Genomic DNA, 144,179 nt, shown 5'->3' on the forward strand with positions numbered 1-144,179 from the left:
ATATGACGTCCCTCTTTTTGGTTGCTATCGATCAGTTAATGTCTATTAACTCTATTTTGTGTCCACTTTGGCTCATTGTGGCTTACATGGTAATTATATGGTCATCTACTATTGGTAGATTGATGTAATATGCTTATGTAGAGAAAACCAAGCAATGGGTTTCTAGATTGCTGGGCTGACGGAGAAAGGGAGCCAAGTGTAAGTGGTCCTGTAGGAAGCTCATACCGGAAACCAAACAGGCAAACAAACAAATAAAAAGTGAGATCTGGAACATTAGGATTCATGTACTAAACATACACAGTTAGCCTAGACACCCTCCATCTTCCCTAGGTCTAAGAATTGCCTCCATGCCTGGCTCTTCCTCCAGATTCTTTCAAAGGGTTCTCCAAGGAGTTGAGATTTTGTAGTTTCTTCCACTTAGACTGGTTTTTCAATGAATTCACTTTTATGTGCTGCCATCTGCATATGTCGGCCCAGAAGGGGAATCCCACAGTGCCCTGGACCTGCTCACCTCCCTTTCCTGTCTCTGCACAAAGGATGCTTTCTTTTCTCCCCAGTAAACCTGCTGACAGTCAGAACTGGATGCAAAATTAAATTTTAAAAGAGCAGCAGTAATGAGGAAGATAGTCAGAAAGCAACAGTAGCTCAAGGAAAAATAAAATCTTTATATGAAATAACAGGAATATAAGAAAGTGGCCTCTTGAATGCTATTTTTATTTTCAGCATTTCAGGGTAACACAGATTGAGTTAATGATGTTTTCCTATAGCTCCAAGGCGACTCAGAAATGGCAGGGCTCAGACTAGCAGAGATGCTTTTCCTGCAGATTTGGGGGGGATAAGGAGCCAGACCTGGGGGTTGTGCCGAGTCCCCTGGCTACAGATCCACAGGAAAGTAGTACCATATCAGGGATTTTCTATTCCTCTCTAGGCACTAGCAATTTGCACAGACCCTCTTCTTGTCGGTCTCACTACTTTGAATCAACTGCTCCATTTCGGTAGTTAAGAGGCTTTTATATTGAAGTAACCCCAGAGGCTCAATGATGGAAAATGAGCCACATTAGGATAAGGAATCATTGAAGAATCTTGAATTCCATTTCACCCCTGGTGCTCATGTTTTCCATGGGAGACATAAAAGTGTGCATGTTCAGAAAAAGGAAATTTCTAAAACCATACTGGGACAGTGTTTGATGTTTCCTGATACTTAGGGGCTGTTAAAGACAAAAGAAAGAGCTCAAACCGAGGCCCATGTTTTAGCTGACTGGTGATTGTTATTTGGGGGGAGTTGATGTCAACTTTTTGAAGTCAATAAGAATTAGTAGACACGCTTTGAATTCCAGCTCTGCTTTCTCCTTTAGAAATATTTTCTCAACACGAGCCTATCATGAAATTATTTTTTCAACATTATCTAAGTATTCAAAAACGGAAACAAGAAGGCTCCTTGAACCTCAGCAAATACTTGTGTGCATGCTTATAGAAGTCCATGTGTACACTGTCATGCGTACCCCTTGGACAATTCTTTGTAAGTGTCCTAGATGACCGTCTGCATAGTGGCCATTTTTGTTGAATTGTAAACTCTAGGAAGACTTTTCTTATATTTATTATTTTTTATTGGTGAATTGTAGTCGTATATCTTAATGAAATACAAGATGGTAGAGACATACATGCACACATCACTCAAATAGACCTTCTCCCCGTCCCATCCCCACCCACCCTCCTTTTCATATGTGGCTTAGTGATTGACTTTGATATGTTTGTGAATGTATACCATGTACATTAGGAAATTTCCCTCTCCCTCTTTACCATCCCCCTTCAGTTAGGTTGCCTTATAGCTCGTCTGTGGTTTCTCCTTCCTTGTCTAGAGTTCCTCCTATGACCCATTTTCTACCTCGCTTCTGCATATTAGGGAGAGCATCTGATTTCTTACTTTTTGTGGCTGACTAATCTCAGCATAATTTTCTCCAGTTTGATCCATTTCCCTGTAATGATGTAATTTTGTAATTCTTTATGGCTGAGTAAAATTCTGTTGTGTACATAACCCATAGTTTTGTAATCCATTCATTCATCTATCGATGAACATCTTGGCTGGTTCCATGGTTTGGCAATTGTGAATTATGTAGCTATGAACATAGATACACATACATTAGTTTGTTATTTTGGTTTCCATTCTTTGGGGTAGATACCCAGAAGTGATACTACTGAATCATACTATAGTTTTGTTCCCATTCTTCTGAGGATCCTCCATACTGTTTTCCAAAGTGATTGCACTAATTTGCAGTCCCACCAACAATTTTTTAGAGTTCCTACTTCACATCCTAGCCAGCACTTGCTGTTGTTTGTGATTTGAATTGGCATTCTAGCTGGAGTTAGGTGAAATCTCAGAGTAGTTTTGATTTGCATCTCTTGGGTTGCTAATGATGTTAAGCATTTTTATACATGTATTGGACATTTTAATTTCTTATTTTGTAAAGTGTCTATTTAGTTCATTTGCTCATTTTTTGATTGGGTTTTTTTTTTTTAACACTGAGTTTCTTGAGTTCTCTGTATATTCTATATATTAGTCCTCTATCGGAGGAATAGTTGGCAAAATTTTTCTCCCATTCTGTTGGCTCTCTGTTGAGGTTCTTGATAGTTTCCTTTGCTGTACAGAAGCTCTTCAGATTAATATAATTCTATGTATTGATCCCCCTTTTGTTTTTTTGTGCCTTTCGTATCTTGTTGAGAAAGTTTTACCTGTGCCTATGTGTTGCAGTGTTGGACCTGTGCCCTCTTCAAGGAGTTGCTAGGTCTCTGGTCTAATTTCCAAGTCTTTGATCCATCGTGAATTGACTCTTGTGCAGAGTGAGAAAGTGGGGTTTATTTCCATTTTTTGCATATGGTTAACCAGTTTTGCCAACACCTTTTCTTGAAGAGGCTTTTTTCCAGTGTATGCTTTTGGCCCCTTTGTCAAAAATCAATTGGCTCTAAGTGTGTGAATTTACTTTCTGAGTCTTCTCTTCTGCTCCATTGGTTTAGGTATCTACTACTCCTGCTTGTCTTCAAGTTCTGTTAGCCTGTATTACCCTTCACCTTTAGTTTGTGACTATCTTTACTTGGAAGGTGTGTTTCTTGCAGGCAGCAAATAGATAGGTTCTGGTTATTAGTCCATTTTGTCACCTTATGTCTTTTTATTGGACAGTTGAGGACACTTATGTTCCTAACATTTTGAGTTTTAACTTCTATTTGAGGTATCGTTTGTTATTCTTCGTTTAATAAAAATTCTTGTTTCTGTAATTCTGGCATATATTAATTATTTCTCCTTCACAGTTAATCTCTTTAAGTATTTTCTCTAATGCTGGTTTGGAAGATGTAAATTCTTTCAGCTTCTGTTTGTCATGGGAGATTTTCCTATCAAATACCAGGATAGTTTTGGTGGGTAGAAACTTTTTTGCTGTAAGTTATTTTTTTTCAGAGTTGGAATATGTTACTCCAGCCCTCTGGCTTTCATGACTTGATTTGGGAAGTCTAGAGTGATTCTAATTGGTTTGTCTCTAAATGTCACTTGGTCTTTTGTTTTTGTTGCCTATAAGATTTTCTCCTTGGCTTCTACGTTGTTCAGTTTGACTACTATGTGGCCTGGTGAACCTTTTCTTTCATCTTGTCTAAAGGGGATTCTATAAATTTCCTACAGCTGTATATTGACTATTTTGGAAATTTTTCTGATTTTTCTTTTTTTTAAAAAAAAAAAAAGATTGTTGATCCCTTTGTTTTCACCTTCTATTCCCTCTTCTATGGCTATTATTCTTAGGTTATCTCTTTTTAAGGTAGGCCCATATCTCTTTGATGTCCAATTCATGCTGTTGGATTTTTTTTTCTAAGTTATATACTATGCATTCATTTTTGGAGTGATCATCTTCTAAGAGCGAGATTTTATTCTCCATGTGGTTTAATTCATTGTTTATAGTTTGTATGATGCCTTCATTTCAATGATTTCATTCTTTATATCTTTCAGGCTCTTTCTAAATCCTTTTCAGAAATTTTTTTATCATTTCTACTGTTAAATTTCTGATTTGTCCTTCTGATGATCTCTGCAATTCTGTGTTGTCAGGTTATGTCATTTTGGGGTTGTGGAAGTTCATTGCTACCTTGTTATTCCTCCTCATGATTTCAGAAGTTTGTATCTTTGTTGCTTATGATATATTTCTCCCAGGAGGTAGGTGTCATCTGGTATATACAAGGGCAAGTTGTGTTGTATTCAATGGTAAAGGTTGAATGAGGAGGACAGTGAAGTCATAAGTGCAAGAATATGGTAAAGCCACAAATAAGATTTAATAAAATGAAAGTATGAGTTTGGTAAGGCAGTATATAGTAGATATTAGAGACAGTAATTATGTAGTAGTAGTCTAGTAACCAATGTAGAGTATTTAATATAGTGATATGTAGTGGATTTAATACAAGACAAAGAAGAGAAAAGAGATGGAGAGAAGAGAGTAGATATGTACAAGGAAAGAGGCTTGTGAAAGGGGTAGGGAAGAGAGCAAACAACCATACACACACACACACACACAGAGAGAGAGAGAGAGAGAGAGAGAGAGAGAGAGAGAGAGAGAGACAAAAATATAGCACAAAACAACAACAAAATGATGCAACCCTACAAATAAATGAATACTCAGCAGATTTGGCCTTCCCAGTTTCTCTCTACACAGATGCCACTGGCACCTTTCCTGCTATAAGCCTGGCTCTTTGAGTCTTTCTGATTTTCTTTTGACTAGTGGATTCCATGACTTTCATTAGGATCTGTTTCAGTATCCTATAGTCTTCATTATTGAAATATTTTACTTTATGTTCATTCATTTGTTCATCCATTCCTCCCTTGTTTAGCACTTACTTTGTACTAGAGATAAGGGTATATAAAGATTTGTATGGGGTCGGGTAACTAGAGATTAAACTCAGGGGCATTTTACTTCCAAGATACACTCCCAGCCCTATTTTATATTTTATTTTAAAACAAGTTCTTCCTAAGTTGCCAAGAGTCTTGTTAAATTAATGAGGCTAGCCTTTAACCTATAATCCTCCTTGTTTAGTCTCCCAAGTACTGGGATTGAAGCTATGTGTGCCACCACTCCAGGCTTAAAGTTGTTGTTGTTGTTGTTGTTGTTGTTGTTGTTGTTATTATTATTAGTGGTACTGGGGTTCCTGGAAACCCTTCTACCTCCAGGCTACACTCCCAGACCTATTTTCATACTTTTTACTTGTAAACAGGGTCTCTTAAGCCAGCATGGCTGGTTTTGAACCTGTGTGATCCTCCTGTCTCCATCTCCCAAGTGCGGGGATTACAAGTGTCCACCACCACGCCCGGCTTAAAGTTATTATTATTTTTTTAAATCTTGCATGCTACCAGAGAGCTGGCAGTCTCAATAGGGACCATAATGCATAATCATGTATTTGCATATGATAAAACCCATTTATATCACACAAGCAACATGGTAAGTATCAAACACACTCAGGTAATATGCAACAGGGCAGTACTAAGAGGGGAGTGCTAACTTCCCTGGAGAGGGAACCCCAAGGAGGCCATAGCTGAGTTGGTGTGTGTGTGTTGCTGAGAATTGAACCCAGAGGTATTCTACCTCCGAGCTATACCCCTAGCCCTATTTTAATTTTTTGTTTTGAAATAGGATCTCACTAAGTTGCTGAAGGCCTCGTTAAATTGCTAAGGCTGGCCACCAACCTGCAATTCTCCTTGTCTCAGCTACCCCAGAAGAGCTCTTATTTACTTTTTATGTGTTTTTTGCGTGTGTGATACTGGGGTTCCTGGAAGCCCTTCTACCTCCGGGCTACACTCCCAGACCTATTTTTACATTTTTATTTGGAAACAGCGTCTCCTAAGCCAGCGCACGCAGCTGGCTTCGAACCTGCGCGATCCTCCTGTCTCTGCCTCCCAAGTGTGGGGATTACAAGCGTGTGCCACCACACCTGGCCTTTTTATGTTTTAAATATACCTTTATTGGTACATTGTAGTCTCACCAGAGCTGATTCTTAAGTATGAGGCTCATAAGAGAAGTAGAAAAGAAAGGTCTAAGGAACTTGCGTGTGCAAAGGTACAGAGAGAGACAGAAGAGCATCCACACATAGGAAGCCAGCAGCTGCTCCCCGTGGACACAGGACCACCCAGTGACTGAGAATGTCCTCAGTCGTTCCTTCCACCCTGCACATCTGCCTAAGCGCCACTCCCTCCTATGGTGTACCCATCAGTGGCCATTTCCCAATCTATGCTGTGTAGGCTGTGTAATGAAGTATAACAAAGATACAAAGGGTATAATGAAGGGAATGGCAGAGTTGATGCTAAAATATGGTTGAGCGACAGATAGTACGGCCCTGTGTAGTGTGCTCTGGAGGAGGAAGCCACTGTCTCTGTCAGAAAAGTGACGTGGGTGGAACATGACCTTCGGCTGGGGGAGGACCAGCCTGAAGATAAGGGGGGCTCAAACACCTCAGTAGTACGTAAAGGGTTGGATAAGGATTTTAACGTAAAACCAGATTTATTTTTATAGGGATTGTGTGCTCTTTTATTTTTTTCATATTCTTTTTTTATATTTTATTTTATTTATATGTGGAACATATTGAAAATGGTATACATTCTTGTTTTGTTTTTTGTTTTTTGTTTTTGCTCATCTGGGGATGGAACCCAGGGGCATTCGACCTCCAAGCTACACCCCCTGCCCTATTTTTTATTATTTATTTATTATTTTTGTGGGGGGTGTCTTTGGATGGAACTCAGGGGCATTTGACCTCCAAGCCACATCCCCTGCCCTATTTTTATTCCTTATTTTGAAACAAGGTCTTACTAAGTTGCAGAGGGCCTCACTAAGTAGCTGAGGCTGTCCAGGAATCGCCATCCTCCAGTCTCAGTCTCCTGAATGCTGGGATTGCAAGCGCGCGTCACCACGCCCGGCTAAAAATGGTATACATTTAAACTGTGCTTGGGATTTCAAGCGTGTGCCACTATGCCTGGCTTTGTCCATTTTTTGATTGGGTTGTTTGTTTTGCTAGTGTAGAGTCTTTTGAGCTCCTTGTGTATTCTGGATATTAGCCCTCTATCATGGTGGTGGCTGGTAAAGATCTTCTCCCATTCTGTAGGCCTTTTCTTTAGGTTCTTGATGGTTTCATTTGATGAGCAGAAACGTTTTAGTTTGATGCCATCCCACTTGTTAATTCTTGCTTTAATTTCCTGTACTTTGGACGTCTTATTGAGAAAGTTACTGCCTGTTTCTATATGTTGGAGTGTTGAGTCTATGCTCTCCTCTAATAACTTCACAGTCTCTATTCTAATTTCTAAGTCTTTGAACCATCTCAAGTTGATTCCTGTGCATGGTGAGAGGTAAGGATTTAGTTCCATCTTTCTACCAATGGATATCCAGTTCTCCCAGCACCAAATTGTTGAAAAGGCTGTCTTTTCTCCAGTGTATGAGTTTGGCCCCTTTGTCAAAAATTAATTGACTATAGGTGTGTGGGTTTTTTTCTGTATCTTCTATTCTGTTCCACTGGTAAGTATGCCTGTTGTTGTGCCAATACCATGCCGTTTTTACTACTATTGCTCTATAGTATAATTTAAAGTCTGAGACTGTGATGCCTCCTACATGGTTCTTGTTGCTGAGAATTACTTTGGCTAGTCTGGGTCTTTTCTTTCTCCATATAAAATTCATAACTGATTTTTCTAGGTCTATGAAGAATGTTGTTGGTATTTTAATGGGGATTGATTGAATTTATAGATCGCTTCTGCCAAAAGTGCTCTTTTATTTTAAGACAAAATCATGCTAATTCTTCCAGGCTGGCTTCTAATTGTGATCTTCCTGCCTCAGCCTCCTAACTTGCTAGAATTACCAGCATTTGCCACTACACCTGGCTAGGGCCACATTAGGAGTAAAGTAAGTGGTGCACACCTGTAATCTCAGTAGTTGGGAGTAGTGTGTGTGGTACTGGAGATTGAACCCAGCGGCCTTCTACCTCCAGTCCTATTTCGTGCTTTATTTTGAAACAGGGTCTCTCAAGAAGTTACTAGCCTTGAACCTCAAGTGCTGGGATTACAGGTGTGTACCACCCCACCCAGTTCTCACCTTTAGTTTATTCTTATTTTTTATTTTTATTTTACTTTTTATTTTTTGCAAGTCTGGGGATGGAACCCAGGGACATTCTACCTCCGAGCTACATCCCCTGCCCTAATTTTTGTTCTTTATTTGAAACAGGGTCTCACTGAGTTGCAGAGGGCCTCACTAAGTAGTTGAGGCTGTCCACGAACCGCGATCCTTCAGTCTCAGCCTCCCGAATGCTGGGATTACAAGCGTGCGCCACCATGTCTGGCTCACCTTTAGTTTAAATGATTTGAAAACACTAGCACACTCCTAGGCATTGCTTCTTAGGATTTCACAGAAAAATAGAAATACTAAGTTCATTGATTATAGGACTGCTAAGTAACTATGTCACTATCTAACATTACTACCAAAATGTCCTGCCACAAGAAATGACACACTTCAAGTGCAAACATAATTGCATACTATACTTTGTCCCCTTCTGTCCCCTATAAATTTGATTGTCTTTACAAAAGGAGGAGTTTTTCATAAGGCACAAAAATATTTGTTTCCTTAACACTGTGTGCGTGTGTGTGTATGTGTGTTGCTGGGGATTGAACCCAGGGACTTTCTACCCCCAAGACTTAACCCCAGCCCCCCTTTTGGTTTTGGTGGTACTGGGGTTCCTGGAAGCCCTTCTACCTTTGGGCTACACTCCCAGACCTATTTTATATTTTTTTATTTGGAAACAGGGTCTCTTAAGCCAGTGAGGCTTGCTCTGAACCAGTGCAATCCTCCTGTCTCCGCCTCCCAAGCGTGGGGATTACAAGTGTGTGCCACCACGCCCAGCATCCCCCAGACCCCCTTTTTTTTTTGAAACAGGGTCTTAATAAACTGCTGAAGCTGGCCTCCAACCTGCAAAATCCTCTTGTCTCAGCCTCCCCAAGAATTGGGGTTATGGGCATGTACCACTGCACCTGGCTAACACTGAAATTTGTTAAGTCATTTAGCTCATGATGCAAAAATAGTACCTATGTCCATTCTAGAACAGGAACCCAAGAAATTCTTAGAGTTATTAGAAGTACGTCATTGAGAAACTCCCATCCTCTCTAAGACTGCATCACAATTTATTGCTAGAGAAAAATAGAATCTGTTTTAGAGAAATGACTTAGTCAAGACTTAAGTATGAATAATTTTTATGAGCTTCAAGGGATTATATTTTGAGCACAGAACACAATAAAATGATAGAGGAATATAATATTCATTATTTATGTTGATGTTTATTATTAAAATTCTTGACAATAATATACTTTGTATAACACTGAGACTTATGACATTCAATGCTTACTGACTGCCTTTTCCCCCAGAAAAAGTGTTTCTAAGATGAATTAAATGATAATGAGGAGGTAAAAAGATAGGGGAGGAGGGCCACAGTGGAAAGACTTAATTTTCTGAGAAGCAACAGTCGCTAACTAACTTTCCAAACTCCTTAAAGGACCAGACCTCTTGAATGTCAAGTGCTAACAAGGTCAAAATCCTCCTGAGAGTGACCAGATGTTTACAAAATTCTAGTTGTTCCTGTTGATAAGCAATCCTTGATCCCAGGAAACATTGTCTGAGACCCCAACAGAGAGAAAGAGACACAAAAAGGACACTATCTAGGTTCCAGGAAACGCCTCTGGGACCCCAGCTGGAGTCCAAGAAGCATGTACACCCTAGATCAGCCACTGTAAAGGGCGATCCATTTGGGAAACCCTCCCCTCTGGGAAGTTGTCTCTCTCAGAGGTCCCGTTAAAGAGCACTCAGCACTCAACCCAGGCAACTCTCAGGTGGTGACCAGACACATCGGATGGACACCGAGGATGGCTGAGGCCTCTAGGGGGGCTGCACCTCTCTCCTATAGATACGTGTGGACTTTGGGAGAAAGCAGTTTGCAACGGATGGTGTGTGGCTTGGGCTCCTCCCAAGTAGTGTCCAGAGGCAGTTGCCAGACACCAGGGCCCCCACTGCGCCCCGAGGGCGCTCTACCTCCCTTCCCCTCCCCTTTCTCTTTACAACAAACTCCTGCTAGCCTTACTGTGTCTGCCTGGGTCATTCATTGTGCTCCATGAACAAGAAAAAAGTCATTTCAATAAAGAGAATGGGAAGATTGCTGCTGCGATTAATTTGATACCCAGTGTAGTATTGTATCTGGCATAAAATTATCCTCAAACTTGTGACATAGACCTACCCATAGCTATTTGGTAAACCTACCTTTAGTGATTAAGGAAGAAAATACTTCCTAGAGTTGCTCCCAGGTGTATGATAGTTTCCTCTTTTTCTATGTTTTCAGGCAGGACAATCTTTCAGCTCTGGAAGGCTACATGACCTCTACTACTTAAAAACTTCACATTATTTGTTATTTCTTAAAATAATTTTGGGGGGTTCTTTATTATTTCTTAGAACTCAGCAGGAACTTTTAACATTATACATGCTTTCGTGCTTGCTAGTTGTCCCCTACCAGAATGACTTTTTTACCCTCTTTTAAACTATCTAATTCTTACCTTCTCTTTAAAGCCCAGATAACATTCCATTTTCTCCATCAGACCTCCCATCCAGAACTCTGGATAGCCTGGTTTGCTGACCTGAGGCCCTCACTGAGCAGAATGACAAGGCTATTTTATCAATAGACAAGACATTCTAGAATATGAATTTAAAAACTACAAAGCCACTAAGCCAGGTAAGTAACAATGTATATGATATACCCATCAAAGCCAGCCATATCTCACCCCTAGATCCTGCAGAAAGCCAAGAAAGATAATATTGAGCAGTAGGCATTTTCTTGAAATGAAATCTAAAGCTGACATTTTCTGTCTATGACACATCAGAGTAGAACTCTCCAGTAAGAGCTCAAAATCCTGACTACCTATGGCTCCATGGGAACTATGAACTGAGTGAGTGGGAGGGAGAAGGTGGGGTTAGATACTAGAGTTCTCATCTCGCTGCTTGGTTTTCCTGTACGCATGTCTGTCACTACCCTTATGAACTGCATTACGGTATGAGACTATCATGTACCAATAAAAGTATTTTAAAAAAGAAAGAGCTTATTGCAGCTGGGTATAGTGGTGCACACCTGTAATCCCAATACTTGGGAGGCTAAGACAGGAGGGTCACAGGTTCAAAGCCAGCCTCAGCAACTAAGCTGTTTCAAATAAAACATTAAAAATAGGACTGGAGGTATAGCCTGGAGGTAGAAGGCCCCGGGTCCCATCCCTAGTAACACACACATACACACGAAATACCTCATTGCTAAATGTCTTCTCACTTGTCCCATCAAGGCAATGGTCTCTGCGAAATCTTTGTATCTTTAATCTAACATATATACATATTATTATGTCAGGTTGTTGACACTGATTGCTCTCTATTCCCTTTAGAAAAGAGTCCAGACATTCCGCCGCGCGGTGGCGCATGCTTGTAATCCCTGCTCTTGGGAGGCATCGTGCAGGTTCGAAGCCAGCCATGCTGGCTTAAGAGACCCTGTTTCCAAAAAATAAAAAAGTATAAAATAGGTCTGGGAGTGTAGCCCAGAGGTAGAAGGGCTCCAGGAACCCCAGTACCACCAAAAAAAAAAAAAGAGTCCAGACATTCTAAAGTCACCAAGTCACCTTCCAGTCCGGTGTGGTGGTGCACACCTGTAATCCAGTACTTGAGAGGCTGAGACCGCAATTTAGTGAGACTCTCAGCAACCTATAGAGACCCTATTACAAATATAAACAAATGAAAATAAGGTTGGAAATGTAGCTCAGAGGTAGAATGCCTCTGGGTTCAATCCCTAGTACCACAAAAAAATAAAATAAAAATAAAGTAACCTTTCTTTAAGACCTAAAGGGATTTTGAATATTAATTCTCATCCATCTAGAGATAAGTAATTAGGGTTTTCAAAGGTTTATGTTATGTGTATGTATGCACACCATGCGCTCGCGCACACGCACGCACACATATACTTCTGGTACATTTATTTATTTATTTATTTATTTATTTATTTATTTATTTATTTATTTATTTTGCAGTACTGGGTATTACAGTAAAACTGCTACGGTGCCCCTTTTGGGCTCCGAAACTGGAACAGTGTGAGATGTAGTTGCAGGTTCTTGTTTTTAGCTATCTTAGAAAAGAATAGCCCGAACTTTTTTTTTTTTTTTTTTTGGCTGTAAACTTACGCAACTTTATTACAAAGACAGAAAGATAGGACAGAGTTAAAGCACTGTATTAAAGGAATAAATGCAGTGGAGTAACTTGAAAATAAGTTACTGACGTTTTTTGGATACAGTTTTTATAAAGATACATTACCCTTCATCTTGCTTAACCAATAACCTTCTGACCTAGGTATGAGCCTGCCCTTTAACCCCGTGGAGGTCCTTTTTTTATGATTATGGGGGTTATAATTATGGGGATTTCTTGCTCAGCCCCAAAGCCTTCCTGCCTAGATGCAAGCGTAAGCCTAGATCTTTGTTAGGACCAGAATGATTAACAAAGTCAGGTATCTGCCCCCTCTTGACAGAGGCCTGTACCCTCCTCCCACATTCTTGGGGGATCCTAGCCTATCCGCTATAAGTTATTTATGACGTAAACCTCTTTTTAGAATATGAAGGCCCTAGGTCCCAACTCTTCTGTCTATTGGCAGATTACTTTTAGTGAGGCAACTCTGCATTATAACAGCTGCCTGAGTGCCTGGCAGTAACCAGGTCCTGACTGCTTTTTACATATTGAAACCAATTTCCAATGTATTAATACAAAATTCGCTTTCCAAATTTATTTTCCAATACACTAATGTAAAATTCATTTTCAAATACATTTTGAAGAAGCCAGGCATGGTGGTACATGCTTGTAATCCCAGTACTTGGGAGGCTGAGACAGAGGATCTCAGGTTCAAAGCCAGCCTCAGCAGCTGATGAGGCTCTCAGCAACTTATTGAGACCTTGTTTCCAAATAAAATATAAATATAGGTCTGGGGCGGGGGTATAACCCGGAGGTAGAAGGCCCCTGAGTTCCATCCCAAGTATCAAAAATAAAATAAAATAAAATAATAAAAACAAATACATTTTGAAGCCATTTCCCAGTACCAGCACACTGGGGATTGAACCTAGGGACAGTCAACCTCCAAGCTACACTCCCAGCCTTATTTTATTCTTTTTTTAAAATAGGATCTCACTAGACTGAAGAGAGTTTTACTCCTTGTTGAGATTGTCCTTGAACCTGTGATCCTCCTGTCTCAGCCTTCCAAGTACTGGGATTATAAGTGTGCACCACCATGCTTGGCTCACTTCCGGTACATTTAGAACTACATCCTCTGTTCACCTAAATGAAGACTGTGTATGTCTGAGATACAGGTTGTGAAAGGCAAATTTCATCTACAGTGACATAGAGTAGGCTTTACAATGCATTTTGTTAGTATTGGTCTTAATAAATATTTAAAAATTGGAATGGAGGCCAGGCACAGTGGTACATCCCCGTACTTGAGAGACTGAGACAGGATTGTAGGTTTGAGGCCAGCCTCAGCAATTTAGAGGCTTAATGAGACACTGTCTCAAAATAAAAAGTATAATAGAGCTGGGAGTGTAGGGAAAAAGGAATGGAAAAATAACTTTACTTTGGAATAGTAAAACTGGTTTCACTATAGTATCATGAAAGATGGGAATAAACTTCAAACAGGGTTGGATGCTTGGGCATAAAATTGCACTGAGGTAGTTGATCATTTCCTATAACATCTGATGAAAAGCCAACGTCTTTGTGACCTACAGAGCTGTTTGTTTGACCTCCAATATAGACTGAGCTGCTAATAAAATGTAATGTGCTCACGCAGATTCACTAGCTAATAAAAGGGATAGATTTGAGGACTTTGTGCCCTGTTTATGCACAAAAATTACTGAAAGTTATTTTGTGTTCCTTTACTCCCCCCTACTGGTAAATTCTAATATAGCTCTTTTTTCTTTTTTTCTCAAATTGATAGAAGTAAAAATTGCATTTAAATTTAAAAAAAAAAAACTATTTTTAAGCCAGGCGTGGTGGTGCACACTTGTAATCCCAGCATTCAGGAGGCTGAAACAGGAGGAACGTAGTTTGCAGACAGCTTCAGCTACTTAATGAGGCCCTTTGCAACTCAGTGAGATTCTGTTTCAAAATAAAGAATTAAAATGGGGGTGTAGCAGCTTGTAGGTAGACTGCTTCTGGGTTTCATCCCTAGTAACACACACAAAAAAATTGCATTTTTTAATCTATCAGAGAAAATAATGTTGAAATCATGAAAAAATATACCAATTATTTTCCTAAAATGCATTTTTCCATTTGAATTCTTTTCAAATTTAAAACAAGTTATTGGCCTATTTAATTTTTTCTAGTGTTCAGAAATGCCCCTCCCCCCTCCCACACAGTTACATTTGATTTATGGTCAAGAGTCAAGAAAATGGAGCCTGATGGAATAGAATTAATTTACAAATTAAAATAGTATCTTATCATACCTTGCTTATATTAAGTCATTTATATTCACATAAGTCTCATTTAATTTTTGCAACAGTACCATGAAATAAGTATACACATTCTAATATCTAAACTTAACTCTTCCTAAAAAGCAGAAGAGATAACCGGGCCAGACTCAAGTAAAATTCTGAAAGGTGTTCATATATTTTCTCCTCCAGCTGGCCCCTTTTTGCTATTTTCCCCATGAGCTCTCTTTTTCTCCAGGAAACTCATGTTTAATGCTATCAAGTTTCTCCCTTTAGAAAATAAAGAGCCAGGAACACTTATTTGCATTTGAAAAGGACCTCTGAAGTGAAGCCACCAACCAGCCTCTAACAGGAAATCACAGGGGAGGAGGAGGGAGACATTTCTAGTGGCAAGGTTGTCACTCATATCAAAGGTTGTGACTGATATCAAAGGTGATGGTGTTTGAATCAAGGCTGCTCTGGGAGTCATCTGTGTCCCCTGCAGACAAGATATGACAATCAGCTTAGAGTGTGTTGAGCATGGATTTTGGAGGCAGGCAGATCCAAATGGAATCTCATGCTGCCGTCTAATGGCTTGGGACATTGTGCAATTTTCTTAACCTCTCTAAACTCAGCCTTCTTGTCTGTGTTAATGAGGATAATGATGTAGGATAGAAGAAATACGTAGGTAGAAAGGAGACAGTAAAATATAACTTTAATATAAGAACATGGAGCTGAAGTACTTCAGCCCCCAAAACCAGTCCACAAGCCAGTTCTTTCCCAGGCTGACTCTCCCAAATTCCTGGGAAATCTGTAGATCCTAGCCTTAACTGAAAGAAACTATAATTGCCCTATGCACTGATAAAAATACAGATACAGAATTTTGAGAAACCTATAATTTAGGCCGCTTCAGCTTATCTGTCAATCAGCTAACAAAGACCCCAATCAGCCTGAGGACCCCGGTTGACCAACCACCAGGTCCCCGGACTGAGACCATCCTCACAGACCTCCGCTAGCCCACCCCTCACGAAAGTCCCCTGTAAGAGGAGAGGCCTGAACTCCCTCATATGCCTTCCTCGTCTTGAGGTGGTCCACATTCTCTCTTGAGTGTGTATTTTCTCCCTTTCCTCCAAATAACCTGTGCCCATGTCTCTGACTGGCACATGTTGAAATTCTTTCCTGTCACATTAGTCAAGGACCCTGCAGATCCTGAGTTCCTGAGCTGAGGGCTCACCCCGACAATAATATCTACTTCACAGATGTGCTGCAGTGATCCACATCTGACATCTTATGTCCAACAAATACAAGTTCCCTCGCCCCCTCTTTCCTGCCGCTTCTCAGGTAGTAGCCATAATTCGGGTTTTGCAAAAGACTAGACAGTAACACCACTAATCATATTGTTATGAGGCCAGACAGGTGAATAAATTTTTTCCTAGGTAACTTTTCCTAGGGAATATTCCTAGTTATATTTCCCAATGCTTCATAGCAGCCTTTCCCATAGGTCCTTGCTTTTGGATGTGAGATGTCCACATTGATCATGTTTCTCTCTATCCACTTTTCACTAGGATCGTGAAGCCACTATTGAATTAACAGCCACTTCTGCTTGGTATGCAGTGCAGAGAAAATCTGTGCAGAAATGTCTCTGCTTCATCATCGATGGAAAGACAGTCAATGTAAAGGCCCACGGACAGGTGTCTAATATCATTGAGAAACCTGACGCACTGCCATGACCCGCAAGTGTATGAAGATGTCTTGCTGGCTGTCCATTCCACCCATTTCTTGTCTTTCCTTGAGTCTCCCAAGAAGGTTGTCAAGCAGCACAGCTCCCCATCACATGGAGTCCCATAGAGACAGAATTCCATGAACACCGAAGACAATTCAATGAGCTGAGACGGTGGGCAGGGGTTGAGTGAATCCACCCTGCTTTAATTTCAGTCATAAAAATGCTCTGAGATAGTTCATTCTTCTCATCCCCTATAAACTGTGACAAAAAGTCAAGGCATTAAGATTGTAATGCTTCATTTGTGGATTGTATTGACATGTTTTACTGTGATGACCTTTCCAATAGTCTATAATTTGCTTGACTGATTCTCTTCTGTTTACAGCATTATTGACATCCACAGAGGCACACAGAATAAATAAATATACAAAGCTCTGCACACTGCCCAAATGAATCTAGCAGGAAAATGCAGTTATTGTCCTTTTCCTAGTATTAAACATTTGGAGGTGAAGTTCACCAGAGAAGGCCTTTACCATTCTTAGAAGCACACAGAGAGGATCACGTGGGAAAGATGCTCAAGAGAATTGCAAAGCACACGTGGGAAAGAAGTTCTACTTTTCAGCATCTCATGTAGCTGTCAAAATCCCCTGAAGGCAGCTGGGCATGGTGACACATGCCAGTAATCCCAGGACTTGGGAGGCTGAAAGAGAGGATTGTGGGTTCAAAGCCAGCCTCAGCAACTTAGGGAGGCCCTCTACAACTCAGGGAGGCTCTGTTTAAAAAAAAAAAAAAAAGCCAGGAGTGGTGGTGCACACTTGTAATCCCAGCACTTGGGAGGCCGAGACAGGAAGATTGCAGTTCGCAGCCAGCCTCAGCTACTTAGTGAGGCCATTTGCAACTCAGTGAAACCCTGTTTCAAAATAAAGAATAAAAAATAGGGCTCCGTGTGTAGTTCAGAGGTAGAATGCCCCTGGGTTCCATACCCAGTACCTCATACACGTTAAAAAAAAAAAAATACAATAGGACTAGGGATGTAGCTCAGAGGTAGAATGCACCTGGGTTTAATTCCTAGTACTACAGAGAGACAGAGGGAGGGAGGGAGGGAGGGAGAGAGGGAGGGAGGGAGGGAGAGAGAGAGAGAGAGAGAGAGAGAGAGAGAGAGATTCCTTAAAGGCGGAGACTTCTGACATTATAAGTACCCGTAATAAAAATGTTGGTGGCGCACGCTTGTAATCCCAGAGGTTGGGAGGCAGAGACAGGAGGATCGCACAAGTTCGAAGCCAGCCTCAGCTACTTAGTGAGGCTCTCAGCAACTTAGTGAGACCCTGTTTCCAAATAAAATATAAAAAATAGGTCTGAGAGTATAGCCCAGAGGTAGAAAGCCCCTGGATTCTACTAGACCCCACTACCACAAAATAAATAAATAAATAATAAAAATAAAAATGTTTAACATTTATTGGGGCCTTTGATATGCCAGGCAAAATGGTGAGAATATTACAAGATTCATGTTATTCTCATGATAACTCATTGTGAATACCTTAAACATTTCCATTGTACACATGAGGAATTGGGGGCTCAGATAATCAGGTAATCATATTAAGTGGTAGGACTAGAATGCCTTGCTTGCCGTTCAGGACAGTCATAAAAACACACCACTCAGATTTCCTGCTTGGAGGAGCATCCGTGACTGCAGCCTCAGCTGCTGTGCGCTCAGTGGTTGTCCCCATTGAGGGTCACTGGTGCTGGCCTATTCCTATGGGATGCAGGACTCCTCTAAAATGCAACTCAGACTTCAACGCACCAATTAAAAAAACACAACACACAACTCAGGGTGAGGGACTTCCCATCAACCTGCCCAAATTTTCTTCAAATCATCAGGCAGTTGAGGTCCTCTATGCAATCCTCCCCCCTTCTCTTCTCTCACAGACATCGGCACCACATTCTGGTCTAAAGTTCAGGAAAAGCACAAGGAAGATGTAAAAAATCACTTATAATGTTGCCAGAGATAACCACAATATATTCAGAGATAACCACTGCTGCTGAAATCCCATTTTTCTCTGTATATACATATGTAAAGTACAGCAATTATGTTGTACATAAAATTTTATGACTTTTTCTCAAATTATTATAGCTGGGCATGGTGGCACACGCTTGTAATCCCTGCGCTTGGGAGGCAGAGACAGGAGGATCGTGCAGGTTTGAAGCCAGCCGCGCTGGGTTTAGAGACCCTGTTTCCAAATAAAAACTATAAAATAGGTCTGGGAGTGTAGCCTGGAGGTAGAAGGGTTTCCAGGAAACCCAGTACCACCAAAAATAAAAAATATATATATTATATACTAAATATCTTCCAAGTCAATAGATAGTTATCTCCCATGAAATTGGTAGATAATAATTTAAGCAAAACCTTGATTGTGGTCAAAGACAGTAGTAAACTGCCTGTTTCTTTTCTTTCTTTCATTCTTTTTTTTTTTTTTTTTTTGGCAGTACTGGAGATGGAACCCAGGGGCATTCTACCTCTGAGCCACACCCACAGCCCTATTTTATTTTTTATTTTGAAACAGGGTCTCATTAAGTTGCGGAGGGCCTCACTAAGTAGCTGAGGTTAGCCGTGAACCTGCACTCCTATCTCAGTCTCCAAATACTGGGATTACAAGTGTATGCCACTATGTCCGGCTTAAACTGCCCATTTCTTAGCTTGATAAAAGAAAAACGCTAAAGCCTTTAAGTACCTACAGTTTTTTATTAAATCAGTTTTGGTTGTTTTTATTTTAATCGCTTTTTCTACTTTCTTCCACTACTCTTTCCCTAGGCAGGGGAGAGGTAGCTTGAATTTCTTGCTTCAGAACAGAACTTTCTTCTCCGTTTTCTTTGCAAATCTGGGGATAAAACCCAGGGATTCTTACATGCTAGGCAAACACTTGACCACTGAGCTATTCCCCTGGACTTCCTGAAGAAAAATACATATTGATCTCTCACCCTAAGTCCCAGAAGGCTGTTACTGTATGGTTGATGCTTTTTGTCAATCATTTCAGAGTTGGAACACATCCTACCTATTTATTTTTGTGTGTAGGGGGGTCGTGTGTGTGTATTACTGGGAATTGAACCCAGGGGCATTCTACCTCTGAGCTATACCACCAACCCTATCTTATTTATTTTTTAATTTGGAAATAGGGTCTCACTAAGTTGCGTAGGACCTTCCTAAGTTGCTGAGACTGATCTCAAGCCTGTGATCCTCCTGTCTCAGCCTCCTAAGTACTGAGATTATAGGGAGGTGCCACCATGTCTGGCCAAGTCCTACCCTAATCTTTAGATCCAGGACGCCCCTACATAGCAACCTCAAGAGTTAAAAAAAAAAAAAAAAAAGCTGGGCATGGTGGTGCATGCCTGTAATTCAAGTACCTGGGAGGCTCTGTCAGGCTCAGTAATTTAGTGAGGTCCTCTACAACTTAGTGAGCTCTTGTTTCAAAAATTAAAAGTAGCTGGGTATAGTGGCACATGCTTGTAATCCCCGTATTAGGGAGGCTACAAAAGGAGGATCTGGATTCACAGACAGTCTCAGCTACAAGTAGTGAGGCCCTTTGCAACTCAGTGAGACCCTGTTTCAAAATAAAGAATAAAAAATAAAGCTGTGGGTATAGCTCGGAGGTAGAATAACCCTGGGTTCCATCCCTAATACTGCAAAATTAATTAATTAATTAATAAATTAAAAGTAAAATAGGGTTGGAGGTAGAATGCCCCTGGATTCAATCCCTAGTGTACAAAAGAAAGGAAAAGAAAAGAAAAGAAAAGAAAGAAAGAAAGAAAGCAAAGAACGTAGGAGACTGAGGAGGAAAGATCAGGGTTGGAAAACAGCTGCAGCAACTTAGGAAGGCTCTTAACAATGTAGTGAATCCTTGTTTACAAATTAAAAACTAGAATAGGGCTGGAAAGTCAAATGTGGTGGCATATGCTTGTAATTCCAGTACTTTGGAGGCTGAAAAAGGAAGATTTTCAGGTTCATGGCCAGCCTCAGCAATTTAGCAAGGCCATTCCACAACATATGGAGACCTTGTTTAATAAATAGGGCTGGGGGTGTAGCTCAGAGGTAGAATGCCCCTTGATTCAATCCCCAGTACACACACACACACACACACACACACACACACACACACACACACACACTATTCCATGACCTGAGAGGCAAATGGTCATTTAGACATGTTCCATTTATTGTTTAATTTGCATGTTATAAAGCACAACAAAACATTGTCTGATTTCCTTGTCTAAAAAGCCAGGGTAAAAATGATTTCAAGCTTAGGCAATTGTGTGTGTGTGTGTGTGTGTGTGTGTGTGTGTGTGTGTGTGTGTGATACCAGTGATTCAACTAGAGACATTTTACCGTTGGCTACACACTCATTTCTATATTTTATTTTATTTTGAAACAGTCTCACTAAGTTGTCCAGGGTCTCACTAAGTTTTGAAGCTAGTCTTAAACATGTGATCCTTTTGTGTGTGTGTGTGTGTGTGTGTGTGTGTGTGTGTGTGTGTATGTGGTACTGGGGATGGAACCCAAGGGCTTTCTACCTCTGAACTATACTTCCAGACCTATTTTATATTTTATTTGGAAACAGAGTCTCACTAAGTTGCAGAGGGCCTCATTAAGTAGCTGGGTCTGGCTTTGAACCTGCAATCCTCCTGCCTCAGCCTCCCAAGTGCTGGGATTACAAGGGTGCAACATTTGATCCTTCTGTCTCAGCCTTTCAAGTCCTAGGATTGCAGGCATGTGCCACCACACCAGCCTGGAAATTGTCTTTTGAGCCTAGACCAGGGCATCTTAAAATTTAATGTACAGATAAATCACCTGGGAATCTTATGAAAACTAAGATTCTGATTCACTCCGATCTAGAGCTGGCTAGAAGAAGAATCGTCACTTGTTTTCTATGTGCTTTCTAGGTAATGCCGATGCCAGGAGTCTGTGGACTGTATTTTAGCAGCAAAGCTCTAGTTTAGAGTGCTGTTTGGGAAGGCCATTAACCACGCATTTTAAGTTGGATTGCCTGGAAAATTGAATTGAGATGAAGATGTGCCTTCAAGAGGCTTACTGGCAAGAGCTCTTGGAAGAATGCAAGTAACAGCATGAAAGAACAGGATCGGGCAGGCTGAGGTTGACTGCAGTGGGTGCAGGTGGGCCTCAGCTGATCCTATAGATGGCTCAGGAGCTAGAGCATCCTTCAGTTGTCTTGAGTTGAGGTAGAGGGCCAGGCCTAGGGATGCCCACATCAACTAGTCAAAGAGTGCAGACTTTCCCCCGAGAGGTGTCACCAGGAGTGGGGAAGCTTCTTTCCACAGAACGGTTCTGAGAGGGGTATGTGGCGGTGAGGCTCAGCAGCCAACACTCTTGGGAGTGGAAAGCCCTGGAGGGGGACCTAGGTAAAGCACCAGTGTCCCCTAGTCTGGTGAGAGCCCCAGTGGCCTGAGGACATCACTGGATTCTTTTCAAGTCTGAATTTAGGACAGAATGTGACAGACATTCCCTAAATGTTTCCATTTTATAAATAAATGAAGTTGCATGTCTGTGGGAAGAGCCAGGCCCCGGAGACAGTCATTCTAGGAACAATCATTTTGAATTCGCAAAGGAAAGCTCTGGATCTAATTTGAAGGCTGCACGAAGCATCCTATTACAAGCAGGGGTGCAGGAAAAAGGCTTAGGAGGCCCTTTGCAGGCACTTTACTGATTGACAGAAGAGAGCAAGTTGGTAATAGCCGAAGAAAATGGTTTGCGCCATCTAGTGGTACCAACTAAAAGCAAGGCTTCAGGCTTGTTGCCTTTTTCTATTCAATGACCTCTGTGAGGGTTTCAGCAGTAGTGTTTGGCTACTTTTAGAGGCAGGTTTTCCCTGTAGCATCTAGGACATGTTAGCCACACGGAAAAAGAAAATTAAATCCAGTCTGTACTTTCTATACTAAGATCAGGGACTTAATATAAAAAATGAAAATGTAGCAATAGAAGAAAAAACGAGTATAGCCAGGCATGGTGGCTTACACTGAAATCCCAGTGCTTGGGAGGATGAGATAGGAGGATTGCCAGTTCAAGAACAGCCTCAGCAACATAGTGAGACTCTCATTCTGTTTCAAAACAAAAAATAAAAAGGTGCTGGATGTGGTGGCACACGCTTATAATTCCAGTACTTGAGAGGCTGAGATAGGAGGACATCAGTGATAAGTAAAATAAAAAATTAAATGCGAGTAAAATAAAAATAAGTGAGTACGGCGGAGTGTGAAAAACACGAGAGAGGTCCGGTACACATGGCATGTAAAGTTTTAATGGCACGGCTCTCCCGGGGATCAGGGCGAGGCACTGTGGGGCCCGCGCACCTGTCCGAAGCTAGAGGACGCGGGCTCTCCTTTTAAAGGCATGCATCTCGCGAGATGTGGGTTTACTCGCGGGAACGCCCAATTCTCGCGGGGGTTTCAGCCCCTCCCTTGCCCTGCAGAGGTCATGTGACACAAAGTCACATGAGTGCAGGACCCAACTTAACATTCCGGCCTTTTGATGGTAGGGATAATGGATGACGATTGGACCCTCTAGCTTCTTCCTGCTGTCAAGGGGCGTCGTCAGGGGCCCCAGGCCGGGAGGAGTCGGGAGTTCAGTCCCCCAGAAGGGGGTGCAGGTGGGTGCATAGCTGCAGTGCGAATTGGAAGTTACCCTGGACAGCTTAGTGATGTGCGCTTGAGGAGGCTTGAACAGGCAAGGGCTATTAAAGAAAAAAACAAATCATGAGATTGAGCAGGCGACCAAAAAGGAGACTGGTTTACTCAGTACCTGGAGAGCTACCCTGAGCTGGCAAAGAGGATGGAGGTTGAGGGATCCAGGAGCCATCAGTCTTCAGCCAGGCTGAGTAGGGCCAGTGGCGGGGCCTGGTCTGGAAAGGTGCTCCCCCTGTGTTGAGGCACCTGGGGCTCACCCTTTTCCAAGGGCACTGTTCCAGTGGCCCTCCTGGCCACACGCCGAGCAGTCTGATTGGTAGGCGTGGCTTTGCCCCACTTGAGGCAGGCTCCTGGAGGTAGTTGTTGTTGCAGTCCTCCACACCTAGGTGGCGCTCCAGGGGGCTGAGCCGCCACCGCCAGCCAAAGGGCAGCTACCAGGGATCTGCTTTTTGGCAAAGTCGGAGTGTATGCTCCATTTCCGCCTGTTTCTCTCTGGAATTAAAACTTAGATGCTATGTTAAGGTTCTGTCAGCTGTGACGGACCTATACTCACAAAGAGCGCGTCCCGGGGCTGGTGTCCGGCAAGAATGGCAACGCAGACTCCCCACGGGCAGAGGGTGTCGCCCCAGCCCCGGCGTTTCCCACAGCACCTAGGGCGCGCCCACGCGGGCCGCCCAGCAAAATTGCAGTCTGGCGCGGGCCAAGATGGCGACTGTGACATCACCAGGCAGCGACTACGCGCCATCACAAAATGGCAGCTGGCGGGAAAATAAATGGAAGCTGATGGGGGAGAGCATTTGGAGGGATACCAGACCACTTAGAAAAGTTCCTAACTGTTCCTGGGCCACCGCAACCTATTTCCCAACTCGTATCAAGGCAGACAGGCTCTGAGGGCATCTGCTAGTATAAAGGTTCGACTCCCCATAATTGGTTCGCGGGCGGAAACGAAGAACAGGAAATGGGCGTCCCCGATTTCCCTGCTCAATCGTTCGGAAACAGAGGTTAAGAGATAGGGAAGAACGTCTTCATTCCTTCTCAAAACCGGAGGATGACCTGGTCATCCGCAGCGTGGTCCCAGTGGACCGGGGGACAATGGGTCACCAAGCGCTTGGATTTTTAGGTCCCAGTGGACCGGAAGACCCAAGTCCGGAACCCGCTAACCAAGGGAAGGAGGCAGTTTACCGGAGTATAGTGTTGTCGGCCAGCGCTGGCTGTGACAGAAGCGCTGAGAAGCTGCTGGGGGCGCGGTGGAGCCAGGGCGCGCGGATGCTGGTGGCTGGTGTGGACGGCACTGGCGGCTGGTGGGATCAGTGGGGGCGCGCAGGCGGCGTGGCTTGCCGGGCCCGCGGCGTGGAGACAAAATGGCTTCCAGGCACGCGCCAGACGCTGAGGCTGGGCCCCGAGGAGCACCGCCAGTGAGCCTGGCTCGGGGCGGGTGGGGCAAACCGGCCAGAGGTCCCGGCGGTGACCGGAGAACCAAGCTGGAACGGTGCTTTAGGAGGTCCAAGCGGCAGGCAGAGGTCCTGGCCCGCGCAGGCAGTTGGCAGGCAGAGCAAGTGCCAAGCTGCCTGGCTCGGGCCGGAAAGATGGCCGCCGACTCCTAGGATTGGTTAGGAGTGGAAAGTGGGAGGGATTAAAGATTGTGAGGCCTCCAGTGAGGCCATGAGGTGGGAGGGGTTAAAGATGGCGAGGCCTCCAGTGAGGCCATGAGGTGGGAGGGGTTAAGGATGGCGAGGCCTCCAGTGAGGCCATGAGGTGGGAGGGGTTAAGGATGGCGAGGCCTCCAGTGAGGCCATGAGGTGGGAGGGGTTAAGGATGGCGAGGCCTCCAGTGAGGCCATGAGGTGGGAGGGGTTAAGGATGGCGAGGCCTCCAGTGAGGCCATGAGGTGGGAGGGGTTAAGGATGGCGAGGCCTCCAGTGAGGCCATGAGGTGGGAGGGGTTAAGGATGGGGGCCTCCAGTGAGGCCATGAGGTGGGAGGGGTTAAGGATGGCGAGGCCTCCAGTGAGGCCATGAGGTGGGAGGGGTTAAAGATGGTGGGGCCAAGATGGCGGCCCCCCAGTGATTCCACGTGTCCAAGATGGCGGGCCAAAGCTGGCGACCCCCCCCGCCCAGTAATTCCATGTGGCTGCTTACCGGAATGGCCAGGCCCAGGCAGCAGGGGTGGGCAGGCACAGGGTGAAGGGCGCCAGGGCACGAGTCCGAGTGGAGGAACCAGCTGGAGCGCGGGCTGGACTTGGCGGGCTGGGGGCTGTTTAGCAGAGTGGCGGCCGCCTAGATGGAGGAGGCAGGCGGCCTCGGCAGGCGGGTCTAAGCAACGCCAGGCGCGGAGAAGACATAGGCGCGCAGTGTGGCGCAGTCCGCGGGCGGCATGGTCCCATTCCAGCGGCGGGCGGCGTGGGCAGGCGGGAACGGCGGTTTTAGGAGGTCCAAGCAGCAGGCAGAGGTCCTGGCCCGTGCAGGAGGTCAGCAAGTAGAACAGGTGCCAGCATCACCCAAGGAGCCTGGCTCCGGGCGGGTGGAACTAGCAGCCTGGCGGCCGGTGGAGCCTGCACGCCCCGGCGGTGGTGGCCGCGGAAGATGGCCGCCGGCGCTCCGGAAGAGAGCACATGGGCGGGAAAAGATGGCCACCGGCTCTCAGCAGAGCGCGGGGCTGAAAAGATGACTGCGGGCTCTCAGCAGAGCTCGGGGCTGGAAAGATGGCCACCGGCTCTCAGCAGAGCTTGGGGCCGAAAAGATGGCCGTGAGCTCTCAGCAGAGCTCGTGGCTGGAAAGATGGCCGCGAGCTCTCAGCAGAGCCCGGGGCGGGAAGAAGGCCGCCGGCTCTCCCGGAGAGCGCGGGGCCGGAAAGACGGCCTTGAGCTCTCAGCAGAGCGCGGGGCCGAAAAAATGGCCGTGAGCTCTCAGCAGAGCTCGGGGCTGGAAGAAGGCCGCCGGCTCTCCCGGAGAGCGCGGGGCTGAAAAGATGGCTTACGGTCCGGGCAGGCACGGGGCAGCAGCGGCGGCAGTGGTGGGAGCAACGCCTGCAAGCGGAGCGCTGGTGTGGGACCTCACAGTCGAGCTGCTGGCGGGTCGGAGAGTCCGGGGCTCAAAAAGAGAGTAAAAATAAAAAGAGAAAACAGAAAAAAAAAAAAATGCGGAGGGACCCAAGAGTTCTCCCGGTTCGGCACCAAATAAGTAAAATAAAAAATTAAATGCGAGTAAAATAAAAATAAGTGAGTACGGCGGAGTGTGAAAAACACGAGAGAGGTCCGGTACACATGGCATGTAAAGTTTTAATGGCACGGCTCTCCCGGGGATCAGGGCGAGGCACTGTGGGGCCCGCGCACCTGTCCGAAGCTAGAGGACGCGGGCTCTCCTTTTAAAGGCATGCATCTCGCGAGATGTGGGTTTACTCGCGGGAACGCCCAATTCTCGCGGGGGTTTCAGCCCCTCCCTTGCCCTGCAGAGGTCATGTGACACAAAGTCACATGAGTGCAGGACCCAACTTAACAATCAGGTTCATGGTCAGCCTCAACTACTTAATGAGGTCCTCCGCAACTTAGTGAGACCCTGCTTCAAAAGAAAAAAGAAGAAATAGGGCTGGGGATATAGCCTTGTAGGTAGAATGCCCCTGGGTTCAATCCCCAGTACTGCAAAAAAAAATTAAAATTAAAAAATAAAGTAAAAAGGGTTAAAGGTATAGCTAGGAAGTAGAACATCTCTGGATTCAATTTCCCAGAATTACAGGAAGAAGAAGAAGAAGAAGAAGAAGAAGAAGAAGAAGAAGAAGAAGAAGAAGAAGAAGAAGAAGAAGAAGAAGAAGAAGAAGAAGAACAACAACAACAACAACAACAACAAGGAAACTAGTATACAAAAAACAATACAAGCATTCATATGAGTGAATTCCTTCATAACTTGGAAGTAGAAAAAACATGCCCACCTATAACCATACTCCAGAAGTATTTAAGGAAAGAGACTGATTAACTATATATAGAGAGAATAAAGCAAAGCAAATGTTCTCCCTTCCACCATGGGGCAATTTATATCATACAAGGCTAATATATAAAAAGCTATTATTTTTTGGAAAGGCCACCTCAATAAAAAAATAAAAATAAAAATAAAAAGAAATGCAAGTATCCCTTAGGTTAAAGTTCGGATTATTTATCTCAGTTTGTTTTCCACTTTAATATTTTATTTTTTGAGCTGGGTGTGGTGGTACACACCTGTAATCCCAGTGCTTGGGAGGCTGAGACAGGAGGTCACAGGTTCATCAACCTAGTGAAACAGGATCTCACTAGATATCATCAACCTAGTCATCATAACTAGGTTGATGAGACCTAATGAGACCCTGTTTCACATTTTAAAAAAGTAGGGTTTGAGGTGTAGCTAGGAGATAGAATGCTCCTGAGTTCAATCCCCAGCACACACAAAAAGTTTCCTTTTTTGTTTTATTTGTATTTCAAATGTGATAAAACAATTACAGGGTTCTAAGGTCAAACTATAAAACAAGATCATTCAGAAAGGGTGGTCCATGTCTGAAATTCTAGTATATATATTAAGTATAAAATAGGTCTGGGAGGGTAGACCGGAGGTAGAAGGGCTTCCAGGAACCCCAGTGCCACCAAAAAAAAAAAAAAAGCAGTAGCAAAAGCATAATACATATGCACACAAAATCTCTTGAAATAGCAAGACTAAAATAGTTCACATTCATCAGTACATTCACATATAACCAAAGAAAGTTTATTTAAAACAGTGTCTTGACTACACATCCTTAGTGGGATATAGGTAAAGAAAAACCAGTAGTTTAAATAAAACTTACCAGCCAGGCGTGGTGGCGTACGCTTGTAATCTCAGCATTTGTGAGGCTGAGACCAGAGGATCGTGGTTCGCGGACAGCCTCGCTACTTAGTGAGGCCCCCTCAGCTACTTAGTGAGGCCCTCCGCAACTTCGTAAGACACTGTTTCAAAATAAAGAATAAAAATCAGGGCTGAGGGTATAGCTCTGAGGTAGAATAACCTTGGGTTCCATCCCCAGTACAAAAAAAAAAAAAAAAGTAAAACAGGGTTGGAGGTAAAATGCCCCTGGAGGGTAGAGCTCAAAGGTAGAATGCCCCTGGGTTCCATCCCCAGTACCACAAAAACAAACAAACAAACAAACAAACAAAAACAGACAGCATAAAAAAATCAGGCTGGGGGTGTAGCTAAGAGGTAGAATGCCCCTGGGTTCTATCTTCAATACCACAAAAATAAACAAACAAACAACAGCAACAAAAATCTTAAAACATCATCCATCAGTCCTGTTAGCAATGTCATTACTGTTATTCTTGTTTTAGTTATTCTTTGTTCTTTTATTGTCACTTTTATTGTTATTCTGTTTTTATACAGAATAGATAAAGCAAATATGAAATTATGTCCATATCATTAAGAACCAATATTTTCATCACGAGAGACAAAAAAATCAATAAACTCAGTTTTATAAACAAATTTAGACATACATCAAAAAATGTACTTAATATTCAAGAACAAGTGTGAGTCTTTAAGAAAAAAGAAGTCCAAGCTGTCTAAAACCCAGAACACTGTGAGGTTTGGGAAAGGGATTAGTCTAAAGACAATATAATTTTTTTTTTCTGGACTGGGGATTGAACCCTGTAGTACTCTATCTCTGAGATAGACCCCAGGCCCTATTTTAGTTTTTGTTTTGAAACAGAATCTCAATAAGTTGCTGAGGTTGTCCTTGAACCTGGAATCCTTCAGTCTTAGCTCTCAAGTACTAGGATTATAGGTGTGCACCATACCAGGCCATACATTGTTTTGTTTAAAGATGTATGAAGCTGGGCATGGTGGCCCACACGTGTAATCTCAGTGCTCACGAGGCTGAGATAGGAGGATCACAGGTTCCCAGCCAGCCTAGCTACTCTGTGAGGCTCTCTATAACTTAGTGAGACCCTGTTTCAAAATAAAGAATGGATGTATCTTGGAGGTAGGATGCCCCTGGGTTCAATCTCTAGTACCACAATAAATAAATTAATTAATAAAATAAAAATAAAGGTGTCTCAAACAAAAAGAAAACTGATTCAGTTTCAGCTCTGATGTACCCTTACTTGTTAAAAACTGGTGACTTTTTCTGTGGGTGTTTGCTCTTCAGATGGTTCTACTTAGCCAGTTCTTTCCTTCCTTCCTTCCTTCCTTCCTTTCTTTTTTTTCTTTCTTTCCTTTCTTTTTTCAGTACTGGGGATTGATCCCAGGGGCATTCTACCTCCAAGCTACATCTCCAGCCCAATTTTTTTTTTTTTTTTTTTTAAATTTTGAAACAGGGTCTAAGTTGCAGAGGGCCTAAGTAGCTGAGACTGTTTGTGAACCCGGATCCTATACTGTCTCAGCCTCCTAAGTACTGGGATTACAAGTATGCACCACCGTGCCTGGCTTACCCAGTTTAGTTCTACTGATTCTTCAGATCAGTTAATCATTGATATGTTGCTCTCCGTTATCAAGGATTTTTTTTATTACATGCTATCATAAAATCATATTTCTTTACTTAGTACACTTTTATCCATAAATGTTCCGAATTTCCCTTTCTCTTCTAAGGCAGAACTGAGCAAAAGTGGACACCATATAAAAAATGTTCAATAACAATTGTAAAAATAAAGCAAAAAATGTGAAGGTTCCATTTTGTTCATAGGAACAAAATGTTCTTCACTGAACAGACTTTAGATTGTGAAGGTTAGAATACGTAAGAATTTGAACTCAAAAGGGAGCAATATTAGCTAAGAAAACATTTCCTACTTCAATTCGTTCGTTGGGGAAATATTCATTCATTTAGCCCCTGGCATTTGGCAATGATACAACAGTGCAAATGACTGCTCTTAAGTTTGCATGTAGATGAATGATAGTAAATGTATACCACACTGTTTGTATTAAATTAAAATCAAGTCTCCCACCCTAAAATAATTACATTCCAGGAAGCAGAATATCATGATGGGATTGCTGTGTTCTGAGAATACAAAAGCGACTTGGGCATTTGCGGTCCTACATGTTAATCAGATAACTGACGATAAAGCAATGTTGGAGGTGAAGTGGTGGTGGTGGTGGGTATCTGCCGGGTTTTCTAACTCCAGATCCCATAGAATGAAGCTTCTGCAGCCGCCGCCTCCCGCAGACATCAGTCTTCCACAGAGGGACAATTTCTGAACCTAAATTCTCACCAAGGTCAGCAGATCAGGGTTACTAGCACCAGCGTTTGTCTATCCTGATTGGAATTGTCTCAACTCGGGTTCCATAGAATAGGTTTTTCTCCTCTCAAGGCCTTCAGCCTCAGCCCAGGCTAGAAGACAGAATAGGTGTCTACTACATTTCCCGGAGCAAATTGTCTGGGGGAGCCGGCCAGGTGGATTCAAATACGCCTTGAACAGCGTTTTCCGCTATAAAATATAGCAATGAAGGAGCAAGTGTAACTCTGCTTGTTCTTCAGGTTTGCCTTTCGCACCCATCGTGCCCCCCCCCATCTCCCAACCTCTCTAGACAGGCGGCTCCTGGCCACCCTCTGGGGTCCTGATTTTGAAAAGAGGAGTGGACCAATCAGAGCGCGGAGCGCTGTTTGGCGCTGCCATTTGATCTGGGCTGGGGCTGCGGTGTGGCGGCCGCGGTGGCTCGGAGGCTCGAGGCTCGGCTTCCACGGGCGCTCGGGGATGCGCGGGCCGCCGGCCGCAGGCAGGCTGCTGCGGGACACAAGGGGAGGCCGCTGAGACGAGGTGACGGCGGCCACCAGCCCGGCGGGCACCGGGACTGGAAGAGGGCCTGAGCAGCCGGCTGGTCCGGCAGCTGGGCTGGGGCGCGGGGCGGAGGGACAGATGACCAGCTGCGCCTGCCGCGGCTGGAGGGACGAGGGGACGGTGCTTCGTTACATCTCCGAGAGAGCCGGAGTGGGCAGAGTGAGGTTTGGAGGAGAGGGGATCACTGGAAGTGACCGGAAGTGGTGAGCAGCTGGCGCAGGCGTTGGTGCGGGAAACCCAAGGAATCCGAAAGAAGGGAGGTCTGTGTAAGTAGTTGGAAGGATCGGGGACCAGAGAGAAGGTCGGTGGACGTGAGAGAAGAGTGAGGTGTGGCTGGATCAAGGGGCCAGTTGAAGAGCGTCTGTGGAAGGAGAAAGGGTCGAGGAAAAGCCGTGGAAGTGGCCGGGGGCCGGTGGAGCGCCAAGCGGGGCTGGAGGACGTCGGAGCGGAGCTCAAGCCTGAGCGTGTTTGGAAGTTGGAAGACTTGGTGGCGAACGAGAGTCAGGATCCTGCCTCGGAAAGTGGGCGACGTGTCCGGGATGTGGGATCAGAGGCTGGTCAGGCTGGCCTTGGTGCAGCAGCTCCGGGCTGTTTACGGAATTAAGGTCAAGGGTGGCCGTGGGCAGTGCCATCGGCGGAGGCAAGAAACTGCTGCCGCGGAAATAAGGGTAAGTTCTGGATAGGGGACGTAGGTCAAAAGAGGGGTTCCACTGCTACCATCGCTTATTACCGGTTCATGCAAAACTGTTAAGTATTTTTATATATTAAAAAAGAGTTATGGTGAACCGCGTGATGGCCCATACCTGTAATCCCAGGGGAGACTGAGACTGGAGGATCTTAGCTTCGAAACCAGTGCCAGCAAAAACAAAGGGGGGGGGGTAGTGTGGTTATGCGTTCCTAATTAAATCTATATAATTACCTTCCAAAGCATGCCATTCCTGATTCTTTTCAGGAACTTTTAATCATTGAGAGAAAGCTGTACAAAATTCCAACTTAAGCTTCGTGGACTAGATGATAGAGAAAAAGCATTGAAATCCTATGAATCGTAGGGATTCATAGAATCTGGCCTCTATCCATTAGATGCCAGTAGCATCATGATAATCAAAAATGTCTCCAGACATTGGCCATTTGTTCATTTATTTTTGTGGTGCTGGGGAATTGAACTCAGGGCAAAACCACAGCCTTCTTAAATCAGTGACATGTTGGTAAGAAGTTTAAATACAGGTACAAAAATAGTGGCAGATTCTTTATTTGCACTTGAGTTAACCAGCACACAGTATGTTAAAGTTTGAGTCAGGCTTGGTGTGGTGGGACAAACCTGAAACCCCATTGATTCCTGTGATGCCAGTACTTGGGAGGCTGATATAGGAGTATTACTGTATGGGGCCAACTTCAAAGTAGAGGTTTCAAAATAGAAAAAAGGCCCAGCATGGTGGCACATGCTTGTAATCCCAGTACTTGGGAGGCTGAGACAGGAGGATTGCAGCCTCGACAATTTATTGAGGCCCTCCACAACTTAGTGAGACCCTGTTTCCAAATAAAATCGGACTGGGGGTTTAACTCAGAGGTAAGATGCCTCTGGGTTCAATCCTCAGTGCCACCAAAAAAAAAAAAAGGAAAAAGAAAGAAAGAGAAGGAGGAGGATGGGACAGCTGGGAGTGTACTCTGGAGGAAGGAAGGAAGAAGGAAGGGCTGGGAGTGTACCCTGGGGGTAGAAATGCCCTTGGGTTCAGTCCCTGGTACTAGTGTCTCTCCCCTTTCCCCAACCCAGGTCCTGGAACTTGAGCTCTATCACTGACTCCCAGCCCACTAAATATAACCACTTCTGATGTATTTTAGGAAGTACTCAGTGAGGGACAAGAATTAGTGTTTCACTTGGCTTATCCATTTGTGTCAGTATTTTTTTCTTTCTTTTTTTTTTTTTTTTTTTGTGGTACTGGGGGCGGAACCCAGGGGATTTCTACCTCCAGGCTATACTCCCAGACCTATTTTTTAATATTTTATTTGGGTCTCACTAAGTAGCTGAGGCTGGCTTTGAACCTTTGTGATCCTCCTGTCTCAGCCTCCCAAGCATGGGGATTACAAGTGTGTGCCACCACACCCAGCTGTGTCAATTTTCCATAATCAGATTGGAGACTAATTGAGTTTACTAGATTAAGGGCAGTGACTTCATCTTGGCCATTTTTATACTTCCAGTGCCTAATATATCTGTTAATAGTAATTATTTGTTGCTAAATGCGCTTGAAATGTTTTGATTGATAGCTTAAGGTTTATGTAAGTATATAGTTATATATTTATTAGCTATATGCATACTGCTCTTAAATAATTTGTACATATGTTTGCCCAATGTTTAAGAAAACGTATACCTGATATTTGTTTTCATATATTTTTATTAAGTATTATTTTTGCCTGTCTAAAGATTGAACCGATGGGCATTCTACCTCCAAGGTACACCCCCAGCCCTATTTTTTATTCTTCATTTTTGAAACAGGGTCTCACTGAGTTGCACAGGGCCTCACTAAGTTGCTGAGGCTGGCCAAAACTTCGGATCCTCCTGTCTCAGCCTCCCAAGTACTGGGATAAGCATGTGCCACCATGCCTGGTAAAGTATTTTTTTATATGTTTATTGGTACATTGTAGTTTCACATAATGTAGTTCAGAATGATAGTGGTATACATGCGCACATATGCCTAATATTTGTATTAGAATAACAATTTGTCATTTTAGGGTAAAATATTTGGAGTACCTTTTAATGCATTGCCCCATTCTGTTGTACCAGACTATGGACACATTCCAAGGTAAGTTGGATAAAAAGAACAGTAAGCATTTCAAACTGGTTTTAGAGGGTTCTTAAACAGTTGATTAATATACACATTTGTTTCAAACCAGCAAATAATTTCATCTTTCTTTTTTTTTTTTTTTTTTTTTTTTTTTTTTTTTGGTGGTACTGGGGTTCCTGGAAGCCCTTCTACCTCCGGGCTACTCCCAGACCTATTTTTACATTTTTATTTGGAAACAGGGTCTCCTAAGCCAGCGCGCGCGGCTGGCTTCGAACCTGCTTGATCATCCTGTCTCTGCCTCCCAAGCGTGGGGATTACAAGCGTGCGCCACCACGCCCGGCGAAAAATAAAACTTTGAACTTATGTAATTCTTATATCCAGGATTGAATTCCAATGTTCAGTAATGAGTAAATGTTAGAAAACAAATATTTTTGTTCTTTGAACTTAGTTTTTAGTTCTCTACTAATTTTTTTGCCATAAATCAGATTAAATAATTTGCTAAATTACCAACTCAGAGTTTCGATATTTTTTGTTTAAGAAATGTTGGATGCAACTGTAAGATTATTTTTGCGGTACTGTAGATTGAACCCAGGGGCATTCTAACTGGTTATTTGTGAATATATAGTAGGTAATAGTTAAGCTTTTCTATGCCACTTTTTTTTTTTTTTTTTTTTTTTTTAGTGGTACTGGGGGTGAAACCTAGGAGCTTTCAACCTCTGGGCTATACTCGCAGACTTATTTTTTAATATATATTTTTTATTTGGAAACGGGGTCTCACTAAGTTGCTGAGAGCCTAAGTAGCTGAGGCTGGCTTTGAACCTGTGCGATCCTCCTGTCTCAGCTTCCCAAGCATGGGGATTACAAGCGTGCACCACCATGCCTGGCACCACTTACTATTTAAAAAGAATACTTTTGACTACAGAAATTACTAGGGAAGTTTATGGTTCTCTTTTTTTTTTTTTATTGGAGATTGAACCTAGGGACATTCTACCTCTGAGCTATACCCCAGCCATATTTTATTTATTTTGAAACAGAGTCTCACTAAACTGCAGAAGGCCTCACCAAACTGTTGAGGCTGACTGCTAACCTGAGATCTTCTGGTCTCAGCCTCCCAAGTAGTGAGATTGCAGGTGTGCGCCACCATATTTATGCCTTAAAATATTTTTCAAAGGCATATAAAGTATCTTCTATTACTTAATTTCTTCTGTATATAGAGTAGGGATTATTTTGCCTATTCTAGTCCAGTACATTTATTGGTGCATTTAATTGGTGCTTTTTTTTTTTTTTTTTTTTTTTTTTTTTGGCGGTACTGGGGATACAACCCAGAGGCATTCTACCTCCGAGCTATACCCCCAGCCCTATTTTTTTTTTTTTCAGGGTCTGGGGATGGAACCCAGGGGCATTCAGTCTCCGAGCTACACCCCCAGCCCTATTTTTTATTCTTTATTTTGAAACAGGGTCTCACTAAGTTGCGGAGGGCTTCACTAAGTAGCTGGGGCTGTCCACGAACTGCAATTCTCTGGTCTCAGCCTCCCGAATGCTGGGATTACAAGTGTGTGCCACCATGCCCAGCTCCCAGCCCTATTTTTTATTCTTTATTTTGAAACAGGGTCTCACTGAGTTGCAAAGGGCCTCACTAAGTAGCTGAGGCTGTCCACACACTGCAATCCTTCGGTCTCAGCCTCCCAAATGCTGGGATTACAAGCTTGCACCACGACACCCGGCTCTGGTGCATTTATTTTTTGTCAGATAGCATTTATTGAAAACCTTGCTGCCCTCATGTAATTTCTCACTCATCATTAGATGTAGATTCACAATTTTCACAGGTATCCACTTAACTGCTTTGCTTTTTACATGACCTAGGAAAGACTTAATTTTCCTATAATGAAAACCTATAATAATTTTCAACATCTGGAATTGCAAAGTCATATCACCGAGAATAATGTCTAAGTCTTTGTAGTAATTTCTTGACCTCCTTTAAATAAATCCCAGCTGTCAGAGTCTGTATGAAGGATTGAGATTTAGCCACTAAGTACCATTGCAACTATATCAGTTGTTTATAGCTGGCATACATTCTAATTTGTTGATGTCAGCAGCTGAATAAGCATCTAAAATTAACAATGATTGAGATTACTGTTTTTAAAAAATTGAGCACATTGCCTCAATGTAAGAACTATGATGTATATATATTTTTCTGAGGAATAATGTTGAATGGGAAAAATGTTATTTTTGGCCTAATATAGTAAATGATATGTAAAGCTGCATATACTGTGCAAGATCTCCAATGGAGAAAATAGTAGATAAAAAAGAAGGCCTTTTTTTAACAGTAGATAAAAAAGAAGGCCTTGAACAGAGCTCTTGGCCATTCTACCATGGAGAGGTCTGGTGATAGAAGAGGAATCAGAAAAGGAGTTTGAGAAGGAGCAGTTAAGCAGATAAAATGAAAATGAGAAAAGAAGTGAAAGCACCTTTGAGCAGGGAATCGTCAGGCGTGTCAGGCGTTGATGGGTTATGGGCAGGCGTGTCAGGCGTTGATGAGTTAGCAAGGTGGCACAACAGAGGCCGCAGGCTTGGCGAGACAAGGGTCATTGGGGCGTTGGTGAGGACTGTTCAGTTGGAATGAGGATTGAGTAGAAGCCTGGGATATGATGAGGTAGAGGTAATAAATTAGACAAGTCTTGTGCTGTGAAGGGAGGCAGAGAAATGGAGTAGAATTGGAAAGAATGTAGAATTGAGCAGGCACATTGAATTTGGCTTGAGTAAAATAAAATGGGCCTTAGAGAGGAATGTAGGGAGCATGCAAGATGACTAAAAGTAACCTCTTATCACAATAAAGGAGTTTGTGACATAGGAGCCTCTGAAAGGGGCATTGTGCCTGGCTTGTGCATGTATTTTGCCAGGGGAATAGGATTTGATAAAGTACCTGTGTCTGGCTACTTAAAAAAATTTCTCTTTCAGTTTTCTTGTTGATGCTTGTACATCTTTAGAAGAACATATTCATACAGAAGGGCTTTTTAGGAAATCAGGATCTGTAATTCGTCAAAGGGCACTAAAGGTACGCATATTCTTTTATATTTATTTTTTGGTACTGGGGATAAAACATAGGGGTGTTCTACCTCTGAGCTGCATCCCAGGCTCATTTCATTTTTTTTTATTTTGAAACATGGTCTCAGTAAATTACCAAGGGCTGGCTTCAAATCTGTGCTCTTCCTGTCTCAGCCTCCCAAGTACTGAGTTAAAGGCATGTGCCACCGCGCCTGCCTCATTCTGTATGTGTATGTGGGATGGGAGATACTGGGGATTGAACCCAGGAACATTCTACCTCTGAGCTGCACCCTAGTCCTTTTTTAGTTTTTTGTTTTTGAAACAGGGTCTTGCTAGCTTGCTGAGAGTCCTGCTTCTTGCTAAGGCTGGTCTGAACCTGTGATCTTCCTGTCTCAGCTTCCTAAGTACTGGGATTACAGGTGTGGGCCACCATGCCTGGCTCCAGCTAATATTCTTAAACTGTAATTCTTCATTTGTACCATTTTCAGATTTGGCTTTTATGATTGAAACATTAGAACTATTATGTAAATAACTGATCAATACTGAATTTGATAGCTTTTTTTCTTAGCAGAGAAATAATTTTCTCAAAAATTATTTGTTATTTATATAGTGCTTTAAAAGTTCAGAGTACTTTTGGATTCATGGTCCTTATTTCTAGAAAGTAAAAATAAAAAATCAGTTTATTTTTCACCTTCTAGAAAGAAATAATATACAAACAAAATTTGTGGTTTTTAAATTAGAATTAATAAAAGGTAGTTTCTTTGTGATAAATTCTTAAGCTTCCAAATACTTAAGATTATTTTATTTATTTCAGAATAAATTGGATCATGGTGAAGGTTGCCTGTCTTCTGCACTTCCTTGTGATATTGCAGGACTTCTAAAGCAGTTCTTTAGGGAATTGCCAGAGCCAATTCTGCCAGCTGATTTGCATGAAGCACTTTTCAAAGCTCAGCAGTTAGGAGCAGAGGAGAAGAATAAAGCTACATTGTTGCTCTCCTGTCTTATAGCTGAGCAAACAGTTGATATATTAAGATATTTCTTTAACTTCCTCAGGAATGTTTCCCTTAGGTAAGTGGTAATTAAGTCTTGAGAAATGATTGCTTGATTTTTCTACTACCTAAAGACTTACCCTCATAGGTAATTTCATTTGTTTGTTTTTTTCTTTTTTTTTTTTTTTTTGGTGGTACTGGGGGTGGAACCCAGAGGCTTTCTACCTCTGAGCTAAACTTCCAGACCTATTTTATATTTTATTTGGAAACAGGGTCTCATTAAGTTGGGGAGATCTTCACTAAGTAGCTGAGGCTCCTCCGAACCTGTGTGATCCTCCTGTCTCAGCCTCCCAAGCATGGGGATTACAAGTGTGTGCCACTATACCTGGCCAGGTAATTTCATTTGAAATGGGAATTTTTCAAAAATTATTTTCTTACTGTAATTAGGCCTTTTATAATTTAAGAAACTATATACCAATTGGTTGGTTGGTTTATTTATATTTGTGGAACTGGGATTGACTTCAGGGACAGTCTACCTTTGAGCTACACTCCCAGCCCTTTTTATTATATTATTTGGGAAAAGGTCTCACTGAGTTGCAGAAGACCACTAAATTGCTGAGGCTTGCTTCGCACCTGCGATTCTCCTGTCTCAGCTTCCCAAGTACTGGGATTACAAATGTGCACCACCATGCCCGGCTCAAATGTTTTAATATCTTATAATCTTAAGAGTTGTTGGGAATGTCTTAATGGCCTATTGGTAGTTATAAGATTTCATTGTTCACTGAAGAGCTTCTGATTACTGTGCCTTAAAAATACTTGTGTCAGCCGCGCGTGGTGGCGCACGCTTGTAATCCCCGCGCTTGGGAGGCAGAGACAGGAGGATGGCGCAGGTTCGAATAGGTCTGGGAGTGTATCCCAGAGGTAGAAGGGCTTTCAGGAACCCCAGTACCACCAAAAAATATATATATTTGTGTCTTGCATTTTTAATTTTCCCCCTTTCTTTGCTGTCATTGAGTCCACTTGTTTTAAATATACTTGTCACCTTCAAATACTTCCATTGGCTTTGAAAATCAGATAAATGTGTTTAATCTGTATGGGAAATCAGAGTGTGGCATCTGATTAGCGGTGTGTGTGTGTGTGTGTGTGGCACTGGGGATTGAACCCCAGGGCCATTCTATCTCTGAGCTATACTCCCAGCCCTATTTTTATTTTGAAAGAGAGTCTTGCTAGGTTGATGAGCGTCTCACTACTTGCTGAGGCTGCCCTTGAAACTGCCATCCTCCTGTCTCAGTCGCCCAAGCACTGGGGTTTCAAGCGTGTGCCCCCACACCCGGCTTCAATGTTATTTTAACTTTTTGGTTTTTTTTTTCTTCCTTTTCTCTATTTAATAAGACCTATTTTCATTTAAGGTCCAGGGAGAATAAGATGGATAGTAGCAATCTTGCAGTAATATTTGCACCAAATCTTCTTCAGACAAGTGAAGGACATGAAAAGATGTCTGCTAACACAGAAAAAAAACTACGGTTACAGGCTGCAGTAGTACAGACTCTCATTGATTGTGCATCAGATATTGGTAAGATATAGTTGCATTATTGAGTAACAGAATTTGTTTAAATGAGGAAGAACCAGTTTTTTTCCAAGTGAACTATCATGACAACTGTTAGAAAGTTGACATTATTGTCTAGACCTTTGGGAGGTATTGAGGGAAGGGTAAGACTTGTCTTACCTGTGAACTGATCATACTTTCATTTAGGGCGTGTACCAGACTTTATCCTGGAGAAGATACCAGCCATGTTGGGGATTGACAGTCTCTGTGCTACTCCATCACTGGAAGGCTTTGAAGAGGGTGATTATGAAACTCCTGGTGAATGTAAGAGAAAGAGAAGGCAAAGTGTTGGAGGTAAGGGGCAGTCTGGCTTCAGGTGATACTATGATTGGCTTTTGTCTAAAACACATTTGAACAGAAAGAAGCATAATGGTAAATGCCATCTTGATGCCCACTTTTAGCTCTTCACTGATGTATCTAATTTTCTGGACTTTGTTTTTCTGACCACCTCTTAAAGTTTTATTATTTTTTTCTTTTTTGGGTCGGGGGATGGAACTTAGAGGCATTCGACCTCCAAGCTACACTCCTTGCCCTTTTTTTTTTTTTTTTTTTTTTTTTTGCGGGTCTGGGGTTGGAACCCAGGGGCATTCCACCTCTGAGTTTCACCCCCTCCCCTATTTTTTTTATTCCTTATTTTGAAACCAGGTCTCACTGAGTTGCAGAGGGCTTCACTAAGTAGCTGAGGCTGTCCGCGAACCGCGATCCTCTGGTCTCAGCCTCCCAAATGCTGGGATTACAAGCATGCGCCACCACGCCCAGCTTTATTTTTTATTCTTTATTTTGAAACAGGGTCTCACTAAGTTGCGGAGGGCCTCACTAAGTAGCTGAGGCTGTCCGCAAACCGTGATCCTCTGGTCTCAGCCTCCCGAATGCTGGGATTACAAGTGTGCACCACCACGCCCGGCTGACCACCTCTTAAAGTTTCATTCATATTTAATCATCTTATATTTTACCCCCTTTTTAAATGATCACATTCACTTGTCATTTTTAAAAACTTACTATTTCTGGGCTGACAGCTTCCAAATCAGCTTCTTCAGCCTTGATTTTCCCCACAGGTTGATTGTTACCTCTCTCATTGCTTCAACTTCTGCCTTTCTTCCTCTTTTGGTAGCACCATTGTCTACTCAGTCGTCAAGGGCAGAAGTCTAGGTGCCTCTGTCTCTTGCTCCAGGCTCACATCCCACTGATCACCAGATCTTGTCAGCTCATCTCTTAAATACCTTTATTCCTTCCTCCCTTTCCATTGCTCCTGCCTCAGCTCAGACCTTTCATCTCTTGGCTCGATAAGAAATGACTTCCTTTTTCCTACTTTTTATATACTTTGTACATATTAGTATTCAATTTCATTTTGTATTATTTTGGGGGTATGGGAGTGTGTAAGTAGAGAATGGATTAAAAGTAGATTTCGTTTTTCCTGTATACAGATAGTTCTATTTATTTATTTATTTTGGCGGTGATACTGGGATTCCTGCAAGCCCTTCTACCTCTGGGCTACACTCCCAGACCTATTTTATATTTTTTATTTGGAAACAGGGTCTCTTAAGCCAGCGAGGCTGGCTCCAAACCCACACAATCTTCCTGTCTCCCAAGCGCGGGGATTATAAGCGTGCGTCACCACGCCTGGCAGAGATAGTTCTTTTTAAATGACCTTAAATAATTAAAATTTATAAGCTGATATAAAGTTAGCTATTAAAAACCACTAGTATCAATATATTTATATTTTAAAAGAAATATTAAATTTTAATTGGTTATATGATTATATATAACTGCCATTTCAGATTTTGTTAATGGAGCATTAAATAAGCTGAAATCCAACAGAACGCCCTCTATTACACCTCAGCAAGATCGAACTGGTATGTATTTATTATATCTATTTATGAAAATTTCTATAGTATTCTATAAAAAGTAGTTATAATAATAATTGCCTAACTTATTTTGGGTAATAGTCAAATTTAGGTTTTTTTGTTTTTTTTCTTTGAAGCCGGGTCTCACTGAGTTGCAGCGGGCCTCACTAAGTAGCTGAGGCTGTGCGCAAACCGCGATCCTCCAGTTTTAGTGTCCCGAATGCTGGGAATACAAGCGTGAGCCACCACACTTGGCTTCAAATTTAGTTTAATCAAATCCCAGTGGAGATATACTATATATATATATACTATATACTGTGCTGTGGTATTACTATGAACCCTTGGGCATTCTCTCTCAGCTATATTCCCAGCTGTTTTTTACTTTTTTTTTTATTTTTGTGGTGCTTGGGATTGAACCCAGGGATATTCTATTTCTGAGCTATACCCCTAACCCTATTTTATTTTTATTTAGAAACAGTCTTGATAGGTTGATGGTTGATGAGTCTCATTACTTACTAGAGCTGTCCTTATACCTGCAGTCCTCATATCTCAGCCTCCCAAGTGTGCCACTGCATTTGGCTACCATTTTTTAATTTAATTTAAGCCCTTCCCCAGAGATACTGGGGATTGAGTCTTAGGACATTCTACCTCTGAGCTACACCCCTAGCCTCATTTTATTTTTCGCTCGGCGGATAAGTTTCACTACTTGTTGAGGCTGTACTCGAACCTGCGATCCTCCTGTCTCAGCCTCCCATGCATTGTGATTATAGGTGTATTCCACCATGCCTGGCCCAATTTTTCATTTTTAAAAAGGTTTTGGTAAGGCTGGCTTTGAACTTGTGATTCTATCTCAGCCTCCCATATGTTGGGATTACTGGCGTGTACCACTGTGCCCAACAAGAATTTCTTTTAGTATATTAACATTTTTATTTTGTTTTTCTCAAAAAATGAGAGCCAGGCATGGTAGCGCATGGAGGCTGAGACAGGAGGATCATGGTTTGGGGACAGCCTCAGTTACTTACTGAGGCCCTTTGCAACTCAGTGAGAGCCCATTTTAAAATAAAGAATAAAAAATAAGGTTAGAATTGTAGCTCAGAGATAGAATGCCTCTGGGTTCCATCCCCAGTACCTCAAATAAAATAAAAATAAAGTAAAAAATGAAGTAGGGCTGAGGAAGAATTCCCCTGTGGGTTTATTCCTTAGTACCAAAAATAAATAAGTAAATAAGATGTTAATATCGGAAATATATCTCACAATTTTTTGGTTAGCTCTAAGTAATAGCTTTATAAGAAATTATATAAAGATTTTTGGTTTTTATCAACTCAGTGGAAAAAACGAATTGGTTTTGTTTTGTTTTCAGCTCAACTATCTGTATCACCAATGGTTCTTACGCCTAATACTAAACGTAAACTGCCAGTAGATTCTTCTCAGGGTTTCTCAAGTAAGAAAAGGAAGTCTGTCAAGCAGAGTTTTAACTTTGAGCTGTTGCCAAGTCATCTCTTCAGTAGCAGTTCTACACCAGTACCAGGTAACAAGTAGAACTACTGTAATTGGGTTGTACACAGCAAGATGAATACCTGTTCTCAGCAGATTTGGGCAACTGAGACAGGAGAATCACAGGTTCAAGTCTAGCTTCAGCAACTGAGTGAGACCTTCTTTCAGAAATAAAAAAAGCCAGGAATGGTGGTACATGCCTGTAATTCGAGTACTTAGGAAGCTGAGACAGGCAAATCATAAGTTGGAGTCTATCTTAAGTCACTTAGCAAGACCCTGTTTCAAAATAGAAAATAAAAAGAGGTTTGGGTATAGCTTGGAGGTAGAATCTCCAGCACCAAAATATATAAATAATAAACAAAAATAAATACAATAACTGGAATATGGTGGCGCATGCCTATGATCCCAGTACGGGAAGTTGAAACAGGATCACAGGTTCAAGGACAGTCACAGTAATGTAGTTGAGACTCAGCAACTTATAAACCTGCCAAACAATAAATAGGGCAAGGGGTGTGGCCCAGATGTAGAATGCCTCTGAGTTCAATCCCTAGTGCCACAAAAAATCAGTGACAAGAGTTATTTTCATTGGCTTTGTGTGGATAGAATTGGTGTTCAGGTTTTATGTGATTTGATACCCTGGATCTTACGTTAGTTACTCCCGGGTCTATAGTTATGGCTTTATTGCTGTGTTCTATTTATTATCTATTTATTTGGAAACAGGGTCTCACTAAGTTGCTGAGAGCCTCACTAAGTAGCTGAGGCTGGCTTCGAACCTGTGGGATCCTCCTGTCTTAGCCTCCCAAGCGCATGTGCCACCACGCCCGGCTAGTCTTTTTATTTTTAAACGGTCTCACCAAGTTGGGCGAACCGAGATCCTATGGTCTCTGCCTCCCTAATGCTGGGATTACAAGTGTGCACCACCATGCTCAGCTGAAAATCTTTGTTTACATTGTTCTTTGTGGAATGGTCTCCAGATGGTTTTCAAGTTCAGCCATTTATTTATTTATTTACTTATTTATGCCGTACTGGGGATGGAACCCAGGGGCATTCTACCTCTGAGCTATACCCTCAGCTCTATTTTTTATTCTTTATTTTGAAACAGTGTCTCAACTGAGTTGTAAAGGGCCTCACTAAGGCTGAGGCTGGCCATGAAATGTGATCCTCCTGTCTCAGCCTCCTGAACGCTGGGATTACAAGCTTGCACCACTATACCTGGCTAAGTTCAGCTATTTTTTAATTGACTCATAATTGTACATAATTTATGAGGTATGCTGCAGTATTTTAGTATGTGTATGCAATGTGTTTAATGATCGATGGGGTATTTGCATATCACTTCAGACATTTCATGGTGTCTGGAACATTCAAAATCCTTTCTACTAGCTATTGAATACTAAATTTTTGTTACAAGAGTCTTAGATTTAGGTGGCTATTTTAGCAAATGCAAAATATAAGTTGGATTATGTTAACAATATGATCAATCAAAAATGTAGTGAAGCCAGGCGTGGTGGCGCACACTTGTAATCCCCACGCTTGGGAGGCTGAGACTGGAGGATCGCGCAGGTTCGAAGCCAGCCTCAGCTACTTAGTGAGGCTCTAAGCAATTTAGTGAGACCCTGTTTCCAAATAAAATATAAAATAGGTCTGAGAGTATAGCCCGGAGATGGAAAGCCTCTGGGTTCCACCCCCAGTACCACACACACAAAAAAATGTAGTGAAAGCTGGGTGTGGTGGCACACGCTTGTAATCCCAGTATTGGGATCATGGTTTGTGGACAGCCTCAGCTACTTAGTGAGGCCCTCTGCAACTCAGTGAGACCCTTTTTTCAAAATAAAGAATAAAAAATAGGGCTGGGGGTGTAGCTCAGAGGTAGAATACCCCTGGGTTCCTTCCCCAGTATCACATACACACACACAAAAAAAAAATACAGTGAAATCTTACATCCTGGTTCCCCATCTTATGATTGTCTTGCATTCAATGGAAATTGAGCCTTTTTTGTTTTATTGTTTTAGATTTATTTCAGACAATGTTAAAAGTTTCATTTTAGTAGCTGAGCTTTAAATTCTTTTCCAAAGTGTGTGTGTGTGTGTGTGTGTGTGTGTGTGTGTGTGTGTGTGTGTGTGTATTAAATCCATGGTGCTCTACCTCTGAAATATATCTCCAGCCCTTTTTTTATTTATTTTGAAACGGGGTCTCACTAAGTTTCTCAAGCAGGTCTTCAACCTGTGATCCTCCTGTCTCAGCTTCCCAAGTACTGGGATTACAGTAGAAACGTGCCACCACACTTGGCAAAAGCCCCTGTTTCTTTTTGTTTTTGAGGTTCTGGGGATGGAACCCAGGGGCATTCTACCTACGAGCTACACTCCCAGGCCTATTTTTTATTCTTTATTTTGAAACGGTCTCACTGAGTTGCAAAAAACCTCATTAAGTAGCTGAGGCTGTCCATGCACTGTGATCCTCAGGTCTCATTCTCCTGAATGCTGGTATTACAAGCAAGTGCCACCACACCCAGCTGTTGGTTTTTGTTATTCAAAAGCATATACTCATGTTTAAGTTGAACAAAATAGCAACTTGTGGTTTTCCAGAAGAAATGCTCTTTTTTACAGGTTCTCTGTGACTCATTATTAACCCATTTTGTCTTGACATTTCAGATATAGAACATCTCTAGAAACAATATATAATATGAATACAATTATGATATAACTACTTATATATGTGTTATATTTTATATTTTATTTGGAAAAAGGGTCTCACTAAGTTGCTGAGATCCTCACTAAGTAGCTGAGGTTGGCTTCGAACCTGCGCGATCCTCCTGTGTCAGCCTCCCAAGCGTGGGAATTATAAGCGTGCACCACCACGCCCAGCTTACTTTTTCATTTTAGTTGTCAGTTATTTGACACCTGAATTTTCTAACCAAAATTGTGATTTTTGTTGTTGCTTAGAGGTAGAAATTCTTTAAGTCTAATTGCTACTGTTCTTCTTTTGCACTTTGAAAAGGCATTAAGTATGTTTGGTACATCTGTTATGTTTTATATAGTTCACATTGATACAAGCCCAGAAGGGTCATCCCAGAGCTCACTCTCTCCAGTAGCCACCAGTGGAAACCATTTGATTAGTACAGGTGTGCTAAGGAGAAGTAAAAGGATTGCCAGCAAAAAGATTTGCAGGTAATTTATCCAAGACATGTTGTTTTCATTGGGCAAATATTTGGTAAATAAATAGTGTGTATTTTATAAAATAGTATATCACGTGATTCAAATATGATTCTTGGTAAAAAAAAAAAATTTTGTCTTTTACCAAGAATCATTATTGGAATTAAAAATTTTAAAAATCTTTTATTTTAGCCAGGCGTGGTGGCGCACGCTTGTAATCCCCATGCTTGGGAGGCAGAGACAGGAGGATCGCGCAGGTTCGAAGCCAGCCGTGCGCGCTGGCTTAGGAGACCCTGTTTCCAAAAATAAAAATGTAAAAATAGGTCTGGGAGTGTAGCCCGGAGGTAGAAGGGCTTCCAGGAACCCCAGTACCACCCCCCCAAAAAAAAAAAACTTTTATTTTTATATTTTTATTAATCAAGTGCCATTCATATAGGAACCAGAAAAAAAATTGAGTTTATTTTACTCGCTTAAAATCTTATTTTCTTGTTTTTTTATTTTCCTTTTTTTCTCTTTCTGTCTTTCTGTCTTTCTTTCTGTCTTTCTTTCTGTACTGGGGTTGGAACCCAGGGCATTCTACCTCCAGCCCTATTTTATTCTTTATTTTGAAACAGGGCCTTAGGAAGTTGTGGGGGCCTCACTAAGTACCTGAGGTTGGCTGAACCTGCGATCCAAAGAGCTAGGATTACAAGTGTGTGCCACTACGCTTGGCTTCCCCTCTCACTATTCTACTGCTGTCCTCATTTTTATGAAGTCCCTTTTCTTTCCTATTTTCTCTAGCTTCCACATATGAGACAAAACATGTGGCCCTTGTTTTCTGAATCTGACTGATCTCACTTAGCATAATATTTTCACTTCCATCTATTTCCCTGCAAATGATATAATTTTGTTCCTCACAGCTGAGTAAAATTCCACTGTGTATATACCACACTGTCTGTCCATTTATCTGTTGGTGGGCATAGAGGTTGCTTCAACACCTTGGCTTTTGTGCATTTTGCTATGAACGTGGTTATGCATGCGTCACTATAGGGTAACGTATTCTTTTGGAGAGATGCCAAGGAGTGGGATAGCTGGGTCATGTGATGATTCCATCCCTGGTCTTCTGAGGAACTTTCACATTGATCTTCATAAAGTACTGATTTACAATCCCACTGGCATTTTAAATTACATTTTTTCAGGGTGGAGTCAGGAAAAGCAGGCTGTTTCTCTCCTAAAATCAGTCGTAAAGAAAAGGTTCGAAGATCTCTTCGTTTGAAATTTAGTTTGGGAAAAAACAGAGATGCGGTAAGTGTTTTATTTCATTGATCTGTTTATATTAGCATAAAGCTGTATACCCAAAACTAACACTCAACCCTGCCTCTCTTCCAGCTCTTGTACCATTCTCTACTCTTTATATCAACACTTTTGTCCTGAAACCGCTCCCGTCAAGGTTGCCCATGAGTTCAGTGTTGCTCAAACCAAGGGTCAGATATCATTCCTCGGTCAGCCTGACCCGTCAGCTGCATTGGCACCGCTGACCGCTTGGTCCTCCACTGCACTTTCCTCCTTCTCTACTGGGATTTCCAGATTACTCTGTAACAGTGTCCACAGTGGCTATCCCTCCCTCTCTTTCTTTTTTCCTCCCTTCCCCTCCCACTAAGTTTGTGCTCTATCCCTGAGCTGAGTGATACCCCCAGCCTCAGTTATTTCAAGTCTAACCTGTCCCATAGTTCTTGAGATGCATTTCTTTGCCACTGCTATCCTAACTTCAGTCTTCCCCTTGAGAATGCAACTCCTTCAGTTGCTTAGATCAAAATTGTGGCACATTCTTTATAGCTAACTTTTTCTCTCTTGCACTGCATATAATGCATTAAAGAGGTCTGCCTGACAAGTTATGCCTTTAGAGCTTCTCCATACTGATCTATTCTCACCATTACATTTCCCCACTTACTCTAGGTTCTTTTTTTCCCCCTCTCAGTTGGGTTATTGCAGTAATTTTTTTTTGTAAACAGGTTTACTGCTTCTACTTTGTAGTACTATAGCCAAAATGATCCTTTTAAACCCAAGTTACCTCATGTCACTCCAGTTCAGAACCTTCCAGAGATGCCTTACTTCATTCTGAAGAAAAACCAAAGTTCATGCATTCGTATGTTTGTTTGTTTTTTCAGTCCTGGGGGTGGAGCCCAGGGGCATTGTACCTCTGATCTACACCCCCAGCCCTGCTGCTTGCCTGCCTGCCTGCCTGCTTTTCTTCCTTATTTATTTATTTGCCATACTGGGGGTGGAGCCCAGGGGCATTGTACCTCTGAGCTACACACCCAGCCCGATGTTTTAGTCTTTTTAATTTTTGAAACAGGGTCTGAGTTGGGAAGGGCCTCGCTAAGTAGCTGGGGCTGTGCGCCAACCGTGATCCTCCAGCTTCCGTCCCCAGAGTGCTGGATGTACAAACGTGCACTGCCACGCCCAGCTTATTCTTTATTTTGAAACAGGGTCTCACTGAGTTGTAAGGGGCCTCACTAAGTAGCTGAGGCTGTCCGCGAACCACGATCCTCCCATCTCAGCCTCCCAAATTCTGGGATTACAAGTGTGCACCACCACGCCTTGATGGATACATTCACATGTGATGTTCCACATCATCTGTCTGCCTGGCCACTTCTCTGAGCTCTGTTCTAGCTCTCTCTGGCTCGCTCTGCTTCATCCCCTCGGGCCTCCTTGTTTGTTGAATATGCCATGCTCTGCCCAGTCTCAGAGGCTACACTGGCATTTCCTTCTCCCTGAGATGTTTGTGCCTCTTGTCTTTTTTTTTTTTTTTTTTTTTTTTTTTTACTCACAGATCATCCGTTTCTCATGACCTTATCAAAAAGCATACTCTGCCTTTCACCACTCCATATCATCCTGACCCTCTTTTCGTATTCTTAGCACTTTTAACCTTGTGTATTGTAGCCACACAATACAGTCTGTTGCTTTTCTTGTTTTGCTCTAACTTCTAATCCAAAGTGTAAATTCCATGAAAATAAGATTTGATCATTTATTTATTCGTTTATTTATTTTGTGAACAGGCTCGGGTATAGAGGCAGCACAAAAATTTTAGTTAGTGAATATATGAGGCTGTTTTTATATAGTATTACCTAATGACTATAATTTTTATCCACAGGTAAGAATATTTGTACTTGTTATAAAATTGTTTCAATTATATATGTCTTAATCAGCTATAGATTTTGATACCTGCAAAACATTTACTTTGTCTTAATATTTTAAATTAACTAGGTTTACTCCTTAAGCAAAACTTTTTCAGTTTTTCTTTTCTGTACAGAATGGATGTTCTGGTGTCAACAGATATGAAAATGTTGGTCGGAGACTTGCAAATCAACAATGTTTAAAAAATGGGATTGAGTCTGTAAAAACAGGCCTACTCTTCAGCCCAGATATTGATAAAAGAATTCCAAAGAAAGGTATATTTACATAATGCCATTAGAGTTTTACTATGAAATCCTGCTTTAGCTGCTTTTTTGATAATATTAAGCAACTTAATTAAAAATTATGTTTAATTAGTGAAAATATTTGAGTTTGCAATGTGTTATTTCGGTCAACAATTGGATGATATTTAAAATGTAAATATGGAGCTAGGTGGAGCACGCTTGTAATCCCAGCATTCGGGAGGCTGAGACCAGTGGATTGCGATTCGCAGACAGCCTCAAGCTAGTTAGTGAGGCCCTCCGCAACATAGTGAGACTCTGTTTCAAAATAAAGAACAAAAAAACAGGGCAGAGGTGTAGCTTGGATGTCAAATGCCCCTGGCTTCCACCCCCAAACTCGCAAATAAATAAATAAATAAATAAATTACAAGCCAGGCATGGTGGTGCACCCTTGTAATTTTTATTTTGAAATAAGGTCTTGATAATAACCCTTTTATTTATTAGTAAATAATAACCCTTTTGCTCCAGGTGTGGTGGCGCACGCTTGGGAGGCGGAAACAGGAGGATCGCGCAGGTTCGAAGCCAGCCGCACTGGCTTAAGAGACCCTGTTTCCAAATAAAAATATAAAAAAATAGGTGTCTGGGAGTGTAGCTCGGAGGTAGAAGGGTTTCCAAGAACCCCAGTACCGCAAAAATAAATAAGTAATAATAACCCTTTTTGAAATAAGGTCTTGCTAAGTTCTCAGGGTCATGCAGAGTTACTGAGGGTCTTGCAGAGTTACTGAGGCTGGCCTCGAACCTTCGATTCCCCTGTCTCAGCCTTCCAAGTACTGGGCTGACAGGTGTGTACCACCACACCTGGCACCGATTTTTACTTTTTTTAAATATATAAATAAATGCTTAGTACTTTTGTTTACCATGTGCTTGAATAGTTCAAAACCAGGTCAGATATAAAGGATTAAAAGCACTGAACTGTTTCATTTTAGGTTCAAAAAAGATGAGTAAGTCTGAGGAAAACTTACTAACTCCAGAGCCAGAACAACTAGATAAAAGAAACTACCGGATGTCTTGGACGGGACCCAGTAATTCAAGTCTTCAAGAAATGAATGCAAATGAAGTTTCTTCAACAATGGGAGACATTGAGGTAGAAACCTTTTCTTTGGAGCCTGATACGACAGTCGAAAAGTCACCTGCTCTGTCATGTGAACTCTCCCCTTCCATCTTACACAGCAAACCCAGCGGCAGTGTCACGGGAAGCTCTTTCAGTGGGGATGAAAATAACTTGACCTCAGAAGCTTTGGTGAAAATTCAGAAAGCATTTTCTGAGTCTGGAAGTAATCTTCATGAATTGATAAGTCATAGGCAGTCATCAGAAACTAATGTGGGGGAGGAAAAATTAGATGAAACATCGTCTGTTGAATATAGCCCGGAGAAAAGCCCATTTGAAACTGATACCTTGACTGGAAGAAAATCAGTGGGAAAGTATGAAGACCACACTGTTCTAGATGCACATTTTTCAGAAAGAGATCTCTCACCACATGAAACTCAAGAGTTGGGTAGAAAAGCAGCCCTAAAATGTTACTCCACTCAGATGAAGGTGGAACGTGAAGAAGACATCCACTCACACGTACCAGAAGGCCCCCTACACCAGCAAGACATCCCCAGACATGAGCTGATGGAGGAACGGCAGTCCCCACGGGGTGGAGTGAAAACTACGTCAGAGGGGGGTGAGGATATAATCAAAGGGGCCTTAGTGAGACGTGCTGCTCTGAGGGAGGACGAGGCCAACTCCTCTTCCCCACAGCAGAGGTCATGCAGTATAGCAAAGGTGGTGAAACCAAGGCCTGGGAGAATTTCTAAGCAGCAGTCACTGGTAGAAACATCTGGTAAGACGGTTTCTGAAAGCTTACAAGTGACAGAACCTGGAGGAAAGGTTTCAGATCACATACAATGGTTTAATAAGCTTTCTTTAAATGAACCAAGTAGAGCAAAAGTGAAGTCGCCGCTTAAGTTTCAGCGCACTCCTGTCCGTCATTCTGTCAGAAGAATTAATTCTTTGTTGGAGTATAATAGACAACCTGTGCAGCGGAAGTTGACAAGTCTTGGTGATACCGCGTCTCCTCTGGTTAAGTCAGTGAGCTGTGACAGCGCGCTTCCCTCGCACGCAGGAAGTATGTCAGAAGAGTCCTCTAATTTACGAACCAAGTCAGGTGTCAAAGAACGGAAGTCTGCATCCTGTGAACAGTCAAACGCTGGTGCGATTTCAAAATCAGACAAGGAGTTCACATCTAAATCTTCCTTAAAGATGAAGAAGTACCCAGATTCTGAGAATGCTTCTCTTGGGTCTGCAAGATTTTGTATACAAGAAGTAATATCTTCTGGCCAAACTAAGGTTCCCTTAGATGACCTAACTAATCATGCTATATCAAAATCTGTTGTAAATAATAATATGGGTTTTTCTTCTGGGATTAAAAACAGTGTTCTTAGGAAGCCATCAGAAAGAGAAAGGGTCTGGTACAAAGGTTCTCCAAAAAATCCTATTGGAAAGACTCAATTACTACCAACAAGTAAGCCTGTAGATTTATAATTGGTAAATGTTATACTTGAGATTAATGTAAATAAAATTAGCAGTTCGCTATGTGACTTGTAGGAAAACTTACATATTAGTTTTAACTTGGGATGACTGATAGCAGTAGCCTTTCTCTGAAACATTTTAATTCTACTGCATAAGCAACTTGGATTCTCATAGTTGTACATATGACTATCTCTATTAATTATGGCAGTATTTAAACTTTAATTTTATTGCAATCTCTTAAAGTAGAGATTATACTCTACCATGTTAAAGAAATTGTTGGCTGGATTTATAAAAAATTAGTTTTGATAATTAGATGATTTTTTATTGTGTGTATGATGGGAAGAGTGGAGCATGTTGTGCCCATTTCGTGTTATTCCACCAGCCACATGAGGTCTCTAACAAATTTCTACTCTGGAAAGGGAAGGGGTAAGCCCCGCCACCTTACGTCTTGAATTAGATTAGTGTTCACAGGTGTCCCTAGAAATTACTTTGCTCGTATCCTAATATTTTATTCCTTCTTAGGGCAAAATCCTATGGTTTAAAGATTGTTCACATATTAGGATTCAGGAATTAGGTAAGCCATACTGTTTATAAACATTATTTGCACAAATGCATTTGTATCTGTTCTTCAGTATAGAAATGGAAATTACTTGAGGTGGAATAAACTTGAGAAACTTCAATCAGGGTGATATTTTATATGCAGATGCTTGATTTTAGAATTTGAATAGTGATGCGCTTATGTAAGTTTTACTTGGATTAAAACGAATGATGGTTTTCTCTTGTGTGTAAATGTTATTTATTTAGTATAGACATTAAAAACTTTCTGGAAAATGACTTGCTTGAGACTGATAAAAGTTCAAAGTGCCATTTAGAACTTGAACTAAATTGTCAAGTAAATCTGTCCAAATTAGTATTTTGAGTTTATTAAAAGTTGTACGTTTTTAGGCCAGGCGTGGTATTACATGCTTGTAATCCCAACGTTTGGGAGGCTGAGACAGGAGGTTCGCAGTTCCTGGACAGCCTTAGCTACTTATGAGGCCCTTTGCAACTCAGTGAAACTCCGTTTCAAAATAAAGAATAAATAATGAAGCTGGGGGTGTAGCTCAGAGGTACAATGGCCGTGGGTTCCATCATCATTATGACCCCCCCCAAAAAAAAAAAAAAAAACTTGTCATCACTAGCCATTGCAAGAGAGAGTGTGTGAGCATGTATGACAGAATTCCAAGTCATCTGATGATCACATTACCAGGTTCTATTTGATGATAGTATATCTGTCTTATTTCAAAGCTATATCCTCTTTTCTATATTCATTACCTGTTAATCCTTTCTCAGAACTAGAATTTGACTTATGTATAGGCCAAATATCTGGTGTTGATCTAATATCAAAACACATTTGCATATATGTTTATGGTACAGGTTGAATATCCCTTGTCTAACCTGCTTGAGACCAGAAGTGTTTCAGATTTGGGAGTTTTTCAGAGGTTGGAGTACTTACATAGATTTACTGATGGAGCATCCGTAATCCAAAAATGTGAATTTTTTAAAAAAAATTATAGCACTCCTGTAATCTCAGTACTTGGGAGGCTAAGAGTAGAGTGTCACAGGTTTGAGGACAGCCTCAGCAATGTAGTGAGGCTCTTAGACCCTGTTTCAGAAACAAACAAGGCCAGGCGTGGTGGCGCATGCTTGTAAACCCCACGCTTGGGAGGCAGAAACAGGAGGATCCTACAGGTTTGAAGGCAGCCTCTCTGGCTTAAGAGACCTTGTTTCCAAGGGAGTGTAGCCCGGCGGTGGAAGGGTTTCCAGGAACCCCAGTACCACCAAAAAACAAACAAAAGGAGCCCCGTGTGATGGCGTACACTTGTCATCCCAGTGTTTTGGAGGCTGAGACAGGAGGATCGCGGTTTGTGGACAGCCTCAGCCACTACTTAGTGAGGCCAAGGCCCTTTGTAACTCAGTAAGACCCTGTTTCAAAATAAAGAGTAAAAAATAGGGTGGGGGTGTGTTTGGGGATATAATGCCCCATGGGTTCAATCTCCACTGCCTCACATACAAAAATCTGGGATGGTGATGCAAGTCTGTAATCCCACTACTTGGGAGGCTGAGACAAGAATTGCAGGTTTGGGGCCAGCCTCAGTGGTTTAGTTAGGCCCTCTGCAATTTAGGAGACACTATTTAAAAAAAAAAAATAGGAAGTCCAATGTCTCTGGGTTTAATCTTCGTACTACAAAAAGAAACATCTGAAATACTCCAAAACACTTCTGGGGGTATTAGGGATTAAACCAAGGGTTTTGTGTGTGCTGAGAACGCACTCTACCACACACCAGTCTTACATTTTTCTTTTCATAACCGAAACTTTGAAACTTTGGTGTTTAAAAACACTAAAGATTTTGAAGCATTTTACATTTTGGATGTTTTAGATTAAGAATGAATATATATATATAGAGATAGATAGATAGATAGATAGATAATTTTGTGATACTGGGGATGGAACCCAGGGACATTACCTCTGAGCTACATCCCCAGCCCTATTTTTTAGTGTTCTTATTTTTGAAACAGGGTCTCACTGAGTTGGAAAGGGTGTTGCTAAGTAGCTGAGGCTGTCAGTGAACTGCAATCCTCTGGTTTCAGCCTAATGCTGGGATTATAAGTGTGCACCACCATTGCCTGGCTTCCATTTATGTTTCTAATAATAGAAATATTAACATTGTAGTGTATGTTAACTGGTTCGAAGCAATTTTTTTCCCCTTGATACTAGGATTCATCCAAAGGGCATTCTAACTCTGAGCCCCCCACCCCCCATACTGGGCATGGAATCCAGGGGCATTCTATCTCTGAGCTACACCCTCAGCCTTATTTCTTATTTTTTTTTAATGATTATTCTGTATTTTAAAACAGTCTCACTGAGTTGCAAAGGACCTCACTAAGTATTAGCTGAGGCTGTCTGCGAACCGCGATCCTCTTGTCTCAACCTTCAAAATGCCATTTTTTATTTTGAAACAAGGTCTCACTAAATTGCTGAAGTTAGCTTCAAACCTGCAATCCTGTCTCAGTTTCCCAAGTTGGGATTACAGGCATGTGCCACCACGCCCGGCTTCAAAGCAAGTTTCTTGACTTGACTTGGATTTTTACAATTTATGTTGAGCTGGGTGTGGCAGCACAAGTTTGTAATCCCAGCATTTGGGAGGCTGAGACAGGAGGATCCTGGTTTGTGGATAGCCTCGACTACTTAGGCCCTCCACAGCTTAGACTCTGTTTCAAAATAAAGAATAAAAACTTGGGCTGGGGGGTGTAACTTGGAGGTAGAATGCCTCTGGGTTCCATCCCCAGTGCCACAAGAAAAAAAAATGTTGATGTCATGAGATAAATTGTTGAATTGGAACACTGATGCAGTAGGACATAGGATGTTAACTGTATAAAACACCTGAGTTACTGGCTTTTCTGAAAGATGGATCAATAAAAGATTTGTGTGTGTGTGTGTGTGTGTGTGTGTGTGTGTGTGTGTGTGTGTGGTACTGGGGATGGAGCCCAGGGGCTTTCTACCTCCAGGCTATACCCCAGACCTATTTTATATTTTATTTGGAAACAGAATCTCACTAAGTTGCTGAGAGCCTCACTCAGGTGAGGCTGGCTTCAAACTTGTGCAAACCTCCTGTCTCAGCCTCCCAAGTACCAGGATTACAAGTGTGCACCACCACGCCTGGCTAAAGATGTTCATTTTAATACCTACCCGCATATCACAAACATTTGTGTTAGCTGAAAGTTGCAGTGCAGAGTATAGGAACATGGCAGTGAATGCCTTAGAGGCAGTAATTGAAAAGCTTGAAAAGAATGCTGAGTTTTAGACTTGATTCAGTCTTCTTGTTTTCATTACTTATTATACAAACTAGTGATAACCTAGCGGGCTATTTGCTTAAAGTTCCTGCACATGTGCAATGACTACAATTCATAAGTAAATAAGTTGCTAATTTAGTTATGAGCAATGAACAATACAACTTAATACATAGAACTTAAAAAATAGGGCTGAGAGTGTTAGCTCAGAAGTAGAATGTCCAAGCACTAGGTTGCTTGGCAACATTCATTTCATAATCACCAGGAACCTGAAAGGATTGTGATAAGTCCAAGATATATATGTTATTTATTTATTTATTTATTTATTTATTTATTTATTTTTATTATGACACTAGGGGTGCAACCCAGGGGCTTTTCTACCTCTGGGCTATACTCCCAGACCTATTTTATACTTTATTTGGAAACAGTCTCACTAAGTTGCTGAGAGCCTCACTAAGTAGCTGAGGCTGGCTTCGAACCTGTGTGATCCTCCTGTCTCAGCCTCCCAAGCACTGGGATTACAAGCGCCATCACATCTGGCTTGATGTTTTATTTTTATAATGCCAGGTTTTAGCCACGCACAGTATTCAGAGGGCTGAGATGGAAGGGTAAATTGAGCCCAAGAGGCCTGCCTGGGCAATAACAAGTTCCCATCTCTAAAATGAATAAAATTGCTGGGTGTGGTGGCGCACGCTTTTAATCCTCGCCCTTGGGAGGCTGAGACAGGAGGATCATACAGGTTCGAAGCCAGCCTCAGCTGGCATAAGAGACCCTGTTTCCAAATAAAAATATAAAATAGGTCTGAGAGTGTAGCCCAGAGGTAGCATGCCCCTGGGTTCCATCCCCAGTACCACTAAAATAAAATAAAATGAATAAAATTTAAAAATCAAATTTTGCATGATATATATATATTTTTTTCAGTCAAATTTATAGCCCCAAACAGCAAATTATAATGAATATCCTTTGGTAAGAAAGAAAACAAGAAAGAAATATTGAAATGTTATCTCTAAGTGATCAAAAGTTTGATATCAGACAAATGAATCTGTTATGTGAGATTATCATTGTTAATTTTGGATAAATTGCTATAATATTAAAAATTAATAAAACAAGTTTCAGCAAAAAAAGAGAGCTGGGGATGCATTTCAGTGGTAGAGCACTTATGCGTTCAGTCTCCAGAACCAAAATATAAAATAATCAAATGGCAAAATAAATAAAAATAAAAGACTAAGAAATAGGGCTGGGTTGTAGCTCAGAGGTAGAACACCCCTGGGCTCCATCCCCAATACCACACACACACAAAAGCAATTTAAAAAAACTGCTCTAAGAGGAAAATTCCCTAATATTCCCTAATGTACATGACGTACATTCATATACAAATCAAAGCCAATCACTAAGCCAAACATGAGAAGGAGGGGGGGGAGGGAATGGGATGGGAATTGGGGAAGGGCTAAATGACACGATGTGTGCATGTATGCCTCTACCATCTTGTACCCCATTTAAAATGTATGACTACAGTGCACCAATAAAAATTAAAAAGAATAAAATTTAAAAAGCAAAGAATAAAAAATAGGGCAGAAGGTGTAGTTCGGAGGTCAAATGCCCCTGGGTTCCATCCCCAAATCCGAAAAAAAAAAAAAAAAATCCCAGAAGGCATTGGGAAAGGCCAAGTATCTCCGGAATGAATTATTCTAGCCCCTATTTGTTGCTTAGAAGCACTATAGATGAGTTGGGCGTAGTGGGGCAGGTTTGTAATCCCAGTGCTGAGGAGGCTGAGACAGGATAGCGGGTTCAAGAAAGCCAGGCTTGGTTGTGTACACTTGTGGGGAGGCTGAGACAGGACTGCAGGTTCACGGCCAGCCTCAGCTGCTTAGTGATGCCCTCTGCTCCTTAGTGAGATCCTTCTTCAAAATAAGGAATAAAAAACAGGGCTGGGGGTGTAACTCGTGGGTAGAATGCCCCTGGGTTATACACACACACACACACACACACACACACACACACACACACACACACACAGAATGCGCTTTGGTTCGACCCCAATACCAAAACAAAATAAAAGCCTGAGCTGTTGTGATCAGAAGATGATTAAATTTAAGGCGTGCATGGCAATCACGCACACTGTTTAGAAGGGCGGGGTGAGCAGGGTGTGGTGGCGCACACTTGTAATCCCAGCGCTTGGGAGATCCGCACAGGTTCGAAGCCAGCCACAGCTACTGAGTGAAGCTCTCAGCAACTTAGTGAGACCCTGTTTCCAAATAAAATATAAAATAGGTCTGGGAGCATGGCCCGGATGTAGAAAGCCTCTGGGTTCCACTCCCAGTACCACCAAAAAAAAAAAAAAAAAAAAGGGAGGGGTGACCATGTATGTAGCGGTATCTGGGTCAGAGGGGTGCTCTGCTAGCACCTGCCGGGGGCGGGGCTCGGGCGGGCTGGGGGCGGGGCTGGGGGCGGGGCTCGAGCGTGCCGCCGCCGCAGCGCTCCAGCCCGACTGCTCTGAGCTCCAAGGCCCTGAGCTCCGGCTGCCTGGTGAGTACCGCGGATGCGGCCTCCGCCCTGCCCACACCGAGAGCCCGAGGGTGCCCTGCCAACCCCGTGAGCTTGAGGCGGCTCAGACAAAGGATGCTTTGGCTCTAGATAAGGAGAAAGGAGTCCCGAGGGAGGAGACTGGGCAGATCAACAAATCAGAACGGATGAGGAAAAGATGGAGACGGAGGAGGGGCAGGCTGTGTTGTTGCAACGAAGAGCTGTTCTCAGCTCCTTACACAAGGGTTTCTATCTAGGGTGGCTAGGAAGAGCCTTCTCTTCACAGAAAAAGATTTTGGATGGTATTAATATTTCAGGAAAGAAAATGCATGCTCAGATCCACTGTCCCCCCAGTAGAATGTTTGAAAGAAGGTTTGCCTGCCGCCTCCATCCTAAACATGGTGAGCAGCTGCAGGGGAGGCTACAGGAATATGTAGCCTCGTTCTCAGGCATATCCACCGACACCAACGCGTGCAGGGCGGGTTGAGTCCCGTGGCGTTTCCCCTCCATCACCTGGTCTGTCTCTCCTCATTAAGGCTTCCCAAACTCTCAGCTCCACAGTTGAGGGGGCAATATGACAAACATCGTCATAGCAATATAGGGGGCGCCCTCTGTGCCTGGCACGAATCTAAGCCCTTATCCTCAGGACAACCCTTTAAGGAAGATGTTTTTACTCTTCCTTTTTGTAAAAGAGGAAGCTGAAGTACTTGCCTGAGATGACCTGGGCCCGTGGCTGAGCGAGTAGACCTCACATTCCTACCAGGTCACAGGACGGGGTCTGCGCCCTGTGGCTTTCAGTCGTCCAGGATCGCCAGTCTGTTCGTTGTTTGCTCCGTTTATGCGCTCTCACCACCACACCTATACTTTCTGCGCTTCTTTACTACTGTATCTTTCTAGCTTCTTCCTGTTACTCTTTTTCTTCTCGGAGACTGGGAAAACTCAAGATGTCACCCTCTCTTTCTCACATCTGAAGGAAGTTTCTGCTAGTTTCAGCAAGCCAGGGAGAGAGTGTAGCGTTAGGACTGAAGCAAAACTTTTCTAGGAGCTGAAGGAGCGCTAAAGGATATGGGCCATCCCAGCCTAGCTGTTTCAAGAATGCCACTTCAGAGGGAAGCGCAAACCTCGGATTGTTTTGTCTTTTAACACCCCCGCCCCCTGTGATGTCCTTTGTGGGTGGACCTCACCTGTGTGGTGTGGACCTCACCTGTGCAGACTGTTTTGTCTTTTAACACCCCCTCCCCTGTGATGTCCTTTGTGGGTGGACCTCACCTGTGCCAGCGTGTGATTACATCACCACAGTTGGGTTATCGTATTTGCCAGTTGTGTCCAATATGGTCTTTTTCTCTGCAGGTTAAAAATGGTGTCTGGGATGACCTCATCCGTTCTCTCTGGCTTACTCTTCTGGCTGGCATTTGGATGCACTCCAGCATTTGCTTATAGTCCCCGCACCCCTGACCGGGTCCCAGAAACAGATATCCAAAGGCTGCTCCACGGCGTCATGGAGCAGCTGGGCATCGCCAGGCCCCGGGTGGAGTATCCAGCTCACCAGGCCATGAACCTTGTGGGCCCACAGAGCATCGAGGGTATGTACTGCGTTCTGATGCTGTGAATTGCCACACACTTTAAATAAGTAGGATGGTTTTGAGACTCTGTTTTTCCTTTTTTCTTATTCTATATAGTGTGAGCATATACACATACCTCCATATACCTGCGTGAGAATATAATTGGGTGTGAATTGGGACAATGTTTTTCATTCACAGCCGTGGCCCCAGCTCCTGGTGCAAAGTCTGCTACTTCACAGGTGCCCGTTTAATATTTGTTGAATAATGAAGGAGCATGTTAGTAAAGAAAGAAAGATTAGAGCTCAGACTTCATGTTTTCCCCTATGGCTGATCGTTGGGACATTGTGTCACCAGATACCATTGGGTCTCTTGGTGCAGCACTGCCAATGTTCATAATAGGTCCTCAAACGGGGACATACAGGATCTGATTTGGTTCTTAGGATCACTCCAGTACACCCAAGAGGAGTCCAGAGAGGTCCTGATATTAGTTTATGTCAAAAGCTTTTTTGTGTGTGCGTGTGGTAGTGGGATGGAACCCAGGGGCATTCTACCTTTGAGCTATACTCCCAGCTCCATTTTTTATTCTTTATTTTGAAATAGGGTCTCACTAAGTTGCGGAGGGCCTCACTAAGTAGCTAAAACTGGCTGAGAACCTGTGATTCTTCTGTCTCAGCTTCCCAAGTACTGGGATTACAGCGTGTGCCACCATGCCCGGCTCAAAAACTTTTAATATGCTTTAAGATATAACAAATTTTTCAAATAAGTTAAGAATAATTTGTTTTAGGGTGGCAAGGTCATTCCTCTCCCCTGAATTTTTCTAAGTTCCTAAGTTTCTGGCTATGTGGTTATAAAATTTTATTAGAAAGCTGTATTTCATTTGGTTGTAATTTAAGGATTTCTTTTAAATATAAAGAGAATCTTATCCATAGAAGTGGATCCTAATGAAAATGTGAATTCTTTCTCTGAGTTTTTTCAAAATACACACCAAGCAAATACTACTCCTAATGGGCTGAGTATATACATAACTTTACTTGAGTCTGTGATTTCCTAAAAATAGTCTTCTCCAGGGATCTGTGAATGTCATGAATGCCCACAGTTTTAAGCCATTGAGTAAAATTAGCTCTGTGAGACTGTTGTGTATCTAGGTTGAGTGTGTGTGTGTGTGTGTGTGTGTGTGTGTGTGTGTGTGTGTATGGTACTGGGGATTGAGCCCAGGGCCATTTTACCTCTGAGCTATACCTCCAAGCCCTATTTTTTTTTTTTTTTGGTGGTACTGGGGTTCCTGGAAGCCCTTCTACCTCTGGGATACACTCCCATGGGCTACACTCCCAGACCTATTTTTTATACTTTTTACTTGGAAACAGGGTCTCTTAAGCCAGAGAAAGCTGGCTTCGAACCTGCGCGATCCTCCTGTCTCAGCCTCCCAAGTGCGGGGATTACAAGCGTGCGCCACCACGCCCGGCTCCAAGCCCTATTTTAATTTTGCAACAGCATCTTGCTAAGTTGATGAGCATCTCATTACTTGTTGAGGCTGGCCTTGAACCTGCTATCCTTCTGTCTCAGCCTCCCAAGTATTAGGATTATAGGCATGTGCCACCACGCCTGGCTTAGGTTGACATTTGATTTCAGAAGTGAACCAATAAGTAATTTGAATGAGCATGCATGCAAACCTAGAGGACTCGTATCAGGAAAAACCAAACAGGACTTCTTGCCATCCCTTTTAGAGAGAATATAAACCTCTCTGAGTCCTGGACACCTGCTGCTTTCAAGCACACCTACCCCTTTCAGATTGGCTTTTGGAGATTGTAAATATCTGCAGGAAGTACTTGGCTAGTTACACAGCTGTTGTCATGGAGACAGCCATCCAAGTTTCCATTAGTACCTGAAGCCTGATCAGCTGTGCTGGAAAAGCAGGGCACTCCCTGTGCACTAGAGCCTGTGTTTAAACAGCCCAGCGTTATGCACTCAGAATCCACCAACATAGTACCCACTACTTGCCAGGTACTATGCAGTGGGCTAGGGCAGCATTGCCCTAAAAGAGGCGCAGTCAGGTGGGGAAAAAGAAAGTGTTAGGAACCTCATCACAACACATCCTGGCAGATGATTTGGTAGATGTACAGGCAAGCCCTGCTGAGGGAGTGGAGTAGGAGTGGAGCAGCTGGCTTTAAGAAAAGGTTTCTTTTAAGAGGAAACATATGATCTGGGGTTTGAAATGTGCATAGGAGATCCTCAAACACAGTGAAGAAGCATAGAGGTATGAAAGCTTAAGTTCAGGCAATTTGGAATTCAAGCTGTTTGATTATTACCCTTGGGGTAGCGTGCTATTACGGCAGTCTCAAGTATCCCCATCAGAGTCTCCATGAGGGGTGACACTTATTTGGCACTGGGTCTCTGTTACCATAGGTAGCAGCTTGACACTACAAATTACAGTGTAATATAATTGTGGGAGGAGCTACCCCATTGTTTTTATTATATAGCAAGGAAGTGATATCTCATTATGTCTACAGGTGCCCCACCACACCTGGCTCGGAATTTAATTAGGAGGCTGTTGTAGTGATCCAGGGGAGAGATGGAATAGCATGATAGCTGCTATAGTTTGGATCTGGTTGTCTCCAAAGGCTCATGTGTTGAAGGCTTGGTCTCCATGTGATGGTACTATCTGACAATGAGGAAACTTTAAGAAGTGTGGCCTCATTGGAGAAAGTAGTTCGCTGTTGACCATTGTGCCCTGATTCACCACAGGCCTAGAAACAAGGGAGCCAGCTGACCACAGACCTCTGAGGTCATGAGCCAAAATAAATCTTTTCTCTTTTTCTGTTTTTCTCAGGTATTTTGTCACAGTGGCTAAAAACTAATAGCTATAAGCTATAGACAGGATAAAAATGTTGTTAGATTATGCTTGTGTGTGTACATGTACTTTGTGGGCAGGGGTACAGGGATACTGGGGATTTAACCCAGGGGCATTCTCTGAGCTATACCCCCAGCCCTATTTAATTTTTATTTTGAACAGGATTTTGCTAGATTGATGAGAGTCTCACTGCTTGCTGAGGCTGTCCCTGAACCTGCAATCCTCCTGTCTCAGCCTCCCAAGTACTGGGCTTACAGGTGTGCATCACCACACCTGTCTCTACAGATACATTTTGAAGTTAGTGCCAATAGGATTTGGCTGGTAGGTTCAAGGTAGGAGCTGAAAGAAAGAAGAGTGAAGGGTAACACCAAGACATTTGGCCCAGGGACCCAGAACAGGAGCAGTTTTCTGTAAGAGAAGCAAAGGTTCAACGAAGGATCAGTTCAGTTATGCCCATGATCACTGTGAGATGCTTTTTAGACTGCAGTAAGGTCAACAACCTCCATCCTGAAGCTACCCACATTCTCTGCCTCGCCCCACTGACCCTCTTAGTAGCACTCAGCACACGTGACCACTCCCTTCTTAAAACCCCTGTCTTTTTAGTTTTCCTGCCAAGGTGTCGAGCTATGCTTGGTTTGCACACTTTCGGCTTTGCCCGTCCCCTTTCTCCTTTACAGTCAGTCCTCTGGGCCCTCGGGTTCCGCATCTATGGATGAAACTCGCACATTGAAAATGCGCAGAGTCGAAATTATGTCCATGCTGAACACACACAGGCTTTTTGTCTTGTCATTATCCCATAAGTAATACAGTGTGAAAAGTATTTACAGAGAATTTACAAATGTATTAGGTATCGTAAGTAACCTAGAAATGATTCAAAATGCACAGAAGGATATATATAGTTTATATGCAAATAATACACCATTTTATATATAGAACTTGGCGTCAGGTTTTGGCATCTTTGAGGGAGGAGTGTCCTAGAACCATTGATAGAGGGGCTGACTATAACTTCTTAATTTCTTTGACAGGTTTCTCCCACTCTTGTATTACAGCCTTAAATGTCACGTTCTCGAGGGCTACTTGCTGGAAAAACTTTCTCCTCCTAATTTTCTGTCCACATGACCCCTTTTGTTCTCTTTATCGCAAATCTTTTTAATGATGGCTCCAATATTTGCATTTTTAGCCCTGCTTCTTTTTTATGTATTCAGAGGCTTTTTGGAACCATTGAATTACCAGCTCTTCATCCTGATTTCTCTACCTTCCTCAACCTGTTTATACCATTCTTTTCTGTCTAAATGAATAGTGCCACTGCTTAGCCATGCATGTAAGTTAAAAACTTAAGGTAATCATTGATTTTCTCTATTACATGCCATGTCCAAATGATAAGCAGTTTATTTCATTTCTGTCTCCAAACTACATCTGTAATTTGCCTGTTCTCTTCTCTCTAGCTCTAGTCCATACTCCTTGACCTAGGATACTATTGTACTTAGCATGGATTTCCAAAATTGCCTTCTAATTGGTCTTCCTGTTTCGATTACTGGGGTCCCTTTCTACTGAAAAGGCAGAGGTGGACTTTAAAATTTCAAGTCAGCCAGGCATGATGGCACATGCTTGTAATCCTAGTATTGGAGAGGCTGAGACAGGAGGCCAGCCTCAGCAACTTAGTGAGGCTCTCAGAAACTTACTGAGACCCTGTTTCCAAATAAAAGATAAAATAGTGCTGAGGTGTATCCTACAGGTAGAAGACCCCTGGGTCGCATCTCTCAGTACTGCACACACACAAAAACTTCAAGTCAGATCATTGCTGTCCCATGATTAACATTTTAGCAGTGGATTCCCATTGAGCTCTGAATAAAAACAATCCTCATGCCAGCACTTACCAGGGCCCATGTCTGCTGTGCTTCCTGCCCCTTACTCTGTCCTCCTACCCTGCCTCACACTGTCCCTCAGTCACACCTGTGTCTCCCACCTCAAGGCTTTCACACAGGCTGCCCTTCCCACTGGATTAGCTGTATCTTCTTGTTCAGGTCGCAGTTCCAAAATCGCCCACCTAGAGAGGGCTGCCTTGCTGCTTTGCCTGCTAGGGTGTGCTGGGAATTAGACTCAAGGGTGGCTGTTCTATCTCTGAGCTACACCCCCAGACTTACTTTATTTTGTGTTTTGACATAGAGTCTCACTAAACTGTGGGGGACCTTCCTAAATTGGTGAGGTTGGCCTCAAACCTGTGGTCTTCTGGTCTCAGCCTTCCAAGTATTGGGATTACAGGTATGATCCACACGAGACTTTGTTTTGTTTTGTTTTAAAGCTCCATCTGGGCATGGTGGCACATGCTTGTAATTTCTGTTTCTTGGGAGGCTGAGACAGGAGGATTGCAGATTTGCGGCCAGCCTCAGCTACTTATTTAGGCCCTCTACAACTTAGTGAGACCCCATTTCAAAATAAAAATAAAAAATAGGGCTGGGGGTATAGCTCGGATGTAGAATGCCCCTGGGTTCAATCTCTGGTTGATATAAATAAACAAATATTGATATAAACAAACAAACAAATTGATATAAATAAACAAATAAATATATCACCATAGCCTTTTTTGTAATTAATTAATGTTTGTTTACTTGCTTGTAGTCAGCCTCTGCCCTGGAATGCCAGCTCCCTGAGGCTGTGTCTCTTCTGTTCATTGCTTTATGCTCAGATGCATGGTGTATCTGAGCAGTATTTGAGGAATGACTATATGATATCAAGGAAAAGTAAGTCCATCTGGCCACAATATACAAGGAAATACTATTTGACATCTGGTTCTGTCAAGACTTTTTCCTTTCATTTCAAATGAAAGGTCCTATTTCTTTTCGGGTTTCTACAAATCTACCTAGAGGTTCTTTTCCTGAGCTCAGCAAAAGTGTCCGCTTGCCTGGAGTTGATCTTGACTGTGACCCTGGGGCACCTGGTTTCTGTCCTCTTCTCCGATCCTGTCTAAAGGGAGTTCTATAAGTTTCCTGGATCTGTGTATCAACCTCTTGCTCTATGTTTGGAAAATTTTCTGCTATTACTTCCTTGAAGAGATTGTTGATCCCTTTGGTTTCACTTTCTTTTCCCTCCTCTATTCCAATTATTCTTAGGTTAGCTCTCTTAAAATGGGCCCATATTTCTTCAATTTCAGATTCCTGCTGTTGGATATTTTTTTCTAGATTAGAAACTATGTGTTCATTTTTGGAATGATCATTTCTAAGAGCGAGATTCTGTTCTCCATGTGGTCTAATCGGTTGTTTGTGCTTTGAATTGAGGCCTTTACTTCATTAATTGCATCCTTTATCTCTTTTTGGCTCTCTCTGAGTTCTTTTCGAAGCACCTCTATTATTTCTACAGTTATTTTCCTGATTTGATCTTCTAGAAATCTCTGATTTTCTGTTTTATCGGGTTCTGATGTTGTGGGGTTGTGGGCATTCATTGTTCCAGTGTTATTCCTCTTTCCCATGATTTTGGAAGTTTGTGCCTTTTCTGGGTTCTTCCCTTGGGTCACTATGACTTCACTTAAGGTGCTCTGGATCTCGAGTCTGTAGTATCTCTGACCCCACTACTCCTTTACTGGGTTGTATCACAGAGTCTCCGACCCAGGGAGTCGATAGAGGCTGCTTTAAACTATGGGGGGGGTGCCAGGTTGCACGTTCCCCTATGGTATGATATCTCTGCCACCGCCACTCCCCCACTGGGTCAAGTCCCAGGGAGTACAGTACCGGGATTTCTCCTCTGTGGCCCACAATTTGACTCACTGTTCTTGAGTTCGCAGATGTAGCTGTACTGGACTCGGTGAATTTGCTGCTGCTGCCGCTGGTGGCAATATGGCACCGCTGTTATGCCCTCGGCCATGAGGCTGGCTTATTTCTTCTTGGTTTTGAGTTCCACTCTGAGTCCCTGCAGCGTGTGCTGAGCTCAGCCACTGGGAGCTTTAGATGCTCCCTGCGCTGAAAAATCCCGCCTGGCTGTTTCGCAGTGGCTCACCTCAGCTTGCTGTAGCCGTCCGGTGAACTCGCCGCTGCCGCCGGCAGTATGGCGCTGCTGCCGCGTCTTCGGGCATGAGGCCGGTGTATCTCCTCTGTGGCTCTGAGCTCTGTTCTCAGTCCGCTTTCTCTCTGGAGCCTGGTGATTTTTTTTGTTTCTCTGGTGATGGTGTTTTCTGGCTATGAAAGGCGCTGATTTTGTGGTAATGGAGATTGGTTGTTAGCGGGGCTCTTAAACCCCGCTTTTCTCGGTCGCCATCTTCTAGAAATACATTTTGAATGATTCCTGTAGTCAGCCTCCTGCTAGCTCTAAGTGGCCTCTGAGGAAGAAACATTAGCCTAAAACAAGCAGAGAGGATTGGAGGTTAATTTTTGTTTTTCCATGGGAACCTCAAATACAGTTTGGTAAGGAGCATCTTTTTTGTTTTTTAGTACTGGGGATTGAACCCAGGGCATTCTACTTCTGAACTATACCCAAGCCCTATTTTTTTTTTTTTTTTTTTGGTGGTTCTAGGGATGGAACCCAGGGGCATTTGACCTCTGAGCTACACGCCCTGTCCTAATTTTTATTCTTTTATTTTGAAATCGGGTCTCACTAAGTTGCAGAGGGCCTCACTAAGTAGCTGAGGCTGTCTGTGAACCGTGATTTTCCAGTCTCAGCCTCCTGAATGCTGGGATTATAAGCATGGGCCACCATGCCCAGCCCAATTTTTTTATTTTATTTTATTTTTGGTGGTACTGGGGTTCCTGGAAACCCTTCTACCTCTGGGCTACACTCCCAGACCTATTTTTTAATATTTTTATTTGGAAACAGGGTCTCTTAAGCCAGCGAGGCTGACTTTGAACCTGTGTGATCCTTCTGCCTCCGCCTCTCAAGCACGGGGATAACAAGAATGCACCACCATGCCCGACAATTTTTTTTTTTTTTAAATTTTGAAACAGGGTCTCACTAATTGTGGAGGCTGGCCAGAACCTGAAATCCTCCTGTATCAGCTTCCCAAGTACTGGGAATATAAACCTGAACCACTATACCCAGCCAAGAGCATTGTTTATTTATTTATTTTTATTTATTTTTGTGGTACTAGGGATGGAACCCAGGGTCATTCTACCTCCGACCTATACCCCCAGCCCTAGTTTTTATTCTTTATTTTGAAACAGGGTCTCACTGAGTTGCCAAGGGCCTCATGATGTAGCTGAGGCTGTATGCAAACCACCATCCTCCTGTCTCAGCCTCCCAAAAGCTTAGATTACAAGTTGTGCCACCACGCCCAGCTAAGAGCATCTTTAAAATATATAAATTCTCGGCCCAATGCAAAACAAAACACAAAGTAAAGGTCATTAAACAGTGACCTACTTGGTGTTAAATAAAGCCACATGAGCTTTGAGGTCAAGGACAGCTGAGTTTGAGTGTGTCTGTACTCTTCCTTAGCTGAGTGTGATCTTGGCAGTTTCTCTGATCTTGGTAGTTAGTTTCTTCTTGGTTTTCTCATGTATACAATGAGGTGTCCAGTCCATTCTCCACACGGCGGGAGTGGTTGGTACCCTAGTTTCGGGCTTGCCTGTCCTGTGGATTATCAACCACATGGTCTAAAGCGTGTGGTTTCCTTTAGTCTGACTTTGACAACTCATCCAGTTAGTGGCACAGATTAGGTATGCTTCAGTGCATCCTGTATTTCAGTGGTGCCTGCCTTCCCTAAGCACAAGACTGCTCCTTGATCCTCATGATATGGCTAAATAGCTACTATTGGTATTTTCCCCCCAGAAATAAGTGAACCTATTTGCTAAGAGACTTACTCAGAATACTATTTGCTATGGGATAGGGATTCTTGGGAGGCAAAAGTGGTCCTGACAGCAGGCACTAATGTTGGACGTGGATGACTAGAACCAGAAAAAGTGCTTTAGTTTTCTGAATATTCACAGCCTCAGGTTAAACAAAAATGATGTTCTATATGTCAGCTCTTTTTTTTTTTTTTTTGGTGGTACTGGGGTTCCTGGAAGCCCTTCTACCTCCAGGATACACTCCCACGGGCTACACTCCCAGACCTATTTTTTTTTTTTACCTTTTTATGTGGAAAGAGGGTCTCTTAAGCCAGCAAGGCTGGCTCCGAACCAGCGCGATCCTCCTGTCTCTGCCTCCCAAGCGGGGGGATTACAAGCGTGCGCCACCATGCCCGGCCTATATGTCAGCTCTTCATCTTCCTTATATCCTATGCCACCAAACATCTAGCATGGTGACGACACCAGAATTTGAACCATTAAGATAGGAACTTATAAATACTAACATTTGATAGTTCCAAATAATTTTAAGACCAACTTAAAATCACCCAAATTGTTTTTTATAACATTGAGTTTTGGGCCTTCAATATTTAAAATGTCAAGATGAAGAGAGCCAAGATAATTTTCCTAATAAGTATCAGGTGGAGAGATCCTTTGTAAGGCATCATCCTTGAGCAGGCAGGTAGGTCCTAGGGAGCCTCCATCCCGCAACCTTTGGCTTCAAGAAGGAGCTGCAGTTACTTCCTTGAAGAGATTGTTGATCCCTTTGGTATCACTTTCTTTTCCCTCCTCTATTCCAATTATTCTTAGGTTAGCTCTCTTAAGATGGGCCCATATTTCTTCAATGTCAGATTCCTGCTGTTGGATATCTTTTTCTAGATTAGAAACTATGCATTCATTTTTGGATTGCTCATCTTCTAAGAGCGAGATTCTGTTCTCCATGTGGTCTAATCGGTTGTTTGTGCTTTGAATTGAGGCCTTTACTTCATTAATTGCATCCTTTATCTCTTTTTGGCTCTCTCTGAGTTCTTTTCGAAGCACCTCTATTATTTCTACAGTTATTTTCCTGATTTGATCTTCTAGAAATCTCTGATGTTCTGTTTTATCGGGTTCTGATGTTGTGGTGTTGTGGGCATTCATTGCTCCAGTGTTATTCCTCTTTCCCATGATTTCGGAAGTTTGTGCCTTCTCTGGGTTCTTCCCTGGGTCACTACGGCTTCATTTAAGGTGCTCTGGATCTCGAGTCTGTATTATCTCAGACCCTACTACTCCTTTACTGGGTTGTATCACAGAGTCTCCGACCCAGGGAGTCGATAGAGGCTGCTTTAAACTATGGGGGGTGCCAGGTTGCACGCTCTCCTATGGTGTGATATCTCTGCCACCACCACTCCCTCACTGGGTCAAGTCCCAGGAGGCACAATACTGGGATTTCTCCTCTGTGGCCCGCAATTTGACTCACTGTTCTTGAGTACGTAGATGTAGCTGTACTGGACTCGGTGAATTCACTGCTGCTGACGCCGCCGGTGGCAATATGGCGCCTCTGCCACGCCCTCGAGCAAGAGGTTGATACACAGATCCAGGAAACTTATAGAACTCCCTTTAGACAGGATCGGAGAAGAGGATCCCCACGCCATATAATTGTCAAAATGACCAATGTGGAAGCCAAGCAGAGAATCTTAAAGGCAACAAAAACAAAGGGCCAAGTGACATTCAGAGGCAAACCAATTAGAATCACTCCAGACTTCCCAAACCAAGTCATGAGAGCCAGAAGGGCTTGGAGTAACATATTCCAAACTCTGAAAGAAAACAACTTCCAGCCAAAAATTTCCTATCCAGCAAAACTTTCTATCAAATTAGATGGAGAAATAAGAAGCTTCCATGACAAACAGAAACTGAAGGAATTTATGTCTTCAAAACCAGCGCTAGAGAAAATACTCAAAAAGATTAACTACAAAGAAAAAATAGGTAACACTCACCAGAACCAGAGAAACAAGATTTTCCATCCAACAGACAACTAAGATTGGTTATCTGTGGAGATTCATTATTTATGTTAGTCTTTTACCTATCTCTAAATTGTATTGTTTGCCTTTATTGTTGTTAATTTTTAGGATTTCTAGTTGGAATATTAATATACCTTCAGATATAGCATTTGGAAATACTTTATCCAATTCTATTAGTAACTGTTAACTCTGTTTACATTGTCTTTGGATATACAATATTTTCTTTTATTTTTTAGGGAGTTTATATATTCTTCTGTTGCCTGTGCCATTGAAATCATATCCAAGAAATCACTGCCAATTTCAATGTTGTGAGGTTTTATGACCCAGATTTTCTCCTAAAAGTTTATAGTCTTAAGATTTATATTTAGGTCTTTTATCTAGTTTGAGTTAATACTTGTATGTGGGATTAGGTAAGGGTCCAATTTTATTCTTTTCCATGTAATTATTATTTTTCAACAATATTTAGTTAAAAGATTATTATTTCCACCACCAAATCTTCGTGGAAACCTTGTCAAAAATAACTTGACAATATAGGGAAGAAGTTAGCTCTAGGCTTGTATTTAACTCCAATGGTCTATATATCTGCCCTTAGAACAGTACTACACTGTTTCAATTATTGTAGCTTTATATGGTTTGAAATCAGAAAATATACATCTTCTAGCTTTGTTTTTGCTTCGAGATTGTTTTGGGTATCTAGAGTCCATATTCCATATCAGGATAGATTTTTTTCTGAAAAATAAATATATGATAGTTTCACCTAAAAAAAAGAAAAAAATATTCTCTGGTAAGAAAGAAAGCAAAAAGAAATATTGAAATGTTATCTTTAAGACATCAAAAGCTTGGTATCAGACAAATGAAACTGTTATGTGAGATTATCATTTTTAATTTTGGATAAATTGCTATAATACTAGATGTCAACCACTAAGCCAAGCATGGGAGGGAGGGATGGGGAGAGAATGGGGTGGGGATCGGGTGGGGGCTGACTGGGCGATGTGTGCATGTATATCTACAAAAGTTTGTATCCCACTATGATGTATGAATACAGTGCACCAATAAAATTAAATTAAAAAAAAAAAAAAAAAAAAAAAAAAAAAAGAAGGAGCTGCAGTACCTCGACTCCACCACACGGTGGCAACAGTTGCTTCCCAGTCAGAGGTTGGAAGACTGCGGAACAAAGAACAGCGCAGAGGCCTCACCTGCGTTCTGACTAGTCTCTCCGCAGTTGGAGAAAGGAATCGGGCTGACTCTTGACTCAGACGCCTTGATTAAAATCTGTTTCTAGATTTCCTATCCTGGGAGAATCAATGAGAACATCGGGTTTGCAGGCTGTCTTTGAGTAAAACTGGGGCCTCTAGTTTGACCAAAGTCCTACATTTTGGAGTTAGCATGAGTCCACGATGAATTTAAATCCTTAAAAAAGTCCCTGGATTGGTGCGTGGTGGTGCATACTTGTAATCCCGGCATTTGGGAGGTTGAGACAGGAGGACCGCTCTTCAGGGACAGCAGTGAGGCCCTTTGCAACTCAGTGAGACCCTGTTTCAAAATAAAGAATAAGCCGGGCGTGGTGGCACACGCTTGTAATACCCGCGCTTGGGAGGCAGAGACAGAAGGATCGCGCAGGTTCGAAGTCAGCCGTGCTGGCTTAAGAGACCCTATTTCCAAATTTTAAAAAAAGTATAAAATAGGTCTGGGAGTGTAGCCCGGAGGTAGAAGGGCTTCCAGGAACCCCAGTACCACCAAAAAAAAAAAAAAAAAAAAAAAAAAAAAGAATAAAAAATAGGGCTGGGGGTGTAGCTTGGAGGTAGAATGCCCCTGGGTTCAATCCCCAGGACCACACACACAAAAGTCCTTGGATGATTTTCAGTTTTCTGTGTTGAGGAACTGCATGGTTAGTAATGAGAATTTTTGTTTTTCAGTACTGGGAGTGGAACCCAGGGCATTCTACCTCTGAGCTACACTCCCAACCCTATTTTTTATTCTTTATTTTGAAACCAGGTCTCACTGAGTTGCAAAGGGCCTCATAAATAGCTGAGGCTGTCCAGGAACCAGGATCCTCCTGTCTCAGCTTCCTGAATGCTGGGATTACAAGTGTGCACCCCAAAGCCTGGCCATTTTTATTTGTTTAAAGTACTCCAAGAGCCGGGCATGGTGGCACATGCTTGTAATCCCAGCATTCGGTAGGCTGAGACAGGCAGATCATGGTTCCAAGACAGCCTCAGCTACTACTTAGTGAGGTCCTTTGCAACTCAATGAGACCCTGTTTTAACATAAAGAATAAAAAATAGGGCTGGGGGTGTAGCTTGGAGGTAGAATGCACTGGGTTCAATCCCTAGTACCACAAAAATAAATAAATAAATAAATAAATAAATAAATAAATAAATAAATAAATAAATGTGCTCCGGGGTATCCTGTAGGATACCCTGTACAAGGGCGGCGGGGGTGTGTGTGTGCCTAGATGTGTGTCACACAGGAGAGATGTCCTGGTGAAGGGTGAGCCTTTTAGTAATTCCATGTTGGTATATCTGAAGCATTTTAATAGTAATACCCCCAAATTCACTGGCTTTTCTCACACTTGTCACTTGGGATCTCAGCCCCTTTCAAAGTGCCCTGAGCATTTCTGGTGATTGTAGGGCGTATTCCATGTATGATCTTGGGCATATAATAGATTGGCGTGCTACCAAGGAACCAGTTCGTTTTCTCCACGTCCTCCCCTCGTACCTTCAGCTGGGTGCCATGCTGTTCTCCATCTATCCCTATCTCCCCCGACAGCTGGGCGGCACCGGTGAGCTCAGTGGTGTTCTAGTATAAGGAGTGCTGAGTTGGGAGGGTAGAGAGGGACCCCTTGGTACATACTGCAGTCCAAATGTCTGTGTTCCCTTAGATTCATATGCTTAGACCTATTCCCAGTGAAATAGTGTTAAAAGGTGGAAACTTTGGGAAGTGCTTAAAGGCCCCACCTTCCAACATCGCTACTCTGAGGACCGAACTCCCAATAGGCAAGTCTTTTGCGGGCAGACAACATCCGTACCACAGCACCCAGCCTATGCTATTTTGTTATAGCTGCCCAAATGTACCAAGAAAGTGTACCTTGATGCCCCCAAATCCTAGTTGACAAAGTGGGCCATGCACATGGAGGAAAATGAAATATAGTGGTAGCCAAATTTCATGTATTGTATGGTATTCGCAAAAAAAATACCTTCCTGCATTCTGTCTCACTTGACGGAGTTCTTATGCAGATTTAAAATATTTAAAGCTGCCCACAATCGCTTGAGCTTTCTGAGTCAGTTGGCAGGCCAGCTGTGTTAGGTTTGAATGCATCTCACCAGCCAGCTGCCTTCGATTCGGGCAGACTTGTATAAGTCCCGTGATATTTAGCTGAGAAACTAAAATGATTTGGGGAGTCGTGGTAAACCACATGCGGGTTTGGCTGGATGGCATTCAGGGACGTGAAGCTTTAGGAAGCCAGTGTTCTGACAGACTGCCCTCTTGGAACAAATTGGTGTAAATACCTTGGGTACCACAGTTCATGAAGGACGTTATTGAAGCAGGGTGGAAGGGTTTAGCAGACCGCAGCTTGGCACAGCAATTAGAACTGAGCATGCCCTTTGACCACGTGCACCGAGGGGACGCGCAGAGGCTGCTTTCTCCAGACAGCCAGGGAGCCCTGGGGCAAGAAGCTCGGGAAGCTAGTCCCGGCTCAGACCAGCAGTGCAGCACCGAGTGAATCTTCTTGGACAAAGCTTAGTTTCCTAACCCAAAAATAGAGGTCAGTTGTCTAGGCCCTCTTGCAGGGCTGATATGGAAGCCAAATTTTGGAAAAATATAAAATGTTACACAGACACACAGCATCGTTTTCATGAATTTTACTTATTTCTTCCTATTGCACTTATTTCCAGCTGTCAGGGGCTTCAGGGTAGAAAGATGGTTGTGTCTTTCCATCTTTTGTTTCTTGTTCTCTGTGTCCTTCTCCTGAGCCTGGCCTAGGAGAGCCACCTCCAAAAGTGGCATGTCAGCTTTGGAGGGAACAGTAGCCCTCAGCCTTGATAAGCGCTGCCCTCCCTCCTGGCGTTGGCCTTCGGGCTCAGAGACCTGGGGCACAGCGAGGGTGCCTGCTTTCTGAACACTCTTGAGAACAGCAGCTCTTCCTTATTCCCACCAGCTCCTTTTCACATGTTGCCCTTGTGAGCTTATAAATATTATGTTTTGCTATGAGTTAGGTGATAGTAGTAGCTTTGTTGTCAAGAAGACAACTTAATCAGATGCCAAGTCAAGAAAGAGTGAAGTGTGTCCTGTGAACATCAGAGATGGCAGTTCAAGGAAGAATATGGACGGATGGGTGATGCATCTCACTTGCAGTGGTTTGAGAGCAGGCAGCCCCCTGGCGGGCGCCTCTGACAGCTTATACCTCCCTAGACCAAACATTGCGATCAAAATGGCATCTAGTAGTTTATACCTCCCGGAACCAATCATTCTATCAAAATGTCAATTAATAGCCAGGTGTGGTAGTACCTGCCTGTAATCCCAATATTTGGGAGGTTGAGACAGGAGGATCACAAGTTTGAGGCCAGCCTCAGCAATTCAGCAAGACCCTCATCAACTTAGACCCAGTTTCAAAATAAAAAAATAACGAAAAGGGCTGGGGATGTAGCTTGGAGGTAGAATGTCCCTGGGTTCAATCTCTGTATATTGATAAGTAATATATATCACATATTATGTAAATGATATGCAAATATATAAATAATAAAACATAATTATAGAAGTAAATAATATATAGCATATATCATCTAATATACTTTCATTTCTATTTACTCAGTAATTATCAAGTGCTTACTATGTACCTGGAACTGTGGCCTTGATTTGTTTCAAAACCAAAGAACATAGATCTAATTTACTTACATAGCATTTTTGTAAAATAAGTAAGAATTAGGCAGTCTTCTTCCTGTTTTTTTTTTTTTTTTCATTTAGTATAGGCATTGCCTTTTTTTTAACCTTTTGCTGAAGGCTAAACTCTGACCAGAGCAATTGAGTCACTTTGTAGGAAATCAGGACTGGAGCAGAATTAGGCTGCTTTTCTCCTCCCTTTCCACTCCTGGCACCGTTTTCCTTTGCTGCTGCAGTCCAGAGGCATCTGGAGGTGTAAGAATGGCAGAACACAGGAGCGATCAGGACTCACAAACGCGGTTCTCACGCGGTGCCCCACTTCAGCAGACACTGAGGGTAAAGGGATGTGATACAGACAGATGGCCAGGCAACAGCACGGGGGAGAGTCAGGGCCCATCTGTCATCTCGCATCGTGACTTGTGGCCTTAGTTTAAGGAACTTGAAGACAAAGTGCAGAAAAGACACAAAAATTAAAATGTGTGTTTGCAGCACGCTAGGGTGGAAGCTGAGAGCTTAATATGTGGCTCACAGTCACCCCAGAAAGAGTTCCGGGGGACAGAGTGATGTCCCAAAGAAGATGTCACAGATCAGTCTTACTTGAGCTGGGCTTGTTAGGGAGGGACAGATAGGGTGTGGATCATGGGATTCAGAATCAGGCAGGAAGAAGTGAAAAGAAATACTTTTTAGCCAGTATGTATCTAGTGCAATTGACTATGGGGTGGGGTGGCAGGGAAGGTTGGACACATATAAGGCTGTCAACAAATAGCTCTATTTAGGAACATTTGAAGGCAGGGTCACCTGTTCTATGAGACTCAGGCCCTAAGCTCAGAGGAAAACTCCTACCTCACATAGTCTAAACTATTCCTTGCCTGCTGGGTGTCCCTTAGCATTCCTCCTCCTCCTCCTCTTCCTCCTCCTCCTCCTCCTCCTCCTCTTTCTCTTCTTCCTCCTCCTCTTTCTCTTCCTTCTCCTCTTCCTCCTCCTCCTCCTCTTTCTCTTCCTCCTCCTCCTCCTCCTCCTCCTCCTCTTTCTCTTCTTCCTCCTCCTCTTTCTCTTCCTTCTCCTCTTCCTCCTCCTCCTCCTCTTTCTCTTCCTCCTCCTCCTCTTCCTCCTTTTCTACTGTTACTGGGGCTTGAATCCAAGGGCACTCTACTACTGAGATACATCCCATCCCTTTTTATTTTGCAACAAGGTCTTAATAGGTTACCCAGGCAGGCCTCTAACTTTCCATCACCTACCTCAGCCTCCCGAGTAGCTGGGATTAAAGGTGAGTGCCACTACTCCTGGTTTTGGCACCTCCTCTTGCACATAAGAAGGCTGCCCCAAATCTGGGCACACTCTCAATGGCAACTGTGTTGTGGTAGTGGTGTTGGGTGGGAAGGTGGGTTGGATCTTTCTTCTCCTGTTGGTTAAAGACATGCATAGAGGGTACCAACTCCATTGGATCTTGAGATGGAGGTTGTAGGTGTTTCTTAAGCCCTTCAACGTGAATGGCTGTTACTCACCACCTGCCAAGCAATCTACAACACAGATCTTTCCTCTTAGAGCTGCACCTTTTCCAGGTGACTGCTTGCAGAGGGCATGGCTCTGACCTTTCACGGTACTTAGAGTGTTTTGGTAGTGGTTCAGCATACAGTGGGAAGAGAAGTTTTCCACTGGCTTAAGCCTGACAAGACAGAGGGACACTTACCAGTGGCTGAAATGACCGTGGCTACAGGCCCTTCCAGATGGAACTGATGGCACCACTGGTCATTTCACCCAGTAGCCTGTCCAAATTTTTCTTTGCATGAGACAGAACTTGTGAGCGAGGGGACATCCAGTCTAGGCTGTTGGCCTGCCCTGCCCAGGGGACCTTCCTCCTGCCATCTCTCTATAGGACAGCTCAGCAGGCCTGGGTCAGAAGCCCCGCACACGGTTTAGATAAAATGTGAGTGACTAACGTTTTCCTCCCGAGCCACAGGAATGGACAGCCCTGCCGGGAAGCCTCCCGATGTCACGACCAAGCACGCCCGCGTCCTGAATGTAACCAGTGGCAGTCTGCTCTGTCTCTTGCTTGCTTTCCTCTTCTTCTTCTTCTTTTTTTAATCCTTGAGCAGATGATGGGAGGGACCATTTGCTGAGTTTGTGCAGACTCTGAATAGTCCTTGGTCACTGAAGTGTGTAAAAATATGGCAACAGTGCAGGTGCTATTGTCTGAAAACATTTCCAAAGGAAGGAGAAAGAGCAGTCATTCTGACAGTAAATGACACATTAGACTAAAATTGGGAGGATTTTTTTCTTTGCATGCATGGTCCATGAATTGAGTTTTTGGCAGTTGACTCTCACTTAACTAGGTCTGTATCCAGGACACTGGAGTCGGGTAAGCGCCTCTGGCTCTTTTTTACGGGCAGAGTTTTGGTGCCGGGGGGTCTGGGCCACAAACAGGCACGACGCGCCCTGCTCACTCCTAGCTCACCAGCTCCTAGGCTGTGGCAGGAGTGAGTTCTCAGTACCTCTGCAGCCTGAGCCTGCAGCCCGCCTCCTCACCCAGCCCTCCTGACCCTGCTGCAGGATGCCCTGTGCCATGGCAGAGCAGGTCACCTCCCTCGACCTCCGTGTGGGCCCTGAGGGTTGTGTGTGAAGGGCTGTCAGCCTCCCTGCAGTCCAGCCAGGGGGCTGCAAGGCAGCGGCAGGAGTCCTTCTGGAGAAGCACTAACAATGCTTCTGGGTTTGGGGTTCTCTCTCTGGACCATTTCTCATGTCTTGGAGCTGATCTAAAAGTAGAGCTCATTCAGCAGAGAAGGGCAATGTCAGTGAACCAAGGGGTGGCGAGCTCAGGTCAGTTACATGTCGATTTGCTGGATAAGGAGGGGTGCAAACGTGACATGTGCCTTTTGGTCCCCTGCACCATCTCAGATGCTCTTCAGACAGCCACAGGACAGATCCCACGGAGCAGAGACCAGGTTTCCACTTAACTGCACGTAGCATTTAGACCACACACCTCCATGGCTTTATGGTTATCAGTATTGTAGCACCCAAGTTTTCTTTTTTTTTTTCCATCCTCTCTACCCAATATCAAAGCTCTAGAACCTGGGGGGAGCACATCAAAGTTTGCCAGACTTCAACATTATTTTTGAAATGGATAATCGAGATATAATGTAAAGAGTAAAAAACACTCTTTATGCTATTTGGCAAAAGGAACTACCACATTAAGTCATAGTGTTCTGGGGAAGGGAAGTAATATTTATTTTGTATCTACTAGGTGCCAGATGTTCTCTATCCCATCATTTTGTCCTCAGAAATCTTAGTGGATTACTCCATTTTGTGAGGGAGAGTTGAGGTTTCCAGGGGGCGCGACATGCCAGATTAGATGGCGAAGGAGCCTGGGTCTGGGTTCAGATGGCATGCTTGGCTGGAGAGTAGGGTTTACACCCTCAGCACTATTGACATTTGGGAGAGGTGATTCTCTGTTGAGGGGAGAGGCACCCCTGGCCTCTACCTACTAGCGGCCAGTAGACTTCTCCCAGGTGGGCAATCAAAAATGTCTCCAGATACTGTCCGTTTTCTCCCATGGGTCAAAATCACTTTCTGTTGAGAATCAGTGCTCTGGGGTTTTTATTTTATTTTTTGTCACAGCACATTCAGAAGGAAATTTAGGGGTACCTTTAAAGGTATTTTGGATTAACTGTTAAGTTTTTTATTACAAAAGTAATAAAAGCCATGTGAATTATTTGGAAAAAAGGATAGCTTATAGTCTAACCAGCTAGAGGTTCCCATGTTTGACATTTGGTTGTGTTTTCCTCAGCTTCTTTTATTATGTATATATGTGTAATTTTGTTTCTTTTAATATTTCTTCATATATCTGTAGTTTTAAATCATACTATAAATGTCTATCATATAATTATGTACTTATAAATATGTTTATACATATATGTATATATTTACAAAACAATATATATGTTACAAGAGCTTGAACCCAAGGGCATTCTGTCTCTGAGCTATTCTTTATTTTTTTTATTTATTTATTTTTAATTTTATTTATTTATTTATTTATTTTTGGTGGTACTGGGGTTCCTGGAAACCCTTCTACCTCCGGGCTACACTCCCAGCCCTATTTTTTATACTTTTTATTTGGAAACAGGGTCTCTTAAGCCAATGCGGCTGGCTTCGAACCTGCGCGATCCTCCTGTCTCTGCCTCCCAAGCTCAGGGATTACAAACGTGTGCCACCACGCCTGGCTATTTTTTTTTATTATCTTGAAACAGGATCTCACTAAGTTTCTCAGGCTGGTTTTGAACCCACAATCCTCCAGTCTTATCCTCCCAAGTAGTGAGATTATGGGCATGTACTGCCACACTCAGTTCTGTAATTTTTTTTTTTTTTTTTTTTTTTTGGTGGTACTGGGGTTCCTGGAAACCCTCCTACCTCTGGGCTACACTCCCAGACCTATTTTTATATTTTTATTTGGAAACAGGGTCTCTTAAACCAGCACGGCTGGCTTCGAACCTGCGCGATCCTCCTGTCTCTGCCTCCCAAGCGTGGGATTACAAGCATGTGCCACCATGCTCGGCTCAGTTCCGTAAACATTTTACCTGGATTTTTATACGTAGTATTATACCAAGATCCTTTCCTTTATAACAAATCAGCATAATTATTTTTAGCAGCGGCACTATGTCCTATTATATGTGAATGCCATGGTTTACTTAAGCATTTCCCAAATGTTGGACCTTTAGAGTTTTCCCAGTTCATCTCCATCATATGCATGCTTCAGTGAAGATATCTACACATAAGCTTTTATGTATACTCCTGATAAATCCTTTAGGTATGTTTTCTAGGAAAAGAAAAACTGAGTTAAGTCTTTGCATATTTTTAGGCTTCACTTCCTAGCTCTGTCAGATTGCTCTCTCTAAATGTTGAACCAGTACATTCGCCTTCTCTCACTCTGTTCCTGGGCAGCTGCTCTCACTTATTACTGAGCCAAGAGGATCACCATTCCAGGACGGCCTCAGCAACCGTGAGGCTGAGCGACCTAGCAAGACCTTGTTTCAAAACAAAAGTAAAAACTGTTGCGAATTTTTCTTGGGGTAGAATGCACCTGGGTTCAATCCCCAGTTACACACACACATGCACGCACACACACATGCACGAGCGTGCACACACACACACAGAGAAAGAGAAAGGATGGAAGGCAGGCAGGCTGGCTCATTAGGTTGGGAAGAATCTAAGTTGCTGAAGCTGATCTTGAACCTGCAATCCTCCAGTCTCAGCCTCCCAAGTACTGGGATTCCAGGTGAGTGCCACCACACCCAGCTGTTAGGGCTGCATAGGTCCCCCATACACGCATACATGGTGCCCCTGAAATAACTGCCCATCAGCAGTGGGAGTCAACTGGTGGAGGAAGGAAACCTGGCTTTGAATGGAGGCCTGAGAAGAAAATGGCCCTTCCTGCACCGTCGCCTTTGACTCAGCGAAGGCCACTGAGACCAACGGCGTCAGCCTTACTCGCTAGTCAGCTGGCAGATATCTCAATGTGCTACATGGAAAGAATACTTAATTTTAGAAATCTTTTAATCTGACAGGCAAACATGACATTTCACTGTTTTCATTTGCTCACCAACAAAACTACATTTCCATCTATCATATAACAGTTTGCTTTCCTTAGTAACTGAAATATTTGCTAACAAGACGTATTACTTCTCTATTAGATCTAGTTGTATCTAGCACTCTTAAGTTTCTACTTTGCCCTTTCACTGCAGACTTAAAACTGAATTTCTTTAAGCTTTTAAGCAGCAGTAGAGGGGCACTTGAGGCAAGAGCTGGGAGGAGAGATGGAAAGGTATTAATTTGTATACATTGGAGAATACCAAAAAAAAGAGCTCACTGAGCCTTGAAATTAGGAAAAAAGGAAGAATGGCTTGTAGGAGCAGTCCACAGATGTCAAGAGAGGAGGTACTGCAAAAAGGGATGTCTGTGACGGCCACCAGGTGGTGCCATCTGCCTGGGATGGCTTGATTTCTCTCCTGCCCAAAGCCAGACAAGGCCAGTAATTACTAAGCTGTTGTTAGATAAGAGAGAAGTGGTGAGCCATTCACACACATAGGACAGTCATTGGATGAGTGTTTGTAATTAACCTGCCAGTGATCATGACTTAGGACTGTGCACCTGCGTGTAAGTATAAAGGTTGGAGAGGAAGATCAGGGCATATATATATATTTATGAGACATAACGTATACACTCTACTCATTTTAATATAACTGCCCATTATATATATATATATATATATATATATTATGAGACATAACATATACACTCTACTTATTTTAAGTATACAATGTCGGCCGGGCATGGTGGCACACGCTTGTAATCCCCGCGCTTGGGAGGCAGAGACAGGAGGATCGCGCTGGTTCGGAGCCAGCCTCGCTGGCTTAAGAGACCCTGTTTCCAAATAAAAATATAAAATAGGTCTAGGAGTGTAGCCCAGAGGTAGAAGGGCTTTCAGGAACCCCAGTACCACCAAAACAGAAGGAAAAAAAAGCATACAATGTCATGGGTTTAGGTATATTCACACTACAACAATAAATTTCGGAACATCTTTATCACCTCAAAGAGAAGCCCAATCCCTTTAGCCATTCTTCCACCTCTGCCTCCTTTCTCCTCCCCTCCCTCTCCTCTCCTGGAAACCATCAATCCACTTTCTATGTCTGCCTCTTCTAGGCATTTGTATGAATGTGTTTCTATACTAGGTGGTCTTGTGTGACAGGGCTGCTCCCTGGCTGTTACTGTTGCCTGAGCCATTATGACCACAGCCTGACTCTGTGGCAGCAGTCAGGATAGCTAAACAGACTGGTTATTTCAAGTGACATAGCATTTCCAGGCTGTTAGGACAGAAAAGTCTACCTAAAAAAATGTGATTCTTTCCCTATTTGTTGGATCATCATAATCATTTGGGAGACTTTTAGAATGAATGTTTCCTGGCCCCCAATCTCCCCAGGAATTCAAATTTGGTAGCCCTGTGAACTTAGGGCTGCATAGGTCCCCCATACACGCATACATGGTGCCCCTGAAATAACTGCCCATCAGCAGTGGGAGTCAACTGGTGGAGGAAGGAAACCTGGCTTTGAATGGAGACACGAGAAGAAAATGGCCCTTCCTGCACCGTCGCCTTCGTCTCAGTGAAGGCCACTGAAACTAATGGCCTTACTCGCTAGTTAGCCGGCAAATATCTCAATGTGCTACAGTTGAAAGAACACTTAACTTGAGGTCCTAAGCTCACCAGAATCTTCTGCGTAGTCCCTGCGACCATGGTGAGCGTCCACCCAGAGTGGCCGTGAGAGGCGACTTGCTGCAGCAGTTGGTGGGTGAGAATCCAGGGGCATGATGAGAAGGTAGAGGGTATCTCGTTCACCTGGCTGTCTCATAGCAGAGAAACTTGGGGTCTCGGAGGCCACGTCCTTCCCTAAAGGTCACGTCCTTGCTGTTAGAAGCGGCAGCACTGGGGCCTGGAGTCAGGCCTCTGTCCCCTCCTTTCCCACTACATCCTGCTTCCCCATATCCATCTCTTTTGGGATTCACAGAGTCATATCCAGTCACTCTTCATTCTCAGAAATGAGGGAAGCCGGGCCTCATTTGTCTCTGGTCACAGAACTAATTGATATCCACTTGCTTTGGGTGAGTGGGAGTTGAGAAATGACAGATGAAGAATCCAAGATGTTGTTCTTACATGGCTTTCAGGGGCAACCTGGAGCAGATTCAAACTGGCAAGGCTCAAAGCTTGTGCAGGCAGGAGACCCTCACTAAGAAAAGCTATACAAGCCAGGTATGGTGGTGTGCACCTGGAATCCAAGTGCTTGGGGTGCTGAGACGGGTTCACCAGGTGGAGGCCAGCATCAAAAACTCAGAGATTATCAGCAACTTGCGAGACTCTGCTTCAAAATTTAAAGAGTAAAAAGGGCTTATGGGTATAGCTTAGAGGTAGAATGCTTTTGGTTTCATTCTCCAATACCCTCCTCCCCCCCAGAAAAAGGAAAAATAATACAAAATTACAAGTACAAAATTGGGTCCAAGATCTTGGAACTCATCTATGTAAATGAGAACCCTTGTTCTCTTCGCCATAAATCCATCTTGAGGAATGATGATGAGACCCCTGGTCGGGTGGGTTCTGCTGGATAATGTTTATTTATATAAATAACACCTGTTTTGCTGAGAATCATTTTTTCACCTCTACTCTCACAGAATGGAAGCCATTTCATCAGTAAATACGGGTTGAGCACCTGTTGTATGTAAGGAGCACTGAAGAGAACCGAGAGATTAGGAGGCTACCATCTAGCTCAGGAGCTGGGCCACCAAGGCAAGGAGGTGGATACCGAAGCCAGTCTCCCTCCTGGCTGTGGTCTGGACCAGGATGACTAAGGGCACCCTGCAATTTGTGTCTTTGGTTTTGGTCTTAGAGAATCTTCCTCTTGTAGTCATTCTTCCAATGTCTATTAAAAGGAGACATGGCTGTTAACATGAGTAAAAAAAAAAAAAAAAAAAAAAAAAAAAACGTTGGGGATTTTTGGATGAGAACATTTTCAAGATTTATGTGACATTTTCATGACTGTAGCCATCCCACAAAACTCCCTTAAGTCTCAAATCATTGCCTTGAAATGAATGAAAAGTGCTTTTATGCAGCAAGGCACTTTCCCCTAAAAGGTGTCTGATGTCACTCAAACACCTAGAGTAACACAGCTACCCTGAATCATCTATTCCTGTTCTCAAGAAATCTTTTATTTCTATTTTGGTAAATGATATGCTCATCCAATTCTGTTCATTTAATTCGTCATATTAACATTAGGTCTTGTCTGAAAGATACAACATATAGAGATAATAGGCTCCGAGGGAGCTAGTTTGGTCCAGGGGTTTTGCCTTATTTCATTTTTTACTGTTGCATTTAGTTTTACTGAATTACTGTGGAGAGGAGGGAGTAGGGCTGTGAAATTGTAAGTCCTTTTGGGTAAAACAAGCATTGTTCTCTAACCAGAATGTCCCCTTGCCCCACCAGGAGAGATGGCTGAGCCCTGGCATCATCCTACACTCATTGTCTCTCCTGGCAGTTTTACTGTCAATCGGAAATGAGCCGTCTGAAACCCTAAAGCACGGAGGGGCATTAAAGCCCTGGCGGTTTACAACAGCCCCTTGAAGTGCGGGGCAGCAGTGCAGGAGCCCAGGGTCTGAGGAGTGGCTGGTTGTTCCTGATGTCTCAGCCAATCCCGTCACTCGGGTGTCCCTCCCTGTTTCCAATCATGAATTTCAAAAACCTTCCAAAGCTCTTCCTTGCTAATTCCAAAACTCTTAACAAATCAATCCTAAGAGAAAATAAACAAATATGCAGAGGAGCGGGAGGGTATTTGGATATGGTTTTAATTAAAAATTTTAAGTTTTCCTTCTCAAAATTCTGTATGAGCCATTAAATATGAAAAAATCACTTCTGATTAGGAAAGCAATAAAGAACTTTACCCGTGGAGATTTTGAATTTTAGAATAAATGATTTGCTCGTCTGTTTCCCAAGTTTTACTTCCTGTTAACACAAGGGAGTTGAGTGGAGGCGATAGCTTTAGAATGCTAAATGTGGCAGACATAGGAATATACCTTATAAGATGTAAGTGCAAACTCTGGAAGCCTGTGGAGAAGTAAACCTGTGTGCTCTTGTGCAGCTTCTAGTAAAGGAGCTATCAGAGAAGACACAGAGGTGGCCTGGAACCATCTAGAAGCTTGCCTTCAGCAGTTCACCTAGTGACTATCCAGTTTGCCAGTTATCCGGGTCCATCTCCATTCCTGCTCAGCTGGCCCTTTGGCTCTTTCTCTGTTTAATGACACATGACTCCAAGGGGAAAGAAAAGAACATTAATTAAGTGCTATACTTGTACCAGTTAACCTTCTCAGTGGAATATTTTTATCAGCCCTGTTTTATAAAGAAGGAAACTAATATTCCAAAAGGTAATATAAGCTGGATGTTTTGGCACATGCCTGCAATCCCAGTATTTGAGAGGCTGGGATGGGAGGATGGAAGGTTTGAGACCAGTCTCAGCAACTTAGTGAGACCCTGTTCAAAATAAAAGATTAAAAGGACTGGGGGTGTGGTTCAGGGATAGAATGCCTCTGGGTTCAACCCTGAGTACCAAAGGAGAAAAAAAGGAAGGAAGGAGGAAGGGGGGGAAGGAGGGAAGGAAGAAAGGAAGGAAAGAAGGAAGGAAGGAAGGAAAGAAGGAAGGAAGGAAACAAGGAAGGAAGGAAAGAAAAGTATTTCAAGACCACATAAGATTTTAAGGTTTTTTGTTTGTATTTGCAGTGCTGGGAATGGAACCAAGGGGCATTCTACCCCCAAGCTATGCCCCCAGCCTTAGTTTTTATTCCTTATTTTGAACAGGGTCTCACTGAGTTGCAAAGGGCCTCACTAAGTAGTAGCTGAGGCTGCCCTTGAACCGATCCTCCTGTCTCAGCCTCCCAAATGCTGGGATTACAAGCATGTACCTTGCCCGGCAGACTTTAAGTTTTGGAGAGCTCATGAATTATAAAATGATGACTACAGGTACCTTTTATTAAATTCCTGGTGTTTCCAGGCCTTCATGCAAAAAGCCTTGCAAGGACTATTTTATTTTATCTTCATACCAGTCCCTTATGGTCAGTATTATTAGTATTGTCATTTTACAGACACAGTCAGGCAGTCAGTGAGATGGAGCCAAGATTTGATCAGGAGCAGCACCTTAGCAGAGGCTGCGCCTGGCCTCGCCAAGCTCAGCCTTCTCAGTCTGCCTGTCCATCTGCCCGTCACCAGCCCCGTGTGGCTCCTAAGCTCTTGAAATGCGGCTGCTTTGAACTGCAGCATGCTCTCCAAGTTTGAACTGCACACTCCATTTTGAAATCAGTAAGAAAAAAAAGGATACAAAATTGGTAATTTTTCATATCAGTTACCTGTTGAAATGACAATAATTTGGATACATCAGGATACGTAAAACAAATCTTTAAATTTAATTGTACCTTTTTAAGCGAAACTACTAAACAATTAAAAATTATATACAAGGTTCACATTATGTGTCAATCAAAGTTCTTCTATATACTATTCTAGTATAGTTTATACAGAGACTAAAACTTACTTAAGTCACCATTGTTTCTCATCAGGAGTTCCAGTTAAAAATTTAGTTGGGGTATGGAGAGGGAGATGGAAGCCAACTTTATATGTAAGTCTTGTATTATTTATGAAATTGAATTACTTATGCACTCTTACTTCTCTTTTCTTTATGTGTGGGGTGAGAGAGATTGCCACTTTTTTTGTATGTGTGGTACTGAAGATGGAAGCCAGGGGCATTCTACCTTCAAACCACCCCCCCCCCAGCACTACTTTTATTCTTTATTTTGAAACAGGGTCTCACTGAGTTGCAAATGGCCTCACTAAGTAGTAACTGAGGCTGTCCTCTAACTGCCATCCTCCTGTCTCAGCCTCCCGAATGCTGGGATTATAAGCTTGCACCACCACGCCTGGCTCTACCACTTTTATATTCCAAAAAAAGTATATATTTTCAGTGTCTGCATAAAGTTACCTTGTGGCTGTCCTTAGCTTTACCTGCTCAGTGTGATACCAGCTGTCCCTCTTCTGGCCTGTATTGTATGAACTGCTTACACTTCCCACAAGCTTCGTGACACGCCCTGGTGTCTGTCTCCTACAAAATGCCGTTGTGTTCTCACTCCAGGACCCAGTGAGTAGCCAGGCGGGTTTTATTTATTTTGTTGTTGTCATATTCTTCCTAACGATTGCCAGGCAGAGATTACATGGACACAAAAAGAAGACATTGGGAATATTTATATGACGTGGAAATTCAGAACAGAGAAACATTGCCAAAGGCATGTGGAGGATTTAGTCTGAGCATCCCTTCTTCCCTAGCCACATGCCCTCCCCTCCATGGGCTGGAATTTTTCAAAAAGGTAATGACTGCTACAAACTCAGAAACAGAAAAGAATGTTCTACAACGAGGTCAGTTTGTCCAAAACAAATGTTTATTCTAGCCATCTACAGCAGCTTTGGATAGAGAAGGGGAAATGGAAGACTGATAGTTAACGTGAACACCAATTTGTAAGGCCAAATGAGAATGTTCTCTGTCGTGTCCCAGGGGCCTTCTGTGACCCAAACTGAGTTGCCTACTCTTGGGCTACAGACACACGAAGGGGACTGACATAATGGAATAATTATATTCCAAGCTCTGCCCCTCAGTCCATGCTAGGGTGCCATTCCTCCGACCAGTGCAGAACCTCAGAAAGGGCACTCCCAGCACTAGTCCGGCTAACAGAATTGGGCTCAGAGTGGTCACATCAGGGCCAGGCCCGCCACAGCCCTCCATCGCAGGCAGAGTGGGCGCAGCGTGGTCTCTGCTGCTGGGTCCACATCTCCTCGCCGTGAGTTCCCAGTAGCCTGCTGCCCCTGTAAAGCCGAGGCTGGCTGCAAGGTTGGCCTGGACAGAATCCAGTAAGGGACTCTGGGTCTGGGACAGAGTCTTCTCTACTACCATGGGGTCATTATGGCCTACCCATTCTTCGCCTCGCTCTTCCCTAGGCCTCCGCAGACTTCTACTTCTGTGTTGGGAGCTATCTTCCTGGGTGCTCGGACACTAGCTGTAAACTTCTTATACACATGCTTGAATCAGGTTTGGCCTCTGATACCCTCCTGGCCTCATTTGCTTCCTGCCACCAGAATCGTCACTGCCCATTACCCTTTCTTCTTACCTGAGAACCTGGTATGCCCTGCTTGTCTCTCTAGCTGATAAACGGGGGTGCCTGGCAATTCCTATCACTGAAGTTATTACTCTAACCTCACATCTCAGAAGTCCTGTAAGGTGCAAATGTATTTGGCAGGAGCAGAGTAGCACATGTTAATAGTACTCATGATTGCATTAGTAGAAAACCTTAACAACACACAGGACTTGCCATTCGCTGCGAACAGAGTAGTCACGGACAAAGATGCTCTCACCGAATGATAGGAGCACTTTCACAGAGGAAGATGTGATCAGGGCTTTTAGTAATCAGAGGCAGTGTGGCTCTATGTGGACCAGACACTTCCTGGCCCAAGTTCATATTTTGATCTTTTTCCAGTTTTGCCCAGGTCCTCACCTAATCCCAATCACCACTCAGTTTTGCTTATGTCCCATTATTTTTCAACAATAACGGATTCCCTCCACTTAAACTCAATTCTGACCCTTATCTAGCTAGAGCATCTAATTTCAGCAAGAATCATAAAGTTTTAAAGGACCATAAGTGAACCTTAACCTCCATTTAAAGCTATGCTTGGCCTCCTTATAATTGATGAGCTGAGACTTCATTCCAGGCAACAAATAAAAGTTATGTGAAGGAGCTTGAAAGTGCTACTGCAAATTACCTACTCAAAATGGATTTTTTCCCCCTACCACCTATCAAATTTATAGCTATTCCAAAAATGCCTGGTTTCCAAATTATTGTTATTTTATTCTTTGGGTTTTTGTGTGTATGTGTTGGGGAGGGGTGGGGCTTGTGGTGGCTGCAGGGAAATTGGTTAAATTCATAGAATAAAATTTGAACTTTTGCAAATGAGTAAACAGCCAAAACAAACACACTTTGGAAAAAAAACACATGTTCTCCTTTTGAAAAGCAAGCAATGCCTAAGCAAAATACCTTAAAAGTGAACTAAAAAGCTTTTCTAAAATAAACAACTCTGCTTGTGATCCTAAATTGGGACCACATGTAGATGGGAAAGCTACAGATGCTGTATGCTTAAGACACGGCGTTTCTGTCTCCACTGTTTGCGTGCCTCCAAGTAGATGCTGCTGCCGCCGCCTCCGGTCCCAAAGGAGCCAGAGATTTTTAGATCCCAGTATGAGGGGGACGGGCAGAAGAAGAAAGAAGAGGAATGGAAACAAATGCCTTTCGAGACAAAAATATCTGAACAATGGGCCTCGGTTTGCTTATTGACCAAGGGTCACCCCAATGTAGCGTTCCCGCAGGGATAGGATGATGCCGGGTGATGGACATGTGTTCCCGTGGACTGTGTGGTGTGGTCCCGGTGAGGTCCCAGGCTGGAACTCAGAGCGCAAGGGTTCCGCCAGCAAGCTGCCTGGCCAGCCCCCTCCCCTGAGGCAAAATTAACCAAGCAGCCCATTGACCATAGATAGAATCATCCCGTTGTTTTTTCTCAGTTACTAAGTGCTGTGTGCTTTGGGGTCACATGTCATGAATTCAGAGAATATGGACCTTGCGACACAAGCCCTCGCCATTCTAGACAGCTTCCACTAAGCAAGGAGAACGAAGGCGATGATACCCGGGTGTGGGGGTAAATGGTCATGTGCTCATTTCTCTCGAGGAGGTACACTTTTCTTCCCCGGTATGCTCATGGTGTCTTCCGACGAATGGGTTTACATCAGATGTTTGTTCGTGCGGACGTACTCTGTTCCCTGTAACTGGAGCCCAGGCTCCCCTTGAGAAGGGGTCAGGCCACCTGGTGAGAATGGAGAAGCTGCCTGGAAAAAACGAGTAGCATGAACTCAAGTATTAATTGAACTACTTAGCTTTCTATTGATAAGGGCGCAGTAACGTTGGTGAAGAGCTCAGCTGTTCTGGACTGCTGTCCATCTGGAATCCAATTGCAGTACTGGGATTATCAGGCTGAGAAGTCTGTGCTCTGTTCATTGTACCACTAGGAAACAATTGGATGGTAACTGCAGCGAACACTGAGTGCTGGCTGTATCCCAGGCACCGAGATAAGCATTTGTACACAGTATGGGACCGTTGCGTCCACAAGTGTATTGCTCCCAGGTTAAAAAGGAGAAAGCAGAGAAGCAACAAGATTGGAATCACATAGTGTGTCAGAAGGTGAGTTTGAATCCAGAGCCACATATAAATAAATAAATAAATAAATAAATAATAAATACACATGCATACACACATGCACCTACATGCACACACACTGGGCTTTTTATTTTTATTTATTTATTTATTTTGCGGGTCTGGAGATGGAACTCAGGGGCATTTGACCGCCGAGCTACACCCCCTGCCCTATATTTTATTCCTTATTTTTGAAACAGGGTCTCACTAAGTTGCGAAAGGCCTCACTAAGTAGCTGAGGCTGTCCGCAAACCGCGATCCTCCGGTCTCAGCCTCCCGAATGCTGGGATTACAAGCGTGTGCCACCCTGCCCGGCCACACTGGGATTTTTAAATTTTGTCTGTGGATTCTTGGTAGATGAAAATAGTTGTGTTTTTTTTTTTTTTAAGAAAGTTTGCATTTTAGGCCTCTCATACAGAAATTACTTAATTCTTTTTACTTCTTTTAGCCTGCTTGGGTTGCAGGAAGCAGAAACATGGATACTAGACGTCAGAAATTTCAGGTCCCAGCCTACACTGGCCATTTCCTTTGAGTTTTTTTGCCCCAGGGTAAGAGCCAACGAGCTGGTCTTCCTCCTCGCCTCCCTCCTCACCTGTCTCCTTGCTCAGGTGGGGGCAGTGTTGTGGGGTGACGCCACCCGAATGCTGTGCTGAGAAGGACAAACCAAGGTGCAGACTGTTCGGATGCTGAGTGAGGGGCCTTCTCCCTTTTTGTAAACACGTGTTTACCTCAAGTTGTGGAAAAAACGAATTCTCATGGCAAGTGAGATCTGCCTTGGTATGGCTCTTGGGCTTCCTGAGGTGAGGACCCTGCTCGCCCCTCTGGGTGCTCTAGTGCTCACTCTGGCCTGGCCCGCCTCCTCTGTGGCCTCCTCTGCCCACTTGCCTCTCCCCTCTTCCTAACTTCAGCCGGAGGGAGAGGGAGGCTTTGCCTGCCTCTCCATCATCTTTCCTCTTTAAAGAGTCTGAGAAAAGCCAAAGGAGGGCAGCCATTCCTTGGAATAACCTGAGTGCTTCAGTCTCCCAGATCATTAACAAAAGAAAAGCTGGCTAGGCATGGTGGTGGGGGCCTATAATCCCAGTACTTGGGAGACTGAGACAGGAGGATCGCAAGTTTGAGGCCAGCCTCAGCTATTTAGTGAGGCCCTGTTTCAAAATAAAAAAATAAAAATAATTTAAAAAACAGGGCCGAGATGTAGCTGAGAGGTAGAATGCCCGTGGGTTCAATCCCCAGTAACACACACACACACACACACACACACACACACACACACACACACACGTGTAAAGAGAAAAGGAAAGATAAAAAAGAAAAGGAAAGAAAAGCTGGTCATTGCTTTCTAAATGGTGTGTGGAGACCTGGAGGAGCGAGGCTGAGGCCGGGGTGTTTTTAGCCTCTGCAGGTCGTGGTAACTTGAGCAAGCCTGGATGCCCTCCCTAGGGCTGAATGGCTGGTGTTGAGGAGAATGCGCCCTTCCCCTGCCAGCAACGCTCACCGAACTCCCTTTTGTGGGGCTGGTGACTGGCCCGTTGGCACCAGGCTGCCTGCCACAACTCGCCTCCATTGCCGGGCACCGATGCCCAGTCTCATGATTCCACGGATGGCCTCGGCACTGGGTGACGGCCCGAGCGGACTCTGCTGGCTGCAAGCTTGTCAGGGTGTGACCAAATTGGGAGGCGAAGGCTGCCAGGCAGGGGCCCCGTCTGGATGCTGCTGGCATGAGGTGGTGCCGGGCACGAAGGGCCATGGCAGCGGGACAACAGCTGGCCTCCAGGCTCACAGCCGCTCTGCGCTGCTGCTGGCTCTGCAGCGGGAAGCCGAACCCCTTGTCGCGGGCGCCGTGGGCCCTCTGAGTGTCTAGGGGCATCAAGAGCCCCACTGTCCCTACAGGTCTTTCTGCACACTGTTGCCCAGGAGCTAGGGCTCCTAGCAGGAGCCCGCTGGTGTGGATGGACTGCTGGGGCCCTGGGAGAGCTCTCCCGGTGCCATTTGGAGTGGAAATAGTGCTGGAACCTCAGACTCCAAAATAGGCAAGTAGCCATCTCACAGGACTGATGTACTCATCTGTAATTATGAGTAGTAAGTGTGTGTGTGTGTGTGTGTGTGTGTGTGTGTGTGTGTGTGTGTGTGTTGCTGCGGGTTGAAACCAGGGTTTTCTACCTCCAAGCTACACCTCCAACCTTATTTTTTTATTTGGAAACAGACTCTCGCTAACAAGCCTCACTGAATTGTTGAGGCTGGCTCCGAATCTGCAGTCTTCCTGTCTCAGCCTCCCAAGTCCTGGACTTACAGGCCTGCGCCACCACATCCGGCTCTTGTACTATTGGCCTCACTGGAACGTTTTTAATAAGGATGTAAAATCACTTTGACACTACTAAAATCAGAACAATACCCAAAGGAAGAGGGCAGAGAATGGGTGGGAGTGGCTAAGGCCCCATGTATTTTCTTGTTTCTGCTCATTCTTGACTTCTGTCCCCACACCAGTCCAGCCAGGTGGGGCTCTCGCACCATGGTGCGTGTCCCTGGGCTCTGTGAAGGACGTTCTTGTATAAAGGGAAGGGACCTGCTAGGGAAGGGCTCACTTCCAGTTCCTGCGGGATTCCTGTGACTGAGAAACGGTGCCACAGGACGCGTTTCTTGTGATATATATGCTTCCTCTTTAATTAGAGTAAAAGCTTAAGTCAAAAGGCTTACTCTGCACCTACAGTCCTTATCTTAAACTCCAAGAACTTCTGAAAAGGCTCTCAGTGGCCCCACTGGAGGTAGCAAATTCCATAAAGCAAGACTGATTGCCTGGGATGCTCCCTCCCTCGCAGTGAATTGAGTCTTATTTTATGTGTGGTTCTAAGGAACTTGACGAGTGGCCATGAACACCAATGGGAACTTGTCAAACACGCAGAGCTCAGGCCCCACCCTTCACCTACTGAGTCAGAGTCAGCGTTTTCACAAGATCTCCACGCGTGCCTGTGAAACAAATTAGAAGGAGAGTTGCTGAGTGTAGTGGAGCACACCCCTAATACTAGGACTTCAGAGGCTGAGACAGGAGGATTGCAATTTTGAGGACAGCCTCAACAATTTAGCAAGGCCCTCAGCAACTTACACACACACACACACACACACACACACACACACACACACACACGACAGGACTACTTATGGAACTTGCAGGGCCTTGACTCTACTCTCAATCTATTTATTTATGTACTGTGAATCACTATCAGAACAGTGGTATAACGGAGATCAATAGCTTCTAAGAGAGAGGAGACAAAGAATTTTTAAAAACCACAGCAGCTGAGATCACTTAGTATAGTTGTACTGTTGTATACCCTGTGAGACTCTGACAATACTACACAGTATAGTGGGACTTTTCTGTTGTTGTTTTTGATTTTTGGTGGTACTGCAGATGGAACCCAGGGGAATTCTACTTCGAAGCCACACCCCCAGCCCTATTTTATTCTTTGAAACAGTGTCTCTCTAAGTTGCCAAGGCTGACCAAGGAACCTGGCCATCTTCCTATCTTAGACTTCCGAGTACCAGGACTACAGGTATGTACCACCATGCCTGGCTGTACTGCATAGCCCAAATTATCAAGAAGAAGAAAATTGCCAGGCATGATGGCATATGCCTATAATCTCAATACTTGGCCGACTGAGACAGGAGGATTGCAGGTTCGTGGTCAACCTCATCAACTTAAAGAGGCCTTCAGCAACTTAGCAAGATCCTATTTCAAAAATAAAAAATAAAATAGGACTGGAGGTTTCTCTCAGAGGTAGAATGCCTCTGGGTTCAATCCCCAGTACACAAAAACAAAAAAGAAAAAAAAAGAGGCAAATATTCCCACCTGTTACTTAAAAGTATTTACCTAAAGTTCAGGTGAAATTTTTTTAGAATGATTAAATAAATGGCCAGTGATCCTAGAGGGAACACCTCCGTTCCCTGGATGAGCACTACATGGAAAACCATATTCTCCAGTCTAATGGGTGAGCTCTTAACTACAATTGGAACCCTCAGTTCATTTGTGCTTATTATATGTTTAGGAGAGTCAAACGCCATGATAGGAATGATGACAGAGATTTACTCAAGAAACAACAGAAAACCAATACATCAGAAAGCTCACGAGTGGTTCAGAGCTAGGTAAAAGTTCGGATGTCTGTTGACATTCAGTTTTTAGGTTTTCATTTACAAGCTACCGACAACTATTCAAAATCACAAAAGCAGGAAAATGGATTCGAAACTTAAAGGGACTTTTAATTAACCAATAAAATGCAGGGTGTTTTGGGTAGGTGGACGTTGGAGGTGCTGGACCCTGCATGTGTCTTTGGGAGTGCTGCTAGGAGCTCTCCTAAGAATCCAGGCACAGGCAGGCATGGGAATGCAGCGGGAGCTGGCTGCCTTTGGAAGCCAGGCAGATTCCTGCAGAGTTCCAGCACGGACCAGGATTTAAGGGCTCTGCCCCAGATCAGAACAACTCAGGTGCCCTTTCTGTCTTCCTTACCTACCCCTCTCATTATCTCTGAGCATTGTAACTGAGTACTTTATTGTCATGATGATACAGCATTGTAACTGAGTACTTTATTGTCATGATGATACAGAGAAAACCTCTTAAATAATATCTACAGTCTGGAAATAAGCAGCCATGTGAACCAATCTTATTATATAAGACATATAAACAAAACTGGGCTTTAAAGCCTGTTTGACAAGAATGAAATATTTTTTTCCATTTACTCCAGAGATACATGTAGAACACTATGGCTGTGGTGGAAAGAGATAAGTAAAGTGTCATCACGGGATAGAATTAATTACCAGAAATAATTTCAAAGCTGAAAGTGAAAGATCCTGTCTTTACCAGTCGAGTTATTTTCTCAAATCAACAGATCTCTAGGCTTTGGAAACCTCACAGGCTTTTGCTCTCCTCTCTCCTCTTCATTACTCGAGATCATATTCCTACTCACACTGTGGTCACTCCGAAGCCCGTCCTGTCGCCACTCCTGAGTTTCCGCAGCAACCTTGGCGTAGGCCTTCCCAACTCCCTGTGCAGTGCTCTCTCATCGACACCACCATGTGTCATCTGTCTTATTATACTCCACTGGTTTATTGTGCTAGTCTTGAACAACCAATTAGGCTGCAGAACCAACTCAAGAACCAACACAGTCATTGATATGTTGCTGTCTGCAGGGAGCCTTTCATGTCCTGGAAAGATTTAGATTCTTTTTCCATACACAACTGTGACATCCTGTTGTACCCTAGTAACATTATAAGTACATGACCACTGGCTGCATCATAAGCATTTGTTTCCTTTTGTTTCCCTACCGGCTATAAAATCTACAAAAACAGGGTCTACATTAATCTAGGCCATTCACTCTCTAGTATTTAGCCCAGGTCTTGTTACATAGAATGTGCTCAATCAATATTTTTTAAGTGATTGAATAACCAATTGTTTTACTATTTATTTATTTATTTATTTACTTACTTACTTACTGTTTTTGTTTTTTTGGTGGTACTGGGGATGGAGCTCAGAGGCTTTCTACCTCCAGGCTATACTCCCAGACCTATTTTCTATTTTATTTGGAAACAGGGTCTCACTAAGTTGCTGAGAGCCTCACTCAGTAGCTGAGGCTGGCTTTGAACCTGTGCGATCCTCCTGTCTCAGCCTCAAGAGCGGGGATTACAAGCATGCGCCACCACGCCCGCCTTACTTACTGATTTTGGGACTGGGGATTGAACCCTGGGGTATTCTACCTGTGAGATACATCTCAAGCCCTATCTTATTTGTATTTTGAAACAGGGTTGTTCTAAGTTGCTGAGAGCCTTACTAACTTCCTGAGGCTAGCAAGTGATCCTCCTGTCTCAGCCATCCCAAGTACTAGGATTATAGGCTTGTGCCAGCATGCCTAGCTTGAATAACCAATCATTTTAAAACATGTGTTTGGTTGTTAGTGCAGTTAATGTAAGATAGTGAAGAAATATAAGATAGAAATGGACCACATATCACCCATAGCATCATAACATTTTGTTTGACGTGGCTTCAGTTGTAATTCTAAACATTATAAGACCAGGTAACTATGCACCTATATAACTTTAAAGTTATTTTCCATGCGTGCTCAGTTAACTATAAAATTTCAGCCCCTGGAGTGCACAAGACAGTCTTTTTTAGTTTCACACATCTTCCAAGGTTCCTGCCTCAGTGAGTGTGTCTTGATTTGTTGTCATTAAGTGCAGTTTGAAAAGAACTTGTGTTCTAGTATCTCAGCCTGGTTCTAAACATCTGTTGCTTCCTAACAAGTGCGGCATTCATCTTAATGGCACCGGTGCACAGAGGTAAACAGAGCCTTGGCAGGCCTTCCATAAGGGAAACTTGTTTGCTTCCTTCATTAATTACTAATGGAGCATTAAGACATGCATTCCCCCTTGAGCCAAGCTGGATAATTCCTGGCACTTGGTACTAGAGTGCTTTCAAAAGCTGAGGCATGTATTGACACACCACAGAGCATGCCCTATAGCCAGCATAGTGGTGGCTACAGTGCCAAGATTATACAAAGCTTCAAACACATGGGTACCAAGTAGACTGATAAGCCTGTGTCAGCTTTGCAGTTTGCGGATTAACGTGGGATAATAATATGTATCCTCAGACTCCCTCCAAAAGCATCTACAACAGTGTGAATTGGACAAACCATCAAGTCAATAGCAGGCTAATAGAAGAACTATGACTCGAAGCATGATTTATAAATTAGTTTTTATTTAATAGCCAATTAAAATGAATCATTTATACCCTTGGAGAGGCCAACTACATAGCATCAAAGTGATAAAATGAGAACAGTAAGAAATAAAAGAAGAAACTGGTAGATGCTTATCAGTAGTAGTATATTTTAACATACAGATATCAGATTGTGATCAAATGAGTAAAGACATAAAAGAATACAATTCAAAATGTTGAATAATTGGTATTGTATACACAGGATATATAAAATACTTAATTTTAAATATTCACTTGAGAAATTTACAAAAATAATCATGTAGTAGTCCACAGAGGAAATACCAAGTTTTTCAATTATAGAAAATTTGTAGGCTGCCCCACTCTCAAACAGTCCAGCCACTTGGTGGTAAAGGAGGTTGTATATGAGAGCTAAGAGGAATTAACAGAGATAAGCTGACTTTGATATGTTTGTTAATGTACATCATGTACATTAGGGATTCCCTCTTCCCCCTCCCATCCCTCAGTTAGGTCACCTTATTTGCTCATCTATGGTTTCTCCTTGTCTAGAGTTCCTCCTATGACCCATTTTCTCCCTAGCTTCTGCATATTAGGGAGAGCATCCAATTTCTTATTTTTTTGTGACTGACTATTCTCACTTAGCATAATGTCCTCCAGTTCCATCCATTTCCCTGTAAATGATGTAATTGTGGTTTTCTTTATGGCTGAGTAAAATTCCACTGTGTACACATCCGATAGTTTTGTAATCCATTCATCTGGTAATGACATCTTGGCTGGTTCTGTAGTTTAGCAATAATGAATTTTGTAGCTGTGAACATAGATACACATGCATTAGTTTGGTAGTTTGGTTTCCTATCTTTTGGGTAGATACCCAGGAGTGGTATTGCTGGATCATATGGTAAGTTTGTTCCCATTTTTCTTAGGATCCTCCATACAGTTTTCCAAAGTGATTGCACTAATTTGCAGCCCTACCAACTGGACTTTGTAGTAGAGTTCCCATTTCTCCACATCCTCACCAGCATTTGTTGTTGTTTGTGTTTTGAATGATTGCCATTCTAGTTGGAATTAGCAAATATCAGGGTAGTTTTGATTTGCATCTCTCTGATTGCTAATGATGTTGAATATTTTTTCATGCATTTATTGGATATTTGAATTTCTTCTTTCGTTAAGTGTCTATTTAGTTCCCTTGCCCATTTTTTGATTGGGTTATTTGTTTTCTTAGTGCTGAGTTTCTTGAGTTCTCTGTATATTCTAGATATTAGTCTTCTATTGGAGGAATAGGTGGCAAAAATCTTCTCCCATTCTGTTGGCTCTTGGTTGAGGTTCTTGATAGTTTCCTTTGCTGTACAGAGCTCTTCAGTTTAATGCAATCCCACATATTGATCTACCTTTTAGTTTCTTGTGCCTTTGGGGTTTTGTTGAGGAAGTTTTTACCTGTGCCTATGTGTTGCAGTGTTGGAGCTATACCCTTTTCAAGGAGCCTCAAGGTATCTGGTTTGATTTAAAAGTCTTTGATCCATCTTGAATTGACTCTTGTGCAGGGTGAGAAAGTGAAGTTTATTTCCATTTTTTTGCATATGGTTAACCAATATTTTTGTTTTTTGGGTTTTTTTTTATGGGTCTGGGGATGGAACCCAAGGGCGTTTGACTTCCAAGCTATACCCCCTGCCCTGTTTTTTATTCTTTATTTTGAAACAGGGTCTCACCAGGTTGTGAAGGGCCTCACTAAGTAGCTGAGGCTGTCTGCGAACCATGATCCTTCGGTCTCAGCCTCCCAAATGCTGGGATTACAAGCATGTGCCACCACACCCAGTTAGGTTAACCAGTTTTGCCAGCACCATTTATTGAAGAGGCTATCTTTTTTCCAGTGCCTGTTTTTGGCCCCTTTGACAAAAATTGGCTGTGTGTGGATTTGTTTCTGAGTCTTTTATTCTGCTCTATTGGTCTATGCATCTGTTTTTGTGCCAGTACCATGCTGTTTTTATTACTATGGCTTTGTAGTATGTTTCAGAATCAGTTATTGTGATTCCTCCTGCATAGGTTTTGTTGCTGAGAACTATTTTGGCTATTCTGGTTTTTTTTTGTTGTTGTTGTTATTGTTGTTCCAAATGAATTTAAGAACTGATTTTTCTCTCTGTGAGGAATGATCTTGATAATTTAATCAGTATTGCACTGAATTTGTAGATCACTCTTGGAAGTATGGCTATTTTGAAGATAATTTATTCTGCCTATCCAGGAACATGAAAGATCTTTCTATCTTCTAAGGTCTTTTTCGATTTCTTTTTTCAATGTTTTATAATTTTCTTTGTAGAGGTCTTTTACCTCCTTGATTAAGTTTATTCCTAAGTATTTTATTTTTTGTGGGATATCCTGAGTGGAAGTGTTTTCTGGATTTCTTTCTCAGTGGATTTATGGTTGGTATACAGAAAAGCTTCTGATTTTTTAAGGTTGATTTTGTATCCAGATACATTGCTGAATTTGTTGATCAATTCTATAAGCCTTTTGGTTGAGTTTGTTGGTTATCTAAGTATAGTATCATGTCATCTGAAAATAGTGAAAGTTTGAGTTCTTCTTTTCCTGTTTGTACTCCTTTGATTTTCTTTTCTTGCCTTATTGCTCTGGCTAGAGTCTCAAGTACTATATTGAAAAAAAGTGGTGATAATAGAAATCATTGTCTTGTTCCTGTTTTTAGGAGGAATTCTTGCAATTTTTCCCCACTTAATATGATGTTGGCTGTGGGCCTATTGTAGATTGCCTTTAAGATATTGAGGTATGTTTCTTCTATTATGATTCTCTTCAGTGGATGTTTGATTTTGTCAAATGCTTTTTAAAAGCATCTATTGAAACAATCATGTGATTTTTGGTTCTGCTTATGTAATGAATTACATAGATTGATTTTCGTATGTTGAACCAGCCTTGTATCCCTAGAATGAACCCTACCAGGTCATGGTGTATGATTTTCTTGATGTGGTTTTGAAACATGTTGCTAGTATTTTGTTCAGCAGTTTTGCATCCAAGTTCATCACTGATATAGGCCTGTAGTTTTTCTTCTTGAGCTGTCTTTTCTTGGTTTTGGTATTAATATGATGTGGGTTCCATATCATGTATTTAAGAGAATCCTGTTTCTTTCTGTTTCCTGAAATAGATTGAGGAGTATTGAGATTAGCTCTTCTATAGAGGTTTTATAAAATTTATTTGGAAACCCTCTGGTCCAGGGTTTTTCTTTGATGGTAGGCTCTTTATTGCTATCCCAATCTCTTTGATTGCTATTGGTTGGTTTAAATTTTCTATATCTTCTTGACTCAGTTTAGGAAGGTTGTACTTATCTAGGAAGTTGTCAATTTCCTCCAGATTTTCCATTTTGTTGGAGTATAGTTTTTCAAATTAGTTTATGATAATCCTCTGGATTTCTACACTGTCCGTAGTAATATCTCCTTTTTCATCTCTTATCTTAGTAATTTGGGTTTATTGTCTCTTTTTTTAGTTAGGTTGGCTAGTGGTTTATCTATCTTGGTAATTTTTTTAAGAAACCAGCTTTTGGTTTTGTTGATTTTCTGTATTATTTTTATTCTCTATTTTGTTGATTTCTGCTTTGTTTTAATAATTTTCTGTCTTCTACTGGCTTTGGGGTTAGATTGTCCCTGTTTTTCAAGGTTTTGAGGTATGTCATTAGGTTATTTGATGATTTCCTGTTTATCTTATGTGAGCACTCAGTGCTATGAATTTTCCTAATGACACACCTGTTCTGGTGTTGTTGAGTACTGCTTTGGAACTCTGAAGGGCGTGGTGAGCTCAGTTGCCACTGCTGCTAGTTGTAGCCCATGTTTGCGCAGGAGGAACTGATGGCTTACAGTTCCAGTGATCTGCAGCTGCTTACTTCAGGTCCTTGGTTATTTTATTCTTTGTCTCTGGAGTCAGGTGCAGTGAGGCAAGATGGTGGTACTGTGGTGGCCGCGAGGCAGGCAAGTTTTTTTTCTGCCCTCTGATCGATCTTCTAGCCTTTTTTCCCTGCCACCTTTGTTCCTTATAGAGTTATGGTGTTTTCTGGCTTTTGCAAGAACGCTGTTTCTAAGGCAATGGAGAGTGGGTGTCATCTGTACTGGTAGGTGCTTCTTCCCTACGTTGCCTTCTTCCTGGAAGTCTAAGGGTTGAACTTTCATCATACATGCTATCACAGAGTAATACAGTCACTTCCAGGAGACAGTATAGCTCCCAGGACTTGAGGATATAGCCATAATCCTACTGAATATATTTAGATTCCCAGAGAATAAATGTGGCAATCCAAAGGGGAGTTGGTTTAGCCCCAAATACAAAATCAAGTGCCCATGCTTCTCCAAGAAGGGAGCTTCCTCTAGCGGGACCAGGGTAATGTGGCCAGGTGCCAGGATCAATCGTGCGGTGGTGGCGGAAGCACAGCATTATTCCACCAGATTTCACTCTCATTTCATGAGGGCCAAGTCACCTTTTTGAGTTGGCCTCCCTTTTGTAAGTCTGTGTACAGGGTGACTGTGTATTATAGCAGCTATGAGTCAGGTGTTCTTGTGCCTCCAATAAAGTTGATGAGCATGAAATCCTTCCAAGAAATGGTTTGCTCTCTGCTGGGAAAGGAGGCTTCCTGAAACTTATAAAATGGTAAGGGTACAAGAAATGAAAGAGTCTAGAAATTGAGATGCATTTTCATAGACATAGTAAAGCAAATTATGTAATCGATGTAAATTGTTGTTGCTAGAGGCATGAAGTAAGTGGGAAGGGATAGAATGATTTAACAAATGCTGGTGAGATAATAGGATTAACTTTTATTTTTCAGCACTGGGGATGGAAGCCAGCTACCTCTGAGCTACACCCCCAGCCCTATTTTTTATTCTTTATTTTAAAACAGGGTCTCTCTGAGTTGCAAAGGGCCTCACTAAGTAGTAGAGGCTGTCTTTGAACCACAATTCTCCTGTCTCAGCCTCTCAAATGTTGGAATTACAAGCATGTGCCACCACGCCTGGCTAAGGATAACTATTTTACATACACCCAAATAAATAACGTATGGACAAAGAATCAATTTTTGAAAAATAGAAAAACTAACAAAAATATCCAAGTGTTGGTAGATCTCTGGAGAGGCAACAACTTGGCAAGTTTAGAAAGACAAGAAGAAATCACACAGGAGAATAAAAACAAGCCTGACTATACACATATTAAAAACTCATGTTAGTAAAATATTATAATAACAACCAGAATTCAAAGTCAGACAACATGAGAAAATATTTGTGGAAAATGTGCCAGCCAAAGGCCTGAAATCTTTATTATGTAGAATTTGTGCGCACTTTGATAAGAGAGACATTATAACTGTAAAACCATAAACAGACAAGTCATAAAAAGAAAGCAAAACTAGTAAATAAACATGAGAAGTATTTGACTGAGATAGTAATGAAAGTCATTTAAAAATAAAAGTAATTTTCCTGTTTTATCAAATTTTTCTAAGTTTAAGTTAGCAAAAAAACAAAATGTTTCTAAAACTTGATGCTAGTGAGGGTGCTATGTTATTCTCATTTTATTGGTGATATTTTATAAATTAGTATCTCCTTTTTGGAAAACATTTGGCAGTACAATATCATGAGCCATAAAAAATGTTTATAGCCTTTGACCTAGTAATTAGACTTCTGGGAATTTATCTGGAGGAAAATTAATCCAAAATATGGAAAAAATTAAATGCCTAAAGCAAATTGGGAAACACTAAATGTCTCACAATAGGGGAATGGTTAATATGTCATGGTACAGCGATTGGATAAAAAACTACATCGTCATTTATGATTATGGGAATAAAACCCATGCAGATAAAATAGAGTCTCAGGCGTTAATATGAAATGAAAAGTAAGTAAAGATTTATGCACAGAAAGACACACAGAGGAGAAAAGATTGGAGAAAAGAGGAGTAAATGCATCATGTTTTAAGTGGTTGCCCTGGAGAGGAAGAAAGATAGTGATTTTTCCTTTACTTTTTTTCTCATAATGTTCTTTCAGCCAGTTTTACTTGCAACAGACTCCCCATGTGCCCCTTCCCTCCCCCAGCTTCCCAAGTCCTACGCAGCAGCGGTGTCAGTGCCACATGAGTCCCAGCTTGTCCAAGAAGCCCTCCCAACCCACCAGCCAAATGACACTCCCTTTGCCATGCTTCATGTTGCTGTCTTAGCATTTCTATTGTAGCTCATACACACACACACACACACACACACACACACACACACAGTCTGTTTCTGTGACTTAATTTCTAAACCTCTGGAGGGCAGGAAAAGCAAGTGCCCATGCTTTTTTATTTTTCTCTTCCTGCAACAGAGAGCACAGTGCTTTGCCTGTATCATATACCTGAATAAATCTTAGTTAAAATGAATTTTATTGCACCACAATGAACTTGTGATTTCTTGGCAGGTGGAGCTCATGAAGGTCTGCAGCACTTGGGTCCTTTCGGCAACATCCCCAATATCGTGGCAGAATTGACAGGTGACAACATTCCTAAGGACTTCAGTGAGGACCAGGGCTACCCTGACCCTCCGAATCCCTGTCCTGTTGGAAAGACAGGTAATGGACAAGCCCTTGGGGGTCCCATGGAATTTAGAAGCTTTGGGGAGAAATTGGAAACTCTAAAACCAGCTACAAGACAGGCTTTCTCTGAAGGAGACTCTCTGAAAGAAGATGCTCCATTTGTGGCTAAAGCTGAGGCCTCTGTCCTCCATGGGGCACAGAACTTCCATCGTGAGATGGAACAAGCAGACTAGTTGGCTATTACCAAGCCAATGTGAGGCTGTTGGCCCAGGGAGGCAGGAAACCCTGAGTCACCTGCCTGGCTCAATCTCTTCAGCCATCTTTCATTCGCCCGCAAAGCTTAGGATGGGTGGAGAGAAAGACCAACTCCAAGGCTGGAGAGCAGCAGTCTCTGTGGGCATTTGGTTAAACTGAGTAGACAGAGTGACATGTGGTGGTTCTTAAAGAGTGATCCTGGGACTAGCAGTGTCGGCACCACCAAGGGCCTTACTAGAGATGCAGATTCTCAGGCCCAACCCCAGACTTACTGAATCACAGACCCTGGAGCTGGAGCCCAGCCCTCTGCGTAGTAACCAGCCCTCTCCATGGTTCTGGGGATGCGACAGTTTGAGACCTGCTGTTATTAGAGGTTGGAGACCCACAGCTGGAGCCAAGAGATGGGAGTTGTGGTGTCAACTACAGCATGTCAGTCTACTTCCTGGGGCCTCAGTCTCTTCCTCTGTGAAAAGATGATTCAGAGCTAGACAGTCTGGCTAATTGCCAATAGATCCCTTGCAATATTGACTTTGATGCATTATTATCCTTTCAAAAGGGACCCTTTTTACTTCCTTAACCTTGAACAAATTTTCAGTCTCCCTTTTCTGGTGTCTAAAGCCCATTCAAAACAGAAAAAAAAGACTCATGTTTAGAGCATCAGGCTTAGTAATGGCTGCTACTGCAGCCAAGTGGAATACCTCTTCCTTTGGTTTGAATGGAAGGCATGCTTCATTTCAAAGAACAGAATATACCCTCATTGAAAGGGAGATTGTAGGAAGAGAACTAAAATATATTAGGAACCTGTTATTTGCAGCTACTCCATATAGGATCATCTCTTCCTGGCAGCAACCCTGTAAGGTAAGTATTTGATTATTTGCATCTCACAGATGAATAAAGGGACTTAGGAAGGCTAGGTTAACTTTCCCCAGGTACCCTTATGAGCTGGGATTGCATCCATGAGCCTTGACTTGACTCCAAAGTTCAAACCCTTCCTGCTATAACACATACTACCACGTGCTCTCCAGAGGATTGTTGTTGATGTTGTATAATGTACTGCTCAAAGATGCTGAATTGGTTTTTAAAGAGCTCATTCAGGATAAAGCCAAGTGAGTCACGTGGAATGAAGGTATTTAAATTAAGGAAACCCTTGCTGTCATAACAGATGAAAACATTTTAGTGGCTCAACACAATAGAAGTTTAGTTCTCACTTGTCTGAAGTCCTTTCAGGCGTGGGCGAGAGTGTGGTGGGTCTGGACGGACCACAGCCCCGGACTGCCATGTTTACTCTTGACACTCACAGTGTTGCCATGGTGAGCAACATGTAGGGTGCCGGCCAGCAGATAGGGGGCAGGCATTGGTGAGCATCAGAGGGGCTTTCAATGGGCCCAGCCTGGAAGTGGACTTCTGCCCACATTCTTCTGGCCCCAGCTCAGGCATATGATTTCACTTGATTGCAAAGCAAGGGCGGAAAATTAGCCTAGTAGTGTGTGAAGGAAGAAAGGGAAATGCATTTGTTGAACAGTCAACAGGTCTCTATTGCAGGAGTGAGAATTTGGGACGAATAGTCCCATCCGACAGGGAGACTGGATCTCAGAGGAAAAGTCTTAGAATCCCTGATAGGAATAGACTTGACCTTTGCATGTCTAGGTGTTTTTGATAATTAACAGTAAATGCCATGGTCATTCCTCAAAACCTTTGGCTGTTTGCAGTAGATGACGGATGTCTAGAAAACACTCCTGACACAGCAGAGTTCAGTCGAGAATTCCAGTTGCACCAGCACCTCTTCGATCCAGAACATGACTACCCCGGCTTGGGCAAGTGGGTAAGTCCAATCTCAGCTGCTAGTAGATTCTGCACCCTGGTATTCTGAAGGTGCTGATGGCAGAGATGAGTAATATGGGTGGAGGGAGAGAAGAGAAACATTTTGAAATCTGATTAAAAAGTCTTTGGTTGAGAGGGACTTTAAGTATTCCAAACTACACTTATGTGTCTAGATAGCAATATACCAAAGCCATCCAAAGAGATGCGACCTAAATCAATCACATCAGCTGCAGTCTCCAGCGGCTGCTAGTCTGATCTACAGTCTGTGCCACGTCCTCCTCTAGTCTCACCAGTGTTTCCTGCCACTCACAAGACTTTATAAAAACAATCTTAAGAAAAAAGATGCCAACAAAACTTGCAAGTGGATCTTTAAGGGAGATGATCTCTGCAGAATCAAGGGTTTCCCCTTGATGTCCAAGCTTAGACATACACAATTTTGCCTTATGGAAAAAGAATTTCTAAGTGTGTAGCTTTGGGCTCTCTGTCAGTCACAGGCAAGCGTATACAGCTATCAGTTAAGGGACTTGTTTATAAGAACTTGGGAAAAGCAATCATGACCACTTGACTCTGGTGTGCCGAAAACAAGTCTCGCCAATCTAGTTGTATTCTTCCATCTACCGGCATATTCATTTACTTGCCAGCTTGCTGAGGGAAGTGAGGCAGGCACGGTGCATTTGGACTTCAGCAAAGTATTTGACAAGATCTTTTATGATCTCTTCTTGGAAGAGGTGTAGAGGCACTGCCTCAGCAACAAAATTGCACCAAAAAGAGCTCGTTAAAAAATCTACATTAATGTGTGGCGAGATTTTACCTGGTGTCCTGCATGTCTTGGCGCTACTCCACTCCACATTTTTTTTTTATCAGTGTTTGTAATAGAAATATAGCACATGTACTTATCAGATCCTCAGAGGATGACACTAAGTTGGATTGAATAACACTAGATGACAGAGTTGGGATTCAAGAAGATCCCAGCAGGTTGGAACAATGAGACAAACAAGATTAAAACTGAATGGGGAGGTGTCTAGGTTCCTGTGGTTGGGCCTACGTAATCAAATGCTAAAGCTGTGTGAGAAAAGTAGGGGACTACTTAGTTTTAATGTATGCACAATAGTAGGTGGTCAGCATGTCTGAAGAATGAGTGACTGAGTGTGTGAGTAGATTTCCAAACTGCCTAAGCCCTTTTGAAGTCTTCAGTCCACTCGCAGCTCATTACTGGCAAACAACTGTGCTTCCTACTTTACTGGGAATAATGAAAGCTCAAAATTAAAGCAACAACACTCTTAAATTAATTTTCTTCTCTAATCTGCACAATATTCTCTCTCTCTCTCTCTCTCTCTCTCTCTCTCTCTCTCACACACACACACACACACACACACACACACACACACACACATATACAGTTGTTAGGAAGAAATGCTGTGTGGAGCCATTTTAGCCCTACTAGTAGAATTTAAACATGTTGAATTAGAGAAAGATCTATATGTTCTTTAATAGGAGACAGCAATCATAAAAGCCTTCTGTAAAAGTTATCCTAGTGGAGTGTTAGAGAACAGAAAGGAAAAAATAGGAAGTAGTTTCAGTTATTGTTGTCGTAAATATGGTGAAGAAGGGTGAGAATCTATCTGTCACATTTGAAAAGGGGAACAACTAGTTAGAATTGTTAAATGGCATAAATGCATGAAGAAAAAAAGAGAAATTCCAGTCTCTGTGAAATGGACAGTATGAACTTTTACTCAGGGCATTTTATTTTATTTTATTCTATTTTATTTTATTTTATTTTTGCAGTACTGGGGATAGAACCCAGAGGCATAATACCTCCAAGCTACACCCCCAACTCTATTTTTATTTATATTTAAGATGGGGTCTCACTGAGTTACAAAGGACTTCACTAAGTAGCTGAGGCTGTCCTAGAACTGTGACCCTCCTGTCTCAGCCTCCCAAATGCTGGGATTATAAGCACGTGCCGCAATGGCTGGCTCTACTCGGAGCATTTTAAAGAGAAAGAAAAGGAGAGAAAGAGGAGAAAATGAAAAGGGAGCAGGTATAAGGAAGGAAAGTAAAAGATCACAAAGGAGCCCTGGGAAGGGATCCATAAGAGATTGGCAAAGTATTATTATTTTTATTTATTTATTTTTTATTTTGGTGGTACTGGGGTTCCTGGAAACCCTTCTACCTTCGGGATACACTCCAAGACCTATTTTTTATATTTTTATTTGGAAACAGGGTCTCCTAGCCAGCATGGCAGGCTTCGAACCTGCACGATCCTCCTGTCTCTTCCTTCCAAGCGCGGGGATTACAAGCGTGTGCCACCACGCCTGGCTGGCAAAGTATTTTTAAACAGAAGCTAGGCTCAGGTTAGCAAGGAGCAAATAGAAGATACTGAGCTTGCTTTGTTTCAGGTATTGTGCAAGGTGCTATGTATACAATATTCATCAAGACAGAGTACTGGACTTCAAAAGAGCTTACAGTCTTGTAGTTGAGATGAATAGCATAAATATAAAATTATCTCAATTTAACACTGTTTATATTCTAGCTGCACTGCTAGGGCCACGTACAATCACTGGCTAAAAGGGAAGACTAAGGTAGAGGAAGGTCCGGGACTGAGGGCCAGTGTGGCTGACTGGTAACCCAGTCATTGGAGAAGTCAAGGCACTGGTGAAGGCAGCATGGAAGGCTCAGGGAGGAAGATACCCCCACTTAACTAGGAGACAAGAAATGAGGAAAAGGAAGAAAGAAGGTCCAAGCAAGGGCAGACAGCCCATTTGCTGATGTTATAGAGCAGGGAGATGGAAACTTTTCACTTTCCAACTTTCCTTAGCTCTTTTTGAAGACCTTTACAGATGTCCCTCCCCAAGTTCCACACACTCCCGGCACTGTAGCAAGAGGCCAGCCACTGTCCCTCATCCTCTGCTTCCTCCTCTAAACCCTGACGTGGGTTTCCTCAGTCATTCCCATTCTTCTAGCTAAAGGCTAGGATTGAGGACATGTCAAAGACAAAAGCCACCATCACAAATCAGTGACCAGAAACAATGTTTACACACCTTTTATCATCTAATTATATGTTTGTTTAAACTGAAGTTTCTTTGTTTATTTTCTCATTACCATCAAGCAGTAAAACAGGATTTGCTTGACCTTCGCATGGAAGTGTGAGTTGAATACGTCTGCTCTTCTAAGCTGGGACCTACAGACCTATCTGACTGTTTATATAGAATGATAGCCTCAAACTTGTCTTCAGCTCAACTTCAGCTCAGCGCTTGTGTTAACTAAGTAGTCATCTTTCACAATGGAACTGCACACAAGACCTTGCTTCTTTATTTGCTACAAACTTTCCTGCTTTTGACTTTAGCGGGAACTGAGCTGCATCTTTAGCAATGGTTCACATATTATAAATATCAGTGTCTGCATGTCTTTCTCTTTGTTAATGCAACAAGACACATTTATTAAATGCACATCATCTGCCTTCTGGGCCCTGAGTTAGATAATGGGAATATGCTGATGAGTAATAATAGTAATTGTATATAAAGCGATAGTAAATCCTCTACATTTTTGAGGCTCATCACTCAGAGCACATCTTGTGCAGTGGTCCTATGGAGTCCTATCTGGGACTGGTTGCTTTTAGACTGGTGTGTGTAACGGCAGCGTCGAGGAGCTCTGACCAAAAGCTGATCACCATTGATGTCTATCCTGCTGCTCTGCACGCTTTAACTGCAGAGCGCTAGTCACACAGGAAAAAGTTGTCTCAAGAGGCAAATGTTTCTCAATTCCAAATGCTTAACTCAGCTTTTCATCACGAGTTGATCATAGCCCGGGCTTGAGCCCTGGGAGAAAGGAGGGAAAGGATCTTCCCAGGCTTCCCTTGTCTTTCATGACCTCAGCTTGTTTAAAACGTCCATCCATCCTCATTTGGGGTTTGTCTTGGGCTTCCATGTGATGAGGCTCAAGCTGTGACTTTAAAACTTCCTTTCAACACATGGCGTACTGTGTGCCATTTCAATACATGTATACAAAGTGCGCCGATCAGATCTGGGTCATTGACATATCCAAACATTGATCATTTCTTTGTGTTGGCAATATCTAGGATCCTCTCTACTAGCTATTTGAAAATTTACATGAATTGTTGTCAACTATGGTTGTGCTATAGAACATTCGTGCCATGCCTTCCATCCAGCAGCACCCCTGTACCCACTAACTATCCTCTGTCCATATCCCTTCACCCCCTCCCAGCCTCTGGTAACCACTGTCTTCCTTTCTACTTCTCTGAGATCAACTTTTAAAACTTTTACATAGTTATGCCTCTTTGAAAAAAATCTGCAAGATTTTTAATGTTGCTCTGTAATGTTTGTGAGAAACACAAACATGTACTATAGCCTTTGCTATGTGTTCCCTCAGAGTCCACCTATTATCCTCCCCCCAGATAGTTTTTACATTGACACAAAAACTTCATGTATAAATAGTTACCCTTTTATATTGGGGAAACACATGATGTTAGTTTGTCTCATGATTAATAGGGCTAATTTTGTTAAAGTGGTGCCCATCATACTTATCATTATAAAAATCGTTATTTTTCAGTGTAAAATCATTATTTTTCCCTTTGAAATTAATAATCTGTGGACTAACTTGAGACTGCATAAATATTCTTTTTCCTGTTAAACATTTTTTTTTTTTTTTGGCAGGTCTGGAGATGGAACCCAGGGCATTCGACCTCCGAGCTACACCCCATGCCCTACTTTTTATCCTTTATTTTGAAACAGGGTCTCAATAAGTTGCGGAGGGCCTCACTAAGTAGCTGAGACTATCCATGAAATGTGATTCTCCGATTTCAGCCTCCCAAATGCTGGGTTTACCACCACGCCCAGCTTCCTGTTAAATTTTTAACCAGCAAATTTAACATCCATTGGTAATACTTACCAGAACCAGTTATAAGTATGGTGGTTGCAAAATGGTGTTTTCTTACTCTCCTATTCTTTTTGCATTTACTAGTTGGTATTCTATTCTGAGCATGTGTTCCCTCTGCTTATTTATCTATCTATCTACCTACCTACCTACGTATCAGTTGATTGATTTAGTATCAGTACAGATTCATGGATTCCCATTGCTAAGTTGGATGTTTGACTGTCTTAGGTTTGGCCAGAATCCTTTCAGGCTGGCATTTCTTTCCTTTTGACATGACATCATCATTTTTTTTTTCCCTTTTTGAGCACTTCGCTACTTCTGACTTAATTAGCTATTCCAACTTCATTCATCCTCATGCTTCCCCTGTCTAGACCTAGCATCGGCCATTTCTCCAAGAAGCCCCTCCCTCACTCCATTTGGGAATGGAATTTGAAACTTGGAATCAGGAAGCTGTCCAAAATGAATGAATGAATGAAAGAATGAATGAATGAATGAATCTTTCTCCCTTTATCTCTCTCTGTCTGTCTCTCTTCTCTTGTACTAAGCATTGAATCCAGGGGCATTCTACCTCCAAGCTATATTATCAACCTTTTTATTTTTTATTTTGAGATAGGATCATGGTAAGTTGCTCAAGCTGACCTTGAACTTGTGATCCTAGCATGCTCCCTAAGCACCTAGAAATTGTCTAAAATCTTTGAGAAACATTTTATTGATTGATGTTGGGGCATTGTAATTATCCATCATAGTCAAGTTGAAAGCGATACATCCATGAGTACACTTAGTATATTTTCCTCTGTATCCCACCTGGCTCCCCCTTTCTCTTTCCACATGCATATTAGTGAGATTGGTAGTGATACCTTTATGTAGACAGAGCATTATTTGAACTTCCCTAAACCTCACTTTTTCCTCCCCACCTCCCTCCCCAGCCCCTTCCACTATCTACTGGGCTCTCTCCTCATTTAACTCGTTTCCTATTTACTCTTTCACTTCCACCTATGAGAGCAGACAGGATCCTTGACTTTCTCAAACAGGCTACTCTCACTTAGCATAATTTTCATGGCATATTGGAAAGCCCTTATTCTCCTATTCATTCTTTCTTTAATTGGTACTTTATGTATACATATAAAAGTGATATCCACTGGTATATATTTGTACATGCATGTACATAATTTAGTCTGTTTTATTCCCTAGTTAGTACCTCTCCTTTGTCTCTCCCCCCATCCCCAGAAAGCCTTTTTGTGAACTTAAACCTGTTATTCATATAGAAAACGGGTTCCCCACTCCCCAAGGAGTCAACAATGAATGGGGGTCAGCATGGTGGCTGGTTTCTTCTCATTTGTTTTGTGTGTGTGTATGTGTGCGTGTGTGTGTGTGTGCATGTGTATTACCTAAATATATATATATATATATGTGTGTGTGTGTGTATATATATATGTACATCCTACCATATATATATATTATATATATATATGGATATATTATATATATCCATATCCATATATATATATTATATATATGGATATATTATATATATCCATATCCATATATATAATATATGGATATATTATATATATGGATATATATATATTATATATATAATCTATATATATATATATATCTCCACACTACACCTGTTAATCTCTGCCTTTAAATATGTCTTTAAATTTATACAATAGCAGGACTTATGGAGATACCACAGCCACTTTCCTACAGGAGTGGGGAAGTATTAACCTGCTAATTCTTACCCTACTTCTCAGGGACCATCTTTGAGATGAAGTCTTGCCAGACCTTTTGTATTTTATATGGGTATAATCTTCCCCAAGATTTTTTTTAAACAGCAGGGATTGAACCCAAGGCCTTGGACATGCAAGCACACTATTGCTACCTACCACTCAGCTGTACTCCCAGCCCTTTTTATTTTTTATTTTGAGACAGGGTTTCACTAAGTTGCCCAGACTGGTCTTGAACTTGTGATCCTCCTACCTCAGACTCCCAAGTAGCTGGGATATAGGCACACCCCACCACATCTGGATTGCCCCAGAGTCTTGGACAGGAGATTAAAATGATGCTGTTGTTACGGTGTGGTGGTACAGTGGGACTGCGCTGGGGCTGATTGGTGGTCCACTCCATGGTGCAGCTCAGGCCCCTCTCCACTCCTCTGGCTCAGGCAGCCGCACATGACGGCGCACATGAAGGACCACTGTTCACTCCCTTTCCCTATGGAAGGCTCCCTTCCACAACTCTAGTACAAATGCCCAGGAGGCTCTACACATCACAAGCCAAGCAATGCCCTCATTCCCTGAGGTGTGATCAGCAGGCCTGCCTTTTCTCTCTCCTGGTATTAACTTGGTCCGCTCCCCAGTGAGCAGGAGACAGAGGCTGTGGCCAGTACCTATATATATATATTTATTTTGGTGGTACTGGGGTTCCTGGAAGCCCTTCTACCTCTGGGCTACACTCCCAGACCTATTTTTACATTTTTATTTGGAAACAGGGTCTCCTAAGCCAGCGCGCGCAGCTGGCTTCGAACCTGCGTGATCCTCCTGTCTCTGCCTCCCAAGCACGGGGATTACAAGCGTGCGCCACCACGCCCGGCCAGTACCTACATTTTGAAAAGTGGATGCTCCTTCAACTCCTGGCACATTCTCCTGCATAGTTGAGGTTGGGCAAGGAGTATGATTGTAGATTGCAGGTGGGGTAGATTTTAATGAGCCTGAAAATGGTGAAGCTCATTCTTGGCATTTGCCATTTTCAATTTCAAATCTACTATTAAAAATCTTTATAAACAGACAGCTAAGAGGATACAAAGAAGTTGTATAAACTTTTTCCAGAACTCTATCAAAAAGTCAGTATCAAGGTATTTTATTTAGGGCAGGGTGAATCCTCTCTTTTAGACACTATTTTCTCTTCTGATTTAAAAAAATCAAATAAATAAAGCAATACAAGTAAAACACTCAAATCCCTTTCTCCTGTTTGGCCTTCAGGTCAAATGTTCTGTCTTTTATAATCTCAATTGATGGGAAATCTGCTGAGCATGTGTCTGATATTCTAGAGCTCATTTAAATCCACTGTGTGTTTGAAATATAGCAATATGTGGAAACACTTATACAAACTGCGGTAACAGAGCCCTCTCCCTCCTACCCCACAACATAACTTTCCTTTCTGCCAAGAAGTTTTTTGGCAGTTTTAAAAAGGTTCACTCTATTAAAAATGTTATAGACCAAATGGTTTTCCGATTGTGTTGACTGGGCGCTCTGACTTAGGCTGCAGAAGTCAGAGTGTCTCGTGTCTCCCTGCAGAAGTTTGTTGTTAATAACCAGACGTGGCTCTAGAGAACAGTTGGTGTGTGTGGTTCATAAAAGGGAGTTTGGTGCTGAGATGAAATTATTTATTTTGAGCCAAGGCCATTCACAAAGAGTAGATGGTTCTCCAGCGCCCTGGTGTTTCAAGACACTGTGCTTACCTGTTCGTGAGGTCGCTATGATGCTCATACTGGGGCATCACAGAGTACTTTGTGGAAAGCTGCACAGCCATCAGCTTTTCTCTTGCGGTCTATCTTTCTGGCATGACAGTTCTTTCATCTAGCTGTTTCCAAAATATGTGTATGCAAATATTTAGGGGGCATACCAAATATTGCTTTTAAAATAGACATTCACCAAATTTAATCCATACTTCTTCTGCATTGATGTTGGTTTTTTTCCTCCATACTCTAGAACAAGAAACTCCTCTATGAAAAGATGAAGGGGGGACAGAGACGGAAGCGGAGGGTAAGTTGTGGCAGGCCAGGGCATGGCTGGGATGCTTAGTGCTTTCTGAGTGGGACCATTGACTGGCCAGAGCCCTCAACTGGAAAGCGGCAGAATCCCAGGAGACAGAACTGTGGTCCTGTGTGACAAGGCCACACCCAGAAAGTCTGCCCTGGGCTTGGGGTGCCTTCCCCAAGCAAATGCCCAGTTCTGTGCTGATACCATCACCTCCCTTCCAGCCAGAGAATGTGTACTGTACCCTGCCATCTGGGTGGGAAATGCAGGGAGCACAGAAGGGTAAATCTTTCCTCTGAGAGTCTGTGTGCCAGTGCAGAAAACTGCTCACACATCACATCGATTATATAAAAACAGGGGGCAGGGATAAGGGGGTACTGAACTGCATGCCCAGGCCTTAGTTTTGAAGGAACATGGGATGACAAGATGAGGTGAACCAACGTCATTGCCCTTCTCTACCTTCTTGGCCCAGCTAGATTGATATAAAATCCACTGGGTCTGTCATGTTTCTTTGCTGACTGCTGAGTTTACTGCAGGTGTGGTCATTAATCATCCCAGGGCTGCCTAAAGAGTGACCTTGGTCTGGGCGTTCCACATCTAGCTACTACATATGCAGTGTTGCCTCATATAAAGCTGAATGAAGAACTTGCTTTGGGTGTCCAGGGCTTTTGATGGCATTGACACTTAAGTGATCAATATCCATTCAGCTCATCCACTGGTACCTTAACTAGTCAGATGTTGTGTGTGTGTGTGTGTGTGTGTGTGTGTGTGTGTGTGTGTGAGAGAGAGAGAGAGAGAGAGAGAGAGAGAGAGAGAGAGAGAAGCCTTGTGATCACACAGTGAAGTGCAACAAGATAGTAACTATTTTAGTTAAAATGTACAAACCAAACCATAGAAGCCAGGCCACTGACCATTTATTCAAAATAGCAAGTGCCTGGATCCTGGCAAAAGATGGTAATCTGGCTAGTGGTAATTGTGGCCACCCTATAGTTTAGCCAAAATGAGTGAGGGGGTGCTTTGAGAGGTGTGGATTTGGTCTCAGCATTAAACCTTAGGCCCCTCCAACAGATAGGCCCAAGCCCCTGTGCTTTTCCAAAACACAGGAGACCCACAAGCCAGCTTCCTTAGTGAGAAGCAGAAAGTTATTACGTCTGGAAACAGATTTTCTTTGGGAGAGTTAATGGGGTTATTAGGGGTTTTTTTTGGTGATTATAGCTTTCAATGGCAGATGGTGACAGGAAGGGTGTAATGTGTTCTTGAGAGAACATCAAGAAATTCTATTCTAAGAGCTCAGAATACACATAATTTACCAGGAAGATATCTTGAATGTCTCCCCATGGCACAACAAGGACAGTTCCAAATAAGACCAGTGAAGGGCCCATAATGAATACCCTACATGCAGTTTAGTCTTGCCTTCCTGGCCCATCCTGCCTTCAGCCCAAAGTGAATGAGCTGCTTCATTTTTGTGCGAGACCAGTGATTACTAAAACTCAGAATTCTGGCTAAGACACATGTTATAAAAGATTTACTTTAGCCTTAACTTCCTCCACATAGGAAAGACTTAGTATTTAGAAAAATAGAGGTCAATTTGACCCAAAGCTATCAAGTTCTTCCTAGTCTCAGGCATCTAGAAAGACCCATTTCTGTGCCATAATCCTCAGGTCTCTCTGGACTGGTGGGGAAGCAGAAGTTGGCCCTACCATTATCAGGCCTCAAATGGTGTTTCCATCTTGATTAAAGAACTTCACTACCCTCATCAATCAATGTGAAGAAAATATGGATTTTCTCTTTTGAACAATCAAGGATCCCTGTAATGAAACTAAGCATATCTGTGTGTTCCCAGAGGACAGCCAAAGCAAGTATTCATTCTCAATGGTTCTTTCAGCTGTGAAATGGGAATAATGTTCTCTGTAGAACCTAACCATAACCAAGTGAAAAGATACATATATAAGTACCTTGAGTTCTTCAAAGCATAATTAAAACCAAGGATCATTATTATTACTAATCTTAAGTGTTGGATTTAGTACTGATAGTAAATCATTAATCCAAAAAGTTCAAGTGATCATTCGTTTTCTTTCCTCATTATTTTTCTTCCCTATGCCTCTAGCCTTTGACACTTCATGGGTATGGGAAAGTAGAACTTTTTTCCCTTACCGAGAAGGATTTTCCCTAGAGTTCCAACCAAGACCCAGGTAGTTTTATGTCATTTTTACATTTATTCAAATCAAATTGAATTCCTATTTGCTTCACAAATAAAATATTGATTTACCTTTAATGCCATTTGTTTAATTCTTAGGTTCTTTGTTGTTAATATTTGAGTTCTACTATTTATCTTAAACAGTTTATTGGCCTTTTAGTCTCCTATTTGACAAATAAGAACATTTTATATTTTCTTTTAACATATTAAAATTTTCAGAATAAATGTTATTACTAAATAGAAAAATAGTTATGATATTAAATACATTTTATCAGTTCACATTTATTCCAGCTACCCCCAAATTCTGATATGATCTAGAGGTAGGCCAGACCTCTGGATTACAGTTGACTGGTCCCTCCAAAATTATTATTTCAGATATTTTAGAAATGACTGTCTTTTTGTGGTGTATCATTTCTCAGGTATATGAGGACTTGGTTCACTTTGGAATTCTTACCTTGTGTGTGTGGTGAATTTTGCAGAGCACACTGGCTCTTTCATGATTCATGTTTTTACTGGTTCGAACATGGAAGGACATTTACAAAGTCTGAGCTCAGTTTCCACACTTTTTCTTTTGGAGAATGTCTGTCCGTTTCCCTTCCAGGAGTGCCAAGGCAGGCCATTTCCCATGGGCAGGAGAGCCCCACCTGTCAGCTGCTTCCATTGTCCATGGGATCTTAGCATGCAACAGGATTGCAGTCATTTGTAGCTACCCCTCCTTGCATTTTGGTTCCATCACTGGAAGGCAACTTCAATAAACAAATATCTTCCAAAACTTTGAAATTTTTTCTGCTTGCTAAAGACCATGTTGTAAAGCTCCAATTACTAGTTCAATTCCAAACCTCAAAACATAGATATGTATTAGAGAAGGAATGGAAAAACCTTGACTCATTCAGAATATCAACAGATGAAAGAGATTTCAGAGTCCAGAGTCTTGAATCAAAAACAAGGGAGCTTTCTTGATGGTTTCTTTCTTTCTTCAGCTTTAGAATCTGGTGGGGGAAGGTGGAAATGATGCTTAAGCTGGTGGGCCCCCCTCAGTGTGCATGGGCATGGAAGAACCAGTGGTGGCCACAGGCTGGTCTGCACTCAGTCTTCTAATGCTAAGTCCTGCTGGGCTTACTCTGTCTTCTAGAACATTCTTCTAAAATAATAATGTATTTCAGATTATCTCAACCAGCTATAATAAAATAATAATCTCCTTTATAGAGGGCTGGTACCTATAGTAGTAGCAATAGCTCATTAGCTGCTTCAACCCAAATTTTTATACCCAAAATAATACTTTTTAAAAAAAGACCACACTGTACTTGATAAAAAAAAATTTCTATGGTTGTGTGAGAGATACAGTTAATGACATCTATCAGTCAGATTGTGTTTCTTAGACCACTGAAATATTAATTGCCACAAAGTAATAGCTTGGTAAGTGGTAGACACCACTATTACCTTGTTGTTAACTCAATAGGCAAGAAACAATTCTCCTTTCCTTCTTTTACTGAGAAGTCTGTATCTGATGTTCACATATAGCAAATACCAAGTCATGTTTTGTTTTGTTTTGTTTTGTTTTCAGAGCGTCAATCCATATCTACAAGGACAGAGACTGGACAATGTTGTGGCAAAGAAGTCTGTCCCCCATTTTTCAGAAGAAGAGAAGGACCCAGAGTAAAGAGAGGATGCTGGGTGGAAGCCCGGCCCCCACTGCTCCTCTGCACGCATTCAAGCCCCTGTAAATGTCAGCATGTTTATTCTATAGGTCATTAAGGGTGGAGAGCAGCCGTACCTGCATTGTCCTTCACAATGACGGCTCGGCTTTCTGCTAAATTAGAATAAGAGCTCTGTTTTTTCTTTTGATGATGTGCATCTGCAATAAGCATTAAAATTAAAATGCATATGTTAAATACAATAAAAAAACAAGACTACGAAACAATCAGATTTCTTGCAGTTTAGATTGCTGTTTGAGGCTGTGCTGTTCTGGCCAAGTCTGTAAAAGGCAGGCGTTTGATTTTGATTATGTAGTGCACCCAGCCCTCAGGCCTTATTACACACCAATAAAGAAGTCTGTACTCAAGGGGAGGGGCTGACACATCTCACTTGGCTGCATCTTAATAAATGTGTATGCAAGCACTGGCGTGTGAAGTTGTTTAGTTTTTAAAAATTTTTTATAGCATCATAAAAACAATTTATTTAATAGAACAACCTTACATTCATGATCTTATCTGATCTCAACCATAATGCTATGAAGTAAATGGTAAGAGGTATCATCCCCACTTTATAGATGGTAGAGCTAAGAATAGTGAACATACCGTTGAGAATAATCAGCAAAACCCAGGATGGGGAGACAACTGGATGAGAAACTGAGTTCTTTCAACAAATAAAGAGCTGGGGGTGGGGTGAGTGAAGAGAGAAATACTGTAGATTTTTTATTTTTTATTTTTTATTTTTGGTACTGGGGATTGAACCCAGGGACAGTCTACTTCCAATCTATAGCCCCAGCCCTGTTTCATTTTTTATTTTGAAACAAGATCTCATTAAATTTCTGAGGCTGGTCTTGAACCTGCAATCTTCTTGTGTTAGCCTCTCGTGCGCTGTGATTTATAGGTGTGCATCACCATGCCTGGCTATAGATTTTAAAGAACTTAAGAGACATATGAACCAGCTGAAATGTGTGTGGGTCTTATTTGTATACTAACTCAAATTACAATTTGAAGGCACTAGTCAGGCCACTGGAGAAGTTTGAGTAGTTACTGGATATTGGGTGCTATTTAGTTATTACATGGTATTATGGCCTTTTCCTCCACAAAGAGCCCTTATCTCTTAGGGATAAATACTGAATTATTTACAGATAAATTTATTTCAGATTTTAGATTTGCTTTAAGATAAATCATTGGCAGTCTACCGATGAATTAGGATAAAATATAAACGGATAGCTCTTGAAGCTGGGTCATGGGGATTCATTGTATTTCTATGTCTGTGTTTGCATGTATTTGAAGTTTCTTCATACCAGAATGCAGTGAAAGGCTAAAAAAGTAAGAGTACCTTTTGGAAAGTATCAGTCTGGAAAGAGCAGTATAGAACAAGGTAGGAAGCTTTATGGATAAAGCTATGGAGAAAAGGAAGAAAAAAGGAGAACTAATGAGGAGAGTTTCCCTGGGCTTCATGGAAGGAAGTAGCTGGGGGTCTGAGGGAGGAAATGTGGGTGGGGGTTGGCGAACTGGAAGGTAGGAGGGTAGAGTGGTAGAGATTCATGGAAAAAGGAAGGAAACTTGGAGACAGTAGAGAAGGGAAGCCTTCATCAGACCGACAGACTCAAAAGGGTCGTGTCCTTGGTGAAGGCAGGGCCACATTCACAGCAGAGACACAGTGGTTTTTCCTGGGAGTGGAGAAGGGTTGTTACGTCCAAGCTCAGCCTATCAGTTTTCCCACAGTGTTTCAGCCAAGGGGCTTTGAAACCAGGAAATTGGTTGTAGCCACCCCAGGGACCTGTGGGGAGCAAAAGAGGAGCCAGTGCGGCTCAGTGGCCAGAGAGGGGCACGGGCACTGGTGCCTCAGCAGCCCTCGGAGGCTGGGGGCCGTGGCTCAGCGTGAGAGGCTGCGCAGCCCAGAGGAGTTGACAGCGGGGACAGTCTACGAGGGGAGCGCCTCTGCTCTTTCCGTGGGACGTGAGTGGGGATAACGATAGGTCGTTTAGTGTTTTCTGCCGCTCATGTCTGAAGCTCCCCTCCCCTCCCCTCCCACTGCCTACCAAATGAGTCACTAGGCTGGGCCCTCTAGGAATGGCTGTTCAAAATGTATTTGCCCCTAACCTTGCAGGCTGTTCCAAGATCCACTTGGGATCCCCTAAAGGAGCCATTCTGACGTTGAAGGATTTCTGCCAGGGAGATGGGGATCTGTCTGGGTTGGCAGCTCCCTGGCGGGGGCACGGTCCTGGTAAACTGGTCATCCACTTGCCCTGACAGTCCCATGAAGACTACACACAAGAAGAGGCAAGACCAGCCAGCCTGTGCCTCCGACCTCTGGACAGCATCCTATCTCGCGGTAAACCTCCAAGGAGGACCTTCCTGCTCACCCAGCGGGGTTTAAAGAAACATCTCTACCCCTCCTCTTTCCTTTGAAAACTTTCAAGCAGGATGTGGTGGTGTGACGGCGCACACTCGAGAGACTGAGACAGGAGGATCGCAGGTTCTTGGCCAGCCTCCCTAACTTAGGCCCGCTTCAACTTAGCGAGACCCTATTTTAAAATAAAAGAATATAACATTGTTAACCTGGACACTCAGTACTGGGAGGGAGAGCGATGGGGAAGTGGGGAGGGCTTCAAGTACTGTGTGAATATATGCCATTGTCAACATGACCACATTATAATGTAAGACTGTAGTGCCTCAATAATAAATAAATAAATAAATTAATTAATTAAATTGGGGGTATAGATAAGAGGTAAAATGTCCCAGGGCTCCACCCCCAGTACAAAAATAAAATAAAATGAAAAGAAAAGAAAAAGGAGAAAGAAAATTTTCAGAGATATGAGACTTTAGTGAGACATGGTACAGACATCAGCCTCAGCTACAGGATTAGGGCCTGGGAAACAAGTTTCTGGGTCTTCTGTATCTGCCACATAATCAAATAGTGAGCACTAAGGTGCTACAGCCTTGGTCCCAGAGGGTGGAGAAGCCAGGAAATTGGAGCATTTATTTAAAATAGCGAATGTACTGGGTGAGGTGGCACATATCTGAAATCTCAGTACTTGGGAGGCTGAGACAGGAGGATTGCAAGTGTGAGGTCAGGCTTAACAACTTAGTGAGAACCTCAGAATCTTAGTGAGATCCTGTTTCAACAGAAAAATAAAATTAAAGGGCTGGGAGTATAGCTTGGAGGTAGAATGTCACTGGGTTAACTATCCAGTCAAATAAAATAGAATGCCAACTAGGTTGTCAGATATAGAGACTCAGTCCTCCTGGGAGGCCTGTGGGGGAGGAGGTGGGCAGAGGGAAGCTGTGGTTAGTCACTGCACCTGTTGCTTGACTGGTGCGAATTCAGAGAAAACACAGTGAGAGAGGGTTGAAAATGGTTGAGGAGCACTATTTCTTGGGTTTCTTCATGAAGTGGGGTGTGTGTGTGTGTGTGTGTGTGTGTGTGTGTGTGTGTACTACTAAGAGACGAAGAAAAAGCGGCAGTGAAACCAACCAATAAAGCCGATGCCGTGAGCCCAGATGGCCGCACGCTCACTCACATTCCCCATGTAGCATTACAGAACAACTGGGATGGCTAATAAAGATGGTGGGGCCCAGCTGGGGTGGGACTGGGCAGGGTGTGGTCGTAGGTCCCATTTAGAACTTAATTAATAGAGTTCCTGAGAAAGCCCCCATTTCTAGGCCCTATTATTATCACAAAATTAAAATCCAGCAGCACAAGGCTTGCCCTTTGACACCTAAGACTGTCATTTTTGTTGCACAAACTTCACCTAGGGTCTAGTCTACTGCTGGTGCCAGGACTTGGTGAGTATGCCATTTAAGGGGAAGAAGACTACTTACCACAACGTGTGAACTGCAAGGCACCTGGTGGGCTACCAGGGTCCTCATTACCATACAGTCAATACAAACACTCCATCCACTCAGGGTGACATCTACCACAGCTCCTTTAGATTTTGCATAAATTGTCAAACACATACCTGACTTTCCTGCAGAATCTCCCTCCTCAGGGGGATTGAAGATTTGAGGCCAGTCTCAGCAACTTAGCAAGACCCTGCTTCAAAATAAAAATTTAAGAAAGAGCTAGAGGTATGGGTGGTTTGGAGGCAGAATGTTCCTGGATTCAATCCCCAGTACCAAAAAATAAAATAAAGCAAAATAAAATGAGCTATGGACTCTTCCTCTAGGTATCCCACTCATTTTGCCTCTAATCTACAACGTTACACACTCTCCTGTGAACCCAGAGGACTCTGGATATCAAAGCAGCCTTTCCCTGGGAATGCAGTTCAATCTCTGCAGAAGGCATCATCCCTGCACTGAGCGGGAGGGCTGTGGTGATTCTCTCTGAGGTGCTGTCATCCATTCACAAGGCTTTCATGAGTCAAGGCTGTGCCCTGCAAAGAGGCAAGTGATCTGGGGCCCAAACACCTCGCAATGTAGAGTGGCCAATCAGGAAACAAGAGTCATGCAGAAGGAGGAAGGAGGATCCAGAAGAAGAGCAGCTTACCCAGAGGAGCTGCAGCAGGAAAGAAAGCCAGAAGGTCACCTTGTTGGTGTTCTGGTTTGCTTCCAGAAGGCTAACTGCCCAGCATCAGCTCCCTTTTCCACGCAGGGGCAGCCAAAGCACAGGTGAGTTGGATACTCTGTCAAAGTAGAGCCCAGCTGTGCTGCTCTCCGATCATCTGTCAGTTCACTATATTATCATAGCTCTAATAGAAAAAAATGGAATGGCAGAATATTTTAGGCATTTTTTCCAACCTTCTTGTTTGATAAAATAAGAAAGCATAGCCAGATATGGTGGCACCCGTAATTTCAGTATTTGGGAGGCTGAGACAGAAGAATTTGGGTTCGAGGCCAGCTTCAGCTACTTAGTGAGGCCCTCTGCAACTTACTGAGATCCTGTTTCAAAACAAAAGAATAAAAAATCGGGCTGGGGTATATCTTGGAGTTAGAATGCCCCTGGGTTCAATCCCCAGCACCACACACACACACACACACACACACACACACACGCACGCGTGCACATGTTAGAAAGAAAACAAGTAGCTAAAACAAAGATGTCAACAAACCTCACGCTTTATTCTTTGTCTTGACATAGGAATCACTCCCCACCTCCATCCCCATCCCAGTTTCAGATTTACAATGGCATAATAAAAAAGTGAATATAGACTAGGCTGTTAGCTTATTTAACCACTGCTTTAGGAAGATTAGAGCTTGAATGATGCTATTTTAGATGTCTGACAAGAGGCCAATCCATCATATCGAAATGGCACCAGTTATCAGGGAAGGTCAAATTACTTTGTAATTAGTCAATCATACTCCAGAGTGGCTGGCATAGAGAGCGGGAGATATTTTTATTGTAACAGCAGATGGATGTAAGGAGTGACAGAGGCCAATGGAAGAGCCAGAAAAAAATGGAGAGACGCCCCATACTTTATTCCTTCCACCACCAACAACCCATGAAAAATTTTCTAAATCACTTTTTACATATGCCTTGACTGTTGATTCATCAAAGCTGTCTTCAATAGATTCACAACTCAAACCATATTGCAGAATTTTCTTTTTTAGTAAAAGGGAGGACTGAAAACGAAACTATAGTATTTCTTTGACATTTGCAAATAGATGTGTTTGATGGAAAGCAGTGTCAGCAGCTAATACTGTTTGTTAATGTGCTCAGGCTGATGGGCATACAACCCGGAGCAGCGCAGTTCTTGAGTGAAGCAGGATTAGATGCTTTCACGGTCAGTTTGCCTCCTTCCTTCACATCTTGCTTTTGGGATACATTTTGTGAATGTTGAAGAGAGGCCAAAGTGTTTTCTTCCTAATCCATTGTAGATGCCTCTGATAATATTTCCTTTTAAGTTAGAGTGATTTAAAAATTGTTCCCGCTGAATCAGTTTACATATTTTTATTACCACTACTTTTTAATAAGTAACTTTTCTTTTCTGTAAATCCATTTTAGTTTGTTACAACTTTTCTGTGTTTTCTTGGGAGAAAAGAAGCAGAGTTCATTTGAAACACTCTTGTTTATGATGGATGAAACCACAAACTTTTTTGTGATGTTAACCCACTCACAAAAAGACAGTCTGAACTTCAGAGTATTTTGTGTTTAGAGAGAAGGCTCACCAAGGAGAATGGGCTCATTTCAACTCAATATATTATAGGGAAGAAAAGATCAAGGAAGAGCCAGTCTTAAAACTGTCAAAATATGAGAATTTGATGGGAAGAGAGAAGGAAAACAGAGCAGTTGGAAATGCAAAGATAAAAGAGCTGGATCCAGACATGTCTATGTAATTTCCCAGAAATGGAAATTGTACTGGCAATTTGGAAAGAGATATCGAAAAACAATATGCATTAAATGTTGGGCTTTCCTTGCAGCAATGAACTTGGAAAGCTCTAAAAACACATGGCATAATAGTCTCACGACTCCTCTACATATGGCCTTATTCCTGGTGACTGATGAAGAAGAAACTAAGTTTTATAAGAAATTAGAGAAGAGGAAGCTCAATTTTTTTTTATAAAAAAATCTAGTAGGCTTCTAGGTCACGAGGAGAAGATTAACAAACTCAGCCCATTAAAGTCACATTGAGACACAGCACATGTATAATTTTTTTTGTATTTTCCTAATGCCTTTGTGATGTAGGTGTCATTTTACCTGTTTCCTTCCTTTCTTTTTTCTTTCTCTTTCCTCCCTTCCTTCCCTTCTTCCCTCCTTTCCTTTCCTCCTTTCATGTGTGCATTCTACCTCTGAGCTACTCCCTCCTCAGCTCTATTTTATTTTTTTACTTTGAAGCAGAGTTTTGCTAAGTTGCTGAGAGCTTTGCTAAGTTGCTGAACTGGCTTTGAATCTGTGATCCTCCTGTCTCAGCCTCTCAAGTACTGGGATTACAGGCATGCACCACCACACCTGGCACCTTGTGTTTTCTCAATAGTCTAAGAATCGACTTGTCTGAAGTCGTTCAACTGGTGGTTGAGCTTAGATAGAAATAGAATTCTTTCCACTACACCAGTGATTCCCAAACCTGGCTGCTTATCAGAATCATCTGAAGAGCTTTGTAAAAATACAGATTCTTGGGGCCCAGCCCAGGAAATTCTGACCCAATAGCAATAGTCCAGAGCAAGCTCTGGGAATCACATTTCTTTTTTTAAGTTCCTCCAGTGACTCTGATACACAGTCAGTTTGGAAAACACTGCACACAATTGCAACTGGGATGGCTTGAGAACGGACACAGGTAGGAGCCCAGGATAGAAGGGGGTAGAATGTGAGGGCCCCGCTGCCCAGGAGTGGTCTGCTAAAGTGTATGTGGTTATCATTATTCTCATAAAATTCGACCAGATCTGAAAACCCTGCTTTGGCTTCATCTGCCTCTACCGAAGACTCCAGTCCTTCCTCATCAGGCCTCTCTTCTTCCACATAGCTCCTGTGGTTTGCAGTTTTGCTTCTAGATTCCACCATTATAAAATGTTGCTACCACACCCTGTTTTCTCAAGGTGAATTTCAACCAGATGCCCCCTCACCAATGAATATAAAGGAAGAGGCATTTGGAACCGCAGCTGTTCTTCAGATGTACTTGGCTAGTTATTTGACCTTGTTTCAAAAGAAAAAAGGAAAAGAAAAAGAACCCCAACCAGTGGCAATATGTGTGTGCTTCCTGGCACCCAGATATTCTTTCTGTTTTTTGTACTGGAGATTGAACCCAGGGAGGGGATCTACCTCCTAGCTATACCTTCAGCCCTTATTTGAAACCGTTTCTTCCTACAGGGCTTGGTGGCACACGCTTGTTATCCCAGTACTTAGGAGGCCGAGACAGGAGGATCGCACAGGTTCGAAGCCAGCCTCAGCTACTTAGTGAGGCTCTCAGCAACTTAATGAGACCCTGTTTTTAATAAAATATAAAAATAGGTCTGGGGGTGTGGCCCAGAGGTAGAAAGCCCCTGGCTTCCATCCCCAGTAACACAAAACCAACCAACCAACCAACCAAACAAACAAAAAACAGTTTCTTTTTAAGTGGCCAAGGGAGGGTATTGCTAAGTTACCAAGGCTGACCTTGAACCTGCAATTCTCTTACCTCATCCTCCCAAGTACTGAGATTATAGGTGTGAGCCACCCTACCTGGATGCAAATGGAATACTTTAAAGGTTTGGTAAGATCTAGGAAGAATAACATGACCTAGCATGTGATTTTAGACGTGTTCACTCTGGTGGCTGAAGTGTCAGCGTCCTGGAAGTGGGCAGAGTGGGAGAGCAGCCACCACCCTGGGGCAGCAGCCATGTCCTGACTGGGTGGGGTGGTCTCAGCCGGATAGCGGAGCGACCCGGCAGCCCAGTGTTAGAAGAGCTCTAGCCGTGATGATGCCTCTGCCAGTTCCTGCAGGTGGTGGGGTAGAAGAGAAGACGGAAGAGGACGCAGCAGGCCTGGAGCTGCAGCCCCCACTCCACGTGGCCAGTATTCAACCCGAGGGACTTGCGAGGGAAAAGAATCACTTGCTGTGTATCTGTCCTGCAACCCATCGGAGACAGCCAGCGCCGCGCGACTACAATAGTGAGAAAATGCAACCCGCACCGCAGCAGAGGCGGGGGATCTGAGATGGAGGGCTGAAGCAAGTCGGGCATTCGCAGAGAGGGAATGGTCTACATGGAGGGGCCGCCGGGGCCAAGGTGTGCAAGTGGCCATCAGTGGGATATGGACCTAGATCCCATGTGGCCCCAGCGTAGGGTTTGCAGAGAGAAAGAAAGAGAGAGACTGAGCCCATCTGTGAGGCACCAAGCGCAGCGGGGATGGTGAAGGCGGCTGGAGGAGGCCTGCTCCTCCTCCCCTGCATTACTATATTTGTGCAATTAATGTCTGTATCGAAGCAAATGGTGTTGTATCCAAAGCAAACTTTGGCTTGAGAATTTGTCTTCCTAGTGGCCGGATTCTTTTCCTAGATCGATGGAGTAGAGCTCACACACACACACACACACACACACACACACACACACACACACACATTCAGTACTGTGAAGCTAAAGCCTAGGTATTGCTTAAGAGAAGCTTGTTTTCTGAAACAATTTGTCTTCTTATTTAAAAGTACTGAAAAAAAAAATAAAAGTACTGATACTCAGCCCAGCAAGGTTAGAACACGCCTGTACTCAGTACTTGGGAGGCTGAGACAGGAGGATTGCAGGTTCAAGGTCGCCTCAGCTACTTAATGAGACCCTGTTTCAAAACCAAAAATAAGGGCTTGGGGTATAGCTAGGAGATAGAATGCCCGTGGCTTCAATCCCCAGCACCCCCCCACACACACACACACAGAGAAAAAAGTACTGATATTCTATTCTATTCTCCCCTCCTCCTCTATTCAGTTTCCTTCCCTTCTCCCCTCCTCTCCCAACCTTCTCCTTCCTTCCTTCCTTTCTTCCTTCCTTCCTTCCTTCCTTCCTCCCTACCTTGCTTCCTTCCTTCCTTTCTCCCTTCCTTCGTTTGTTTGTTCATTCATTCCTTCTTTCTTTCCTCCTTTCCTTTCTTCCTTCCTCTCTCCTCTCTCCCTCCTTTCTTCCTTCCAAAGAGGATTGGAAGGATAACAAGGGGCTACAGCTAGTGTCCTGAGGTCTGCCTTTTTTTTGAGAAGTACATCCTACTTTGCCCACAGACACCCGTGATTTGCTCTTGCTAGCAGAGCAGTGCTGTGTAAATCATTAAGATCAATTTTGAGAAAGTAATTCTTCTACAACTCTATGTCTTCATGACGCAGTCTTTGAGAGCTTGTTTGTGCTCAGCCCCTTCCCCATACCGTGGTGGAGGTGTGGGCAGATGCACGCGGTGCTGGAGAGTCTAAGATCCCCTCGCTGCATCTGGGAGACCCAAGGGAGACCGTCTGGGGACACACGGCTCTGCGACCCGGTGCAGAGCAGGTCCGCTTCACTTTGTCTCTCTTGTCCCACAGCCAAGTCACACAGGGCATGGAGACAAATGTTCCAGTCCAGGTCGTTTAGTCTCCGTGGAAATGTTCCTCCTACTGACTATTTCTGGACAGAAGGGAAAGCGCAGCTCAGTGCTTATCTCGGAGATTTCTCTCGTGCTCTGGATGTAAGTATGAAGGAATTTCTCATACACTGGTTTCTTCCTTCTCTGATCCTCTCCAAAGCCACCACATTTCTCTAGAGAGCGTGTCCCAGATGCCTGTGTCTGTGGCAATCTTTACAAACATTAATAGACAAATGGCGAGCTTATATAAAGCACACACGCATTGCTTTGGCATAAGCAGCTAGGAGCCCCACAGTTTACATTTTTCGTCTTTCTTTTAAAAAGGAATGAGAAATCATATTCCAGATGATCTAACCTTTTAAGCAACGAAGGGGAACAGTGAATAGGGAACCAAGGACCGAAAAGAAATCTAAATTAAACGTTTAGAGAGCCAAATGCAAACTTGCAAACTGGCACCGAGTCCACACTTCTTACTACACAGAAAAGCAGGCCTTCACTCACTTCCTCCCTCCAATCTGAACTACACCCCCAGCCCTATTTTTTATTCTTTATTTTGAAACAGGGTCTCACTAGGTTGCAAGGGGTCTCACTAAGTAGCTGAGGCTGTCCTTGAACTGGGATCCTCCGGTCTCAGCCTCCCAAGTGCTGGGATTACAAGCGTGCGCCACCACATCTGGCTCACAGGATTCATTTATAGGCTCCTAACTTAAAAAAAAAATAGAACAATGCAGTCACTAATCACAGTCATGACATAAGGTGGGCTTGAGTTTTGATACAAAACTCCAGGAAGATGGGGCATAGCTGACTTTTTAATGGCTACATGCTCAGAATACTTTATAAGTGAAATAAAAGTACTTTATAAAGTAAAATATTTTATAAGTAAAATGGTATCCAAACATATTTCATACCCACACATATATACACACACACTCATATTTTACACCATCAGGCCCCACCTCCTAGTTCCCATCAGCTCACACTAGTGACACCAACTGGAAACTAACACCTCAATCTGTGAGTCTTTGGGAAGCATTCCCATCCAAACTATAGTATGCATGGATGTAAACACACACATTCCTACACTTCATACAACTGGGAGGAAATTCATGAATTCATGTATGTATATACTATTGGTGTGTGTGTGTGTGTGTGTGTGTGTGTCTAAATGATGGTCATTTGGGCTTTGAAAGACTACAAGAAATTTTTATTTTCTTCATATTTTTCTTTATTTTCCAATTTTATATGAGAGTCTAATATTTTTACAAGTCTTGTAATGTTATAATTTTTTGGCACTGGGGATTGAACCTAGGAGCATTTATCTCCAAGCTACACCCTCCACCCTCACCCTTTAAAAACATTTTTTTTTAAAGATAGTCTCACTAAGTTGCTGAGGGTCTCTGTAAGTTCTGAGGCTGGCCTGGAACCTGTGACCCTCCTGTCTGGGAGGACAGCCATGCACTACCACACCTGGCCTGACAAAATCTTTTAAAAGATGCAATGAGCTGGTACAAGTGACTAGGACAGTTAAAGCAGGAGAAAACTGCACATGTGTTTTCAAAAAGAGGACAGAAAGGCAATCCTATAGGATAGTTCCTAGTCAGTAGCAGAAAAGGTGAATGAAGACTGAAAAGAAACTAAAGAAGCCAAAAGTAAAAGAACAAGGATCCGGGCAGCCAAGGACCAGGGGGTAAAACCCAGGGCTCTTCTGTTTAGTAAGCACTCTACCAGCTCTCCAAGCATTTTAAAGTTGCGGTAGAAAGAAATTTTCTTGGAAAGTATACCTTAAAACAAAGAACCAGGCCGTCCAAGCTATGAGCAAAGGAGAGAATCAATAGCTGAATAAAATTCCATCAAAATTTCCTCCAAGAGTGAGGTCATGTCAAAGAGCCGAAAACAAATCGAAAGTTTTCAAATGCAAGGAGAGTCGCTCAGTCTGCCGAGGAGCCCGGGAGCCTCACTTGGAGCGGGTTCTGTTATATATAGGCACTGGGTATGTCGATTTTTGCTGAGGAATACATTTCTGTCTTGGCCTTTCTGTCTGGTTTCACTCTTGGGCTCTGTTTGCAATCTCTGCTCCAGAGCTCTGGCCTTTCTTACTACACACTTGGGCATCTCCTGGTCTCTTTTTCTCAGCTGTCACTGTAGTAGAAACATCCTGAGAACTGTGACTTTGGGTTAAAGTCATTCTTATGGTGCAGACAAGAGAGCCAGAAGGATTTGCTATTCTGCTTGGGCCCCTCTGCAGAGTGATTTGTTCTAGTTTCTGATTTTACCAAAGTATAGAAGTTGCCTTGCTTTTACTGGGATGGTATCACACATCTTTCCACACTTCCTTTCACCCTCTTTTTCTGCCTTCTTTCCTTCATACTTCCTCCCCCTTTCCTCTGTCTCTTTTTCTCTCCTCTGCTCCTCTTCCCTTCCTCTCTTCTTTTTTATTTTCTTTTCTTTTCTGTTCTTTCTTCCTTCTCTCTACACAAGTACTCATATTATATTATCTTTGTGGAGCACAGACTATGCACCGTCCACTGCATTGTGTACTCTGAATATAAAAATACTTAAGACACAATCCATACCAAGCAAACTTCCACTGGTTTTGCTTTAGCCCTATCTGACTTTTAGTATCTGTGCAGACATGGATGTTTTTATTTATATATTTATTTTGGTGGCACTGGGGGGTGGAACCTTTGGAAACAGGGTCTCACTAAGTTGCTGAGAGCCTCACTAAGTAGCTGAGGCTGGCTTTGAACCCGTGTGATCCTCCTGTCTCAGCCTCCCAAGCGCGGGGATTATAGGAGTGTGCCACCACGCCCGGAGACATGGATGTTTTTAGATGTCTAGCATTTTCATGGGGTTCTTTTATTTAACCCATCCTCCACCCAAAGGTGAGAATGATCATTTCTATAACACAGATGATTTAATTTAGTCTCAGAAGGTTAAAATACCTAACCCAGAGCATTCAGTGTCTAGGAGGAAGAGTCAGAAATTTATTCAGATTTTTCTGGCTCTAAATCCAGAGCTATTTTCCACTGTGCCTGCATATTGAGTATGAAAGACCATCTTCACACTTCTATGCTTTTACCTTTTGCATACTGCACTACACATGTAGTGTACACAATATATACTTGTATGGAATCTGATGTGAATTGTATTAAATGGTCTGAATAATTTGTTGTTTCATGTACTTGTATTTAGCAGCATTGTTTAGAATTTTGACATGCACACGCATTTCTCATAAAATAGGAAACCAGTAAACATTTTGCTGCTTTTGTGTGGAAAGCAGGCTGGATAGACAGGAGTCAACCCTCAGACAGATCAGTAGATATATACATATCCACAACTGCTTCCCTGAATTCTGAAAACATAACCTGTTTGGAGCTGGATACAGAAGACCCAGGAAACAAAAGTCCTCAGTACCCAAATAATAATCAAAAAAATTCTTAATCAGATTTTTTGATTTGAGAAAAAATTAAATTGCCAAAATGTAGAGAGAAAAATCTAGAAAATATCCACACAGAAATTCAGATTGTCAACATTTTATCATATTTGTTTCAAAATTAAGGATAATTTTTTAAATTGTAAAGTTGAAATATCTTTTGCGTTTCATCCCTAATCCATCCCCCAACCCATTCTGGTAAGCATCATCAAAGGTCTAGAGTCCAACTTAACATTGATGCATTTTTCATACAACTCATACTATTGTTTCATATGTTTATTATAAAATGAACATTATAGTGTCATATAACTTGTATCATTCTGTAATTTTTTCAAACATTGCTGTTTTTGTGCCCAATATTGAAAAATAAAAATCTAGCCTACTTCTTTTAGCAGTTTAAAGCATACTGTCATATGAATAATTTACAGCATAATTTTATGCTGTTCCTATTCCTACTGAAGTATACTAAGATGGTTACAAATGATAACACAGTAGATGTGCTCACACAAATTTCTAGTCCCCACATATATGTTCAAGTTCTAATATGTTCACCCAAAAGTGGTGTTATGGTCAGATATAAAATTTCCCTTGAAGAGCTCATATATTAATGTTCAGAATTCATGTAATTAATTCATGAGGGTTATAATCTTATAAGTGTGTAAATTCATTGTGATGGGCTTACTAGGTGGTAACCTAGGCTTGGGGGTGAGGCTGGAGAACGTGGGTCCCTTGGAGGGTGGCCTCAGGTACTGTACTTTGTCTTTGAAGCCCTGTGCTTGCTTCCTCTCTCCTGCTTCTAACCTCAAGAAGTTCTTCCTTCCTTTCTCTCTCTCTCTCTCTCTCTCTCTCTCTCTCTCTCTCTCTCTCTCTGTCTTTCTTTTTCTGCTTCTCACCATGCTCTGAGATCCACAGATGTAATCTGATGTGACATGGACTGAAACTCTGAGATCTCCCCTCCTGTAGGCTGTGTGGTCAGTTGTCTTGGATGATAGCAGCGAGAAGCTGACCAAGGCAAGTGGAGTGGCTGGGTAATTACTAGGTGCATGTTTAATTTTGTATTGACAAGTTGCTCACTGAAATGGCTGAATCAACTTACTCTCACTAGCAGTACATTTAGTTACTGTTTTTCTATATTCTTTTCTTTTTTAACTTTAATTTTTTATTGGTGCATTGTTGTACATCAAGATGGTGGAGGCATACATGCACACATTGCTCAATCAGCCCTTCCTCAATTCCCACCCCATTCCCTCCTCCTTCTCATGTTTGGCTTAGTGATTTACTTTGTTCTGTTCGTGTACATTATGTACATTAGGAAATGTTGGATATTGTCAGACTTTTAAATCTCTGCTAAACTGATAGATAAGCAAGAACATCTTATTTTGCTGTGTATTCCCCTGATATAATCTAGCTTCTTTCTATGTTTCTCATGCATGTTCAGGTTTCTTTTTTTCCCTATCATTATTTTTGTGTTTTTTCTTATTAATTTGTAAAAGGAACTCATTCTAAATATAAATAATTTAACTCTTATTTGATTGTTACAAACATATTTTTCTTCAAATATTGTTTAATTTATTGCTTATCACTTTTTTTCTTAGAAAAAACATACCAGCTTAGTTCTAAATGTATAAATGACTTTATTCCTTTTAATGCATTTCAAGATGGCATAAATAATCTCTGTAATTGGATGAACAGTTGATAATGACTTTCATAGATATAAGCAAAAGTTTCCCTATAAAGGCTTTTTTATTTACCGGAGGGTTTTGTTTTGTTTTGTTTGTTTGTTTTTTGTTTGTTTTGTTTTTGTTTTTTGGTGGTACTGGGGTTGCTGGAAACCCTTCCACCTTCAGGCTACATTCCCAGACCTATTTTAGATTTTTTTATTTGGAAACAGGGTCTCTTAAGCCAGCGCAGCTGACTTAGAACCTGCGCGATCCTCCTGTCTCCACCTCCCAAGCACGGAGATTACAAGCATGCACCACTACGCCTGGCTGTACCAGAGTTTTAAACCCAGGGGTCTTCTACCTTGGAGCTATTTATTTATTTATTTATTTATTTATTTATTTATTTATTTTGTAGCTCTTTTTATTTTTATTTTTTATTGTATGTTGTGAAACAGGATCTCACCTAGGTTACTGTGAGTCTCACTAAGTTGTTGAGACTAGCTTCAAACCTATGATCTTCCTGTCTCAATCTCCCAAATATTAGGATTACAGGTGTGCGTCACCATGCCCAGCTCCTACAAAAGCCTTAAAAGTTTCTACCCAAATCTGAACAGTAGTTCCCTCTTAGTATCTTGGGTTAGATACTCTATTCTATACATTCTGTTCTGTTAATGGTTGGCAAGACAAGAGAAATGAACTTTACAAAGTAGTGGTTGTATCAGGATCCACTATTCTCACATAATCTCAAAGTAACTTGAACATAGTTCATTAAGTGAAACTTAGTGATCCTTGCTTAGGCATCTCAGATTCAAAAGTCTAATTTTGATGACATGAAGCCAATCTATTTCCTCTGTCCTTACTAAGGGAAGGTTTCAATTATGTAATTATGCTTAAAAAAATTCTAAGAAGCTTTTACTCTTTTGCCTTCACCCTGCTTGGATAATAATTTGTGATGACTGAGAGCTGCAGAAACACAAATATGAGGCAAAATTTTGCATACTTACATAAATTGGTGTGAACATACTAGACTATAAACTCTGGGGTGAACGCCTTCGCTTATCATCTTGACAATGGAGCTCAGCATGTGGCTCCGTCTCAACCCACAGATATCTACTGAACTCCAGTTTTATGCAAGACATTCTGTGTTCTGTAGACCCAGTGCCTATCCTCAGAAAGTTCACATTCGAAAAGCAGATGATAGTTTTGTCACTGCCACAAATTCTTGAGGCAATCCCCCTAAAGGAGGTAGACCTCAACCCAGGATTAATTGTTGACATAGAAAACAATTTTAGGATGAGTCACAGGAAGGTATGGATTGATTTGGCTGATGGAAGAAAAGAAGTGAACACTCTGAGAGATGGGAGAATGTGGGAATCGTTGAAGAGGGACGTGCTAGTGACATTTTATTTTATTTATTTATTTTGTGTGTGTGTGTGGTACTAGGGGTGGAACCCAGAGGCTTTCTACCTCCGGGCTATAGTCCCAGACCTTTTTATATATATATTTTATTTGGAAACAGGGTCTCGCTAAGTTGCTGAAAGCCTCACTAAGTAGCTGAGGCTGGCTTCGAACCGGTGTGATCCTCCTGTCTCAGCCTCCCAAGTGCGGGGATTACAAGCGTGCGCCACCACGCCTGGCTAGCTAGTGACATTTTAGCGGGGCACATTTATGCATGTAAAAATGTAGTATTGGGACATGACCTGAGAGGATGTTTTTAGTTCTTCTTTGTGTCAGACATTGGATATAATAATTATTACCTACTAAGGGTTGTTTTTCTTCTTTTTTTTCTCAATGAAAAATAGCTAATTACTTCTTATCAGGTGTTTTGTTATTTTGTGAAATTAAAAATAATACTACATTGGCCAGGCGTGGTGGCTCATGCTTGTAATCCCCGCGCTTGGGAGGCAGAGACAGGAGGATCGCGCAGGTTCGAAGCCAGCCGTGCGTGCTGGCTTAGGAGACCCTGTTTCCAAATAAAAATGTAAAAATAGGTCTGGGAGTGTAGCCCGGAGGTAGAAGGGCTTCCAGGAACCCCAGTACCACCAAAAAAGAAAATAATAATAATACATTGATGTAACATTAAGGGTTTGATATTATATTGGTGCAATATTCTTAGTTCAACACACAGTTGAAGTAATCAGATGATCTGGGATAAGGTCTCTTAATAGATTTAATTGTGCCATTTGTGATCAGAGTATGGAAAAGTAAACTTTGAATCTGGGCTTTGAATCATGGCCCCTCTTGTCCCTCATGTCTCCTTTCTACCAATCTTCATTTCCTACTCCCTTCCTTCCTTTTTTTTTTTTGTATATGTGGTACTGCAGATTGAACCCAGGTGTACTCTACCTCTGAGGTACACCCCAACCCTATTTTATTTTTTATTTTGAAACAGTCTCACTAAGTTACTGTGCACTGGCCTTGAACATCCCAAGTATTGTGATCACAGGTGTGAGCCACTGCAACTGACCTGATTGATCCCTTACTCTTAAGGAAAGATAAAGGTCATAGTCCATTTTCTTGAAATTTTTTCAAGATGATAAGGGGAGATGCCCCTACCTAGCAAGGAATTGAAAGTCTTGACCAGATTGAAAGGAGACATGGGAAGATTGTGTTCTGTTGTTGGGAGAGTCATCAACCTTTGATGATCTGGAACAGAGGGCACAGGTATTCAAGACACTAGTCCAAACATATCGTCATTCCATAGCAACAACAGATAAAACAGCAAACCGATATTCCAATACCTAGTACAAGAACTAGGAAGAAAAGACGTTTATTCCACCAGGATCCTCCAGAAAACCACACGGAGAGTAAATCATTGAAGCTTAGGGCAGGATCAGACAGCATTGATTTGTGAGCATAAATCATCAAGCACTGGAGAACCATCACCGGAGTTATCAGGAATCTAAACACAACATTCTAATAATTACGCAGGATCCACCTTGTGCCACGGCCAAGATGTCAAGAGCCATTCCATTTTGCTTAACGGCCTTTTGTGTCCAAGTCTATGAGGGAGTGGCTTTGCTCCAATTGTCTCTTGGAGGCTGACCATTGTATAACCTGCTTTTCGAGTCTTTTCTTTCATGTAGCTGCTTCCATCTATAAACCACTCTACCTCAGAGTTAAAGGCTGATCTTTAAGACCATGTCTGTTTTGTTTCATAATTTCCACACAGAAATAAACAAATTGCTTTCTTCCCCTGGGGAAGGAAGCAAAGTTGCCAGATTTAGAGTTTGCGGACCCTAAGGGGGATTTCTGGACTTCTACTAGGAAGGCATGGCATGTAGATAGCCACTGGTGTTCTTTAATTTCAAGAACATTTTGGACTTGGTAAGGAGTTAGGCCCTCTAATGAATGTCCTGAGGTTAATTAGTGGCTTCCTCTATCTACAGTGCTACAGTAGCTACAGCTCATAGGTGTCCAGGCCATCCACAGAATATGGAGGGAGTCGAATAGGCCATGGAATGTCACCTAGCTTTTGAGTAAGGACCTCCCAGCACCTCACCTTGTCTTTCAGCTACATGTGAAATGAATGGTTTATCTACGTCTTGAATTCCCAAAGCCAGGGCAGATAGTATTAAGACCTCAAGTCTCTTGCCGTTTTCTCTCCAATGCAAGGTCTCATAGTCAAGCCCTGTATAGCATCTTCAGTGGTCCCGACAAAGAAGTGGGGCATTCTGAGAGTACCAAGAAAGCTTGAGTAAAAATTAATTCTTCCAACCTACAAGTTAAAGGTTTTATAAGCCTTTTGAGTTCCATCAAGACAAGTCACAATACATACCTTAGCAGAAAGGGGTCTTAGAGGTTTAATCAAGTGTAGAAACTATCCCCATGTCAAGAGGAAATTTATAATCTTACTTGCCATGTCAAGAGTTACCTGAGGCTCCTCTAATGCCATTTCCAGCTGACTGAAGAGGGCCTGGTGGGGGTGGCCTCCGGCAACTTCAGTTTTCATGGGAAGTTACTGCTAAAGCCGGTGGCCCCTCCTATTTACAGAGATGGGGAAATTCTCACTTTTAATGACTTCCCTCTTTGCAGAGGGTGCAATGCCCTGGTTGTTTAGGACCTTTAATTGGGCACTCTCTGCTCCAATGCCCTGGCTCCCCACAATGGTAGCAACCATTAGTCCTGTTATAGTCGGCCCTTTTGTTAAGAGGAGCCCAAAGGTTCCTCCAAGGGGGCAGGCTTTTATTTATCTGAGGGGATCTTTGACTAGAGTTAAAGCCATTAATTGGGCATATTCTCTGGCCCTGTCTTTCTTCCTGGGCCCTCTATATTTATTCTAGTTTATCTTGTTGTTGAAAACTCCAAAGGTCAGATGTAAAAGCTGGTTTGCAGGAGTCTGTGGTTTTATCATTTTTTTTTTTTTTGGTAGTTTTGTTCTAATGTCTGCGGCCAAGGCAAAATAACATGGAGACCGATCCTAGTTAAATCATAACTCATAGTAAGAGCCTGGAATTCATCAATAAACTCATTGGGGTCTTCAAAACATTATCTCAACCTTTGTTTATATTGTGCCATATCATACATGGAAAAAGAGATATGGACTCTAATTATTCCCTGGTCTCCTCCTCCTGATACTTCTCCAAGAGGAAATATATTTCCAGAGTTTGGGGGAGCAAGATAATATGAAGCTCCACTCTGCGTTATTCCAGGTGGGCAGGGTGCTTCTGGGAGAGGAGGCTCTATGGGCTGGAATGTATAAGATATGGAGGACAAAAAAGAAGTAGGGCCCAAAGACGGAGCAGGAGCTGAGAGAGAACCCATATTAACTGTGATGGTTAATATGGGTATTCAACTTGGCTGGACTGAGAGGCACCTAGAATTGGGAGACTTTCAGCTGTGCTCATAAAATGATCGGTATGTGGCACAGCAGACTGAAGGGAAATTAGATGGGTCACAGCAGTGACAATAATGATGAATAAGGATCTGGAGAATCGATAAACTTGGCTCCCCAGCTGGAATGCTTTGCTCATGAGGCCTGCTTGGGGAGCTCAATAATACAACTGCTATAAGATCTTCCTTATTAGAAAATTGTAAGGACACATGAGCATGAGACATTTTATATTTCCTTCTTAATTTTGGATAAAGCAAAAAAGAGAGGTAAATGTCTGTGCATAAGAAACTTCAGATCTTTTTCTCATGCCTACAAAATGAACCTAGTTGATAAATAGTATTGAATGTAAAGTCACATTTTTTAAGTCATACTTCTCCACTTTAAAGTTTATACTGAATATCAAAGTCAATCACTAAGCCAAGCATGAGAAGGAGGGAGGGGGAAGGAGTGGGGTGAGAAATGGGTAAGGGCTAATTGGGTGATGTGTGCATGTATGCCTCTACCATCTTTTATCTCATTAAGATGTATGACTACAATGCACCAATAAAAAATTTTAAAAAAGAATGAAAAACAAACAAGAAGAAGTTCAGACAAACAAAAGCTGAGAGAATTTATAACCACAAAACCTGTCTTATAAGAAATACTAGTGGGAATTCTTCAAACTGATACAAGAAAGTTGCTTAGCCGGGTGTGTTGGCGCACGCCTGTAATCCCAGCATTCGGGAGGCTAAGATAGGAGGATCCAGGTTTCCAGACAGCCTCAGTTACTTGGGGAGGCCCTTTGCAACTCAGTGAGACCTTGTTTCAAAATAAAGAATAAAAAAATTGGGCTGGGGGTGTAGGTCAGAGGTAGAATGCTCCTGGGTTCCAACCCCAGTACCACAAACAAACAAACAAACAAACAATAAATAAATAAATGAATAAATAATAAAAAGGAAGTTGCTAAGTGATAATAAGAAAAAAACCAGGAGGTATAAAACTCACTGGTAAAAGTAAATAACAAACTCTCTTGTTATATACTTTTGGTAAGTATATATACAAATTCAGAGTTCTCTAGTAAATAAACATGCTGCAGAAATAATTTATATGATTAATATAAAGTCTAAAAAACAAAAAACAATAGAATATTAACTATTGCCTAATTAAATAACAGGCAGTATACAAAGATATATTCTTTACTTTGAAACAGGGTCTCACTAAGTTGTAGAGGGCCTTGCTAAGTAGCTGATCCACCAGTCTCAGCCTCCCGAATGCTGGGATTACAAGTGTGTACCACCACAACCGGCTCTGAGATATAAATCAAAATTCAAAATGTGAGCAAAAAAATTGTATAAAGTTTTTCATTCACTAAGAAAGTTTATATTGAGGTCAAGATGTGTTATAGAAAAAAATAATTTCTTTTTAAGTCCTCTGCCTGAGAGTGACTTTAATTGTTTAATATACAACCTAAGAGTAAAATTTTAGGGATAGATATTGAATTACTTGTATCTTCCAAAATGATAGAATTCTTAATTCATTGGTGTAAATCTAAAGGAAAAGAAAGAAAGATAGAAATCAAAGGTAAAGACTTCAGGAACTCAAACAGAGTTGAGTTCTTGACCCTGATTGGGTCTGTCTGTTATTGCCATTCACCATGTAGAGGGTGTCCCCATCTTCTGGCAGGCAATTTTTCTTCAGGCATCCCTGAAGATACTGGAGAATGAAAGTGGTCTCCTTACCTCGAGTACCTAGGGAAAGATGAATCTCTTTATAATAGATTAAAAAAAAAAACAACAAAGTTAGATAAACACAGCAGTTGAGACTTCAGATTTTTATGAAAAAGAAATGCTCAAAGCCTAATTTCACCCAAATGGGCCTTGGAACTAATTTCCTTAAGAATAGAAAGGGTACAAAAATCCTTCTAGAGAACTTTTTAGAGGATGTGAGGGTAATAAGAAAAAGAAAATATGCTTCAAAGCAGCCATTGGTGACCCCAGAGAAGAGACAGTGGCTGGTTCAGTTAAGAGATGAGGGTAGGAGGACAGTTTCCCTGGAAGCCATCCCATGCTAGGCAAAGAGGAGAGTTCTCTGTAAGGTATGTTAAACAGATGACTTAACATCTTTGTGGCCTCATAGCCCAGGTGCTGTTCTGAGGGAAAATGAAAGTATAGCAGAAGATCTGCATGGGTGAGCAAAGTGAAAAGTGGAGGAGGAGTCTTCGTTAGGAAAGAAAGATTTATGTGCAGAGGCTTTGAAAGAGATGGAAGAGCTGCTCACTCTGAGGAGAGCATGGAGAAAAGGAAAAGGCAGCAGGTTAGAAACTAGCTTTTCAGTATTCTAGAAGAAAAAGCACAAAAGAAGATGCTCCGAAGAAGAAGTAGTTCTGTAAGTATTTTAGATCCAAAATGTGCTGTCTTATAGCGTTAGCTTTTCTGACTGGTTAGACCATAACTGCTCACCCCAACAAGGTCTCAGGAATATTTTCCTGTCTGAGGAGAGAAGAAAAACAGCTGAGGAAATTGGTGGATTGGGCCTTATATTAATGTCCTCCTGGAGAGTCTCCTTAGTCCCATCTGTCCCAGGGCTGGGGCATGTTGTTCTGAAGTGTTTCCTGAGGCTGCTGTACTTACTTGGGGCATTACCCGGACACCTTTGTCTGACTTGTGGTCAAGTGTCCTTTATCTTCTGTGCCTTTATTAAACAAGCACTCCTTTCCTAGGGACAGGAGCCTCTGGCTGAGAAAAAAAAAAAAAAAAAGAAATCAGAGGCATAGAGGTTTACAAGGCCATGCAATCTAAAGGAAAAGCTAGAGAAAAGGACAGCATTCAAGGGAATGTACCAAAATCGCTGCCTCCCAGTGCCAATTCTACCTGGGTTGCCAAAAAGATGTCACCGTGATGAGGGTCCCGAGGAAGTCCCCAAGAGAGTCAGACCTCGACTCAGGCTGGGAGGGTGCCTGACATCATCACAGAAAGGAATTTTAGGACCAGTCACAATGAAACACAGATGGATTTTATTGGGAGACATCTATATTTTGAGAGACAGTAGAGTGTAGGCATTGGGGGGTGCTGTGCTAGCTCCAACTTAGCTAAGCACATTTATACATGCAAAATCTATAGTACAGGACATGGCATAGAGGATGTTTTAGTTTTACTCTGTATGGGACACTGGACCTATTATTACCTACTAAGGGTTGTTTTCTTCTTCATCCCTGAGGAAAATATCTGATCACTTTCCACCAGGATGTTTTGTGTTGTGAACTTAAAAGCAATACTACAGCCGGGCGTGGTGGCGCACGCTTGTAATCCCTGCGCTTGGGAGGCTGAGACAGAAGGATTGCACAAGTTCAAAGCCAGCCTCAGCTACTTAGTGAGGCTCTCAGCAACTTAGTGAGACCCTGTTTCCAAATAAAAAATAAAATTAAAAAATAGGTCTGGGAGTATAGCCCGGAGGTAGAAAGCCTCTGGATTCCACCCCCAGTACCACTAAAAGCAATACTACATTGATGTAACATTGAGGTTTGACACAGAGTTGAAGTAATCAGATGACTAGGAATAATACGGTCTACTAGTAGATTTAATTGTGCTGCTTGTGATCAGAGTGTGGGAATGTAAACTTTGAATCTGGACCCTTAATAATGGCCACTCTTGTTTTGTCTCTTATGTCTCCTTTCTAGATAGAAGATAGCTAGGTCTTCTATCTTACTTTACTTTGATGACGGGGAGAGATAAATAACAATGAAGAAAATGATAGTGAGTGGGATAGAGGGTTGTGTATGTAGGGGAAAGGGGCCTTCTATTGTAGAGAATATGATGTGAGGGGCTTCCTGGGGCAGAATTAGAATGATCACCAACCTTTATTAGGTGGAGATACTTAAAACCCCAGTGGCAGGCTACTATAAGCCATGACTGTCATTTCAGGAGGCGAATTTCACCTTTTCGTATTTATATTTGAGACAATTTAAGGGAGTGCTGGGGGAAATGTTATTAGAGCACTGATTCTAGGTTAGAAGGAGTTAATGAATTTGTAAATGTCCCTCCCCACCTCCTGGAATAGCTCTCATGGCAAGAGAACAGCTGGCTCCATACAGCTTGTTGGTGGGCTTTGGCTGAACTCTAATTTGCTTGAGTATTTTGTATATTTCTGACTAATTCTCTTCAGGAGCTCACTGGACTAGGATAGGTCCTGAAGCCCAATGACTGTTCCCATCCAGCAGACAACTATAAACCATGGCTCAGGGAGGAGTGATTCAACAAATGACGATTGGGAAGTATGTAAAGTGCAGGAGTGCATTCACGTGTAGAAACTGCCATTTGTACACGCAAAGCTTTCAGACAGTTCAGATTTTCTTGGCATGAACTCAATGGAGACTTTCTTCATGCTTCATTTATTTCTAAAACTCTCAAGTTCCTAACAGTAACTAGTAGGTGTTCAATATGTTTCTTGCTCCTTCCCCCCGTAGCTTACTAAGGAGGGAAAAAAATAAAATATGCTGTTTCCTGGTTTTGTTTTGTTTTATTTTCCTAGCCAAGTACTCAAGACGCGGGTGTTTCATAAGTATCTTTTAAAGACTTGCATTGTTCTGTTTATTTTTGCTTTAGGCAATGCAGACACCTTCAAATTTCCTTCTAAAAAAGTTTTTCAGTCTCCTTTTGAGCTGGCTGATGGAGTGGATTCGCAGACCTTACAGAACCGTCGAGTTTTGCACGGGACTGTAACTCCGTGAGGAACCCATTTCCAAGCTCAGAGAACAAATAAATATGTTCGTTCATCTTTTGAAAAACATTTACACCCTTGGCGTATTCTCCCCTATTCATCGGTCCTTAGTAATGAATACGGAATGTGTCGTCGGTTTTTCACGTAGAAAGGTTTTCTCTTAAATTTCTGGCAAGATATAACCTCGCCTAACGCTTTCTTGTCCCGATCTATCTTTTTTAATAATGCTATAGAGAACCCCTCTGGCCGGCAATAGTTCTCCTCCTTTTAAAGGTCATTTGGAAATGCAAATTTCGGCTGTTGAGGCTTCTTTTAGCTTTATTCTCCCACCCGGGCCCTCGCCCTGGTACACTCGCGGCCCTGGCAGCCGGCGGCTGAGCTGAAAGGCCGGGGGCAGGCGCGGGGAGCGGTGTCCCGCAGGGCCCCTGGCCCGCTGGTTCTGGCGGGCGCGGGGGTCAGCGCCCTCGAAGTTGGGGGCCTCGGCGACCCCGCGCCCAGCGTCCTGAAGCTCCGTTCCCTCCAGGGTTGAGAATCGCCTCGTCTGCGGGGGTCCCGCGGGGCGCTGGCTCTTCCCAGTGCGGTCTGGGCTACCGAGCCCCGGGCCCCACGCAGGCGAGAGGAAGCCCGAGCGGCGCGGAGGAGGGTCGAGGGGCCCGGGGCGGGCGGGGGTCCCTCCCGCGCTTCTCTCTCCAACGGGAGCGGAAAATGTGATTTGCTGTGCATTCCAGGCGCGGTTCCCTGGGGTGACCTCTCCCAGCCCGCCCGGGCGGGGGAGCAGACAAAGAGGCGAGGCGGGCGGAGAGGGGACCCCGCGGGGAGCGGGAGGGGTGCGGGGCGGGGGCAGTACCGGGAAAGGGGGCGGATGGCGGGCCCGGGGGGCGGCGGCCCTGGCCAATGGAGTGCGCGGGCCGGGGCGCCGCGCGGGCCGCCGGCATTTAAACCCGCGCGCGGAGATGCCCGACACTGGTGCGCCCTTCGCGGACCGGGCGACCCAGGGCTCGCGCCGCGGCACTCTCGGTCCCGCCGACCCCGCGCCGAGCCCCGGCGGCTCGGGCCGCGGCTGCACGCAGCGCCACGCGTGGAGGGCGAGCGCAGGCCCGCACTGACAGGTGAGCACCCGTGCGCCCGTGCGCGCGTGTGTGCACGCGCGTGCGTCTGGCACATGTATGCGCGCGTGTGTGCGTGCATGCTGGCAATTGATCCCGAGTCCCGCTCGGTTAGATGCGCCCCGTCCAGCGGCGCTCTGCGGCGAACCCTACCATCGCGGGGTCCTTCCTGCCAAGGTCTGGCTTGGATGCCGCGACCTCGCTGCTCTGGGTCTGCAGAGAAACGCGGAGAAAGAGCGCGCCCAGCGCAGGACTCCAGTCTCTCCAGCAGCCAGGGTCCGCGTCCTGGGGCTGGCGCGGGGCCAGCCCGACTCCGCAGCCGGGGGGCGCTGACCGAGCCGACGGCCGAGCGCGGGACAGCCGGGCGGCGAGCTGGAGCGGCAGACACCTCGGCTGGGCCGGGCGGCGCGGCCGGTGGGTTAACCGCTGGGGCGGGGGGCGTCTCGGCCGGTCTGTCCGAGTGCTCAGAGTGACCCTGCTGCGGATTCGAGGATCCGAAGAATCGCGGTGCGTGTATCTGCGAGCCCGGGAGGTGAGATGGCCACCTTGGTGGAGTGCGCTGGCCATTGCAGGGTTCCACCGCCGCGGACGCGGAGCCGGAGTGCGGAGCCTCGCCCTGGGCGGGGTGCGGACCCGCCTGAGCTGCGCGCCCCGGGGTCGCCATCCCACGCCCGGCCCCGCGCGCCTGGGCTGAGCCGCGGACGCTCGCGGGCAGCGCCCACCGGCCGGCGCCCGCCTCCGCCGGTGCCCCTTCATCCGAGTCCCAGGGCGCCAGCCTCGCCTCGCTGCGCCTCGCTGGCGACGTCGAGGGCGGCTGCGGGAGGCTGGTGC

General features: G+C 42.9%; 2 protein-coding genes across 6 annotated transcripts; both read left to right on the top strand.

The window, feature by feature from the left end:
- Positions 1-31,203: 31,203 nt before the first annotated feature.
- LOC308271618 (rho GTPase-activating protein 11A-like) lies at positions 31,204-51,553 on the top strand (the record flags this gene model as incomplete). The annotated part of the gene is made up of 12 exons (XM_080708065.1): positions 31,204-31,332; positions 33,392-33,462; positions 36,403-36,499; positions 37,304-37,557; positions 38,888-39,051; positions 39,232-39,378; positions 40,863-40,937; positions 42,289-42,456; positions 45,457-45,586; positions 46,750-46,855; positions 48,864-49,002; positions 49,953-51,553. The coding sequence occupies 12 exons, from the start codon at positions 31,204-31,206 to the stop codon at positions 51,551-51,553; spliced, it is 3,081 nt and encodes a 1,026-aa protein (XP_080564191.1).
- Positions 51,554-59,252: 7,699 nt separating this feature from the next.
- LOC308271619 (neuroendocrine protein 7B2) lies at positions 59,253-117,636 on the top strand (the record flags this gene model as incomplete). 5 transcript variants are annotated; one of them, XM_080708066.1, is made up of 5 exons in its annotated part: positions 59,253-59,478; positions 102,936-103,085; positions 105,014-105,165; positions 113,732-113,785; positions 117,541-117,636. In XM_080708066.1, 5 exons carry the CDS (start codon positions 59,253-59,255, stop codon positions 117,634-117,636), a joined length of 678 nt encoding a protein of 225 aa, XP_080564192.1. The 5 variants fall into 5 exon arrangements, with proteins under 5 accessions (XP_080564192.1, XP_080564193.1, XP_080564194.1 ...); XM_080708067.1 differs by having other exon boundaries at positions 105,014-105,126; XM_080708068.1 differs by having other exon boundaries at positions 105,017-105,126.
- Positions 117,637-144,179: the final 26,543 nt, after the last annotated feature.

The sequence above is a fragment of the Muscardinus avellanarius genome, assembly GCF_963383645.1.
Source record: "Muscardinus avellanarius genome assembly, chromosome: 12".
NCBI classification, from domain to species: Eukaryota; Metazoa; Chordata; class Mammalia; order Rodentia; family Gliridae; genus Muscardinus; species Muscardinus avellanarius.